The following is a 144,179-nucleotide window of genomic DNA, read 5'->3' as shown; positions in this document are numbered from 1 at the left end:
ATCGAGCTATTACAAAGAAAACTTTGATCATGTTATGCGTATTCTTTCAATTATATAGCAATTTGTAAGTAATGCTTCGATCCTCTTAAATATAGCTCCTTTAAAGTGACTATCTTTTATTTTTGATTTTTGTTGCTCTTCCAGAGAGCGTTCATGCATTAAAATAAAGAAACGATTGAAAATGAGGTCCAATTACGTCGGTCATATAAACCAACAAAATTTGCTAGCGGTAGCGTTGTTTTTAAACATTTCAAGGCGAACTATTTATCATGTGCTCATATATTAAAAAACACATATAAATAGCTAAAGCCGTTCTCTTCAATATCATTGGAAATATTACAGATTACAAATGTGTGAAGGAAATTTCCATAGAAGTAGAGTTGAACGTAAATTGCAATGACGTTCATAACGTTGTAACTTTAAAACTGCACTCTCACAGAATGACAGTTTGACTTTTATTTTATTTTTTTATTGACTTTTATTTTATTTATTTTTTGTCTCAGAAACAGCTGAATCATCGATGCCTTCAATTTTATCATATAAGGTAACTTACTAAAGAATATATCCCAAATTGTTTGAAAACTGTCGAAAATCTCATTTTTCTTAAAGCTTTACTCTCACAGATTTACCGTTTTGACAACTTTTTTTTTGTCTTGGAAAGAGCAAATTTTTGCGTAAATATCTGCAAACCAATGATAAAAGATTGCTGACAGAAGATCAGATCGCAGATTTGCATATTTCCGTCCGAAAATTAAGGTTTAATGGCTTAAATCGTTACTAACGGTGTAAGAAAAATGCATAAAACATCAATTTTTGAATTTCAATATAAAAATCTGCGATCTCATTTTTTGTCAGCAGTCTTATATCACTTGTTCCCATGGATTTTTGCAAAAATTGGCTCGTTCCAAGACAAAAAATAAACAAGTTGCCAAAACGTTCAATCTGTGAGAGTGCAGCTTTAAAGCGTACCTAATGCTTTTAGCCATAAAACATCAATTTTCGAACGTAAATATTTAAAAAACTGCGATCTGATATTTTGTCAGCAGTCTTATATCACTTGTTTACAGACGTTTGCGCTAACATTGGTTAATTCCAAGACAAAATATGGTCAAAACGGTCAATCTGTGAGAGTGCAGCTTTAACAGATCTGAACAGTTGACCCCAGTTTCATATATTCAATAAAAATAATCTCCATGCTATTCAATTAATTTGTTTTAGACTTTGCATTGTTCAGAAATATTTTCTTCTGTGCTACCGGAACGATACTGGGCGAATTCATGTAGTGAGATACGAGAACAATGATTGTTGGCTGGACATGCTGTGGCCAGCCGTCGCACGAACAAGCCGCACTGGAAGTACAGACAGTACTTTAATACTTACATTTTGCTAAAGACTAAGCAGCAGATCAGTTTCTTTTTATGCAGTCTAAGCGCGGATAGGTTCTTAGCTGGTAAAAAACAAATAACCTTTCAATGCATATACCAAAAACAAATAACCTTCCAATGCATATACCAAAAACAAATAACCTTCCAATGCATATACCAAAAACAAATAACCTTCCAATGCATATACCAAAAACAAATAACCTTCCAATGCATATACCAAAAACAAATAACCTTCCAATGCATATACCAAAAACAAATAAACTTCCAATGTATATACCAAAAACAAATAACCTTCCAATGCATATACCAAAAACAAATAACCTTCCAATGCATATACCAAAAACAAATAACCTTCCAATGCATATACCAAAAACAAATAACCTTTCAATGCATATACCAAAAACAAATAACCTTCCAATGCATATACCAAAAACAAATAACCTTCCAATGCATATACCAAAAACAAATAACCTTTCAATGCATATACCAAAAACAAATAACCTTCCAATGCATATACCAAAAACAAATAACCTTCCAATGCATATACCAAAAACAAATAACCTTCCAATGCATATACCAAAAACAAATAACCTTCCAATGCATATACCAAAAACAAATAACCTTTCAATGCATATACCAAAAACAAATAACCTTCCAATGCATATACCAAAAACAAATAACCTTCCAATGCATATACCAAAAACAAATAACCTTCCAATGATATACCAAAAACAAATAACCTTCCAATGCATATACCAAAAACAAATAACCTTCCAATGCATATACTACACGAAATACACTATTTACGTCAATTGCATAATGTTTATGACGGTAAGAAAGCTCGTTCGAGCCAGTGTTTCCTTAGTTGAGACAGTACAAATAGTAAAGGCCTGGGCAGTTGAAGAATATAAAGAAATAATACCAGGTCGATACCAACTTCGAAATATAAAAAAAAAATGATGAATATGATAGGTTTGAATGTGTATGGTCCGAATTCAGAGGATTTAGAATTCATACAATCATTGAACAAACATATTAACCTCTAAAAGGATAAAGCTCTTTTAGTAGGGGGAGGTTTTTAAACTGTTTAATACCCTTAATTAGATCAACTTATGGCGCCTTAAAAATAAAGACAAACGCAGATACACATGGCACTCTAACAGCAAACCAACCATTTTTTCTCCTTGATTATTTTTTGGCATCAAATGAACTCTTCAATAAAGTTATCGCGTGTAATTTAAAAACCGGTTTAAATCTGACCACTCACTAGTAACTATCCAACTTAATTTAAATGAAAATACTCAAGGTCCAGAATAGTTTAAATTGAATATTTCTATCGTTGCAGATAACAACTTTCAAAATGAAATTAAGGCATGGGTCACAGAGATTGTAGAATTTTATTTAGAATCGATCTCGAATACCCTGTCGGGAGGCTGCATACGTGATGAAACTATAAAGTATTCAAGCAATGAAAAGAAAACAACAATGGAAAATGAAAAATTCATTTTAAAAAACATTGCTAACATTGAACAAGAAATTCTGGAATCGAACAAAAAAAACAGCGATCAAATTGTAAGCAACTGTTTTGTTTGAGTATCAACATTGTTTTAAATATTGCTAAGGCCGAAAAAAGTTAATATTTTACACAATTTTGTACTCAATAGTATTAATTGCAAAGTTATTTTTAGCTAAACATGTGCGTAAGAGAAGTTGTGTGCCAAGTTTTATTTCAAAACATATATATATAGTTAAAGCAAAATAACTGCATAACAAAGAAGAAATCATTGTAATCACATTGGCATTAAATGACTCATCAGTATGATGTAAGGCACTGAAGTTATCGTTTTTGGATTTCAAAATGATATTTTCTGGATCAACTACTTTACAGCTAATTTGTTAGGAGTTTTGGGTTCCGCAGAATCTGAAACCAATAACAATTATAATGATTCTCCCAGGCAGAGGAAAACTATTCCGAACGGGAAAACAGATTAATCTTCATTATGTAATTGTAAATAATATCACGGACCTATAAACAGGTCCTTGATTTTATTGCCAATCCGTAATTTTGTCAAAAACAAACAATATTGCTGTTTACGAATCGTCGCTACTCGGACAACAAAAACTGCATAACACTTCCACGCCAGACATAAAATGTGTTTAAACATACAAAAAATGGTCATATGGTACCCATGTTAAGTGCACAAGTCGTCGAGAAGAAACAAAACAGATGCAAACACTCAATACAAAATAACTAAGATAGGTACAAGAATGGTACACTTTGAATTAAAACACAGTTTCAAGTCACGCAATTTTCTTCTTTTACTTCGTAAACAAGCAATCGTTCAACTTATACTCTCAATAACTTTTTTGTAAAGGCCTCTAGAAACATAGGTTGAACAACTGAGAGAAGCTTACCCGTGTGGTCTCCGAGTTGGCGTATTTTTTGCGATAAAAGTGATACAAACTTATTGACCAGGTTAAAATATCCTCCCAAAATACTTTCACAAACCGCCATCTCGTTCCGCATCTAACATTTCCCTTGCTTAAATTTCCGCAAAAACAAATTACTTTGGACCTCCTGTTTATTGAACATCGACTCAAACATCCGTATGTTTTGGGCATGTTATTTTTCGCAAACGTTTTGGGGTGAATTCAGATTATTTATAACAATTGTTTAAGAGAATAATCATACAAAACTTTTGTGACTTAATGCCAAGCATTTTTTTTTCTTATTAATTTCATGATACTCTTAGCAAAATATTTTATGTTTAAATCAAAATTTGATGGAAAGATAGCAAGTTGTGCAATGTTTAACCAATATCATAGTTAACGACTCGAAATAGAGAAAACAATAGCAACAATGAAGAAAAAAAATAACATCTAGACGATTGCAACGATTAGAAAACTGACTATTTTAGCAAAACGGCTCTAGTTTATAGTGGTTTGTTTGGTGACTGGTATACCATTTTTGTTGTCGTAGAAAATATATCCTAAATATTGATCGGATTTGACAAAATTAGAGTTAGACCAATATGAAACTTGTTCAGTTTGATATGTTTCGTAATAACGTTTTGTATTGCATGATAAACATTTACGTTTTTGACATTTTTTAACCCTAAGGATGAGAAAAAATGCATTAATCGCAATAACAAAATGTAACAAAACCGAGAGTATAATCTAAATTTAGCACACACAACGACATTACAAAATTTGCATATCACGTGACTTTCTTAATGCCAAAAATAATATGTTGCTTTACATACTAATGATTTTACATCTTTTAACTAAAATTATTAGTTAAAATATTTTTTTTTAAACATAAGTATACTTACAATGTTATTTTCATGAACTATTTCAATTAAAAGCTAATTCATATTCAACTGAAGAAAATGGAGGTAATAAGACAAATAGTCTTGACACATTAAATCATCGATTTTTCAATAAACAATTTTGATAAGTTTTCATTCGAAAATCCTAGCATCACTTTTGTTTTAGAAACAGGAGCTTAATTTTCTTCATGTGAATTTTCATTTGAAAATTTTCAGTATTTCTCTAGTTTTTTCTCCAGGCTTAAACCTCAAAAAGGCCCGGTAACTGCTCAGATACTGTTTGCAAAGCGCCATGCTCCGTCCACTTATCTACCTCTTTAGCATATAGTGAGTAAATATAAGTGGTCGAGTAAAGGATTCGATTGGTATATCCCATCCATTTCTGTTTTATAAAGCAGAGTGTGAACCTCGGGATTTTATCACAAATTATCTGATACTTTATCATAGTTGTATGTATACGCACTTTTATTTTATTTTTTCCCTAATTATTATTATTAAATCCTAAGTGGCAATGGGACTTTAAACTAACAATGATGTTGTTTGCTTGTGATAACATAATGTATCATTTTCCGTTATATAACGGCTAGGAATTATTCTCATTTGGTTTGAGATCGCTTTTCCGTATGTGCTAATGATTACGTGATTGCGGGGTTAATGAAGGCATGATTGAAAATCTGCTTTGAGAGTAAAAAATAACCAGGAATAAAGGCGCAAATGATTGATTCCACCGAGCCTTATAGGGCCAACTTATCAACGAGCGATCATACGATCGAATTTTTGAAACTTGTATTCTTGCTCGCTATGCGATATTTTTAAAAACGAATTGGTACACAACGATTATTTGAATTTAAAAAATGAAACTTTAATTCGATTTCCGACACACGCCTTCTTTCGAATATCTAGATCTTGCGATATTTTCCTGGTTGACATATCTAGAGTTGACTGTATTTTGTCGTACGTTTGTTGATTTATTTAGATCTGACGTCGTTGTTATATCTAGATATGACGGTATTTGGTCGAACGCCCGTCGATATATCTAGATCTCACGTATCTGGTTGTACACTCCTTGATATACCTAAATCTGACGGTATTTGGTCGCACGGTGGTTGATATATCTAGATCTGACGGTATTTGGTCGTACACTCGTTGATATATCTAGATCGGACGGTATTTGGTCGTACGCTCGTTGATATATCTAGATCTGGCGGTATTTGGTCGCACGGTGGTTGATATATCTAGATCGGACGGTATTTGGTCGTTCACTTGTTGATATATCTAGATCGGACGGTATTTGATCGTACGTGCGTTGATATATCTTTAACTGAAGTCGTTAAAATATCTAGTTCTGACCGTATTTGGTCATATGCTCGTTGACTTATCTAGATCTGACGGTATTTGGTCGTACGCTAGTTGATATAACTATATCTGAAGTCGTTGAAATATCAAGATCTGACGGTATTTGGTCGTACGCTAGTTGATATATCTAAATCTGACAGTAATTGGTCGTACGTTCGTTGATTAATCTAGATCTGACGGTATTTGGTCGTACGCTAGTTGATATATTCAAATCTGACGGCAATTGGTCGTACGTTCGTTGATATTTAGATCTGACGGTTTTTGGTCGCACGGTGGTTGATATACATAGATCTGGCTATATTTGGTCGTACGATAGTTGATTAGATAACCTCAATATCCTTTCTTCTTTTTGTTATAATATTGAAGTATGGGCATTGTATATCTTTCCCAGATTTTTTTTGGACAAGAACTGTTGAATTATGAGAAAGCCAAAACAAATTCTTTTTATGTGAATTTAAATGATTGAGTCATAGCTCAAAATAAAACATTCAGATTCACAATGATATAATAAATCAACGCATTGTACAGTTTCACAATCACATTATAAATCAACGCATGGTACAGTTTCACAATCATATTATATATCAACGCATTGTACAGTTTCCCAATCACATTATATATCAACACGTTGTACAGTTTCACAAACACATTATACATCAACGCGTTGTACAGTTTCACAATCACATTATATATCAACGCGTTGTACAGTTTCACAATCACATTATATATCAACGCGTTGTACAGTTTCACAATCACATTATATATCAACGCGTTGTACAGTTTCACAATCACATTATATATCAACACGTTGTACAGTTTCACAAACACATTATACATCAACGCGTTGTACAGTTTCACAATCACATTATATATCAACGCGTTGTACAGTTTCACAATCACATTATATATCAACGCGTTGTACAGTTTCACAATCACATTATATATCAACGCGTTGATAAGTTTCACAATCACATTAAATATCAACGCATGGTACAGTTTCACAATCACATTATACATCAACGCATGGTACAGTGCCACAATCACATTATATATCAACGCATGGTACAGTGTCACAATCACATTATACATCAACGCATGGTACAGTGTCACAATCACATTATATACCAAAGCGTTGTACAGTTTCACAATCACATTATACATCAACGCATGGTACAGTTTCACAATCACATTATATACCAAAGCGTTGTACAGTTTCACAATCACATTATACATCAACGCATGGTACAGTTTCACAAACACATTATATATCAACGCGTTGTACAATGTCACAATCACATTATATATCGACGCATGGTACAGTTTCACAATCACATTATATATCAAAGCGTTGTACAATGTCACAATCACATTGTACATCAACGCATGGTACAGTTTCACAAACACATTATATATCAACGCGTTGTACAATTTCACAATCACATTGTACATCAACGCGTTGTACAGTTTCACAATTACATTATATATCAACGCGTTGTACAGTTTCACCTCGGTACAGTTTCACAATCACATTATACATCAACGCATGGTACAGTTTCACAATTACAGTTTCACAATTACATTATATATCAACGCGTTGTACAGTTTCACAATCACATTATACATCAACGCATGGTACAGTTTCACAATCACATTATATATCAACGCGTTGTACAGTTTCACAATCACATTATATACCAAAGCGTTGTACAGTTTCACAATCACATTATACATCAACGCATGGTACAGTTTCACAATCACATTATATATCAACGCATGGTACAGTGTCACAATCACATTATATATCAACGCACGGTACAGTTTCACAATCACATTATATGTCAACGCACGGTACAGTTTCACAATCACATTATATATCAACGCACGGTACAGTTTCACAATCACATTATATATCAACGCATGGTACAGTTTCACAATCACATTATATATCAACGCATGGTACAGTTTCACAATCACATTATATATCAACGCATGGTACAGTTTCACAATCACATTATATATCAACGCATGGTACAGTTTCACAATCACATTATATATCAACGCATGGTACAGTGTCACAATCACATTATATATCAACGCACGGTACAGTTTCACAATCACATTATATATCAACGCACGGTACAGTTACACAATCACATTATATATCAACGCACGGTACAGTTTCACAATCACATTATATATCAACGCACGGTACAGTTTCACAATCACATTATATATCAACGCACGGTACAGTGTCACAATCACATTATACATCAACGCATGGTACAGTGTCACAATCACATTATACATCAACGCATGGTACAGTTACACAATCACATTATATATCAACGCATGGTACAGTTACACAATCACATTATATATCAACGCATGGTACAGTTACACAATCACATTATATATCAACGCATGGTACAGTTTCACAATCACATTATATATCAACGCATGGTACAGTTTCACAATCACATTATATATCAACGCATGGTACAGTTTCACAATCACATTATATATCAACGCATGGTACAGTTTCACAATCACATTATATATCAACGCATGGTACAGTTTCACAATCACATTATATATCAACGCACGGTACAGTTACACAATCACATAGTTTCACAATCACATTATATATCAACGCATGGTACAGTTTCACAATCGCATTATATATCAACGCATGGTACAGTTTCACAATCACATTATATATCAGCACAGTGTACAGTTTCAAAATCACATCATATAACAACAACATATTTGTAACTTTGTCTAGTCTATTCAAGCTGTTACCGTTGCAGTTTTATACCATGACACCAATGGAGGCTCGACCCCGCTACGCCTTGTCGGAGTTTGTTTGTACAACAAACTTATCTTATTATTTGAAGGGATATAACCCCTTTTATTTGTTTATTGGTTGAATGAAAACTAGTTCATGACACGGTAATTGCTGAAGGAAAACCAAATGGCACGAATCAAATAATTGTGTTAAGCGTAATATTTTTAAATAAACAGTACGAAACGAATTATAATTTGGGCGATAGAAATATAAAAACACATATAACACCACCAATAGATATTGGTCAATGTTAATTTATGTTGTGTGAAAATAAGTCTTTATCCAATGAATAGTATAGCAAAAATATCATATTTCTTTGTTAATTTATGTTGTGGGAAAATAAGTCTTTATCCAATGAATAGACTAGTATAGCAAAAATATCGTATTTCTTTTTGGGTTAATTTTGGGAATGGCGTCATATTAATTACGCAAACATGTAATGAAAAAATCAATGTCAGCGTACTATGAAACATTCAAGAATCATGTCTATGTTATCAACATCATTAAACATACAGTAATAGTCCATTAACTTAAAAGTCCGTTCACAACACAAATGAATTCTGCATTTGTTTTGAATTTGATGTGATGGTTTTATATTACTACTGATACTAGTAATTGTTACTGTAGTTAAAAGGTGATAACTATCCATAATGGATGATGATAAGCTTTGAAAGAGCGAAAATGGTTTTGTACAACACAAAAAAGTTCCGATAAATACAACCATGTGCATAGAAACATATGCATTTTCTGATAAGTATCATCACTGAAATAATATTTCCCTTCGCCTTAGATGGGCATTTCCTTTTTGGTATTAAATGTGTTTTCATATCACAATTTCTAATAGGTTATTGTATTACTTGTGATCAATTATAGTTTCATGTCCATTTGTATATGTTTATAACATATTTCTGTTTCTATCAACGCCATTCGTTTTGCCTCTAAACGGTGTCCCGTCATTAAACAGTGTATGGCTCTTACGTCACTACCTTGTTATGACTGCTTTTATCAAATGGGTAAATGACGTATTATTTATGAAATAGCATGTACTTGTATATCAATCCGACCCCCTATTCGAAATCTAGGCTCTGTATGACGCAAGGAATATCGTGCAAGTCATATCGCCAATATTAATATTATGGTGGCATATAACTGCCGTAAGATAACCTGTTAATGTTCGCGATTTGTTTCGTGTTAACTACTTAATATTCGAGATAATTATCTAGCTATCTAGTTAATATTCACGTAGTTATATGCCACCGTATCATATACTTTAAAAGTGACACTCGTATTAAAATCAGTATATATATATAATTATACCTTTGTATTACAACCATAAATTTTGAGTGATAAACCTTTAACTGCTCGTCAAATAATGCATTTATGGAAATTATTAAAAACGGATAAGATTGTAACCGTAAATGTAACAGCTGAAAACGCAAAACTATTAAATGATTGGTGAGTGCTAAAATATTAACAGTGATCAACAATCAACTCATAAGGTAGAAATACCGTGTTTTCTGCACCTTTCTTTGAAATTAAACACGGTATCATTCATAAGAACCATTGTTTTCGATAATTATTCTTCCTTTTAAGTAAATTAAAAAAGTTGTATTAAGTGTGGTACACCTTATTTGGGAGTAACAGTGCATCTATAACCAATCGTGCGATCATGTTGTTACCGTGCCGGAGAGATTTACTGTCGGATTGAATTGGTCAATATAGAGGTTGTCACCCCATATTCCAAATAAAGAGGAAACAAATGTCAAATGGCTGGCGATCACGGGAAAACAATACATGTATCTCAATAATGCGAATTTATCAATGAAACATTAATGACGGTAATGTTATTCCAAGTTGTTCAAATTAACTTCGCAAACAAATATTGCGATAAATATTAACATGGGAGCTGTCAAACCGGTATATTTGCAATATATCATTTTACTGTCATCGTTTACTAGACTATCTCGATCTCATTAGTTGATTCTTGGAAAAAAGCGATTTCCGCAACACGTAAGGAAGACATCCATCAAGTTATAATGATTCGTATAAATACGACATCGATTTGTTTACGTACACATGCTTAAGCAGCTTTCATTTGTGTTTAAATTTTGAAATTATTGCCATTTTCGACCAAAAAACAACAACATAAAAGTATGTTTCTAATAATTCGTTAAGAAAAACTTGTTTATAAAGGAGGACCTTATTGAAACCCACTCGAAAGAAATATTAATCAAAGGTATCTTTTTACACTTTACCATTGATTAGTAAATTAGTCCCAATATTGAAAAAAATAGGTTGCAGACAAGTAGGACAACGACCTTCCACAGTGCCAAAGTCGTTTGAAGGACCGAAATAATACATAGATCAGTTGAGACATGTTCATGTGTAATAAGGAGTTGAGAAAAAGATTTTATCCGATTTTGCAAGAAAAATGCATTTTTGTTATACAAAATCTGATAAAATCATTTTTTTGGAGAATTTGGTAAACTCATTATGACCCACAAAGCATGTTGCAAATGATACAATTACATGTTTTATTCCTGAAAAAGAGTGTTCCTCAAAACTAAATAAAACATGAATTTTGAAACATTTGAATTGATAACCCTCCCGACTTACTGTGCCCTTAAGTATGCTGATAATATGTTGTTTTAGTTGGGAAATCACGGTTGAAATAATATTAAATATAAATATTTTTACTTTAAATGAGGTTTTTTTTAAGTTTTTTTTAAGTTTAGTTGTATTACGGTTAAAGTTTTATTTTTTGGAAACTCTTTATTTTCTAATTTAGTTCACTGTTCACATACGACAAACAGACATGATGTAATTATGTGTTTACAAAATACATTGCAATTGGTAGATTTTGGAAGTTGAATCCGGCTGAAATGAAAGCAAATGATTAGAAGTATTTTCCTGCTTAAATTCTATTTTAATCAAAGGGAAGTAACTTCAAATGACATTAACAGTTGCTCTTTTTTAAAATTGTTATTTTAACAGCAGAGAAAATATCATATTGATATTGTCATTGCTGTTCTTTCACATATGCCGTGCGCCTGTCAAAAAGACCTGTCAATCATTGCAAGATATTGCCATGTCATTTCAATAAGCGCCGGAAAGCATAAAAGAAAACAAGTTATGCATAACAATGTATACGATGTGTTATATTTTAGAAGAACAACGTCCTAAATTACCATACAAGGTAAATTTCTAAGTAAAGTCCAAAAATCGCGCGCTGTGGCTCAATTATTATATTCAGTACTTTAGAAAATTCCTTGGTTGTGTAATGTAATGACAAACACTATTATATTGTTGTTGATCATGTGGTCTAATTAGTTATCGATGTTTTACTTGTGAAGCAAAAAGGTTCAAAGTGTCTTTACGCATCAAAACAGATATAATGTTGTATCTCAGATAACAGTTCAATTCATTATACCTACGACTTCATATTATGTGCAAACGAGTATGTGTTTCATTATCGCTTTTGACAATAACAACATTGGCATGAAAGATGTTTCTAACAGATTTCTAATTGATCTAATTACTCACTGCATTGCGTTTCTGTTGACATTTTTGATTGGTTGTGGCTCTTCATCATTGTACAAATAGAGAGAAAGATCACAGCCAATGTTTGGCTGCTGGGATTGTCCTAGTTTTCCCAGTAGCGTTTAAAAACATAACATAACATTAAACATATAACATTTATTCAGCATTAAACGTTCACAACATTCATATCCAAGATAAATTATATATCAAATTGTCGTAAAAAGCAAAGACATGGTCAACAGAGAGAGTTTCCATTCTTTCGTACATATTTGTAAAAATGTTGTTTTATTGTTATCACTACTTTGTAAGATTCGTGATCGTAATATAGATGCATATAATAAATAGTTTTTCTAGGACCTGATGACATCAAAGCTATAAACTTTGTAGGCCAATGGCCAATATGCAAGTGTCTGTTTGTAAAAGTAACATATTTTACACGCTTGTGTTATATGATCAAGAATGCATGACAATAAGTGTAAGATAAAATCCCATAGATATTAAGTTATTGTTTAATTGCCTTATAAAAGTTAGGTTAATCTTTATTTTACAAGCTTGTGGTATATGATCAGGAATGCATGACAATACGTGTAAGATAAAATCACATAGATATTAAGTTTATGTTTAACTGCCTTATAAAAGTTAGGTTTATCTTTCATAAAAAAATAACCGTTATTTTCCATATAAGTTTATGGTTTATTTTTTCAGATCTTACAAGCGCTAGGCAAGAACCATGCACTTTTCACTTGTCCTGTCCTTCACCCTCGCCTTGTTTGGTATGGTTGATGGGAAAACAGTCCAATTGTATGGCGCGGGGGCATCTTTCCCTCTCAAAGTGTATGAGCACTGGATGTCTAGTTATAGGTAGTTTTTTTGTTTGGTTTTGAATAAACACTGTTAAGAGCGTGTTTTTTGTAAAAAAAAATACAAATGCACGGATGTGTGTTGGGGGTAAAAACTTTTTTTTTTCGTATCATTGTTTGCAAGACAAGTATTATCGTTTTTTTCTACAATTATAAACGAGACTAAAAATATGAAAACACGTGTGCATTTCTTGAGAGGATGATACTGTTTGAACTTTGCTGCCGTCTTTAATAAAGAAAATGCATACGTTTTTCAACATTCAAATATTTCTTAAGAAAATCGACACATTTTCCATAGCCACATTATAAAAACTGCTTCAGTGAATAATAATTGAGTCTGTTTTGCAGAAAACACAGAATGCCGTACGTGACGGTTGACCTGCGTTATGAAAGTATTGGTAGTGGTGGCGGGAAGTCAAGAATCAAGGGTCTCACAGCGCCGTACGTTCACTATGCTGGGTCCGACTCCGTTCTGACAGCCGAGGAGATGAAAGAGTATCCGGATCTCAAAATGGTTCAGGCTGTTGCAGGGTAAGGATAAATCTGGTTTTAAATGTTCAGTACGGAAAAAACATTCTGGAAATAAAACTCTTTCGGAAGCACAAACTACGTTTGAAAATAGGCATTACTGAAAAATGCAAAGCTGTCGACGCCCACTCATCCCACCCACAAATATGTGAAATATTGATGCCGTGAGGCCCCATAATATTTTAAGTATCAATTCAAAAAGTTGTATGAGCAGAAAAAGAAAATATTTCAATTAGACAGAAAAAATAATATTTTAACAAGCATGCTCTTTTGGCCTTGAAAGTCTGCAAAGAAGTTATTTCACTTCCTATTTTAGTCGAGATAAAAAACAAACTACGACATCATAATATATAATGTACTTCGGGAATTTATTTTGCAATTTGGAAATAAGCAAGGAAATACTTTCAAACGATACCGAAATATTACATGGAGATTTCAAATGTAGTATTGTTTAATATTGGGCTATTAGAAAACTGACGATTCTTAAGACATATTCAGTGATGCCGAAGGACAATAAAATACGTAACTACACAGGAAGCTCTTGGATATCAGGGTGATGTGTCACTGTTTAAACACATAAAACACCATCGTCGGATACACAGGCCGTGTACTGGGCACCCTTACACTTATAACAGAAACCAACAGCATATGATTGGAGTGCTTGAAATGGGTCTGTTATGGGTATAAGACAATGAAAAACCACCATGGTCAACATTTTTGTGACGACGTTTCTTCTTATTTTGACTTTCAAAAGCTATCATCCATTTACGCAATATAAAACGAGTTTGTTTCTCACAGCGTCCAGTATTTTTGCAAAAATGCGTTTTAAACGATTTAGCCATTGCTAATATGTCTCTGAAACAATACGTATATATTACAGGCGACATCGCATAAGTTTCATTTTCTTCAATTTAAAATAACATTTGCATTGCTTTTCTTACAGAGCTGTCGTTCTCTCTTTCAACATACCTGGAGTTCAGGACCTAGTTCTTAGCCTTGATATCGCTGCTGGAATATACAACGGAACGATAGTGTATTGGGATGACACGTCAATCCAAACTCTTAACCCTAGCACTACGTTGCCAAATGAAAGAATAATACCGATTGCTCGATCTGAAAAGTCTGGGACTACAAATACATTTACCTCCGGACTTTCTTCTGCATCTGAAGACTGGCGTAACACATATGGGATATTCTCAGAAGGCTACGATAGAGAAAGTAGGCTCCCATACAAGTGGAACTCAAGTGTGGTTAAATTCTTTGGAAGGACTAATCAAGGCGTTTCTGGACTTGTCCTGTCTTTAGATTATTCGATTACGTACATATCGCTTTCAGACGCAAACTTGACACAACTAAATTACGCGATGCTAGAAAATAGCCAAGGAAATATTGTAAATGCGTCATACCAGTCGGTTCAACGGGCAATTGTTTCTTCTTATGGATCATATAACCTTATAAATCTGCAAGAACCGTTCGTTTACCCATTGTCCACGTATTCATTTTTTATTATAAGAATGTCCACAATGGAAGATTGTGACTCTGCAATTGAACTTATAAGATACATCGTATGGTTCACATCTTCCGAGAAAGCTGCATACGATGCAGAACAATTCTCTATGGTTGCCCTAGAACAAACAACTGCTACGTTGGTTGCTACAAATATTTTGCAGAAAGTAACATGCGAGGGCCAAAATGCATGGAATTTGATGCTAGAACAAATCAAATCCGAATCTACCTTTAAGGAGGAATCAATCTGGACAATCTTCACCTACATTGGAATCTCTTCTGTAGTAACCGTTTTCGTAATATCTTTAGGTATTTATATCAAGTATGAGTACAATGTTCACAAAGAAATTCTGAATGATAGTTGGAATATACCACCGCAGTCCATAAAGTTGCACGGGCTGACTGCTGTTCACTATCACACGTCAGAAGGACAACGCATTTCACATACTTCAGTTGAAATAAATAACAGTGGGAATTCTGATGTTCGCTTAAAATTTCATAAACAGTTTGACTCAGACACGATTATGAAGTCTGGCACGTTTAACGATGAAAATGTTACACTAGTACAGGTTGAGAGATTAGATCTAGCTTTCACATTTAGACAAAAGAAGAAAGTTATTTGGTTAAGGAACACTATCAAACATGACCATGTTATGACGTTGCTAGGCATGACAAAGCTCAATGGATTATGGCATTCGCTTCATTCTGGATTTAGCAGAGGAACGCTCAACGATATATTAAGAAATCCAAAATTCAAGTTTCAAAATAAAGCTTTTATCAGTGTTGTAAAAGATTTATCGAAAGCATTGAAGTATTTGCATGGAAAAAACATCATACATGGATTCCTGTCAGGAAAGTGTTGTTTTCTGGACAGATATTGGATGGTTAAAATTGCGGCTTGGAATGAGAATAGTATTCATGAAGACTCACGTAAAGCTCAAAATTATGCAAAAGTTTCAACATTACTGGATTCAAATAACGAGGGGGCTGATGAAAAACTTCTTTTCGTTGCCCCTGAAAAGATCAAATACGGAAAACAATCTACGACATCAGGCGATATATACAGTCTAGGAATGGTTTTTCAGGAAATATTTTCACGTAACAAACCTTTCAACGAACTTAACCTGAGAGCGTCAGAAATTGTTAATGCAGTGATAACATGTGGAATAAGACCAAGAATTTCGAGCACTACTCCATCAGAAATACAGCACTTGATGGAGAAATGTTGGGAGGTTGATCCATCCGTTAGACCGAATGCTCATCAAATAGAAACAATTCTTTGTAAAGAATTTCCAGACTCTGTTTCCTTCTTAGATTGCATGACAAACACACTGGAAAAATACGCTGCTAATCTGGAATCCAATACAGCTGGTTTGTATTTAAATATTAATCTAAAATAACATAACACCACTCGGAAAATATACAGTAAAACACACCTTAAATGTGTTCTTTGTAAATACAGCAGCCTTTTGTATAAACCTGGTTTATTCTTTAGTCTGATTTAAATTACACAACATCTTTATCGATTTGTCAAATATTGTCAAAAAATAATATCAACCAATCAAATCATTTAATTGTGCTAGCCTCAAAATAACATGTAGAAAACTAACCCCTTGGCCCCAATATCACGAAAATACTTAAATCAAATCTCAACCTCAATCTCAACTCATTTTACCACATAGAAGCATAGTGTTGTTCAAAATCTTGCATGTTTTATACTTTTTGAAAACGTATTTTCTCATAGAATGTGTTATTGAAAGATTTTGACAATATTTCAAAGAAAACTTGTTTTAGAGCAAAAAATATACTTGAGTAATTGTTAAAAGGCAATGAATTGTACTCAAGTACATTTTTGGCTGTAGAATATTTTTCCATTAAGATCCAGACCAAAAGTTTCAATCAACATATTCATTGATAGAATGCGGTGTAAAAATGTGTAAGAACATGTATATTTTTCAATAAATTTTAATGTTATATGGTAAAATGAGTTAAGGTTGAATTTGAGATTTGACTTAAGTATTTTCGAGATATTGGGACCATGTTGTATACAATTGGCTGCAGGATTTAAAAAACAATCCAAAGCTCTTTTAAAAATAGTTAATTATAAAATTGTCACATTTTCTGGTATTTCCTTTACTTTTGATTTCATTCTGTGAATAGACTGAGTTTACAACAATTTCTGATAAAAAAATCTCAGCATAGACTACCTACGCGCATTTCATTTGTGAACTGATTTCTTTTCAGATCTCGAGACCGAATACAAATTCGCAAAAAGTCAGGCTCAAACGTACATGTATGCTAACGTTCCAGAGTCTGTTGCTAATCATTTGATGCAACAGAAGAAAATCAAGACATGTACGTTTGATGACCTTTGCCTTCTGACATGCGCAATCACAAACATCGCCGAGACAGTGCGACATGTGACACCGGACGGTTTTGTCAATCTGTTGCATAGCTTCTATATTGGATTAGACCAACTTTTGTTGCATGACAATATGTTCAGAATTCAGCGGACAGCTGATATGTCTGTTTATGTGGTCGGAAATGTCATCGATGAAACTGTCATTTTTGACACTCGGGAGGCTAAAGTAACCGCTGTGAACATTGCATCGAAAATAGTGGTGTTTAAGGATAAGTTCAATGTTGAAAATTTGCAAGGAATAAACACGTGCGTGCAGCTTAAGCTTTGTATATGCAGTGGTTCGGGATCTACTGGAGTACTTAAAAGTGTTATTCCACAATTCATTGCATTCGGTCAAGTAGTAGATAAAGCCCGAATATTGATTGGTAGCGTAGACACAAACAAAGTGCAGATCTCTAAAAGTGTGGCTGAAGTTCTTACACACGTTCCAGGGATAAACGTAAAAGTGACAACTAATGAAATAAAGGTAAGTGACGAATCTTTTTCAACCTTTTAATATCCAATACTGTGTCCTTTAAATAGTTGCCTCTGGAAAATGATTGGCCAATTGAGTGTTTAATCACTGTCTTGACGCATATTTATTTTACTAATTTTGAAAAGAAATATGAGTATGCATACTAGTAACATTTAATGCAGGCAGTCATTATTTACGTTAATTAAAGTTTTGTTTCTTAAAAAATAATGGGATTAAGTGAAATACCGTTAGTGAAGGTATCTTTTTATTTTAAGGAATCCTGCTACTTTCTCCAGCCTCCCGGCCAGAAATACTCCGACCTACCACCAGTGGATGGATGAAAATGTCATGCTATCTTTTCGCAACTGAGACTTACTTAATGGATCACTCCCTGCTGATAAAATGAAATCGCTAAAAGCGTTGAAAGACTGTGGGCTCTACAATCTTGATTTTACTTTTTTACAATTCTGTTCAATGGCAATAAATTTCGAATCCAAAAAATATTTTGATTGGCCTCAAGCTGTAACCGATAAGTGCCTGTAATTACTTAATTACTTAAAACGATGAGATTTTATTTCAATTAGCTTGTTTCATAACAGTAACTGATAAATCTATATGTACTAGAATATATGAATATTACTTTTAACTCGCGAGTATTTTGCTAACGTTAGTGAAGTAAATGAAACCCGATATTGACTGAGGACGATTTGACTATATGTAGAAGGTAAAGTAATGCCTGTCTTTATCTACTACAAATTGTCAAAAGTTCGCACTATTTTTCAACCGTATAACACCAAACGTCCCATTGTGTACCCCCGACGCATTCGATTGGGGTACTGAAGTTTGGTGGGGATACTTTATCCTTTGTCTTTTTATAGGAACCATCAAATCAATGCATGTATCGCTTATTCGAATCAATATCTTTGAGTATTTATACTATTTATTCAAAAACAAATAACTGTATATGATAGTTTAGGAATACTTTTTATTCTCGGTCGACAGTATTTCCCGAAGGTTGACAAAATGCACTGTCACCCTCAAGGCAGTCAATATCTATTTTATTATACCGAACAAAAACTGCAGTATTTTAAAGACTAAAAAATACCTTTTTCACTGACAGCTGCGAATCTTGCTGCCTTTTTGGCAAGAATTGTCGGCGTTTGCCCATTGCCACTAAACCGGGTTTATGTTTAAACTTTTTGCTACTGAGCATGTTTCTGTAGCTTTTTGCATATATATTGGTAAACAAAACGCTCAGGTGATACAGACTTAAGTAAAATACTATCAGTAAATCCCGTATTCGTACCGTATTGCCAATTTCATATGTTCTATAGAAGTGAGGTTTTATAATAAGTGCCTTTTAAGGTTGCGATGCCAGTTTTATATAAATCATAATTTTTCACGTACAAATCCAACATGGCGGCGTATTTGTAGCGTATTTTCAATTTCATGACGTCAGAGGGTAATAGTGCGGCAGAGGGTGATAGTGCGGGGTGATAGTCAAAAATATTGCCCTGGCGTTTTTACTATATGTTCTATAGAAGTGAGGTATAATAATATATATATTCACTTGTGACAACAATGTACAAGAATGTCTGTGGAGACACACTGTGAACTGTCCGGTCGCCGTTTGAGACGCCATCTCACTGCTGTGATCAATATTTATATGAAAAACTACAGAAACAAGTCCAGTAATAGATGACAGTTTAAACAAAAAAACCCGTTTAATGGCACAGGGTCAACGCCAATGACATATAACACAAAAACAAACCAGAAAAAAGGAACAACAAGACAAAACTCCACAAACAGCATACTACATATATAATATATGCACAACATCACTCTTATCCCAACAATCCCGAATAAACTAAAAACGTAACTGGTAAATATTATCAAAGAATATATAAACTTGAGGAAACTTTAGAATAAAACAAATAATAATAAACTAATGGGTAAACCCCGAGTACTTCTATGACTTGTCTTTTGGATAAAATTTGGATATTTTGGAGAATTTTTTTTAAAGGTTAAAAGAGTTAAAAGAACGCACTCTAAAGCGTTGTTTTCATTTTACTAACATACCCTTTTAACATTTGGAACCCTTCGGCCGTTTTCCATCGAATTCAACCTCGGATGTATATGGACGGTTTACAATGTCAGAACTGTTTGCAAGTGTGACGCTACAATTAGATCGCGTAGTAATTTCAATGAAGCAGTTAAAACTTCTGACCTTACTGCTGGGAATTTTAATTATTTATGCATCAATACACTTCACTGACAATCAACTTCACTGGCAATCAATTTAAACTTTGTAATAAAAAATACACGTTAAACACTACGACTGATTAATACTATCATTTTAATGCTACGAACTACTACTTCTCATGGTAGGCATTCATCCGAGGTTGTTTTTGATGGAAAATGTACAGCAGTTCCGAATGGATTTTCAACAACTTGACTTAAAAGGAAAAATACAAAAATGTTCTTGCCGCCATGTTATATTTTTAGTTGTGAAGGATATAATTAAAGAAAAAAAGTTTTTTCCATTTTCGGAGTACTCGTTCTATGCAGTTTTTCATCAGTCTTGCAAATTACAAATTAAAGTATGATTTTTTACCTTTCCCATCATAACAACTGGCATCCCTAGAGTTAAGGTATTGAAAGTGACTTTGCCCCATTTTGATATGATTTGGTTTGTTAATTTTATCATAAGCTATTTTCCCGACAGTGTTGATTTTTTAGACACATTAACAGAGAATTGTAGCATATATCTTACTTTTCTAAATATGTCAATAGTTAACTCCCATTTCAAGTTGAAAGTTTGCCAATATTACAGCTAATTAACATGTGTTCTTAGTAACTTTTGTGTGTTGTACAAACCATTTATATATATTTTATTCGGATTTACATGTTTTGATTTCCTATATCTGCCATTATTGCAGTGAAAATGGTGACATGAAAGTTTCAGAAAGATGTTGTATGTTTTATGTCATGATGAAAGACACTATATACAGTATTGTTGTTAAAGTTATCAATTTAATCTCTGTTAAATACGGCAAAAATAAAAGCTTTTCAGTAAGTTATTAACATTTAATTACACGTTTTAGGTATCATTTTCTAAGAATTTTATGAGCTTTAGTATATAAAGAAAGGTTTTTAATGACATTTTTTGAAACCCTTTTTTAATGTTAAGCTACTGTAAAAAGGACATGTGCATAGAAAATCCATACGCCAATTAAATTGCCATAAATTAGGCTGAAACGTTGAGTAAATAAAAAGAGCAGGTTCAGCTTCTTTTAAAGTTAGTCACTTGAATCTATGTCAATTTCTTTAATAATTCATTGTTTATATTTATGTTAGTTTGGAAGTATTTTTGGGGAATTATAGAGGATACATTTGTATAGACTATGTGCTGATATTTAAATATATTTTTTATTTGCTTTACTCCAGCCAAATTTATAAAACTGGTTAAGGCTTTGGCTTTGTTAAAATTGGCTTTGATTGGTAAATACTTATCAAATCATTACTGTTGACCAATCAAATTGCTTTTAGGTGCAAACTAATCGAAGGCTAACATGTCGATGAAGAATCTGATTGTATACATTTGGCTGCAGTGTAACTTTTTCTTGAAATTAGTGTTATTGTGCTCTAAGATTGGCTTTAAATTAGTCATCGTAGCTTTTAGGTATGTCTTGATGCGGCGCATTGTGCTAAACGACTTTTCTGCGGTGGCTGTTGTGAAAGGCATACACAGCAAAATAGCAAAACACCTATATATGTTGTGAACTTGTGATGTAAATCTGTTGATAGCATTCGATGTGTCAACCATTGATTGCGGCCGTGTTTCCTGCTCATTTAATGTCCACATGATATTCCATTTGTCCACCTTCCTCGCAAAGTTCGGTTCATGGACGTTCAAATCGCGGCAATACGTATTGTAGATGAAGGCAGTATCATCGCGGGTCAGTTGTTCATCATTCAAGGACAACAACCTTTCAGCCGCGAACCTGTCCTGTCCATTCAATAGCCTGGTTTCTATCTCTTATATGCAGTGGTCGACGAATGGAAGATACATATTGATTCTCCCGTACGTGGATGTGTCTTGTGCGGGGACGTTTAGTATGTTCCGCTGCCTTCCGTACAGACGAGGCAAGCTCGGTTCCACATCCACACCTCTGGCGATATCAACAGCTTCATTATACAGTGCCTCCAATACAGCCTCGTTTTCGCGCTCACCCTTTAACATAGTCTTAATCACGCTAGCTTCTTTGGCAGCAGTCAAAAGGTCACAATCCTTCTTCTGCAAAAGCAGAGACAGCGGTGCCACACCCGCTAAAACATGTTTTACCGCAGTCACTATGAAGTTAAACTTAGTTACAGCATTTAGGTACGCCACAGATTTTGCATCATTGTGGTTAGATCCTAACTCCTCCAAGGATTCACAAACAGATGGAAACGCTGCTTTGAATATGAACAGATATTCCGTCCGTGCCGACCATCGGGTATCGCACAAAGATCTAAGGCGGGTATGGCAGCCCATTTCATCAAGTGACTGTTGGTCGGAGGATAAACATTTTTTGAACTTGTTTAACCGTTTTGCATAGTAGTTGAAATAGAAGTTATAGTAATCTGCTGCACAGTATCGCACATGTTCCGAAAATATGTTTTCTCTGAGGCTTGGACGATTGCCAGGTTTAAATTATCGGCTTTCCAATGTGTTTATATAGCGTCTGGAACAAGTTCCTGTATTTTTTACCCCTTTGTTGCAACTTGACATGTTAGCGGCTCCAGTATTTCCTTGACCTCTCATGTTATTGATGTCAAGTCCAGCCTCCCGTAGCTTTTCAACAAAGGCGTTAGCTAGACTTTCCCCATTGGTAAAATTGCACTCCTAAAACCCAATGAAGTCTTCTCTGATTTCATGCTTAACACTGCCAAAACATCTAATGCAATGTGCCAAATGGTGTAGGCATCAGTTGCCCTCATCAGCAATGAAGCAAAAGTATTTGGCCTAAATGCATGGTTCTACTACGGCCTTTCTGACCATACCGCCACAAATTTCAATTAATTCGTTTTGAATAGTGGGGGATGTGTATTTTGTACTAGGATCACCACTGGTCAAATGGTCAGCAAGTGTGCTGTCAGTTTTGGCTTTTTCGCGCAGAACTACTTTAAAGTGACTGGTTTCTTCTTCATGACCGCAAAGCGCAATATTTTGTTTTCCACAAAGGAATATTGTCGCCACAATCGCTGATAGGTTGGTCCGATTCCTCGTCACTAAATCTGAATAAGCAGTACAGATAGATTGACAAATATCTTGCTTTTGGCCTTTAATTACCAAACCTAAGTTTTCCGAAGCTTCCATCGAGTCCCTATGTCCAATCAATTTCTGATGCGAGCATTTCATTCGCCATAGATAACTCCAATCACTCACTGGATTTGTACTTATCGCATTGCCTTTATCTTTACTTCCAAACACATAACATGGTGCGCACACCACACTGTCGCGTGACGGAGAATAACGCAGCCATGACGTTTCTGGAAACCATTGTGACTTCAGACGTCGATACACAGAACCATGCAATCTGCAAAGATATAAGAACTTAATAGGTCAAATTCAAGCGAGTTAATGACCAGTCGCCAAACCGGCTATCGCTCCGCCCGGGATGATTCTTAGTACGTAATCATAGTGTCTAAGTACGTGGCATGGTAAGATTAGATAAAAGAGTTAATTTTGCTATCATGTGCTTGTTTGTATTATGGATACCTAAATCTTATTATTGGACAGCTGATATTTTGATTGACAACTTACGACTGGTTCATTACGAATTGTAATGCATTTTAATATTATGAATAAATAGTTATATTGATTAATATTACATGTCGACCGGGTATTGTTTTGAACAGTAAAGTTTAACCTTCCATGAACTGGGGGAGGTATGATGTCATGTAGATAGTGTTTCCGATATTGAAAAATTAACGTAGAACATCGTTTGGTAGGCCACCTCACTGATGCGATCAAGACTTGCCTATTGGATAATTTTTTAAGAGCCGTTTTCATTTGAATAACATACTCTTTTAACATTCGGAACTCTTCGGCAATTTATGGACGGTTTACCGTGTAAGATATCTTTGAATTTAACTAAGCTGCAAATAGATCGCTTTATAATTTCGATTAAGTAGTTAAACTTCTGACCTTTCTCCTGGGAATCTTAATTATTTATGCATCAATACACTTTACAGGTAATCAACTTCACTGGCAATCAATTTAAACTTAGTAATAAAAAAATACACGTTAAAACACTACGACTGATTAATGCGTTTATTTTAAATGTTACGAACTACTTCTACTGATGGTAGGCATACGTCCGATGTTGTTTTCGAAGGAAAATCGCCGAGCAATTACGAATGAATCTTTCAGCAACTAGGCTTGAAAGGAATAATACCATCATAACCGTTTTTGGGGTCCAGATTGTACAGCCTAAGTACATGTACGTTTACAATGATAAGTGTATGTCGGGAAACACCTGGCTTTTGCGAACATAAGTTTTGTTGACAGTTTTTGCCGCCATTTTATATGAATATTATGGTTCATCACTGTGTCTAACTTCTGCCAAGTTTAATGACCATATGTTTTGTTTTGGAGAAAATATTGTCTGAAAAATAAATCCATTTCTGGAGTGACCATTTTTGCAGTTCATCAATCCTACAAATTACAAATTATAGTATAACTTTTAACCTTTCCCTCCATAACAACTCACCCCGTTGGCATCCCTAGATTAAAGGTAGTGAAAGGGAGTTTGCCCATTTTAATAGGTTTTTGTGTGTAAATTTGATCATGAGCTAGTTTCTTGACATTGTTGATTTTTTCTAGACACAATAACAGATCATTTTAGCATATAAGTTTCTTTTCTAATTATGTCAATTGTTTCAGTTCACTCCCATTTCAAGTTGTATGTTTGCAATTATTACAGTTTATAAACATGTGTTCTAACTAACTTTTGTGTGTTGTACAAACCGTTTGTATATATTTTATTCGGATTTACATGTTTTGATTTCCTATATTTGCCATTATTGGCGTTAAAATGCTGACAAGAAAGTTTCAGACCATTTATGCTTGCAATGCATTATTTGTTCAAAGTTGTTGTATGTTTTACATATGTTATGTAATATATTTAGTAGTTCTCTTAAAGTTATCAATTAAATCTCTGTCTAATAATTATGAAATTCATTAAGTTTAAAAGAATTATTGGTGTTTGTGCCTGAAGTTTATCCTAAATACCTGTTGTTGTTTTTTTCTCTTTTTTTTAACGCCAGAAACGTTAATTTACGACAAAACATATATCTGTATATAATGATTACATAAAACTTGCTGTTTAATATGGTAAAATATGTTTTTCGTATCTTGACTTATATCCTATTTAAGTCTTTGTAAATCCTCATTTTTTTCTTCCATTGCTGACAATTTTTAGGATGTTTACCATTCCCCAGCTTTTCTAGTTATTTACTTTTCAAAAACTAGGGCTTTCCAGGTAGTTATTTACATTTAACTACGTGTTTTGTAATCATATTGTTAGAATATAATGCGCTTTAATAAAAAACAAAAAAAAATGTTTTTAATGACAAATTTTTTGAAAACCCTCTTAAGGTTAAGCTACTTAAAAAAAACATGTGCATAGAAATTCCTTAAGTCTATTAAAATTGCAATAATTTAATAAAATTTACGCTGAGATGCTGAGGACACTAGAATCTATGTCAATTTCTTTAATGATTTAATGTTACAGTATTTATTTGTGTAAGTATGGAAGTAATGTTTTGACTTAAAATGGATATATTTGTATATACTAAGTGCTATTTTTTTTAAATACATTACTACTTATATTTGCTTTACTGCAGCCAATTTTATAAAACTGGTTAAGTCTTTGACTTTGTTAAAAGTGGCTAAAATGTTCTCTTGTGCTTTATCTTATTGATCGAAATTAGCGTTTTCAATAAAACAACAGAGATTGGCTTGCAATAACTTATCTATTGTAAAGAAGCGGATTAACCGCAAATCCTAGTGCTCCGTTGATGCTACTAACTAGAACGCACCTCGCTTTCTGTCACATTGCGTGTCCCTGTTTGAGAGTTGTAGAAGAGTATACAAAACGACAGAATGAAAGGACTCTGGGCCTGGTTTCATTCAAAAGTCTTAGTCGTAAAAAGTACAATTATCCTTTGTCATATATCCGTTATTTGCTACGTAATGTGTAAGAACTTAAATTAAGCCAGTATTCGAAAAGTGGCACACATAGTTAAGGAAAAGACCATCTTAGGCCATCTTTCACCTTCCTACAGATTTAAGATTTATGAAGTGAAGACTAGGATTCTTTATTGAAATGGGTCCCAGGATCAGAAACTCTTTAATGAAAAAAACAAACAAACAAATGCTCTTCAGATAAACATCACAGTTTCCAAGCTAATTCTGTACATGCTATTTACATTTCTCTTGCAACGAGGAAGTCTTTATAGTTTAGTACTATTGCCTTTTGGCATGTTTCTTTCAAATTAAAGACGATTCCTTTACAAAGAAGAATTTTACAAATGGAAAGCCTCAGGAATATTGGCACAAAAAGCAAAGAATCCATGAAAAAGATATTTAACCGCCGGAAACAAACAAAAAATTAAGCATGATTCTTAAATTTCAAAACTGTTTGTTCGCACGTTTATATATTCACTTTATGATTAGCTAGGGTTTCTGTTAAAGAGTTGTGGAAGGTTACTTCTCCTTGTCCTTTAGGTAGCTCCTTTTTGCCCAAATGGAGAACAGCATGTGCACCGTCCTGCATACCTATAATTAATGGCTAAACACTTATATAAGTACAATCAATGACCTATTTTGTCAGCTGGAACCAAATTTTATTTCAATTAAACACTTCCTAATATTTTCTGCCAAATGCATAATGTTCACTATCTTCACAGCCCGATACAATGTGCTCTTTTTTCTAGAGTAACCTGTCCCTCCTTTGCAAACTCTATCTTTTCAAAAACCTGGCTAACATTTTCGATTAACCGATATGACGCCAACTGGAGTTGGAATGTGTCAAGAGGTCTGACGTTCGCCAGTAAGTGTATGTATATATGTATGGAACATGTACCTAATTAAGGGTATAATATCTTATAAGTCGGGTTGATGTAAATGAATGAGTTGTCATTAACCTTTTATGAAAATTGTACATTTGGTTAAAAATTAGTTGACATTTACATACTGTAAAAACATGTTGTTCATGCCATTAATACAGTACGTTTATGGACACTAATATTAGCGGATCAGATATTGAGTTTTGGAAGAGGGGTCGACATTTTGATCTTCATGAAAACAGTATTAAAATATTTGTATGAGACTTTATATATAAAAATAGTTAATTTGGATCATGAAAAGGTAAAGTTTTTTTTCGCCCTAGCGACCGGAGGCGAGCGAAGCTTAAATGCAAATGAGTTCCTATAAAAATAAACAAGATGGCCGCTGAAGACCTTAGCAAGTCATGCTTATTGAGACCCAAAACGCTTACCACCTTACTTATCTATATTTTCACACATAGCCCTTTCCAGTCTCTCCACATTTGCAAATTCCTGTAAAAGCTCATCAAGATACAAATGGATTTCAGATTAAACTTTCAACAATGTACCTACAAATGCGCCAGAATCGGGTCTCGATCCACTGACTACCGGTTTGTTAGGCAGGTGCGTCACCAACTGAGCTTGGGAAGCGCATGAAAGAGAGTTTCTTAGAAGACGATCATTTTGCTGATCAGAAATTGCTCGCTTTTCGTCGTCGTTGTAAAAATCTAGGTTGATTGTGCGTCGTATGATCCCGATGATTTAGATGACAAGATATAGTTTAAGTTTTGCAGTTTGTGGGAAGATTAACAGGCTGTATCAGCAGAATAACCGCCTTCAAAGAAAATCCCTTTCATGAGCCTCCAAACTAAGGCGTAATGAAACTCATTGGTTGTGTCCACTAACCAAAACTACCATATTATTTTCCTCCCAGCCCTACACTTATGCCGTAGTTCGGATTTTTTCGTGCATTTTTATGTAAAACATGTTAGATTGACCATTCAATATTTTAAGAATAGTTATATACCCCAGATAAAGGAAACACAAACAATATGCCTACCTACATAACCTGTTATTTTTGGAGATGTTCTATTGGAAACTTTTCATTCACCTTATTTATTCATTCAATTCGTTGAAACAATCGTATATATACTGGTAGTCAGCTTATGTCTAACGACATGATGGTCACTAATGTTTCCTGTCGTTGGTGAATACACAAGACACTGATGCTAATGGCCAATACTTTAACAGACCGGAAACAATCTTGCTGACGTTCGATTTTATGCATATAAAGGGAAAACTCAGAAAGCAACTAACTTACCTTTGCAGTTCCAAGACACTAAAATAGTTTCTGCTGGTTCCAAGCAAGCAAACACTCGACGTCAGCCGACCAAAATCCCGCGTCGAAGCGACGCGGAAACCCTGACGTCCGTTCGACGTTGAATTTCGACGTGGTCTCGGCGTGAGATACTCGTTGAGCGCCTGTTTTAAATGAATTTTGATCTGATATTTACGTAAATATCCCCATATTTGCATTGGTACGCTGTAGCAAAATTGTAAAATATATATTTGAATACTTAAAATACTCTTAATATATATTGAATAATTTATGAATGCTTTTGAACCGATCGGAACATAAATCAGTCAAATATCGGACCGATAATAGGACCGATATAGGACCGATATTCTTACGGTTGGTGAAAATCTCTAACTTATTTGATGTTTGTTGGTGCATTCGTCGGAATCGATCTACGTAATATTAATGAAAATTAAATTTGAAAAACGTCGATTGCAATTGGCCCGCACAAAAATGCAAACACCAAGTATATACTATCTTTAACTGCTGTCACTAGTGTAACAAGTAAGCCTTGGTGGAAAAGTAGTCTGACTGTAATAAACTGTATGTGCTTTTTGGTGGATTCGTTATGGAATCGATCTACGTAATACTATAACTGTGTGCAAGATTTGAGAAAAATTAATTTATGGTGTTTTTTTTTCTTTTTTAAAAATCCTTGACTGTCATTGGCCTACACAAAAATGCGGCCGAGGTTTGCACGTTCTATTTTCTGTAGATCGACAAAATTGAACTCATACCTAGTTCTAAATTTGTTCTTAAACATTGTTTTGACAACTTCGGAAGAGAACAACTATCATTTTTGCACTGCTTAGTTGAACATGTGCCAAGCTGTCCTAGTGTCAGGAGAAGATCTCAATAAACTGTTGACGTCGCACAACGAAAGACGAACGCCATATCTGGAATTCTCAATAGCTAAAATCATCCGATTGATACGAAAACGGACCGACTTCTATCACATATGTCAAGCGCTAACAAGTAAATCTTCTCACACGCGAATTTAGGACCGAATGGAAGTTGATAGTTTGGTGCGTGAACGTGATCCGACAAGTTTTTGTTTTTTTTTGGTTATGTTTATCTGAGTGTCTAAAGGTCTGCCGTCCATTAATATGGCTTGACCCCGCCGTGACGCCATCACGACTTAAATGGTGTTTAAATGCCATTTAAGTGACATGGTGCGATACCCTAGGTCTTCGCTAAGAGACACTTGGTTCATTTACGTGCGCTGTAAAGCACCGATACACAATATACAACTATCCTGGGTTAAACCAGTACTGAGCGACCAATATCCCCCAGAACTACCCTTTTAATGCCGAGCGCTAGGTAAAGGAGTTACTGGTACCATATGCTAACATTTTTCGGTTTGACGAACACTTGGATCTGAATCCGCGACCTTCCGCACCGAAGCTACCACTGAACTATTGGGGGTGATCCGATAAGTGTGGGTGGTCCCGACTTCAATATCAGATTTCCGATTTCTTGCCAAGAGAAGATATACAATTGAACCGGTGGCTCCCTCGTGGCGCCCTTGCTTGCAGTGTCGAGCATCACTAGAAAATGATTATGTTATAGTGATAATACAAAACGAAACTGCCATTAATTTTATTACGAATCAATGCATATCATAAGCAATGCAAATAATAAAAATGAATAAAAACAAAACTCATTTGCGATATTACAAAACCGTTTTTTGCGCCATTGAAAGTCATCGTGTCAATTGACACAATTAAAACAATATCCCGATTGTTTATGGAGAGATTGATATAGACGTTTGGGAAATCAAAAGCACTTTTGGATTTGAAAACATACGACTCTAATATCAATAATCTGCGAAAACACCACTAACCACTTCTCAAAGATACACCGATAATATCAAGTCTCAATTATATTGAAAGGAAACAAAATGTGATACTAGTAATACATTTCCGTTTCGTAAAATTACACGTTTTTCATTTTCATTAAGAACATTTCCAAAGGTCCCATGGGCACATGCTACAAGTTGAATGCAATGAAGTTGCAAATATGGCTGATAGTGAGAAGTTGGACGAAAACGCATTCTCTTCTTTTTGAAAATGAGTTATTTTCATGTCAAAGTCATGCTACGAATTTTTCAAAAAAAATAATCTCGGCTTATTTGGGGTTTCTCAAATCTTGCACACAGTTATAGTATTAGATAACGGTTATCCAACTGTTCGCTGTCATATTGGGTAAAGTCGACCCACCAGAGGCTACATGCAACTCTTAAAAGTAAGCCAGGTGCAGTTGTAAGGCTCTTAATTTAGGCTCTGATCATCATCAGAAAGGCGAGGCTTTGATCAAGTGCAACAGAACGCGCTTAGGCGACGCGCACATAACCTGTTCGACCTAGATTTAACAGTGGCTATCTGTGTCATCCACATTACCAGTTTTTTGAGCTAGGTCACTACTACATGTTTTCTTGATCAGTTTATATCTCATTCAGTGATGATGGTCTATGTCCCCATTGAGTCGTTGAAACTGCACGGGGATGCGGCGGCGTCAACTATAATGCATCCAAACGTCTCGGGAAAAATTTATACACCTCCTCTTTCCACCTTCCTCCTCCTTTCTGTTGGAATCAGCATTATACTCGTTATTATAGTGCATCATACTTGTAACGGTTTCAGACTGTTTGGAGTCATGGATAAATATGTCTTTTATAAACTTGTCTTAATCAATTGGTCACAGCGAAAGTGATAGTAGTCATCTTTACGTTAATACAGGTTTACGGTTTATTTTAACATTTTTAAAAATTGCGGGGACAAAATGAGTCTTCATTAACCGACTTAGATCTGCATTTCTGCACTTTGAAATTATTTCCACAGTTTGGTGTGGTGGTTGATAACCTAACCAAAGTTGTGAAATCTTTGACGTCGATAAGATGCTATAATTTCAAATGCATCTATCGAATCCCCTCGCCACATGCTATATACATGTACATTGTAAACCGTGGTCTAGAGAACGCATGTTCAGCTCAAGAAAACACCGCATACATGAAAGATATGATAGTTCAGGAACTATGTTTTTCAGCTCGCCATTTTTATAATCTGCTTGCATCTCTTAAACATGGGTTGGATATACGATATCCGTAGTCAAGATGAGGAGAGGGTCCTTGGAGGATCAGATTTTTTTTGTCCAAACATATTGACAGTATTATTCGAGACAACTGGGGATGCTGGAGAACACTGTCTGGTATGTCTTCTTCATTTTCAGAAAACATGTTCTTTGATAAATCAAAACAATCAAAATCCAGGTTAATTTTGGCTGTGGTGCATTCAGGTGTGCCCCGCTATTCTCTTTTTTAACATAATAAATCGACATTTTTTGGAGGGGGAATATGCGCCCAACTCCCCGTAATCAGTTAGAATAATCTGTATATTTATGTTTTTTAACATACTCTTTAAATATACATTTAATTTGTCGGTATTAAGTCGCAAGAAATTTTGATATGCTTTGTGTACATAATCCTTAATGAAAAATGTCCGTTACGTTTTCTTTATCGTTTCGTCTTTTGGCAGTGCAAGGTGCTCTATTTTTTCGCACTGTTTCCCGGCTCGTTAAATTTTATTTCTGATTATAGTGATGTTTATGATAATCTTACCAAAAAATATTGAAAATATTTATTATGTTTTACAGTGATAGGGTAATATAAAGTTCGTTATGGTGTTGTTTTATTCGTAAACAAGTTTTTTCTAAAGAAGAATTAAGACCGGGAACCATGGTATCGCTTGGCAGCAAAATCTAACAATATGGCGCCGAACGCTGAAGTATGATAAACATTTTGGTAAACTTTTGTCTTTGTTTGGTATTTGTAAACAACCATTTTTATCTTTGTATCGCACATTTGAAGTATTTTATCAACTCCACATTTTGATGTGGTCAAGTGTTATTTTTGAGGAAACACTTGCTTTCACATGGGCATCTCACAATAATCGCGACAATAACACGGTATGCATTGCGTAAGTGGTCTACCATTGAGAGACGTCGACTCTGTAGGAACTCCTATGCCTGAGTACATTACAAAAGAGCACTATGTAAAAACGTCTTTCTTTTTTTTTAATTGATCGCATGAATCTCGTATGTGTACGAACCACAGGTGTTCGTCACATAGCCTGGATACAGTAATACATTCTTTTTTTAAATATTTGTTTATTTTTAATATTTTTTTTATTTTTTATTTCGGTCAAGATAGTGAATACATGTCATTTAAAAATTATTCCACAATTTTTCATGAAAGAAAATTAGTAAAATATATAAATAAATATAAGGTAAACATGTGCAAAAATTCATCAATTCCAAACTGACCTTATCAAAAGAGCATAGTTCCTAAAATAATTGAGATAATCTAATAATTTTTACTGTTCTGATAAGGTAAGATTCCCATCTACAAGAAAAATATAACTTTTATGCTAGTAAGATTGACCTTTACGCATATTCAAACAAAATGCACCGACCAGAAGCTGAAATTTGCCATTACGAAAGAACTGGGAGGTTGAAAAACAACTGATTTTTCCCCCCTAAAACACGTTAAAAACAGACTGACATGCAAACTTTCCGTATGCATTACAAAGAAAAGCTTAAAATATCATTCCTACCTTTAAAAACTCGTTGAGTAAGACGCGTATTTATCAAAATGAACCAAAATAAATAATAATTAAAATCAAAAATAAAAATAAAAAACTGTATCCAGGCAATGTGACGAGCACCTTTGGTACGAACAATGTAACCTATAGAGTCTATAGCTAAGGAAATCTTCATTCTTAACGGGTCACAGACCATGGACATTATGGACCAGACATAACAGACCAGATTTGGGGACATAAGGGACCATACTTAGGGACATTACGGACCATGATATATAATTTTATTCACAGTTTGTTTTAACTTTATAACATACCATATTTACAGACAATGATTTATAATTTAACTCACAGTTTGTATTTACTTTATAATGTACCATATTTCGGGACATTACGGACCATGAACTATACAAACTCACAGTTTGTTTTAGAACAAAATTTATAAAATACCATATTTGAGGTCATTACGGACAATGACTTTGTTTCATTTATCTGTTTTAACTGCCGATCTTTCAAATTTAGTTCATTATTCACATTATTATTTTATTACAAATGAATTTACTATAGACTTATTTACTGTGGGTATACACTGGTCTTTAACACCTAATGGAATTTCACAGGAATTTACGTTCTAACCATTGATCTATTTGAATTTCACAGGATTTTTCACAGTTAGATGGTAGACAATTGACATGTATCATATCATTCTGAGCACTCATAAACAAGTATTTATTAAAGAATGAAGACGATGGAGTGAATAAATTACAAAAAATTAATGATGTTAATTACATTATAAATCATGGTCCGTAAGTTTCTCAATATGACGTAATGTCCCTAAATATTGTCCGTTATGTCCCCAAATCTGGTCCGTTATGTCTGGTCCGTAATGTCCGTAATTCACTTAAACGGTTAAAACCATATGATCTATGGACTTTCTGGAGGCATGTTTTGACATTCCTTGCTCATATTCTATTAGCCAACTTATTATCTTTTTAACAATAGAAAGCTTTTTTTAAAAAGAGGGTTTTCGAGTCTTTGCTTTTAAAGTAAGTTTTCAGCGCTTTTCTGTTGTTTACCATGTAGAAGTTGAACAACAGTCATCAAAATTAGACTTGAGGATGAACAAGCCCGAATTCTTATATTATTGCTTGGAATAAAGATTTTTAACAAGCCCTGCTATAAAAAATTCAGAATTTGAGCAAGCCTGGAAGACATTTTACCAGTGCAGGGCTTGCGGCGGGTTGTGTTAATTTCGACCACTGGAACAAGGCAGCTAGGCTTAGATATTTCCATCAAAATTTAGCAGAAGAAAGTATCGAAAATAATTGTTTGTAACTTTAGGAAACAATTTCATGGGTCTTGGCCCCTTTACCAAGCTTGAGCTTGAATCCCTCGTACTTAAAAAGACCCCATTGACAATTATCAGCTGTTAAAACCCCTGCTTCCTATGGAATCAGAATCCAGTTTGCTCTATCAGTAATTGCCTGGAATCCAGCTACTGAAAGGGTATATATGAGGTATCATCATTTCTTCAAGCAATAATTCTTATTTTTCTGCTGGGATTTATACTTGTCTCGAGATTTATTTTGGACCATTATTTTCACCTGCAATAATTCTTATTTGTCCGCTGGTATTTATACATTTCCTCGGCTTTGAGTAAGGGGGGTTATTTGCAGGACTGTGTAACGCTTAATGAGTAAAATGGAATAATTGTTGCCTACAGCTACACTGAATCACTAGAATCAGTGTTAATAATAAAGGAAGCATTCTGTCAGTCTGTCATTCTGTTCCACATTTGACTGTAACCTGCAATATAAACATAACAAAGATTCATGAAAAGGTGAGTGTTCCATCATATTATTGAGCAGCAATTATGCATCTTTAGTAACATGGCTGTCATATAGAGTAATGTGTAATTTTCTGTTTTCAGTTTATAAGTATTTTATGGTGAAGCAAAAAACGTAAAAAGAACAAAAATGGATGACAGATTGAAATGGCTGGAGACGAGGATTAGTTCCTCATTGCGGCCGAGAAATGAAGAGCTCAAAAACATGTTCTTCAATGATGAAAACAGGTACGGTATAGTTCAGTTAGAATATAGTTTTATTTGTAAAAAAATTGGTAATCTGAAACATGTCACATAAAAATCTGAACATTAATTCAGTAATAAAGTTCATCTGAAAAATGGGTACTATTTGGGGAGTTTTCTGTGTGCAGAGTTGGAATAGCAATTGCTTTCAACAAAAATTGAAATTTAATTGAAATTTAGCAACAAGAAGTATTTTCTTTACTATTTGTTTTTCAGAGTATTTGAAATATTGAGTAATTTTAGCAGTGGCATGTGCTCATCTAAATACATTGTGGAGTAATTAATGTTTTACCTACCAATGCTTTGTTGCACTGGGTGGCAGCAGGCAACCCAAGGGATCTAGACAAACTGCAAACTTTGTTTAAGTCCCACCCCTGGAGCAGGGAAACATGTTAAAATCCCAAGGGGTCTGATGTGATTCAAGCTCATTTCTAATTTTTTTCAGACTGGCGTTTTATGAGTTCATCAACAACGAGGATGTTCGGAGAATGTTTGTGTTCATCCGCCCCCCGAAGCAGATTATTGCATCCCTCCAACCCCCCCATGATCTCAAGTACAAATCCATCTTCTTCCTCAAGTCCAACACCGGCACAAAAATCACCAAGGACAATATCAGTACGTACCAACTGATAGTTCCATACATTCCATCTTACCTTGATTTAAAACATACCATTTTTCTTTTTTTCTACAGAATATTAAATTATCATTAGTAATTGTTGCATAGTCATGAATTGGTCACAGTGGCTTAGGCGTGGGTCAAGTTCTGGATTATGGTTGAAAAATACACACATTTGAAACAGATATGGTTTCTAGCATTGTTTGGCCGTATGTTTGTTTTTACCAAAAGCTTTTGGTGTTAAGATGCTATATTTTTGTGGAAACTACATGCAGTATAAATCTGCAGTAAAACCAATTTATAATATTTAGCTACTGTTTATTATTGCCCTTAAGTGGTTTGACCTCTACAATTATGTAAGAGGAAAATGAATGCATCTTTGCTCACAGGCTAATTATGATAATATCTCGTATAAAAAGAATCTTGAATGTTTTCAGTGGATGAGGTGTTCTACATTGACTGTACGAATATTCCCCTGGAGCACCTAGAGCTGGTGGTCCGAGAGGTTTACCTGCCACTAATGTGCACAAACCAGTCTGTTATGACCTCTACAGGCGGGGATAAAGTCATGGACGTCCTTCACAGACTTATGTCAGCAGTGGAGATTACACAGGGACATGTGGAGGTAGGTTTTACAGGAAATGATAAATAAGGGATGTCTGTAGAGGTATGTTTTGACAGACAGGGATAAAATCATGTATGTCCTATCACATGCTCATGTCAGTAGTGGAGATCACACAGGGACACTTGGAGTTAGGCAGACAGGGATAAAGCCATGGATGACCTTTACATCAAATATTGTCTCATACATGCCTTATCCTCCGATGTGGGGAAAAATCCCCTGGAATTCTGACCCATCCCTTGGTCCCCCACTGGGGGATCCATATATATAAATATATTCCCTGGAATTAAAAAAAACCACAAATACTTTTTTTTAGCTCAAGGTTAACGTGGAAAGCATCCATAATATTATGGGTGTGAAATTCCATGAAGGACCATGATGACTAAGTCCAAAAAAATTGTAATTGGAGTGTATTTCTATATTTCTGAGTTCTGTATTAATTCTTATATCAAAAATGTAGATATTGCGTAAAATTTCACTGAGTAAAAATCCCCTGGTGAAATATCAAAATCCCCTGGAATTCAGACCAAAATCCCCTGTGAAGCCTCTCAGAAATATGGCATGTATGTTGTTGGTACTTTAGAGATGGGGCTTGAGCACTCCTTAGGGGGCAAAGTCAGTAAATTTTTAGCCTTAATATTTAAGGGACAAAATCATGGATTTCCTCTTTTTGGCAAAATGGCAGTCTACATTAGATACCACAGGATAATGTTCCATTAGTGTCAAATACCAACTCGGTGAACTGAGGTAGTATGGCCCCTTCGGCTTGATGTTCATTATCAGTGAGTACAGACCTATATCATGGAAGGATGAAGGACATGCTACACTGTACATATATAGGCAGCTGTCTAGTCCAAGATTTAAAGTACCCTATCCAATTATGTGAATTTTATATGCATTGTGACCTCATATCAGTTTTGTTTTGTTAAAAAAGGTTATTATGTGTTGAGAGAGAAATAATACTGAAAACAATAGTACAAACAAGCATTTTTGGCCTCAACGGATTGTAAAATAGGCTATTTCACATAAGTTTTGACAAGTGAAATAAAGATCAAAGTTACAAACTGCAAAAAAACTGATCTATAATGCATTTATTTTACATATATATAAGTAAGCAGCAAAGCAGACATCAAGATTGAACTTTGACTTGGTTATATATACATCAACCATAAATGTGGGCCAAGATTTTGATAAGCCTATTTTAACAAATGTGGGGTTAGGGTATTGTACTGTCTAAACTTGCACATGAACCTGTTCATACTTTTCTTGTTTTTGCAGAAGATTTCATTTAGAATTAATATTTAAATTTTATTTTATACAGCAACATTTCCATTCATATTACTTCTTGAATTGAACAATAATTTCAAGGATATGTTTGGCAATATCTGTCTCTTTTTTCACCTTCTTTTTGACAAGATTATGTGTTTAGCTTGACTGGTTCTCAAAAAAAAGTCCGGTATTGTGATAGTCTTGGTGTTGTTGTTATCGTCATTGTTATGCAAATACTTAAAAACAGAAGATCGATGTAAATTTTCTCTGTGGCATTAATGTTTGATTCATGCTCTTTGATTCCATTTGTCATTTAATCCTTTTTTGTAATGTTGTAGATCTTTTTTTTTTTTATATATCTCATCCTTTGTCATCCTATTTTCTGGATACTTTGCTTAATGGATTGCTGATAAAAAAACTACTTATAATTAGTGGAAATTTGTGATAGGTTAAGATGCTTCAACAGACATTTCCGCTAATTTGATGATACAGCTCCATGGTTTTGACTGTTGTACATTCAGAAAAGATTAATAGAATATCTCGTTTTGTAAAAAGGCAAATCTTGATTGGGTTTATATAATGCATCCTATGAAGGCTATTGAGCTTTATAGAAGATGAAAAATAGGGATCGTTGTCATTACTTTAATGGTCTAATGATTGTATCATTTTAATGACTTGCTATGGGTTATCATTAGGGTCATTCCTTAATGGGGAGCATTTGGTTGCTGCTTGGTCCGTGTTCATTCCGTCAGTCCCTCCTGTTTAAGTGTAAAAAAAGTGAGGTCATGGTGACCTTTACTAGAAAAAATACAGCTGTTCCCAATCAATAACTGTTGAACATCTTCAATAAATCAAAGATAAAGCTCATTGGGACCTATTGCAAATATAATGGGTGTTTCCAAGCAATAACTTTTAAACAACTAGGTGTAGAGTCTTTGAATGCACATTGTCCATTGGCACAGGTGATCCTCTATTTTGGGGTTAATAGGTCAATGGTGGATTTCAAGTGCGATCTTTACTATAAAAATCATTGGCTTTCCCAACAGGTACGCCTTCAATTTTGTGGAATTTGTGAGATAGGTCTAGTGGTATAGGTGTCCACCTCTAACCAAAGAGGTCATGGGTTGGATCCTCACAAGGGGTACTTTATCATGGCTTCTCATCACAATCTAGTTAAAAGAAATTAGTATAAACTAATTTAACAATGCTTAATAGACATGATGACATAACCATATAAACTTGCCTCCAGGGTCGTATCATTCTGAGTCTGCCGTCCATTGAGGTGTTGGCCGAGGCAGCGGCAGCTCCAAACAGACGCGGGGCTGTACTTCATGTGCTGGAAACCACCGTCCTAGGCTGGATCAAACAAATCAAGGTAGGATGAGATTAATAATTTTTTGTAAGAATAACAAATGCCTTTCAAAGATATTTTTATGAGATTGTTTATATCTTAAACATGAACAAATTGAACATTTTGTAGTTATTACTATTTTTATATAAATTTTACTTATTATGATATTTTCTATTCCAGGGTGTTCTGCGTCACGACCCAGTTCAGGACCTGTTTCAGCATTTCGGTCCAGAACCAGGGCCTCTGGATGAGATAAAGATGTGGGAACGGCAGCTTGGGCGGTTACACTCCATCCTCAAACAGCTGGAGTCGGCAGTGGCCAAGGATATACTCAACAACCTAGAGCAAGCACAGAGCCAGTACGCTCACTCATTCAGCCATGTCAGGAAAGACGTGAACAAGGTTTGTAGCTTTTAATTACCAGTTACAACACGCACAGGTCTAGCAAACCCCATAACTCTAGCATTAATTATTGTCAAATTATGCCCCTTGATCAAAAAACAAGCATTGCAGTGCTTGTGTTAAAAATGTGTATTAATAAGTGGGCCGATTGTTCAGAGCTTTGTAAAAGTTAACAGCGTTGATAATGTCATCTTTGTTTACTTTCACATTTTCACTGCTCTGGAAGTCTAATGAATAGACCTGTTATCAGCTGTATATCTAACTAGATTTGAGACAATTGTTTATGTGTGCTTGTTTTGATTTTTCTATGTAAGCACATTATCAAAAATGTCACCTGTAAGATTTGACAAAGATGTCGTTAATCTAATTGTTTAACACAGTTCTGAACAAAAGGCCAAATGTTAGTTAAAGTTTGCCATTTTTTGTATGAACATTCACTAAAAATTGAGTTGTTTTAATTTTGATTCAAATTAATTTTTTAAAAGTCTTTTCCAATTTGTCCAAAGATTGTTACAAGAATGCCATGTAAAGTAAAATTTTAATTTTTTATTGAAATTGAATATGCAATTTGTCAAATATTTGGTTTTCTTATTAAATTGATTTCCTATTACCTCTTAATATTTTTCCTTATTTTAGAATTACTAACTAAGAACTTCATTCCTTCAGTACTTAATGAGCAACAATAAATCAAAATATTAAAGACAACTTAATAATTATTTTCATAATTGAATATCATATGCATAGAGTAGGCTGACAGTTGATTAATTTTATCTCATAATACATTTTAATTATTCTCAGTATATCTTAAATTCAATGATCAAAAACACATGATACATCTGTTATTGTTCATGCAATATGTTTAAGGAGTTTTTTTGCTCAGTTTTTACTGACATACTTGGATGGTTAGGTTAAGGGTTAGGATAAGAGTTTGGTTGAAAAACAGAAATAGAGTAGCAGACTACGTGTACATATAAGTGTAAAATAGCTCCCTGCATGTTTGATGTTATCAAATTATTTTCCATAAAATATGACAAGGCATTAGAAACTAGAGATGAAGTTCTCTAATAAGGAACAATGTATATTAGATCTAGGTACAATAGATAGGTGGCATACAGACCGTCTGTCTGTCTTTTCATCAATTTGTCAAACTTGGTAAAAAAGTTGATCATGACCAGTAGATATACGCTATTGATTTTAAGGTCAGTGGGTCAAAGGTCAAGGTTGTGGTGACCTCAGGCCCAGGGTCCTCAAAATTTTGGTAGGCAGGTTGTTCATGACCAGCACCGGGTTAAAGGTCAAGTTTGTGGTGACCTCAGGCCCAGGGTCCTCAAAATTTTTGTAGGCAGGTTGTTCATGACCAGCAGCGGGTTAAAGGTCAAGTTTTAGTTGGCCATGAGTTAAAACATGTTTCTGATCAATAACAGAAAAACTCTGGGGACCAGGGACCTAAACTTGATAGGCAGGTTGGTCATGACAGGTAGATAAGCCCAATTGATTTCGAGGTCGGTGAGTCAATGGTCAAGATTTGATGACATTCAGCTGAAAAAAAGTTACCAGTCCGTACGAAAGTTCGTCGGACCTCGGCTCCCGCCGGTAATAAATGGCGAGGTCCGGCAATCTCATGTATATTATAGGCATGCGTGTCTGGCAATAATTTTTGAGGAAAATCAGTTGTTTAATAATTATGTGTCAAAAGTGTTTCTTGTTAATTTAATTAACAAACCTATGTTAACTTGGTCGAACGAACATAATCAGGGCTTTCAATGGAGCTGGGTTTTGACGCACAGAAATCATATATGACCCGAAATTGACAGTCATTAATTTGTACTATTCGTCAGTTTTGACCCAGGAGAATATCAATGCAAGACTCCGTATCAGTTGAAAGGAGCCGCAAGGCAAGCTTTAAACAATTAAATTAAAGTTAAACGCAATTAAATGCCAAAGTGACAAGTGATTATCGATCTGGAATCGGACCAGTTACCAACTCAAACTCAATGACGTGATAACTCCGCCCATTATGCAAATTAACAAATATTTTCGGATTTTTCACTAAGTACGATGTTTTGGAAAACAACAATGCTAAAATATATTTTGTTTTCGTTTTTTATATCATGTCTTATTTGGTATTATAAAATATATTTGTATTAGTTCTTGATGTTTAACAGAAAAAATAAACATTTTTCGAAGCATATGGTCTAAAATGCGCAGGAAACAGGTGCACGCTTACTTCCTGTCAATTTTAATGAAAGCGAAAGAAGAACTGCGTAAATCGTTGTCAGTATAGAGAATAGTTCTATACTGTAACAAAATAGTTTTATTGTTTTCATTTATGAAAAATAAAAACAGTGTTGCAAAATTGACAATAGGAACTTGAATGTTTTTTTTACTTCCGGAAAAAATGAAATACTTGATAGTGAAACTGAAAGTACAAACTTGTGAAAAAGATGTTGTTGCAACTAAACAATCATTGGTGCATATAGGATTCTGACAAGGATGCATAGGGTTACATAACGAATAAAACATGCATAATTCCTGTTTCACTGAACATGCATTAAATAAATTATACGTTCATAGGAGTCAGAACATATTTTTCCAAGTTTTGACTCTTGGAATTTGTTTACGTGACCCAAGAGATTAAGAAGGAGATAAGACAACAAGTTATTCTATAAAGTTATATTCTTATTTCTAGATTTTTTTCTAGAATTGAAAGTGAATTAATACAGCTGATCTTGATAAAAGATGGAAATTGTATTTTTTTTTATTTAAGTTTTGGAAGCTAGTGAACGAAGTATAGATAATCATGTATCTTGCAATGCCATCTTATGCAGATAATAACTATTATTTATGAAGAACGACCAAGAATTTAGAAATAAAACGACCAATGACTCTTAAAGATCTGATTTTGACTATTGAAAATTGGACCCTGTTTTAGACCCTGTTGAAAGCCCTGACTTCCAATAAAATCATTCTCATTCATCAGAGGTTTGATAATGATAAATCTAACGGTATGGTACGCATAGCATCATCACTCTGGTTTACGAGAATGACTAAAATGTACATAAAAATTTTGGACCTGCAAAAACTGGTCCGGTCCTGCAATGTAGACTGTATTGCAGGACCTCGTGTCCTGCAATGTGATAATGACTTTCGTACAGACTGAGTTACAGATCAATAATTGCAGAAAGATACTATGGTCCAGGAATCTTAAGCTTTGTAGGCAGGTTGGTCATGATTGGCATATGACCCCTGTTGATATTGAAGTCATAGGGTGAAACGTTTAGTCATTTACTGCAGAACTCTTTAACCTAGGAACATTATACTTGGTAGGCAGTTTGAACACAGCGGATGAGCCCTACTGATAATGGATACCAGGATTTCTATATGGTAAACATGATCAAGCTATTTACCTTTTTCATTTACTTAAAGTTATCCAGCGCTAGTTGATTTTTTTTCTTACCATTTTTTGGATTCAAGGTTTTCAATTAAAACTTGACAAAGTCTTGGCAAAAATATCTCTAATGCACCAGTCAATTGTAGCCACGACCCCCCCCCCCCAGGTCCGGGGAAACGCGGGGACTTTGACTTTCGGTCCAGCCAACCCCGGGTAAAATCCCCGCCCTGCGGGTACGAACAGATGGTAAAATCTCCGCCAAATGCCCCTGCACCCCAGGGACCCTAGGTTAGGCCCATTCCCCGCTATATTTCTGTGAAGATAAAACCACCGCATTCACCTGGCACTGCGGGGCCACCTGGAAGGTAAAAACACGGCTCATTTCCCCGGCTATCCCCGGATACCCTCGGACCTGGGGGGCCGTGGTTACAATTGACTGGTGCATAATGTAATGTAAAATAATCACATATGAACATGTTCAATAATACCCAAACATCCCATTTCAAAGTACAGCAGACATGAATTGACTTGTCATCTTTGTGTTCATACTTTGCTCTTTAAAATGGTTTGTGATCAATATTTCAAAACTTAATGTGACTGTCGTTATGAAAATATTTTAGATACTATAGGCTATCTGTCCATATAGGCCCCAATACTAATGGCTGTCTGTCCAATGAGGCCTTTCAGGGGCATTTATCATGTTCCTGCGACAGCACTTATAAACACTTTACATCAGTAGGATTATTTTGCTCAGTTCAGTAATCAACATTCATCCTCACTTTCGATATAAAAAGATGCAAAAATATAAAAATGTAAATCATGGCTTTTAATTTCTTATAACGCTTCTACGTCTGTAAATTCTTTCTGGAAAATATTCGTCTGATTTTATCTTTAATCATGTGGAAGTCACAGATGCCTAGATATTAACCTACTAAAATACAGATTAGTGATACACTGTCTTCTTGTTTATATTGTACATTTGAAAATATAGTCAGGGTTGAAATTGAGAGAAAGCTTCAAAATAAAGTGACAAAAATGCAACTTATCTTGAAAAGTTTTAACTCCAATGCCCAGTTCTATTTTTTTAAATGAAAATACTACATAAAGTACATAAATAAAAAGATCATATTGATCTTAGCCAGAAATCGAGAACATTTATATTGTTTACTTGTTTTAGTGGTGGAAATGGGCTTAAGTTGAATATTTTTTTCTATTTGTGTGATAATATTTACTCCATACATTTCCATCGCATATATTTTGTAATTATTTAATAACATATAGTTGGCTGCTTTTAGGATTGATTTTAATTTTTTAACTGCAACATTTTCTGTGAAGTAAAGAGCCTATTAACATGTGAGAGTGTTGTTATGAAAACAAAATGCATTGAAATTAAAAGAAAAAGGTCTTTTATCTTCTGATATTTCCTTTTTATCTTCATTTTTGCCTTTCAAGTTTCCAGTGTTTTTTATTAATGATCATTTTTAAGAAAGGGTAAAGCACACATATACAATGTGACAATGTGTTTTAAAAATGCTGGTCATTAAATTAATTGGAAATAAAGGTAGTGGTACCTTTTAGAATTTTTTCTCTGATCTTCTACCGGTTAATGGATGTAAACACAATGTGAATTGTTGAACCCTGAATACTCTTTTAGTTTGTACTTAGTTATTCTAGCTTCATTACCTGATAAACACAATTCATGCTTTAGTCTTCCTCTGTGAAGAAACCTTTGAACTGTTGTCTGTTATGAGATGCCACTTAAATACCTAAGATGTATCTGATATTCACAACCTCTAGGACAAGAGGTTTGTATTCATGTCCAGGGTTCCCACGCTACCGGGAAAACGGGAAAAAGTTGGGAATATTGAAAAGTCTGTTATTGAAAAGTCTGTTTCTGGTCGTGAAAATGCCTTGATTTTTGCGGTATCAGGTTAAAATGGGGAGAAAGCCGGGAAAAGTACTAATGTTCAAACTGATTTGGATACAAAACTAGTAGAAGTTATCCGTTACCACATGTAAGCGTTTACTGACCATGAATGGTAGCGGTATCTGCATTGCGGTCTGCATTCATCAAAAATTATTTTAAATGAGAAATTGGCCAAAGTTCATCGAGATTCGCTTTATATACACTGTAAATAACAATCGTGGCTGCTATCTACAACGATCTTTCCAGTCTACCTACTGTACAGTATGCCATTGATCATGGATAGTAGTGAAGTCTGCATTCATCAAAAGTTATTTTAAGCTTGAAATTGGTCACAGTTCCTTGAAATTCACTTTACATACACTGTCAATAACAGACGTGGATGCTAATTACAATGATCTCACTAGTCTGCTAAGTGCTATTCACCTGACCAGCCTGACTTTCAAGTCCAAATATTTGCTTTTAAAGTGTGATTCTATCAACGATGCCTTTAGTCTAAATACAGCTATCCTGAATACTCTGTGTACACAGACATTGCTTTTATTTATAGACATTGAGAAGACCACCTTTCTTTGGCCAGTAGGCATCATAAGTTTTGAACTTGTACAAAAAAGTCACTTATTTTGTTCATACATAGTCTGAAAAAAGAAATTAAATATCTTTGATGTTAAATTGTTAACAATATTTCACTGAAATGTTTCATTGCAAAAACCTTGAAAAAGGTTGGGAAAAAGTCAGGAATTTGCGAAAAAAATCTTGAAAAAGTCGTGGAAAAAGTCTGGAATTTTACTTGCAAAAAATTGTGGAAAGCCTGCATGTCACTACACCACATCACTCTTATGTGAAAGACCTCTGATGTAGCTCGAACTTATAACCTCTTGGGCGAGAGGCTGACATTAATACCACTACACCTCGTCACTCTTATGTGAAAGACCTCTGATGTAGCTCGAATCTACAACCTCTTGGGCAAGAGGCTGACATTAATACCACTACACCACATCACCCTTATAAGAAAGATCTCTGATGTAGCTCAAACCTACAACCTCTTGGGCAAGAGGCTGACATTAATACCACTACACCTCGTCACTCTTATGTGAAAGACCTCTGATGTAGCTCGAATCTACAACCTCTTGGGCAAGAGGCTGACATTAATACCACCACACCACATCACTCTTATGTGAAAGACCTCTGATGTAGCTCAAACCTACAACCTCTTGGGCAAGAGGCTGACATTAATACCACTACACCACATCATCCTTATAAGAAAGATCTCTGATGTAGCTCAAACCTATAACCTCTTGGGCAAGAGGCTGACATTAATACCACTACACCTCATCACTCTTATGTGAAAGACCTCTGATGTAGCTCGAATCTACAACCTCTTGGGCAAGAGGCTGACATTAATACCACCACACCACATCACTCTTATGTGAAAGATCTCTGATGTAGCTTGAACCTACAACCTCTTGGGCAAGAGGCTGACATTAATACCACCACACCACATCACCCTTAAAAGAAAGATCTCTGATGTAGCTCAAACCTATAACCTCTTGGGCAAGAGGCTGACATTTATACCACTACACCTCATCACCCTTATAAGAAAGATCTCTGATGTAGCTCAAACCTACAACCTCTTGGGCAAGAGGCTGACATTTATACCACTACACCTCATCACCCTTATAAGAAAGATCTCTGATGTAGCTCAAACCTACAACCTCTTGGGCAAGAGGCTGACATTTATACCACTACACCTCATCACCCTTAAAAGAAAGATCTCTGATGTAGCTCAAACCTATAACCTCTTGGGCAAGAGGCTGACATAAATACCACCACACCACATCACCCTTATAAGAAAGATCTCTGATGTAGCTTGAACCTACAACCTCTTGGGCAAGAGGCTGACATTTATACCACTACACCTCATCACCCTTATAAGAAAGATCTCTGATGTAGCTCAAACCTACAACCTCTTGGGCAAGAGGCTGACATAAATACCACTACACCACATCACCCTTATAAGAAAGATCTCTGATGTAGCTCAAACCTACAACCTCTTGGGCAAGAGGCTGACATAAATACCACCACACCACATCACCCTTATAAGAAAGATCTCTGATGTAGCTTGAACCTACAACCTCTTGGGCAAGAGGCTGACATTTATACCACTACACCTCATCACCCTTAAAAGAAAGACCTCTGATGTAGCTCAAACCTACAACCTCTTGGGCAAGAGGCTGACATTAATACCACTACACCACATCACCCTTATAAGAAAGATCTCTGATGTAGCTTGAACCTACAACCTCTTGGGCAAGAGGCTGACATTAATACCACCACACCACATCACCCTTATAAGAAAGATCTCTGATGTAGCTTGAACCTACAACCTCTTGGGCAAGAGGCTGACATTAATACCACCACACCACATCACCCTTATAAGAAAGATCTCTGATGTAGCTCGAACCTACAACCTCTTGGGCAAGAGGCTGACATTAATACCACCACACCACATCACCCTTATAAGAAAGATCTCTGATGTAGCTCGAACCTACAACCTCTTGGGCAAGAGGCTGACATTAATACCACTACACCACATCACCCTTATAAGAAAGATCTCTGATGTAGCTTGAACCTACAACCTCTTGGGCAAGAGGCTGACATTAATACCACTACACCACATCATCCTTATAAGAAAGATCTCTGGTGTAGCTCAAACCTATAACCTGTTGGATTCCAGGTTGACATTCATCACCCTTGTATTCATATTCTATTAAATAGTTCATGGTATAGAAAGCTGAGTTTTCTAACCACAATGAGCTAGCTACTTACAGTGTAAGCCTTTGAGCCCTTGAAGATGTTAAGACTCTTCAAGCCTCTCATGTACAATGTATTTTTGATTTCAGGCAGCGAAAACCCCTGGGGATGTTAAGACTCTTCAAGCCTCTCATGTACACTGTATCTCTGATTTCAGGCAGTGTAAACCCCTGGGGATGTTAATACTCTTCAAGCCTCTCATGTACACTGTATCTCTGATTTCAGGCAGTGAAAACCCCTGGGGATGTTAAGACTCTTCAAGCCTCTCATGTACACTGTATCTCTGATTTCAGGCAGTGAAAACCCCTGGGGATGTTAAGACTCTTCAAGCCTCCCATATACACTGTATCTCTGATTTCAGGCAGTGAAAACCCCTGGAGATGTTAAGACTCTTCAAGCCTCTCATGTACACTGTATCTCTGATTTCAGGCAGTGAAAGAGACCAATAGGATCCTGAGTTTTCTGACCACAATGCGCTGGCTTCTGACAGAGTTACACCAGGCTATAGAGCCCCTGGAGATGTTACGACTCTTCAAACCACTCACACAGGTTCTCTTCCTTGTCTGGTCCAACTCCACGTAAGTATAGGGGACTCTTATATTTATAAAAGTTAATGGAAACTACAGGGACAAGCCCCTATGAACTGAAATATTAATGAAAACCCTATTTAAAGGCTCACAATGTCACAAAACAACAGACCACACATACATAACAATATCTTTATTGATGAATAAAATGAATGTGCTCTTATGGTATGGATTCATTTGAAATAGATAACATAATGGTTTATGATTTGTTTACCTGTTCAATCAGTAAATGCGATGATTGTCTTGTCTCTCTATCTTCACCGAAGATCAAAATAAAAGTGAACAGAAACATTTTATATCTTTTAACTAAGGTTAAGGTTCGTGATGAAGATCAACAGTTGAAACCATATGCAATTCATGTTAGACAACATTTCCAATTTTCATATTGCTTGGCATCAAAGCTGTGTGTTGGGGATATTATTCACTTTCAGTGATAACTTTAACTATGATTTAAACTAGGCTATGCAAGTCCTTCATTATTCTGTCTGTGCATGCAGGTACTACCATCAGATTGACAAGTTCCACAACATCCTACGTCTGATGTCAAACGAGGTTGTCCACCGGGCCATAGCTCTCGTTGGGGAAGATATACTCAGGGAACCACTTGAGGTTGGTACACTGTTTCAGTGTCTGAATACTGCAGATTTCACTGGGATTTTATGTTTATGAACCTGCATTATATGCGAAAGTGATCGAAAGCAAATTGTATAAAACTGTTTAATTCTTTGGCTTTGTGATTGGTCAATATTGATCCAATAATTACTATTAACCAATGAAATCATTTAAATCTTATCCAATTTTTGTTTACAAATGGCTGCTGATCTTTATGTGGACTTGGCTATTAATCATCACAAGATGATATTAATGACATTATCGAAATTTAAGGCTAGCCATCACATGGTTTTGTTGTATTTCAGTCATACACAAAGTTGAAGGAGGCCTTACGTGTGTGTGCTGGATTCCGGGGAACATACCTCGACTTCAAAGACAAGGCTGATGACCAGAATGCCAAAAACATTGCTGAGAATGCCGAAAGGCTGTAAGATTTCTATAAATACAGTTTTTGTGATTTTCTGTTAATTTCTGAAAACTCTTATATTAGTATAAGAGCAACTTAGTTGTTTGTAACCTTTTATATTTTATATGCAACAAGATTGAAGATATGACTATATGATTTATTTAGAAATATGAAGAAAAGTACAAATATTGATTATGAAACAAATGTTTTTTCCCCAGAGCATCCCGCCCCCAAGCAGGCACAATCTTCCTCACGAAGATGTATGGGCCGCATGCGTTCACACCGCGGTATGGTTTACGCAGTGGAGATGATGCCAGTGATGGAGGAATGTACGAGGATGAACTGTGGACCGATAGCCCCTGGCCTCCCAGGAATGCACCATGCTTCGACCTGCTTAATGCCTTTATGGAGAGGTATATAAATTGAGTACTTTGTCTCTAATGTGAAACTCAATATTTTAATGTGGAAAAGGGAGAGTAAAAAAGAAAGATCAATAAATAAAATGAAATCTGCATTTTGAATTCATTCATATGACAAAATCATTTCAGTTTGTTGATCATCTGCTTTTTTTTCCTGTTTAAAATTTGAAAGTTTCATGAATGTTTTTTTTTAGTTTAATCATACATGTGATAACGTCCCGGACGTCCGGGATTGTCCCGGAAATCGTATCTCTGTCACGGAGGGTGCATGTTTGTCCCGGAAAGTCATAAAAAAAAAACGAAAAAAAATCTCAGAATCAATTATCTTAATTTTACCAATGTAAGTCAGCTATTTTGCCTGTCCAGGACACTGGTCGTAAAACACAGGACATGTTGACACTAATCCGTTAATTGGTACGTGTGTCATCGAGGTCATCGTCAATCACCCGATAATTGATCTATTGGCCTATTGTTGTGCTTAACAAGTCGGGGAGGGTTCTTGTATACAAATTTATGTTTTCATATGGATTTGTTTGGTCTTATGAATGATAGCTTTTAATTGATGAATTGATATTTTTCACATATTTTACCGACAAACGAGCATGAAGGTAAGTTCAAAGAAAGTGACAAATTGAGTAAAAAAACAAAATTAAAACACGAAAAACATCCCATATTCCATTCAAATTTCAAAGTTGATACGTTGTTATACTTTAAACAACTTTAAACAACTTGCGCGTCCATAAGAAATTTAAGTGTTTTGAACTTTTTTTCGAACTATCGTTGTGTATTTTTACGCCGAAATAAAACTGACAATATGGGGTTTACAGGTGGTTATATAGAGTGCTTTAATCACGTGACCATGGTAAGTCACGTGATCGCTTTATACAGCCAATTGTTGACACGTCTCTATCAAAATTATATGCATCTCCAAACAGAAAAAAGCTCATCGACTGGAAAATCTTCTTGATCGTTTGGAAAATATTGTGTGTCATAAATTGCAAGCGTTTTAAATGTGATGAAAAAATAAATATTTTGTAACGCATGTTCGCAAAAGCGCGGGAAAACAGGTGCCCGTATAGTTGTTTATTTCCTGTTTTGATGAAACCAAAAGTAGACTGCATATTCTCCTGGTTAGCACTTCATTTAAAGCCTGGGAAAATATCTGGTGGTTTTATTTTTTCCAGAAAATGCGGGGAAAAAAACCCATGTCAAGTAAAAATACGTCTTGGCAGTCAAAATAGGTACATTTTCCCGGACGTTAAAAACGACTAAAATAGCCCCAGATAAGCTCTAGAATGCACCACAGACATTCACCATTTAAAAAAAATTCCGGGTCCCGGAATCGACCCAAGAAATTATCACATGTATGGTTTAATTATTCTGTATCATAAAATATAAATCGATACCATATTCTGCATGCTTACCCAGGTGTAACGATGTCCTGGAGCTCGTAGAAACAACACGACATTTCCGCCTGCTTGCCGGAGCAGCGGAGATCGGTGGAGCGGGAAACATGAGCCTCGATGCCCTCGTCAAGGAGATCCACGAGAAATACACACAGGCCATGAATGAATTCTTCGAAGTAGTGGATAATGTGCTCAGTATTGATGGCTCACAAAACTTTGAACGGTCATTCTTCAAGTTCAGGACCATAGTCAAAGTATGCCTAAAGTCTATATCATTTTATCACATGACTTTCTATGACTTTCGAGTGTTTTACAACCAGGTATTTTCTTATATTACACTAGTGTAATATAACTTGAAAATGATATCATTTGCCCTACTTATTTGGCATTTATTTTTTTTACAGCAACAAATATGTCATGAGATAAAATGAATCTTATATTCCTTGTCATTTAATACAAAACTTACGAAACTCATTGTGAAAAAGTTATAAAGCTTGCCAAAGACTCACTTTATAACTTTACCTAAACTCATATCATGATTTCTTTATTAAATGGCAACTCAATAAAGATCATATAATTTTATATATATTGATTAAGAGTAGGTCATAACTAGTGAGTCTCACCAATGTAAACTTGTAAAAATGCCATAGCTTGATTGTTTCATGTATTCTTTCGGCTAAGATTAGAAATTCTAGCTTATTTTTGGTTTTATAAATCTGAAGAGTGAAGAGCTATTTAATGCTTGATTGATAAAATATTCCTCCTGTCTCTATGTAAAGTAAGTACAATGAAGACCAATTAATTCTTTGTCTTTGAAGATAAATGTACTTATGTTAAAGCTTTACCTAGAAAATAACAGTACCATGTTTTCTCCAGTCTCTTGAGAAGCGTCTGGCAGAGATCTTGCGCCTGTCATACAACCAGTGCCCAACGGTAGAGGCCCAGCTCCGGCTGCTTGAAGTGTTTGAGGGAGTCAGTGGCAGGGAACTTGTACAGGTATTGACAATCAAAGCTAATGCTTAAAACGTATACATTCTTATTAGATTTAAGCAAAAGTAATTTATGATGCTTTTTGCGCTACTGGAAACTTTTTCATTTTTGAAAATTGATGGAAAGGTTCTTCTAGCACTAGTTGAGCCTAAAACTTTGTAACCTAAATTGGAAAAACCATTTGAAGTCAACACTGTTTGTTATTGTTCATAGAAAAAACACGATATCATGGACAGCATGTTACTATATATAAACCTAATGTATGTGTTTTCAGGCCCACTTGCAGGATAAGGATCGAGCCCTAGTGTTGGCATTCAATGCGGAGCTGAATGATGTTCGTCAGATGTATGCCGAGGGCCATCTAGAGCCACCAGGTCATGCAAACATGCCACCCATTGTCTCCAAACTCATGTGGGTGCATGCCCTCAAGGAGCGAATCTCGGTGAGTTAACTGTCTGTCTTTAGATTTATAAGCAAAATCGACTTACTAACTTGCCCCATGGTCATCTCAACATGTCTCAGGGCCATGCTATCATGTGTCACTGTCATGCAAACATACCCCATTGTCAAACTTAGGTATGCCTATGGGCCGCCATGTAAACATGCCCTGTTGTCAAACTTAGGTATGCCTATGGGCCGCCATGTAAACATGCCCCGTTGTCAAACTTAGGTATGCCTATGGGCCGCCATGCAAACATGCCCCGTTTGTCAAACGTAGGTATGCCAATGTGCCGCCATGCAAACATGCCCCGTTGTCAAACATAGGTATGACTATGGGCCGCCATGCAAACATGCTGTCAAATGTAGGTATGCGTATGGGTGATACCAACATGAGCAATGGTAATGTGAACATGTTGAGTGATCAAACCATTGCACCATATGGTCAAAAACATACCTAAAGGTATGACTGCTGGACCAAGGTCATGCCACCATGCCCTTTGGTGATACCAGCATGTGGAATAGTCATGCAATCATACCTACCCCAAGGTTATACCATCATACCTTAAGGTCATACAATCATACCCCAAAGGTCATACCATCATAACCCCAATGTCATACCATCATACCCCTAAGTCATTACGTCATACCCCAAGTTCATGTCATCATACCCAAGGGTCAAACCATCATACCCGTAGGTCATATCATTATACCCCAAGGTCAAAATATCCTACCCAAAGGTCATGTCATCATACCCCAAGGCCTAACCATCATATGCCAAGGTCATACCATCGTACCCCAAGGTCATATTATCATATCCCAAGGTCATACCATCCTACCCCAAGGTCATACCATCCTACCCCAAGGTCAAACCATCAAACCCAAAGGTCATAACATCATAACCCATGGTCATACCCCAAGGTATCGTCATCAAGCGATATTGTCGAATTAACATGCCTTATGGCCATGGACCATTGTAATACCAACTATGTCCAAGATTATTTGAGGCAGACCTCTATTATACACAGCTAATCACTACAGGACAAGGAGAAAATGATTTTTAACAAAGATTCGAATTAGATAATACCAGATAGTTAATACTGTTGTTATAAAACATTTGTCCATATTATTTCTGAATTGCTCTTTAAATCATAAATTTCTGTTTAAATGCTTTCATCATAGCGCCAATAACAAAACAAAACATTTGCCTGACTTTATAACCATTATATAAGGAACGATTACAGTTTCTAAATTAAGAGCCTTTTATGACCGCATTTGGGAAATTACCGGTAAAGAAATAATTCTGCTTGAAAAGCTTTTACATGTATGTGTGAGAACTGAAGTATGATTGTTTCCATAAGAATCTCAGGATATACAAGTATTATTTCTGTGTGCAAGAAGGTCTGTTCTTGCCATTACTGAATAAAAACTTATAAGTTCAAAGTATATTCATTCTAGCATATCACTGTGCCATTGAAGAGTGTGATTCGTGCAATGTTGTGAGATAATTTTGTATTAGTATACTGTAATCAGAATGAAATGAAATCAATAGGATGACAAGCAAAGTAAAAACATTCACATATTCATCTCATTTTATAAAAGAGTGTCACAAAACGAGGGATCTTGTATAAATCCACAAATATTCAGAATGTTTAGATCATGTCTTCTTATTTTTCATATGCCCTTCCGCCTTTATGGAATTAAATGCTTAAGATGATCAATTATTTCTTTTATTAACGTTAAAACTTTAGGTACACAATTCCAAATGATTTTCTGTGAAATTCATAAAGTTCCAATTCTTCAGCCGGTCATAATGTATCCTTTTGGCCCTGAGCACCCAGTCCCTTTTCTACAGCACCCTGTCTTTTTTAAAACCTGGCTAAAACCCTATAGTCTTGGACACTTGGTGTCATTGGCTTTGGCGTAGTAAGTGTGCAAAACTTTACACTTGGTCACAACTCAAACTGTTCAAAATATATAACTTGGTTCACATGTTGCCAGGGACAATATCATTTAAAACATGACTGTATATTAAGGCCAAATTAACTACAGTGTGAAGAAAAAAAATAGAAGAGATAGCATCCACTTCACAGAACTCTTGTTAGACCAGTGATTTTTTTTGGAATTATTTTTACTGCCTGTGCCTTGCAAATTGGGAAAAAAAGATGACTTTGGGAAAAATACAAAATCAGGCCAAAATAGCAAATATAATGGCAAATGTACATGTTTTAACTTTTTTATGCATACATTATGCTGTGAAAGAGTAAGTCTTGTCAAGATTTTGTTTATATTTTAAGAAATTCATTGCATTTTTATTCATTAACGTAATCTGCATTTACCAAATTGGGAAAAAATTATAAAATTTTGGGAAAAATGGACAATTTTTGCAAGGGGAAACAGCCTTTAGAATGCAGTAAATTGCACCAAAAAAAATCACTGAAGACTGTTACTGCCTCAGTTTGAGTGCTGCATGAAAAAGATGAAGTTAGCATGTAAGTCTGTGTTCATTGTTTGGTGATGCAGGTTGGTAGATTGAGGACAATTAAATTGAGGTTTTAAGTAAAATAACAGTTTGATAACATCTTCAGCGCCCAATGGACAAAATGAAGCGTATAAGCCCCCACTCCCTGGAAGGCGATGCAGGCTACCAGATGCGTGACAATTACAACGAGGTTTACCGAGAACTGGAGGAATTTGAGGCCATAGTCACTCAGGAGTGGCAAAAAAATATCACTGCCGAGCTCACCATGCGGCTGAAACAACCTCTCCTGGTATGTTTTTTGTGAATAAAGGATTTTAAAATTTGTAGTATACTGAAATACTTCAGTAATTTTCCTTGTAGTAAAAATCAGACAAAAATCTTAGCTTATTATGCCTTTTTTATATGGAGGAATTAAACAACATGGTATGGTTTAATTAATGTAGTATGTGATAAGGCTAGCAAGCTAGCTCAGTTGGTAGCGCACATAACTTATAAGTCATGGTCATTGGTTTGACCCCAACAATAGACAAAAACATATTCTTACAAGTTTACTGTTTTCTATTATTTTACCAGTTTGTTGAATAGAAACCAAATAAACAACATTGACATTTCCTAAGTTTTACTTCTGCATAACAAATATTATAAACTTAAAATAGCCTTGCTACATAATAACTGCAATTGGTACAACAGCTTATCAACAAAAATAAAAGGATTGGCAAAATATGGCCGTGAAAACGAACAGACTCCATGATAGGTCATAGTGACACACGGCTGGAAGTCCGAGTGGGAAAGAACCACGCAAGCCGAGAGAGGCTAGGCTGAGCCGTTATATTAAAAGTATATTCAAAGTGTACTCTATTAATACTATAGTGTCCTATGATATGCCCGTGCTGGAATAGACTGTTTGGCAAAATGCTACAACCAAGCAACTACGGTCTACGAGCAAATGCTCCTTTTGCCAAAAGCAACTGCAAAACCCGCAATCTCCTAGCAACGCAAGGCAACGCAACAATGCAACCCACAATTGCCAACAGCAAATGCAACATCCGCAATATATCTCCGCAATCTCATGGCAACGCAACGCAATGCAACGCAACAACGCAACCACCGGGACGCCAAGTACTAGGACGTTCCCGGCCTTGAGCAACAGACATGCAACAGACTCCATAAGAACTTGTTATTCCAGCAACGGGATAATAAACGTTATTTATATCTATATTCATCCTAATTGATTTTAGTTTATAATTCCCAATTTCACATGTATAGCCCTCTTGTTGATTCCCATACCGAGTGATAACTAGCACCGAGGTGCTCGACCAAGGTAAAAGGTTTCAACAAGCCCAAATACATCTAAATCATAAATTATATATGTATGCAATTTTAAATTAAAATGGATGACAGCCTAGCCAACTCTCGGCTTGCGAATTTTTTCCCGCCACAAAATTGTTAAACAATTTCCCCCCAAAAAAATATGTTTATAAAATTATACGTAATTCGTTATTGAATCCCTTAAAGTGTCAATGTAAAATTCAATCCCCAGGAAGCTGAGATGTACTCCATCCGGGCGGAAAAAAACCCGGTCCTCTGAATTTCAGTTGTAATTTTTTTTTAAGAATATCTGGTCCCTCTATTGCGGACTTAAGGTTTCTAGAATCTCTGCCCTCTCTTGGACCCTTATACTGCAAAGAAAACCCGTAGTGAAACCCGTTTGTCAAGAAATCAGCCTCCAATGGATTATAGTCTAAACAGAAAACTGCAAGTTTTTCAACATTTACCGGGGAATGTGCTAGAGTGTTTGTTGAATTGTTGACGAACATGTCTTGGTTTTTAACGTCTCTGAAATCTGAAACCTCTACCCCTGCCCCGAAAGGGCTGCTTGTTTGAGAGAAATTTGTGTTTGCATGGGTTACATTTGCATTCGGGTTTGGCGGTGAATGACTGCAATGAATCTCAGCATGCCTTGCACCACACCGTGAACAGACATGGTTAAATTTACATGCGGCCCATGAACAATTCCCTTTATTAAAATCAATGCACGCAAAACGTGTAGACGAGCGTGTTTGACTATGTTTTACCGGGACCGTTCGAGTTCCCTGGGACGTGTCACGAACAATCATACAACGCCACCACAGGTCATTATTAATTTTGGACCATGGCGACGGAGTTATGGCCTGGCGTAGCCTGAACTGCTCATCATATGAGTGCCATGCAAAGCCGCCTTGGCGTGAAGCACCCTCTCTAACATTGTACATATATTGTAACATTTCGTTTGTTTTATGGGGTTGCAAAGCCAGATAGATGGACATGTAAATCAAAAATGCATCAGTCCACTTTTCGATGGATTGTACCTTTTCCTTGCACTCTTTTGGTTTGGCCTCAAGGGAGCCATCTAGTGATATTGAGAGTGTGGAACTTTTACACATCGTTCAATTCGATTGCCCCTTTTAACAAGATAGCCTAATTTATGTATTCTCCCCTCATTATTTGTTGCTTCAATTGCGTTGGTACATGTGATGAAAGATCATCGTTTGCTAACCTATTCATGTCCATGCTACCATCAAAATTTGCACTCATTTGGAACTCTCCACCTTGGCCAGACCCCGCCAAGCCACACCCAGTATCTGAAGGACTTTGCCTATTTTCCGTAGGAACCACAGTTTCTGTGTTTAAAGGGAGCAAAATATTAGACCTAGCAATGATGTCATGGAAGTCAATTACATTACCCTGATTGCTGTTTCCCAGCTCCGCGTCTGGCAAGGGTATCTGCGGCGCCTGTGGGAGTTGTGCCTCCAAGTTTACACGAGGCGGTTGCCTTAGCCGCTGTGCACGTGGCTGTTCCTCTTCCCTTACTTCTGCTGCTTCCGCCACCTTCCTTTTCCTCCCTTTAGGACGTCCTCTACCCAGCATTGTTGTAACAGGCGTATAAAGCCGCGAGTGTAGAATATTAAAGTACCAAACTTCTTTAGTTTTCTTATTTTTTCAAGAGCGTTTTAATTTCGGTCCTCTCCGCACGAGATTTCGCTAGCAAAGAAAGATTCCCGTTACATAGACCAGTTTAATTTAATTCAATAAAGCACTTTAAACTAGTGTCAAATATGGAGAACCAGTCCGCATTGACTTGACCGATAGATGCCGAGAGTGTTCCGATTGCTTAGCAACGGAGCAACAGACCTTAAATTCAATCTCGCGAAAATAATAATATTTATTTTTAAGCAAAATAAATTGACTTATAGTACAATACCCAAGGAGTATTTTTTGAGTTGGTACAAGAATTGATACAAACAGACATACTAGATAGTAAATTCTACTGCTTCTTGTGAAAAAATATAATATACATAATCCTATATGATATGATTTTTATTAACAAAATACAGGTTTCATGAGGGTTTATCTAACGCTAACGCTTTTTTTCCGGCAGTTTTCCAAACAATTGAGATCTACCCATATTCTAATGTGAGTTATCTTATATGACTGAATTGAAGGCATTGATACCTAAAATCAGTTGATTCTGAGACAAAAACTTAAAAAACGTGTCAAAACTGTGAGAGTGCAGCTAAAATATATGTATCATTTTTGCTTAACCATATGGTAGTTTTCTTTTGCAACATTTCAGATAGCAGAAGAGTATGATGAAGACATTGAGGTTCGTCCCCAGGTTGTGCACGTGAACTTGGACCCACAACTGCTTCTACTGCTCAAAGAAACACACTATCTTGGACAAGATCCCTTCAACATAAAACTTCCTGGTAATTTACCTATCAATGTTTTGTCCCACAGGTAGCAGACTATATAATAGTCTTTAGACACCAGGTGCTCTCCCACAGGTGGGTGGCAGGCTATATAGGGGTCTTTAGACACCTGGTGTTCTCCCACAGGAGGGTGGCAGGCTATATAGGGGTCTTTAGACACCAGGTGTTCTCCCACAGGAGGGTGGCAGGCTATATACAGGAGGGTGGCAGGCTATATAGGGGTCTTTAAACACCAGGTGTTCTCCCACAGGAGGGTGGCAGGCTATATAGGGGTCTTTAGACACCAGGTGTTCTCCCACAGGAGGGTGGCAGGCTATATACAGGAGGGTGGCAGGCTATATAGGGGTCTTTAAACACCATCAGTGCGTTCAGTAAGGCGAGCGTTTACAAAACGCTCGCAAACGTTTTGTTTTGTATCCCTGTTGCAACGCAGCGCATAAACTGCAAGCGGGGAACCAAAAAACGAACGTTCGCCGCAAACGTCTTTACTGAACGCACTGCAGGTGTTCTCCCACAGGAGGGTGGCAGGCTATATAGGGGTCTTTAGACACCAGGTGTTCACCCACAGAAGGGTGGCAGGCTATATAGGGGTCTTTAGACACCAGGTGTTCACCCACAGGAGGGTGGCAGGCTATATAGGGGTCTTTAGACACCAGGTGTTCTCCCACAGAAGGGTGGCAGGCTATATAGGGGTCTTTAGACACCAGGTGTTCTCCCACAGGAGGGTGGCAGGCTATATAGGGGTCTTTAGACACCAGGTGTTCACCCACAGGAGGGTGGCAGGCTATATAGGGGTCTTTAGACACCAGGTGTTCACCCACAGGAGGGTGGCAGGCTATATAGGGGTCTTTAGACACCAGGTGTTCACCCACAGGAGGGTGGCAGGCTATATAGGGGTCTTTAGACACCAGGTGTTCTCCCACAGGATGGTGGCAGGCTATATAGGGGTCTTTAGACACCAAGTGATGACCCAGGTGGGATTCTGATTGGCCAAATGAGACAGGTACTGTAAGGATTTACGATGCCTGGAACATCCAAGACCCAAGGGATTTTGACCAATTTGGGATTCCAAATTACAAAATTCGTAGTTTGACTTAATAGCCTTTCTCGCTAAGAGAGTTACCAAAACAAAACAACCATTAATAAACACTAAGCACTTCTTGGCCATCGAAAATAAAAATGTGTCACTGAAGTGATAAATGATCAAAATCCTCTAGGTTATTGTCAAATCCCATAGTTTAGCTTAGAGTTTGTGTTGGTCAAAGGCAGATTAACAATGATTGAAATAAGTTTCATCTGTCCAGCTGATTTTTTTTTTTGAGTTATGACCCTGATCAGCATTTAGGAGACGTTCTGGTCTCGTCCCAAATAATTGTAGGAATTTGTATTATATTTTTGATGTTCAATGTATTATCTACAACTACTATTAAGATACAAATCACATTAAATAATGCTCTTTTCAATTGCAATGTTTCTCTTATATTGTAAAGATGAGATGTAAATATTGCCATTTTAGGTATGATTCAAGTTTCTAGTGAGCCCTTAACGACTATTTTCATCCATTTTCCAGAGACAGCCAAAGAGTTGTTGCGGAACAGCAACCCATTTGAGCTGCGTGTGACAGCCACACGCCTTGAGACGATCGTGTCCAAGTACAACACAATCATGCGCACCATGACGCAGTTCGAGAAACCATTGTTGGAGAGAAAACTGGCCAAAATTGACATAGTAAGTTGTGATGACCTGAAATTTGCTTTAATGTGTGATGCAAAACTGCTTGTAAAAAAATCAATTGGAGGCTTGCAGTACAGTTTAAAATACAGTTTTGGTTTAATTATACAAAGTTCAAATTCTAAGAGTAAAATAACAAAGTTCAGTTTGTTTTGGACTTGTTTCATATTTTTAGATACATAATATGGAAATGCTGGTGAATATTGTCAATCATTGCTTTACAAATTACATCTATACAGATATGAGAAAAAAATGTGGACTTCATAGCTTAAATCATACGTAAACTATATGTCTTGAAATTAGACTCCTGGACAATCCTGCTAATTGAATAGCTGAAGTAATGGAAATTAATTGGTAAATGATGTTTTTTTTCTAAAAGGGGGTTATGTCTGTATAAACTTAATGATTTTCTTCCTGGAATTTCTTTACCTCAACTTTATTAGTGTAAAGCTTGAAGTTTAATCATCTGTTCAAAAATCAATGCGATTCTCTTACCTGTCACATTCATTCACTTGTAAAATCAAGGAATTACGTGGAAGGCAATTTACTAAATGAATATATTTAGTAAGTAATACTTCCTCAGTTTTGAAAATAAAATTACCATGTACTTTTTCATAATTATCTAGTTATATGAAACTCCAAAATTACTGGCTATTAAGTCTTTTGAAGAATTATGAAATTATGAAGTCAGGCGGTGCAAATTTACCACTTCATGGTGCTTAATTTCAACAAAGAACTATACAATGAATATGTTTCTAGGAAGCCCTGGTATCAATTTGTAATAATATCATAGCCACTTTGGTAGAGCATCTCTTGTAACACATAATTGCATGCAAATTGGTTAACCAATTATGTCTTGAACAGAGCAATTTTTAGTGTGGGTTGTTGCCTTAGCATGTAGTATTGCCTTTTTTTAGCTTATCTGTTTTTTTGAAGAAAAAAAGTTGAGCTATTTTCATATCCTTGGTGTCATCAGTATAGTGCATAAACTTTAAACTTTGGCCATAACTTAAAAGCCATTCAGTATTTCAAATAAAACTTGATACACATTACATGTCGTCAGAGACAATATGCTTAGCACGGCCCATAACTCTAACTTTAATAATAATCAAGTTATGTCCCCTTTTTTACTGAAAAAATACCAGATGAGTGTTGAAGTTCTCTTCACGGCTCTCTAGTTTATCATTTATAGCTCACCCATTACTCGCATTTCACACCTGCAATAAAATTAACTGTTCTATTGTATTTCAGCTGTTTGAACAAGGGTTACAGGAGTTCACATGGAAAATGAAGGAATCAGCTGACTTCATAGAACAAGCTATGGCGCTTGTGTGTATCGACGTTCACCAGAACCTGGACGTTGTCCAGACCAACTCTCACGAGATTGCAGAGATAACCATCTCCTGGTCCAAGGGGACATTGGACGTGTTTTCTGGAAGAGATCCAACCATGTCATACTCCATGGAAGAACTACTAGGAATGCAATCGTAAGACTGGTTTTATTTATATATTTTTTTTTCAATTTTATATTTTTTTTAATATGGAAGTCTAGTAAATATTGCACAAGCCCATTTGTCAGAAATTCAAATATAAGCTCTATTATATGGCCGTAACCTCACACTTATCTAGACCTTTATCAAAAATTATAAAACAAAAAAATAATCCTCATCAGAGCCAGCATCTACTTACAGCCTACACAGGTGTATTTTTGCATGGTTCTTAAATGTATTGGTATAATAAATAATCATGGCAGAACTTTCTTTTCCTGATAAAGATAATCAATGTGTCATTGCGCTAATGAACTGAAGTTTTACGACTCATTTATTTGTTTTGGAAATTAACTACTCTTTTACTGATGAGTGCACAGGAAGTATTAACAGCTCCAATCAAAGAGTGGACCTTCAGGCATGGAAATTCATTAGTGGTATTATTCAAATTATATAAACTTCTCCTTCAGGTGTTATTTTATGTTTATTACAGTTTAATTCTTGGAAAACTACTTTAGGGCTTAATGAAACTCCACTAATTCAGTTTACTAGTTTACTGAAATTTTCTTACTTCATGAAATCAGCTTTGGGCTGTCTTTGAATGTTTCAAAAACTTTGATTTATATTGACACTTGCTTTGAGGTGTAAAATAAATTTCTTGCTTTATATCATGAACACTTCCTTTCCACACATCTAATGCTTTAGTAATTGTGCTTATATAAGTAAGAAAATACATAACTTTTATTGGTTTATCAAAGATGTAATATTAATGATCGAGCCATTAAATCCGAATGAACCATCTTATATTGGTTTATTTTGACAGCAGCTTTTAAACTTAGTGTGGCAACATAGTTTCATAACATAACTTCACACAGAGAGGTCACTTGACATTACAGTTACTCTCATTGGGGAAAAAAACGGGGCTTATCATACATTTTTTTTGTGACTCATGTTAAACCTTATCCTGTAAGGCAATTGTTTTACAAGAAAAGCCGAAGTTTGGTTTGCTATTAGATCTGCATTAATGTTTCACCTACAAATCTTAGTGTATACACAAGAAATGAGTGATTTAGTAAATAGAGTTACCAATGGAGTATTTCAGTGATATTTCATCCAGACAAAATTAATTTGAAATTTTTGACTTGATTGTGTGACAATGTCTAGAATTAAAGTTGTTCATCATCCAAGATGTCCCGTGGGGTTTGAGTCCCCATTCATAGGCCTTCTATAGCTGACACTTGTAATGAATGTTGTCAGATCTGATAATGGACACTAATACTTACGCCAATACTCACATGTTAACTCAAGTATCTCCAGCAGGATTTAAAACAGCTAATACCAATCTTTGCTTTCAATCTTTAAAAGAATAAACCTTAAATTATAAGGCTAACTTCTCATTACTTAATTACAGCCGGCTGACAGAAGAGCATGAAAATCTCGTAGTTCCCTCCGGCAACAAGATCCACGCACTCGTGTTGGTCTCGTTCGAGGCTGTCCAGATCTCCCAAGCTTCCCCTGCATGGCAGGATTTTATCGACTACATCGACGCGATTGTGCTAGATGGTCTTAAGCAAGCTACGCTGACCAGTCTGAAAACTATGTTGAATAATTTGGTTCAGGCAAATATGGCTGAGGTAAGGTTATTTGCAGTCTGTTGATAGAAGATTTAATTTAGTTTTTTTTTCTAGCAAATGTGTAAGAATAACAGAACTCACAGACAGACATGCCTTAGGCCACAATATAATTGTTTGGCCTTATCATTTTGCCCATATTTTAAGGGGTGGATAGGTTCTTTAGATAGTATTTTGTGGGTGTTTTCAACCCAATGATAAAACATTATTGAATTGAACAGACCCTAAGCTATTTTTCAAGATTGACAACAGTCAGCTGTATGAACCGCTGTGAATAACATCTTCATTATTTTTTTTCTGACTCTGACCCTAACATGAACAGATTTAAAAACTATATACATGGAAACTATATACATGCATTTTTGTTCCTCAAAATGTTATTTTAGAACTGCAGATTTAAACTTGTTTGTGTGACTTTTAGGATGATGACTCCATCATCCCCATCCTCACGATTCGGCTCGAACTGATCGACAATCGCGTGGCATTCCGACCACCACTGGATCAGAATACGTCGGTCATCAGCGTACAGGAACTCGTCCTACAGTGGCTCGATGGATTCCTTGCCAGGGGAAAACTAGTCAAGATGCTGGGGCCAAAGGTGAGAAAGTAATTTCAAAAATTTAAAACATTAATTGTCTATCTCTCCAGGGCACGCACCATGGTACGCTTTCATTGAAGTTGAGTATTAAACACTAATTTCAGTCCCATCAAGGCAAATAACATGGTACGCTTTCATTGTAGTTGAGTATTTAACGTTGATTTTCTATCCCTCCAGGGCACGTACCAGGACTACATTTCTGCTGACGAGGAGGTGAAACAGCTGCTGGTGGACATTAACAAACTTGTGGAGGAGAATAGCGAGGAATGCAAGGTACACACAGGGATAATTTTATGTCAAATTTTCAATGAGAGAATTGCTCCCATTTGTCCAAAATTGGTGAGAGAATTTTAATTTCAGTGAGATTTTTTATAAAACATGGATAACCCAGTGATAAAACAATGCATAACAATATATGCATGAATATCAATATATTTACAATATATAGATATAATATATACACTTGTTTGCAGGAAATACTTGTTAACAGTTCAGACAACTTGAACATTCATACTCATTATACTTGAGCAAAAAATAGGATTTAACCATTTTTGCTGAAAGGTGCTTGACTTTTTTGGGGGAGATGAAGGCTTTCTATTGTTGTTTTCATCTGAAATTGTTAAATTATTTTGATCCAGAGGCTTTATTTCAAGGAATGCAAACAACATTTTCTTATTTAACATTTTGATGCTTCTGATATTGTAGACACCTTTAAAATGCAGTGGTAAACCGCATAAACAGAATTATTCCGGGTCGCAAAAATGCTTGAAAACAAGTGCGTGGACGATATCGATCAAAACATTCGATAAGACAAATGCATTCAAAGTAGGGGAGACAATTCAAAGTAATTCAAAGAATATAAATGAGAAGCCATCGGCGACTACGATGCTTTATTTTGTAAAACAACAAAAGGGGTAAAAGGCACAAAATACACAAACTGCAATCAAGTGCGAGAATATTTGGCATTTATGCGATTTCAGCGATTTTTATGCGAGAAATCTCGGAAATCGCTTACATGAATTATCCCTGTACATATGGACTCTGGGATTGCATAGTATATTCTAGCCATACAGAGCCATCCCGAGCACAAAATACATGTATACAGTATGAAAACAGCAGTCTCAGTTGAACTGAGACTGTACATTGACATAACACATTAATATAACATAACATGAAGTTTATTGTAATGTAATGCCTTCATTGACAGTAATGATAGATAAAACACCGTCATTTCCCATAATCAATTGTGTTTTTTTATTAACTTTTACTCTTGGCTCTTTATTGTATTTAATTTCAATATTTTGGCTATGAAATTATGTTGGTACTGTCAACCTATTGTATTTCAGAAACTGCTTGAGATCTTCAGTGACTATGCTTTCTTGTGGCTACAAGATGTAAACATCACGTTTGAGGAGTTTCTCCGAGGCAACTTGACACCCAACCCGCTCCGGAGCCCACACAGGAGCATGGCTGGGGGGCTTAGACAGCAGATGGCTGAGAGGTCACGATCTGTCTCAAGGTAATTAATTAAATTTTTGAATGTATTATAACCCATGGTCTTGATGTTGTGTTATAATTAACCTGATTCCTTTTTAAATAGAAACAATTCAATTATTTCGCCTGAAGTGAATCTTGAAGTGCCTTGTCATCAAAATGATAATAAGCATATGAGTGTGAAATATTTCTACATTTCAGAGTGTCATCAGCCAGTAGTCAGCATTCTGCCGGGTTCATGGGTACAGCAGAGAGGACTTTCCTCACCCCAAAACACACCCACTCCAGCATGCCCACAAACGTCCCATCTCTGGATGAGTTTGATGCAGAGATTGAAATATACAGGGTAAGACAAGAGGGCTAGATTCTTTGTAATTTACTTTCATGAATATTAACAGTATGAAGAAAACTTTCTCCAGTATTCTTCTTGTCTGAAAGCAGACTGTATAGTTAGTAAATGTTTAGTTTGTAACATTAAATTTTAGGTTGTTCAAAAAGAATGGTTCTAAGGTCAGAATGTCCCCTGTTTTGGAGTTTACTACTTATACAGGAAATAACTTCTTGTCAATTAAAACCAAAAGGTCTTTAGCAGGTAAATAAGCAGTGGAGTACAAGTGATTATTGTTTGTTAGCCGAGGAAATCATATGAAAAATATTTTTTTCAGACTGCTCGTGATGAGATACAGAGCCTGGAAGACTTCCACAATGTAGGCTGGTTGAGGGTGGACCTACAACCTATTAAGCAGGTGCTCACAACATATGCTGCCAAGTGGATGTGGACCTTCACCAAATACCTCTCCGACCAGGTATGTATGGGAGAGGGGGGTAAGGGGGTGGGGCACAATGTAGAATGGTTGAGGGTGGATCTACCTCTCGTTCAGCAGGTGCTCACCACATATGTTGCCAAGTTGATGTGGACCATACCAAGTACATCTCTGAGGGGAGAGGGGGGTAAGGGGTAAGGGGTTGGGGCACAATGTAGGCTGGTCAAGGGTGTGACTATCTCCCATTAAGCAGGTGCTCACCACATATGCTGCCAAGTGACTCTCTGACCAGGTTTGAAGGGTAGAGAGTTAAGGGGAATGGGGCACAATGCGGGCACCTACAGCCAATATATTGACTTAAGGCTTTTGTAAAATTGCTTTTTTTTGTGATCAATGAAAATGTTTATCCATAATAATCCAAGAGAATGATATTCCCAGTTATATATACCATTGACATTTAAGTTCCATAATTATGTCGTCTTCTATTCTTACAGGTGACCCACATGCTGCAGAAGTTGGATGATTTCTTGAAGCGTATAGAGCCGGAGATTGAGAGTATTACCGGAGAGGAGCGTGATACTGCCTCGTTTATGAAGATGATGAGGCTCTTTAATGAGGTATATTACTGTGAAATCATCAAATAATCATAGCTTGGTAGCTTGTTTTTAAAATTATTACAAATACCTTTTCAAAATCATCAAGTCCATAGGTTAAAAGTACAGTTTCTTTTGATTGATTTTAAAAGCAGCACAACATATGAGCCTGAAAAAGTCAGCTAAACAGACTGATACTGTTTTGTGCATCCAGGCTCTAATGCTGTCATGGGCTACTGTATTACCTGGCAAGCATGTGGTATCAGAAGTCTAATGCCATCTACAAGAAATCATTCTTAATTATGTCTCCCCCTCTCTGGGGGAGACATATTGTTTTTGCCCTGTCCGTCAGTCCGGTAGTCCGGTAGTCCGATAGTCCGGTAGTCCGGTAGTCCGTCAGTCCGTCAGTCCGTCCGTACGTCACACTTCGTTTCCGATCGATAACTGGAAAACCGCATGACCTAGGATCACCAAACTTGGTAGGGAGGTTGGTCATGAGGTGTAGAAGATCCCTATTGTTTTTGGGGTCACTAGGTCAAAGGTCAAGGTCGCGGCGACCCCCAATGTAAAAAACATTTCCGCTCAATATCTTGACAATGGTTTGACCTAGGTTCACCAAACTTGGTAGGGAGGTTGGTCATGAGGTGTAGAAGATCCCTATTGTTTTTGGGGTCACTAGGTCAAAGGTCAAGGTCGCGGCGACCCCCAATGTAAAAAACATTTCCGCTCAATATCTTGAGAATGGTTTGACCTAGGTTCACTAAACTTGGTAGGGAGGTTGGTCGTGAGGTGTAGAGGATCCCTATTGTTTTTGGGGTCACTAGGTCAAAGGTCAAGGTCGCGGCGACCCCCAATGTAAAAAACATTTCCGCTCAATATCTTGAGAATGGTTTGACCTAGGTTCACCAAACTTGGTAGGGAGGTTGGTCGTGAGGTGTAGAGGATCCCTATTGTTTTTGGGGTCACTAGGTCAAAGGTCAAGGTCGCGGCGACCCCCAATGTAAAAAACATTTCCGCTCAATATCTTCAGAATGGTTTGACCTAGGTTCACCAAACTTGGTAGGGAGGTTGGTCGTGAGGTGTAGAGGATCCCTATTGTTTTTGGGGTCACTAGGTCAAAGGTCAAGGTCGCGGCGACCCCCAATATAAAAAACATTTCTGCTCAAAATCTTGAGAACGGTTTGACCTAGGTTCACCAAACTTGGTAGGGAGGTTGGTCATGAGGTGTAGAAGATCCCTATTGTTTTTGGGGTCACTAGGTCAAAGGTCAAGGTCGCGGCGACCCCCAATGTAAAAAACATTTCCGCTCAATATCTTGAGAATGGTTTGACCTAGGTTCACCAAACTTGGTAGGGAGGTTGGTCGTGAGGTGTAGAGGATCCCTATTGTTTTTGGGGTCACTAGGTCAAAGGTCAAGGTCGCGGCGACCCCCGATGTAAAAAACATTTCCGCTCAATATCTTGAGAATGGTTTGACCTAGGTTCACCAAACTTGGTAGGGAGGTTGGTCGTGAGGTGTAGAGGATCCCTATTGTTTTTGGGGTCACTAGGTCAAAGGTCAAGGTCGCGGCGACCCCCAATATAAAAAACATTTCTGCTCAAAATCTTGAGAACGGTTTGACCTAGGTTCACCAAACTTGGTAGGGAGGTTGGTCATGAGGTGTAGAAGATCCCTATTGTTTTTGGGGTCACTAGGTCAAAGGTCAAGGTCGCGGCGACCCCCAATGTAAAAAACATTTCCGCTCAATATCTTGAGAATGGTTTGACCTAGGTTCACCAAACTTGGTAGGGAGGTTGATCATGAGGTTTAGAAAACTCCTATGTTTTGGGGGGTCACAAGGTCAAAGGTCAACGTCGCTGTGACCTCTAATGTAAAAAAATATTTCCGTGCAATATCAGGAGAATGCTTTGATCTAGGTTCACCAAACTTTGAAGTGAGGTTGGTCATGATGTCTAGTTGATTTTGCAATCAGTTGGTCAAAGGTCAAGGTCACTGACCTTGAGGTGAAGAACCGGTTTCTGCTCAATAACTCAAGAACGTTTACACCCAGGAACTTCATACTTGGTATGCCAGTTAGTCATGACTAGTTGATGGCCCCTATTGATTTTGGGATCCATCATTGATTATTTCTCACCTACGACCACACAATGGGGGAGACATGCGCTTTTTCGAAAAAGCAATCTCTAGTTTAATTTATCATCACATGTACTTGCTCACAATAGTTGTGATAATAAAATCACAGTCAAAACAACTGAGATACAATGCAATACATGTATTTTCACATTCTCAAAGGTATCAGCCCAGCAATCAGAGATGGATGGCAAGTTTGCGGCCATGCACCGCACTGTGTTGCTGTTGAAGAAGTACGGCCAGAAGCTCCCCGACATGACCCAGGCCCTGTTCAACGCGGCCCCAAGTCGCTGGAACAACTTGAAAACGAAGGTGTCCCTCGCCAAACAGAGGCTTGGTCCCAGGATTCAGGAGGAGTCTGTCAGGATCACACAGGTCAGGCTTTGCCTTAAAGTGATACTCGTATTCATAATCAATACATACACATGTATAACAAACATAAATTTTGAGTGATAAACCTTTGACTACTAAATAATTCATTTATGGAAAATATTAATTTCTGATATCAAGATTGTAACCGTGTAGTTCATAGCTAAAAACACAAAAATATTAAATGATTGATGAATGCTAAAAGATTTACAGTGATTTACTATAGTCTCATAAGGTAGAAATATTGTGTTTTCTGCACCATTCTTCCAAATTAAACTCAGTATCTTTCATAAGAACCATAGTAATTGACATTTATTTATCCTTTTTGGTATATTTAATCAATTGTATTAATTGTGGTAAATCTTATTTGGTAGTAAGAGTGCATCTTTAATTTCAAATCACTAGCTTTTTTTTATAACATAGATAAACCCTTGAATGACATGAATATACAGATATAAATGTACCATATCTGTGTTTCTGATAGTGTAGGACTGGTCACTTATGGGCATTGGAGTCAAGAGTTGGTTAAAGAAGTTAGCATTAAAAATTGTCTTAATAAATGCAATCAAATGTACAATCTAACAGACTCAGGTCTAGCCGAGCCAAGTATTGGAGATACACTTGGTAAAAAAAAAGGAACTTGCTTTCTCATTGTTGGTCTTTTCAAAGTTGCACCTATCTCTTTTCTGTATATTTTAGGACCTGGAGGCATTTGGTCGTCGCGTTAATGCCCTCAGCAAGGAGCTTGAAAACTCGGACGTGTACAACCGTGAATGTTTGATCGATGATGCTTGGAACAAGATAGACAGTTTCTCCAAGAGGCTAAACATCCTAGAAAATGAAGCTCAGGTAAGTTTTCCTACAGCGGTACCTCTTGTTCATATTTCAAACGGAAATTTATTATGGACCAATTCTTTGCAGCCATATTCATTCATTGCTTAACAAGTCAAGTCAACTGGGTAATTGGTAATAAAACATCACCAGCCTCCCCAAAAATTGTATACTGTATAGAATGTATTTGAAGGCCAGTGGCAATTTAATACCAATGTTGTATTATAACATTCATACATGACAAGTTGTGTCACAGGAATGAAACAATACCAGCATATCATGTACATCAAAAATGATTACTTCCCTTTAACTATTCATGTTAAATAGAATATGGCATGTTTATACAGAGTAAGTTTATTTGCATAATATTTCAGTGTGTTTAAAAGAGAATAGAAGACAATTTAATCTATGCAATTACAATACCAACTAAAACATATTGTTCTTTGTTGGATGAATAACATACAAGTCCAACCTCTTTTGATATTGTTATTTATGCATGCATATGTATATTAATTTTCTCTTTCACTTATATACTTAATATGCAATTAATTAATTAGAAATGTTTATGTCACTTGATATATAATGTAAAACATAATGTAAATTAAACTTCTCATGTAACAAGAAACAATATGTTTACGTTACTTAATAAATACGTTTGAACCTGAATCTGTGTTCATACATTATAACATTTTCTATATATATAAGGAATGCATGATATTCACAGTCTAAAACAGAAACCTTTTCATTGTCTTGACCATACACACAAACATGTTTTTCTCTTGGGATATTTTTAAGTCTGCCACTAAATATAATGTTTGCTTACAAGTAATTTACAGAGCTTGTTATGTTTTTCTTTTCAGGATTTGATTGAGTTACAAGAGCTGCTGGAAGCCTCAGTTGTTGATTTCAATACCTTACCTACGTAAGTTTCACAAATTCACATCTTTTTTTGATTGAATTAAATGATGATGCTCATGCACACTTTTAAACAGTAATTGGTTATTTCTGCTTTTATAATGCTTTTGTTTGCAAAAGGTTTTGAAACATTGAATGATAATTGCTTTTTCTCTGCCCAAAATAACCAAGTGAATTTCAAATTAACTGCAACTTCTATGTCCTATCAACTTCACACATCAAAGAAAAACCATCTGCTGCCATCAGCGATATGGCGTATTTGTTTATGTTTCACATGGAACATACTACTGAAGAGGCGGGCTTATTATTCTGCAAAGCATTCATACATGTATAGTTTGCTTTGATTTCAATTTAACCATCCCATCAAACTGTAGCTTTAAATAACACTTGCCAGGACTATGGGGTGACAAACAAAACTCTTTGAAGAGTTGAGACTGATTGTCTGAAGCTGCCTTTGAGGTGGTAGGAATAGACTATTTCCTTTGGTGCAAAATGGGATTGCAGTCACGTAATGTTTAATTGACTGACAAGTACAGTTTGCTTAATTTATTTGCAAACAGTAGTAGTTAATTTCTGAAAAATTATCTAAAACTTATCCAACTTTTTCAGGTGCCGCCATGAGCTGAACAACCTCAAGCAAGTCTGGGAAACTGTCAGGTAATGCATGTTATTCAAATAAAAGGCATTTAATTTTTTTTTTCTGTATTAAGCATTCAGAACTATAAACAATTTCTCTTTTAACCATAACAACTGCAGAGCAATGTAAGTTGTTTTTTTCTTTAAAGAAATCTTACACCATCAAGTTTGAGATTGTGTAGATTTATATGCCTGTTTGTTTTTTGCCCCAAGAGTGACTGACGAAGCGTATGAACAATTTTTGCACAATGAGACAAACATTGAATTAGCTGTAGATAATCTATATTTCTTTAATTCTCAGAGTGATTGACGACCAACAGGAGGAGTGGAAGCGCCATCGCTGGCAGAAGATGAATACCAAGTTTCTGCGGGAAGAGACAAACAAGCAGTTGGAGATCGTACGAGCACTACCGGAGGATGTATTTACTTGGGATATATACATGGGGCTGCACGAGAGCATCACCAATATACAGGTAGGTTGAGTGCATAATCTTGTATGAGGTATATATAATAAATTACTTTGTTTATTTAGTGTGAGTGAGCAGCTCTGCTTGATAATGTTTTTACCTGGGACATTAACAAGGGGCTGTACAAGATCATCATGAACAAATATGTGGGTAAGAGATTGTCTTACAGCACTAAATTCCTGATAAGCTAATTAAGGTAAGTAGAAGCAAGTAGCTTCAGATGGAACTGACATTACAGAAGGATATTTTCACATCGTATATTAGTTTTGGCTGCATGATAATTTATAGTACAGTCAAAACCTCTTGGCTCAATATCGCTTGGCTCGATTTCCTGGTTGACTCGAACTGGATGTAAAGGACAAATTTTGATTAACTCTTTGTAAGCATTACTTCTTGGCTGGATATTCCTATGGCTCAAAATATTTTGGCCGGTCCCTGGAATATAGAGCCAACGGGCTTCGACTGTAATCCAATAACTGTCCTGTCCTTGCCACAGGTTGCCATTTATTGTTATTTTGGACATAAGTATAACAATTACAATTTCGATTCTCAGAATATTTACTCCTTTTCCCAGGCCTGCCTGCCCCTTATTGATGATCTGAGCAATCCAGCAATGAGGACACGCCACTGGAAACAGCTGGTTCGTGTGACGGGAGGAGTTTTCCAGATTGATAATGATACACTCAAGAGGATGACTCTTGGGGAACTGCTTAGTCTTGGCCTTCAGCGTAAGTTGCCTAAATTATACTTTTTTACAACTTGTGACATTGTTCTGAATCATATAGTATGTGCTCATATGACATTTTGGTATTGGTTCTGCCTTTTAACCAAATCCAGGACACTTTGACCCCTGTTTGCTACACACACTATCATAATTTTATCACAAAGAGTTTCTACATAAGGGAGTTTACCATGTATCTAGTTTTTGACATCTTTGTTCAAGGAAATTGAAAAAAATCACTTAAAATCCGAATACACTCTATAGTAAAAAACATTGTTGTAAGTTTTATTTTGAATTATTTGACTTTAAAGGGAAATTCTTATGTCCCCTCTTTTTACAGAGCATGTTGATGATGTTCGTGCAATCGTCCAGCGAGCAGTGAAGGACCTGTCCATTGAGCAGTCCCTGAAAACGTATGAGGAAGTCTGGCTGAGCAAGATATTCATGTTCCAGGTCCACATACGCAGCAAGTTGGAGAATTCTGGGGACACCACTGTGCATGTGAGGCATTTGTTATTATTCCGTGTTCATATCCATATAAAAAAAAAAGCTTTAGGCCCTTAAGCTGCAATTTTGATGTAATAAAAAATAAATATATCTCAATGTTTTTAAAAATCTATCGGTGTGATAAGTTAGAACATGAAATAAAAAAAAAAAAAAGGTATTCACAAAGAAGAAAATTAGAAAATCAAGATTTAAAGAAAATTCCGCTGGCAGCAGGGCTCGAACCCAGGTCACCTTTATGTGGTGACTATATCCACTACACCTTGGTGACACTTGTTTGCGTTCAGGTTTTATGAAAAATATATACACACAATTTGCAATTTGGGCAGAATTTGTCAACATTGCATCAAAACTTACAAACATTCAAATGTTTATGTTCTGAAGGTTGTTGGACCTACTTTTGAACAAAGTTATGCGTTTTGTTGATATATTTCGCTATCAGTCAGAAGGTTAATATGAGTTCAACAGGCCTTATGCAACTAGCAATAAATTTCTCTATTTATAAAAATATAAACACATACCGGTACGCATTTTTAATAGTTAAAAAAGAGAATGTGCCATTAAAACTAGTTGTATATCTGTAGATTCTCATGCCATTTTTGAGAGTCTAGTCATTGCATCTATGTGAGATACACCTTAGTAAAGTGAAGGTTATGGTCATAAGCCTATGTCAACAAAAATCAGGCGTACACAACAAATGGCTTTTGGATTCTGTCATTTGTATAAACATGTATTTATGTCTCTATTCCCACCATACAGGACAATCAAAGTGAAATATCCCAGAGTGAGGCTGACGGTCAAGGTCACAAGGCCGCGCCCAGTCGTAGCCAGGCCCGCACAACCAGTCGAGTTTCCAACCAGAGCTCTCACAGTAAAAACAAGAGGAGCAGTATGGCATCACTTCCGGCTTCCCTGCTTAATCTAGGGGATGTAAGTGTAAACTCATTTCAGTATTTGATGTCTTTCTTCAACATGCTTGATTGTTAGTATTAGTTTGTTCATTGTTGATTTAGTGTGGATATTTAGTAACAATTATTTAGCATTTCTGTTGTTGTATTAGTATGCCGTATTATCACAACCTCGTAAGATTAACCAAGATGTGTCTGATATTTTGAACTTGGGTATGTATGACCTTGACATCTTAACTCCATATTATTTTTTTGACCTTTACCTCTAATCTTGTTAATTGTAATATATGCAGCACTTTTGCTCTTATTTGCAGGCAAGGTTTTTGCTACAGGTAAAAACATCTCACAGAATTATTGCAGTTTGTATTTTTGGATTTTGCACAGAATATGATTACAGTCAATACTTAATATGCTATACATCTGTAATGTCTTTATCATCCTGTAACATTCCTTATTCTTCAAAAAGGATTTTCTTTCTCATAATCAAATTTTTTTTTTTTTTTTTCAACAAAATATTTCTGATTTTTTGCACATTAAAAGGATATTACATTAAACGGCCTGTGCCCCTTTTTGTTTGCATAAATGATTTCCTGAATACTCAACATTGCTAAAACATTGCTCACTGTCTTTCACTGTTAATAAATGATATTGCTACCATGGTCATTTAGAAAATATATCATTGTTACCATGGTCCATTTGAAAATATGGTATTGCTACCATGGTCAATTTAAAAAAATGGTATGGCTACCATGTTCATTATGAAAATATATTATTGCTACCATGGTCATTTTAAATTTTCTTATTTCTACCATGGTTATTTTTTAATAAATAAATTAATGCTACCATGGTCATTCAGAAAATATAATATTGCTACCATGGTCATTTGGAAAATATGGTATTGCTACCATGGTCATTTAGAAAATATGGTATTGCTACCATGGTCATTTAGAAAATATGGTATTGCTACCATGGTCATTTAGAAAATATGGTATTGCTACCATGGTCATTTAGAAAATATGGTATTGCTACCATGGTCATTTGGAAAATATGGTATTGCTACCATGGTCATTTAGAAAATATGGTATTGCTACCATGGTCATTTAGAAAATATGGTATTGCTACCATGGTCATTTAGAATATATGGTATGGCTACCATGGTCATTTAGAAAATATGGTATTGCTACCATGGTCATTTAGAATATATGGTATGGCTACCATGGTCATTTAGAAAATATGGTATTGCTGCCATGGTCATTTAAAAAATATGTTATTGTTACTATGGTCATTTAGAAAATATGGTATTGCTACCATGGTTAATTAAAAACTAAAGTATTGCTACCATGGTCATTTTAAAAACTCAGTATTGCTACTATGGTCATTTAAAAAAAAATATGGTATTGCTGCCATGGTCATTTGGAAAATATGGTTTTGCTACTATGGTCATTTAGAATATATAGTATTGCTACCATGGTTATTTAAAAAAATGTATATCATTGCTACCATGGTCATTTTGAACATACAGTATTGCCACGATGGTCAATTAAAAAATGTAGTATTTTAGCCATGGTCATTTTGAATGTACAGTATTGCCACCATGGTCAATTAAAAAATGTAGTATTTCAGCCATGGTCATTTTGAAAATATAGTATTGCTACCATGGTCATCTGGAAAATATGGTTTTCCTACCACAGTCATTTGGAAAATATTGTTTTGCTACCATGGTCAAATTAAAAGTATAATGTTGCTACAATGGTCATTTTAGAAACATGAAATTGACTATCTACTATCTTTAATAATCTATAATAATAATGAATTTCACTGACACTAACAATACATGTATTCAGAATTGTTCTTGCTCTTTTGGTAAGAAAACCAGAAGATTTCATTGCTGTCCGTGCAAATGTCTCCTTTTTTTTAAACATAGATACTTCTTCAGATTTTATTTTTTCATATTAAATCATTATCTTACTATCATTTCATATTGCATCAAATATATGGCCCAATTTTAGAGACACCTAAAAGACTACAAAATGTTCATATCAAGCATTAAAAATATAGGTTAATTGTTCATCAGCAGTAAATATATGTTAATTGATCATCAGCAGTAAATATATGTTAATTGTTCATCAGCAGTAAATATATGTTAATTGTTCATCAGCAGTAAATATAGGTTAATTGTTCATCAGCAGTAAATATATGTTAATTGTTCATCAGCAGTAAATATATGTTAATTGTTCATCAGCAGTAAATATAGGTTAATTGTTCATCAGCAGTAAATACCGGTTAACTGTTAATGCACGGTAATGATTTAGGTAAATATTTCATGAACAGTAAACATATGTAAATTGTTCGTATGCAGTAAATATAGGTAAATTGTTCATACACAGAAAAAAAGGGAAACTGTTCATGGCCAATAACTATAGGTAAATAGTTCATGGGCTTTAAATATAGGTAAATTGTTCATAGGGTTAGGGTAAGGGGTAAAGTGTTCATAGGCAGTTAATATAAGTTAATTGTTCATACGCAGTAAATATAGGTAAATTGTTCATGCACCGGTAATATAGGTAAATTGTCCATGTCCAATAAATATAGGTAAATTGGTTATATGCAGTAAATATAGGTAAATTGTTCATGCACCGGTAATAAAGGTAAATTGTTCATATCCAATAAATATAGGTAAATTGGTTATATGCAGTAAATTTAGGTAAATTGTTCATACACCGTAAATTTAGGTAAATTGTCCATACACCGTAAATTTAGGTAAATTGTCCATACACCGTAAATTTAGGTAAATTGTCCATACACCGTAAATTTAGGTAAATTGTCCATACACCGTAAATTTAGGTAAATTGTCCATACACCGTAAATTTAGGTAAATTGTCCATACACCGTAAATGTAGGTAAATTGTCCATACACCGTAAATGTAGGTAAATTGTCCATACACCGTAAATGTAGGTAAATTGTCCATACACCGTAAATTTAGGTAAATTGTCCATACACCGTAAATTTAGGTAAATTGTTCATACACCGTAAATGTAGGTTAATTGTTCATACACCGTAAATTTAGGTAAATTGTTCATACACCGTAAATTTAGGTAAATTGTTCATACACCGTAAATTTAGGTAAATTGTCCATACACCGTAAATGTAGGTAAATTGTCCATACACCGTAAATTTAGGTAAATTGTTCATACACCGTAAATGTAGGTTAATTGTTCATACACCGTAAATGTAGGTAAATTGTTCATACACCGTAAATTTAGGTAAATTGTTCATACACCGTAAATGTAGGTTAATTGTTCATACACCGTAAATGTAGGTAAATTGTTCATACACCGTAAATTTAGGTAAATTGTTCATACACCGTAAATTTAGGTTAATTGTTCATACACCGTAAATGTAGGTAAATGGTTCATACACCGTAAATTTAGGTAAATTGTCCATACACCGTAAATTTAGGTAAATTGTCCATACACCGTAAATTTAGGTAAATTGTCCATACACCGTAAATTTAGGTAAATTGTCCATACACCGTAAATGTAGGTTAATTGTTCATACACCGTAAATGTAGGTAAATTGTTCATACACCGTAAATTTAGGTAAATTGTTCATACACCGTAAATTTAGGTAAATTGTTCATACACCGTAAATTTAGGTTAATTGTTCATACACCGTAAATTTAGGTAAATGGTTCATACACCGTAAATTTAGGTTAATTGTTCATACACCTTAAATTTAGGTAAATTGTTCATGCGCAGTGTGGTACTGAGTTTGCTAGCTTTTGAACTTCAAATCAAAAAAGAGTAAAATTTAGTCACTTTCAAGTCTTATGAGCAAAATGAATTAGAATTGATGCTTATTTGAAAGTGATTTGTTTTCGTTCTATTTGGATGAAAACTCCATGATCATTATTGTAGCACACTGTTTGAGGCCCTGATATAATCTGTTTTAGATTCAATTATTTAAAAGTCATTGTCAATGAGCTGTGACCATTGATCAATTAACTATTAGGGCCTCAAATATTTATATCAGTGATTGGTGAAACACAGCTTATCATCGAGACTGTCCTTATTCCCTGTAGTGATATTTTCCGTTAAGGCCATTCATTATCATTCTGGCCCCATTTTTTCAGTATAGGCAGAATCTTTCAAGAAATAAACTGTCACTTTATACTTGGATTGATTTTTTGTCTCAGAATGTCATAAGTGTCTTATCTCTTGACATATATATTTATGTTATCCGTTTGTATATTGGGTAAATGAGTCTAAAAACAAACACAACATCATATTCCCCTGTCTCCAGGAGTCTGGTCACCACATGCTTCTGGCCAACACAGATCCCATCTTTGAGGAGCTTGAAGGCCACCAGGTTGCTCTACAGGTAATAGCCAAGATACTTCAACTTTCATGATTTAACAATCAAGCTAGCTTTTTTATTGGCTTATTTGCTTGTATTCAAATTCAATTGGATATAAGTTTCCAATCAAAATTGATTATGTATGTAATAATACCTATCAGGTTAACACATCCATGGACTTCAATTTCAACAGATCTTCCATTCGTTGCAAGTCTAGCAGACAAATGACTCAAAGAAAATATGCTAGACAGACAAAATTGGCTTGTCATATGTAAACAAAATACATTAATTTTTAATGTTATTTTTCACTAGGCAATGCAGAGCAACAGTGCAGCTGGCTCATTTTTGGATGAAGTGGTGAAATGGCAGAAGAGACTACAGACGATTGAGGCTGTCCTTTCCACATGGTTGGAGGTCCAGGAGAAATGGGTGGAACTGGAAGAGGTTAACTTACATCTAAAATGATATTTTAGCAGTATTACAACTAATGCTTACACATGGAACATATGGTTTGCAAGTTTTCTTAGCTGGCATCACAGAACTTTATTTTAAGATTTTAATGCTTAAAGTGGAATTTGGTCTAAAGATTTCTGTGTAATTTGTAGATGTTAAGTGTTGAATTCCGATATATAGAGTGTATGATAATTCAAGGTGTACTCAAGTGCGGATGTGCGTACAGCCCTGCCCCACGATGCCAACAGGTTTGCGGTGGCCAACAGGGACGTCCGATTGCTGATGAGAGCAACGGAGAAGAACCCTAATGTCCTGCAATGTTGCTCAAGGAAAAGTAAGCAACCTGTCATTCTATAATGTACAAACATGTATTAAAATATAGGATAAGAATATACTCATTGCATTTATTGTCAGTTAGCAGTTTACTGCCAATTCAATTATTAGTTCACTGTTATTTAATTCATTCCTGGCCCCAGTTTCTAATAAAATCTTAAATCCCTTATAACAGGTTCATTACCTAATAATCCTATTGTTTTGGTACAAATTGTGTAATTTTCTCCTTTTAAAGGGTTTGAAAGTTTTAAAGGAAACTGATTGAATAAATCTGATATATATCCTATGCCTGATTTTTTATTTAAATGCATGTTAGCAAACTCGGACAAGAAAACGTGAAATGGGCGGTCAAAAAGTCAATCTCTAATAGGATACGACATATTGATACAACAGGAGGGTAGGCCAGACGGTTTGAGGACAAACAAATTTTAACATTTTGAAATAATCTCTTGCGCACTAAAAATTTTTGAAACTAAAATGAGGTCAAATATGGAAGGTTACAGACAACTATTAAATTGTGACCATCTGAAATTTTAATATTTTTTTCCAAAAACAGATTGTCAGACCTGGGTAGTATGAAGACAATGAGTTTGATTCATCTGATATTGTCAAGCTTAAATAACCGTTAAAACTCCCTATTTTAGACATCCTGACCATTTTGGAGCACACAAACCATAGTTTGGAACACTGTCGCAAGTCACTTCTGAACCATCTTGAGAGACGTAGACAGATTTTCCCGAGATTCTACTTCCTGTCTATGGAGGATGTGTTGCACATTGTCTGCAATGGTGAGTTTAATCACATATAGTGATAATTAAGGATTGATCGCATTTGTATTTGTGTTTATGATGTATGAACACAGTAGGGCACATGAGTGAACTCCATGAGGCGCACTAGCGCTTTTTGGTCATTTGCTCGCTTGCCCTACTGCATTCATACAGTCGATAGGCAAGAAAAATGGGATCAATACATTTTAAATTTTTTATTTATTACTATCCAAAATTAGCAGTATAATCTGCAATTTAGTATTTATTAAATAAGTGTAATTGACAACTTACATTTGTATGAACGAATAGCTGATTTTTGTAACGTCATAATAAATATATCATTGGTTAAATGAGGTCGTGCTAATCAAATCTGAGCGCAATAATGAAATAAACAATGACATCATAACTTCTTGCGTGTTATACAATATGAACATCAAGTTTCACCTATACAAAGGACTGAGCAAATGTTAAAATTCTACTAAATTACATAAAGGTTACAATAATTTTATGATGTATTGGTCATTTCCATTTATAAAATGTTAAATGAGCATAGTTATTACAAATTTTGATATACATTTATACTGCCAGTAACCTTGGTTCAGATTATAGATAAATTAGTTGCACACAGATCGTGTGACACAGATGCATTGTTTTACTTGAAAATGAATTTCTGTCTTAAAACTGGTATTGTTATTTTTAAGATATCTTAGGCTGTAAATATTGTTCTGATTCAATTAAGAGAGCTTTGTAAACCTTTATACAGCCTGTATAACATGGTTTAGCGTTGATGATCAGAAAATAAAACCCCCTTTCAATTTCCCAGGTTATGACCTGAGTCAAGTGAACATGTACATCAACAAGCTGTTTGAGAACATTGGCAGTCTCATCTACGAGGAGACAGAAGACAGTGACAAGTGTAACTTTGTCATCACCGGCGTACATAGCAACCTGGGGGAGAGGCTAGACTTCCAAACAGTAAGAATAAGTCATTTGTTTGAAGCCTTCTGGGCTTATCAGCTTTCAATGTGATTCACCAATCTCTGAAGTCTTCTCTTACTTATATTGGTCATTTAAAGGCAAAATGATCATACTCGTGTAATGCTTGATGTTTATGGCCAGAAGAAAAGTTTCAAGGAATTAAGGGACAAAGTTTGATGTTTGCCGATTTATCTTCCAGTCTGTGTCATGTGATGGGCAGATAGAGACATGGCTGACCAGTTTCCTGGCTGGCCTGAAGGGGGCGCTACAGTTCCAGATGGCCACAGCAATGGGCACGGAGAAACCTGCGCCCAAAACTCGTCAGATCAGGAGTGCAGGCTCGCGTAAAGTTACAGTCCCTGTGAAGGAGAGCCACTCTGCTACTAAGACTAAGGAGAAAGGTGTGATTGCTAGACTCATTTTTGACAAGAGCAGGATATATGAATTTGATTTAACTAATACTAAGAAATGTTTCTAATATCTATTTTATATGCATACCAAGATTTATCTTCTCAAGAATTGATAGAAAATATAGAAATCATTTGTATAACAGCATTAAATTAGGAAAAAGGCTGATTATACAAATGTTTAAAAATATATTTTTTTGCTTAAAAAGTTACAAAAGTCAATTACATAAACTTACGTGTTGGACTTGAAAAAATGTTATTTTAAAGATGAACTGTTTTATATAAGGACGGAGCAGCAGAGCGGGCAGCCTTGCTGGCAGTCTTGCAGGAAGTCTGGATGGCAGAGGTCAACCAAAGGCCAAAGAACGCAAGGAGGGGAGCAGACCACAATCAGTGACGGAACAGATATTCTCTGATGGGAATGATGACCCCAAAAGTTCATGGACACTGGATCACGTAACAGAGATCGTGTACCTTGCGACACATGTGCAGATGCTGGAACAGGTGGAAACAGCGCTCGTGGAGTTTGGCGAGGGCAAGGATGATGCACTGAAGGTAGACTCAACTTAGGGATGAAAATTCATACATTTGTGTCTCTCTTGTTTACAAGTGCTGCTATGTTATGAAAAAAGCATAAATATGGTTATGTTTCATGTAACATTCACAGGATAGAATAGTCTGTATGGGGATCGGTATTCCTTTGTTTTCATGGCATCATGAATAAATAAGTACATAGGTCAATAAATAAGTTACAATCACAACATTTACTTGTTTAAGATTTCCGTCATTGTAATGATTCTAATAACAAACCAAACAGTAAGCTTATCATATCACTTTACAAATAGAACTGGCACATTTAAGTTGATCATATCACTTTATAAATAGAAGTGGCTCAGTTAAGCTGATTATATCACTTTAAAAATAGAAATGGCTCAGTTAAGTTGATCATATAACTTTAAAAATAGAAATGGCTCAGTTAAGCTGATCATATCACTTTATAAATAGAAGTGGCTTAGTTAAGCTGATCATATCACAAATTTAAGGCTCAACACAGCGTAGCTTCTCAAATAACTTTGTGATTGAATTCTTTGTGAACTCATTTGTTAACCAGACATATAGCTTTATGTTCTACTGATCATTTTAGAATGTTCTCAAGAAGATCAATGACAGTATATCAGCCACAACCGTTCTGTTGAAAGGGATTGAAGGAGAGAAAGAGAAGAAGGAGAAGAAAAAGAAACACAGGGATGGAGAGTCGGAACTGCTGGATGATACAAACTCTCTAGCAGGTAATAGTGTGTGATATTGTGTTGAATATTCAGGGGAGTGGTGAAGGGGTTAGGGGGAGAATTGGGGGAGTAAAGAATGAGAAATCCAGGGATGGAGAGTCGGAACTGCTGGATGATACAAACTCCCTAGCAGGTAAAAGTGTTGAATATTCAGGGGGTGGTGAAGGGGGATGGGGGAGAAGTGGGGGAGTAATGAAGGAGAAAGCCAAGGATGGAGAGTCGGAACTGCTGGATGATACCAACTCTTTAGCAGGTAAAAGTGTGTTATATTGTGTTGAATATTCAGGGGGTGGGGGAGTAGTGGAGGGAGTAAAGAACGAGAAAGCCAAGGATTGAGAGTCAGAGCCGCTGGATGATACAACGTCATTAGCTGGTAAAAGTGTGTTATAATGTGTGGAATGTTCAGGGAGAGGGAGGGATGGGGGTTAAGGCTGGGTAGAAAAGAACAAAAAAGCCAAAGACTAGGCAATGGAGCTACTGGATGATACACACCTACAAGCAGGTAACTAGTTGTGAACTTGTTTGAAATATTTAGACGTAGCAAAGAATCATTTTGTAATAATATGTTCATGTCAATTTCATATTTCCTACGCACCCTAATGGATATCAAATGTTCTTTTCATTAAGGCTATGTGCCAAACCTGGTATAGTCAAGTTCAAGGTACAGAGTTGGGGGCTTTAGCGTTTATTTTGTGTCTGTATTTCTACTGTAATTCTAATATGGTTGGAGAATTAGCTGTTGTCAATTGGCATCTAAAGATGATAATTCTCCATCTGACAGGTGCAGGTACCGGGGTAAGGAGCAGTAATGCACCGTCCCTGGGGGCCTCAAGGAAGGGCTCTATGTTTGACATCACTGGCATGGACACCACCCACTCACCCATACCAGAGGAGGACGGGCCATTAGACCAATGTAAATAATCACTGGTTTGCTTCTAGACTAGTTTGTAGTTTGAACTTTTTGTTTTGTGTCTAATGTATCTGGCTGTTTTAATTATTCATATTATTATGAAGAAGTCACTGGTTTGCTGGTCGACTACTTTGCTGTATGAACATAAAGGTTCACAAACAGTCTCTAGTCTAGACTCAGACCCAGAAAAGTACTTTTATCAAATTACAAAAAATCATCTTCATTCCATTCGTGTCAAAAATAAATGCAAACAATCAGACAATTTCAAACATTAATAAAAATAGGCAAATATCATCATAACTCAACTAGAAGGAAAGTTAAAGGAAAAGAAGATTTGCTGTTTTGCCACTTGAGTCTGAACTCAAACTTGAGACTGTTCGTAATTATGGCCCAAGGATGAATATAGCACAATTTAGGACTACAAAAACATATTTTAAGCCTATTGATAAAAACTTTATTTATATATAAACTACCTTTCTCTTCACAGCCCTGGTGGAGCCTACCACTATGGAACCAATAGACACCATGAACTTGGCCGCCATGTCACTGCCCCCGATGAAGAAGGACGAGGAGGAAGAGGCTAAGATCGCGCAGGAGGTTGCGAAACTGGAGACAACTGAGATGAGACTCATGCTGTTCCCTTCACAGATACACAAACTGTCCTGCCTACTGGCACTCCTGGCTCACCTCAGGTAAATTTGAGAAGCATATAAATGTTTGAAACTTCATTATTATACCTCACTCCTTTTATTTCCTATACAATGTATAGTAAACTTTAGCAGGTAACAATTTTCATTGTTTTCCCGTACTGATACTCGCTTGCGCACTTTTACCCGCTGATGTCATAGTACCTTGTGATATGGGGTTTACCTTCTACTGTTTCATCTGTGCCATTAAGCCGCTTTTAGACGATAATGGCGAGGTTCCCAACAATTTGTTGGTATAGTAAAATGAATAGAGGAACATTGCATCTCATTAATCCTCAACAAACACTCTCTGTCGACAGTGTTGTCTTTACTTGACAAGGTGCACTGTTCCCGTCAAGGGAGGCAAAATATATATAATATTCAGCAGTATTGTGTCATGTTTTCCCCTCACAAACTGTAGCCTGTTATGGCTCTCCAGACACACCCAGCCGAGAATTTGATGTATTTATAAGGGCATATATACAGAAGTCATGTCACTGTATTGAGTTTTTAGCGCAATTTCTCTTGTAATCTTAGCTCACATTAGATAAGTTGTTTTACAATTTTAGTCCTTGAGTACATTTTGAGGTTGCTGTTACTGAAAATAAAAATAAAAATTCTCAAAAACTCTTGCTACCTTCTGTTTCCAGGGACTATGTAGCAAGACTGCTCACCCTTGATTCACCATCCCCCATCAACAGCCTGGAGTGGCGCTCCCATCTACAGTACAAGTTCAATAAGGACAACAAGGCAGTAACTGTCAAGGTATGTCATTGTAGGGACTTACAATTATTGTTGGGACTTACAGTCTACGGGCAAACAGTGCTCTAAATTAGCACAAGCCTGCAAGCACTGGACTGGTAAAATACTTTTTGGGCTTGTTTAAATTTTGCACTTTTATTGAAGGGCTTGTTGACAATTTCGTACCAAAGCACGATTGTAAGCTTTGAGCTTGTTCATTCAAGAGTCTTACTTCTATGACTGGTCTATGTTACAGACAGGTTAGTGGGAATTTTTTTTTATTAGAAATAGGGAATTAAGACACAAGGCTGTCTAAAATTAAAGAACAATTAGAGTTTTGAAATACATTACTTAAATCTGCCAATCAAGGTTAAATAAGATTTGCCTATCAAGACTTTCTCTTAATCAATATCAATTTGTATGCTATCAAATATCCAATATCTTAATTAAAGCATTTTTAAAAAGTTTTTTTAAACCAAACTCCTTTCAGACCTTGGATGTCAACATGGAGTATGGTTACGAGTACCTGGGCTCAAGCCCGCGTGAGGTGATCACACCCCAGACAGAGAGGTCGTTTGTGGCTCTCACCCAGGCCATCAATGCATACATGGGCACCATGTGTGTAGGACCCATTGTAAGTATTATCTAGTGATATCTAGTTGTTGGTATTTAGTAAGGCAAATATAGATTGGATAATTGTTTGTTTCAGTGTAACACTGATTTTTCAGCTCATGAGAACCAAAGTGGCACCACTACCCTCGTGATTGATAATATTCTCGAACACTGAAGCACTCCTGTATAATTTCAGGAACTGGGGTTGTTGGGGCAGTATAAGTTATTTTGTCTGGGAAAAGAGAAAAATAGGCTAATGACATTACTAGTTGTCCGTTAATGTTCCTTGTATAATATATGTATACCTGAGTCATATCTATAAATATTTTAATAAGAAATTTGATGATATTTAAAAAATCAAATATAAAATATCACACAAACATGTTCTGTTTTTCATTTTTTTGTTATATCTTAATGTTTTGGCATAACGCCTTCATAGGTAAAAGAAAAAATCATAGACAGGAAGTCAAACTGTTTTAATTATAGCATGTCATTTAGCAGCAAAACAAATGCCAAAGAAACGGGGATATGTTATAGAGATATACATATGTGCATATTTGTATTAGGGATCACAAGTGAGACAAAAGCCTGTAGTAATTGTGTAATAAAAACATAATAATAGGCAATCATTGTTAATTATGACAAATATGTGACTGTATGATCTATCATATTAGAAGTTTATTATTGAGACCATATTTATTCTTTTTTAATCAAAGAATGTTAACACATTCACTTAAAAATCCTTTTCAGGACAGTGGAAAGTTTGAGCTTGTTCAGGAGTTGAGTTACAGTTTCGGCCATGCCATTTACAAGTTCAACTGTACCAAATCCATGGATTACTGTGGCCTACAGGACATATTCCGTGGAATGGCATCGACAGGCTGCTGGATAGCATTCAATAACCTCAACTGCTTAAACCCATCCGTCCTAAGTGTGTTTGCTCAGCTGATGTCCACAGTCCTAGAGGCTCTACGGGCTGGCAAGGCAGTTGTGCAGTTACAATCGGACGATATTCAACTCAACCCCACAGGGGGGTGTTTTGCCTTTGTTGACAGTTGTATGCCCGTGAAGGCAACCAACCCGGACAAACTGCTGATATTCCCAGCAGTGACAGCAACTCTACCAGACTATGTAATGAGACAGTTTAGGGTCATCTCAGTGGCCAGGCCAGACCTGAAACTCTGTCTGGAGGTCATGCTCTTCAGTCAAGGTGAGAACAACCTTTCATTTAAAATAATCTTAATTTTGACAACTATTACTGAATGGTTTTCCTTCAATTTTCAGATTATAATGAATGCTTTGGGATTGGTTCACTTAGAATTCTAAATGGTTATAAATCCCTTCAAAATTTCGGGGGGGGGGGGGCTGTATTCTAACAACCTAAGATTTAACTAAATTTTAAGATTAGCGTCCAAATCTTTTGATTGGACTGTAAAAATAAGTGGCCAATGGGGTCAATTGATTCAGTGAGGCATTTCTGAGGATAAGGATAAGAATTATATTGAAATGGTCCCAGGTCATAAGGTCATATAAGAGAAATGTTGTAGTTGTTTTAACCAAAGAAGAAAAAAAATAAAATTAAACATTCCTTTGATGCAACCATAGCAATTTTTTATTATCCAGAAGTGTTCGTAAGTTGTTAAAAAATATATTGGAACTTGATTCGCGCAGGGTTTATCAATGGTTCTGAGCTTGCTGAGAAGACCATGTGTCTGAGGGAACTATCCTGTAAACTGCTGGGTACCAACACGTTCATCACAGAAAACCTAGCTCTCGGTACGTTCATCTTTTGATACACATGTAGTTGATATAGTCAGAAATAAATGAAATGCTTTTATATTTAGTTCCCAAAAATTTACTAGATATTAGTTCTTAAAAGTCCTTAAATTTGTTTGTTTTGCTATTTTTTTATGTAGCTTTAGATTTTATATACATTGAAAGAATATTAAAAAGAATTTTCATTCTGCCTAAATCTCAATTATACCTCAGTTTTCTGACAGCTTAATGATAATGCCAATAGTTAAACCTGGGCTGCCATACACCGTGTTGTTCACTAAGTTTTTTCATCAGAATTTATTTTTTGAATATTATTATATTCTATTAAAATGTACAATAATGCATAATTATATAAATTATGTACAAAAATGCAAATTTAATTAATTATATTATCTGTTTATTAATGAGCGTACAAATTTCATGTACAGCATTGTTTGTGTACGGCATATATACATAATTAAATTGACTGTAAAAGCAACATTTAAAACTTAAGATATTTCTTCATCATTAAGAAGTAAACGATCAAATGTTTGCCTTTATAAATTAAACATATAAAAGAATTGCTTAAAACAATAAAAAACATTGTGTGAACGAAGAGTACGGTTGTGTGAATGCTGGCCCAGGGTTTTAGTAATTGCCCTATCATAACTTTTCCAAATGATAACTGTTCTTTCCCTTCATTTCGATAATTTTTTCTCAACTTTTGTAAATTATCATATTTAACTGCATGTATTTAGAATATTTCTCTATTAGGACAATTCTTCTTTAATAACTAAATAACTATGATTATACTCATACTATTTTATGTGACTATTTTACAGCATAACTATATAGTTTATGTAGAGTATTATTGACATGATTAACCATTGTTTCTACAGAGAATGCATGGACTGGTAAACTAGTTTTCTTCTTTATTACCTGTTTCTTCCAGTTGACTGGTTCACCAAGAAAAGTTTGTGATGTTTCTTTTAGTTATGTGTCCTATCATCAGCAATTATTACATAAACGTCTTTAAAATACTGAAAATTTGACGATTGTTGCTATGAACATATATATGGGTAAATTGATGCATGTTATTAAAATACGGATTAAAAAATGCTAGATTGAAGTAAAGTGGAGATGACTGGTACATAACTTGAGAGATATCACCTTTCTTTGGTGGAAATTGTTACTCACAAGAGTAAAGAAAACAATAAAAAATACCCTAAAAAATCTTGGGATAGATATAATATACTGTTTCAGGAAAGATTTAGATATAATTGTTATCTGTGTATTTAAATGTGCTATAATCTCACATTGTGTTATTCATTTTGCTAATGTCACTCCAATGTTCTGACTGTAATCACATATTCAATGTTCCTTAACACCACTGAGTTCATTATTAATGTTGTATAATGTTTTTTGTCCCTAATTATAATCATGAACCTTAATGTTTTGTAAACAATTATGTATACGTTAATGTTTCAATATATCCCATATGGCAGTACTACGTTATGTTGAAGGGACTCGCTCATGTTTTGTATAATGCACTCTTTTTTTTTAAAGACGAAATAAAGAGTGACAAATCATTAGGATTGTTAAAGCAAAGATACTGACTGCTGGAACCCTTCAACAATTGTTGATATATGCTCAAATATTGTCTTTGAAGTCCAAGATTTTGAATAGCTTAAAGAAACACTTTTCAACAAAAGGCTTAAAGGTTAAATAATTCCTCAATTTATGTAACTTTTCTTGTGGGCGAAGGTTTTGTTGTCTGAAGTTTTCTATAAAAAAAATTACTGGAGGGGGGTGGGTTTGCTCCCAAATTAAACAAATAGTGTTTTTTTTAACTTATTTATAATATATAATTATTTTTTTCTGCAATTTAGGTGGGAAAAATTTAAATAATTATAATATTAGTGTTTTTCGATGCATTTCTGTGAAAAAACAATTTGGTCCCAAAACATGAGTTAGTCCCATTAAAGAAGGCTGGTACTGACCATAGCAGAATATCTTTGCATGCCCAGCAATGGAAAAAAAAATCTGTCTGAACATGTTGCATGAATGGTTTTAGGAAGCCTGTCTGAGGTTTAAGAGACTTTTGCTTTGCATGTGAAGAGAATTTTTATCATTTGCATGTGGTATATCATTACAAGAGCAATATTTGCTCAGAGTTGGTAACTTGAACCTAAGTTCTGTTTGTGCCATTGAAAACAACCATGTAGCTTTTCAAAAGATGTGTTTGTCAAATGCTTTTAACTGTCATTTAAAATCATACATGACATATTCGGTGATATCTGCAGTGAGTCTTGTGGCAAGTTTCAAATGTAGAATGTGAGTGTGTTTATTTTCAGAATAATTTAAGGTACCCGAGTCAGCATTTTATGATAAAAATGAAAAACAAATGTTAAAAGCATGCTATTAACAAAATGCATTGAGTTCATGCTTGTTCTAATAATTTATTTACACAGTTAACATTGTAATGACCATAAAGCTCCATCTTGTCAAATATAAGTGAACCAAAGGAGTGGAAGGAGATCAAATATTTTATTTTTTTTGTGATTAAAGGCGTGGACATCTCAGCCGGGTTCAATGGTTGGAGCCTCAAGACATTAAAGGGCGTTGTGGCGGAGGCCGGTGCTCACTTGGAGCAGCTTAGTGCCGAACTCAGCGAGGATGGTAAGCAAGAAAAAGATGGTGGTTTGTACTCAATGTCCCCTGTGCTGCAGCACTGTGGGTGGGCAGAGGGTGGGATCAATGTCTGCTGTGTTTTTGGCACAGTGGGTGGGGTGGGGTCATTGTCCGCTGTGTTGCCACATTGTGGTTGGGCAGGGATGGGGTCATTGTCTGCTGTGTTGCAGCACAGTGGGTGGGCAGGGTGGTGGTCAATGTCTGCTGCATGTGTTGCAGCACAGTGGGTGGGCAGGGTGGTGGTCAATGTCTGCTGCATGTGTTGCAGCACAGTGGGTGCGCAGGGTGGTGGTCAATGTCTGCTGTGTTTTTGGCACAGTGGATGGGGTGGGGTCATTGTCCGCTGTGTTGCCACATCGTGGTTGGGCAGGGATGGGGTCATTGTCTTCTGTGTTGCAGCACAGTGGGTGCGCAGGGTGGTGGTCAATGTCTGCTGCATGTGTTGTGGCACATTGGGTGGTTAGTATATGCTCAATGTCTGTGTTGTTGCAGCACAGTGTTTTTTTTAAGGTTATGTTTCCAAATTTAACAAGGTCAATATTTTGTGGGAAATGAACTGCACATGAAGTGAGCTAGCATGTTAGAAATATCCCAAACTGCCTGAACTATTGTATGCTCTCTATGATTAACGCTCTATATTGTACTCAATGAAGTTTCACTCCTAAAAGTCTAAATAAACTTTATTGACTTATACTGTATCTAGGCATTTAAAAATAAATAAATATATGTATGTTAACAAATTATATATTTATAATGCACTACATATTATGCAGTTGTTTTATAATTACTATGCAATGCATTAATGTTAACAAGATCCCCCACCCACTCACACACTTAAACTGACCTTGTGTTGCATGTTTCACCTTGCCCTTTGACCTTGCACGATTCACCCCTAAACTAGGTGACACGGGAGATGGGGGGAGTGTGGAAGAGGATGAGGAAGAAGAGGAGGCAAAAGAAATGGAGGACAACCCAGGTAAAAGGGTGAAAAGTTACTGGAAATTGAACTCAGTGAAAATATCACAGTTGCTTCTAGGGCTGCATTAGTTTATACCAGTTTAAGCTTGTCTAATTTTCTAAGAGAAATAATTTAGTTATTGTCATAGCCTTGGCATCATTGTTGTGAAATTTTTTTACCATGGCTATAACTCAAAAACTTTTCAAACTTGGTACACATGTTGCCACCAGAGACAATACGCACATGTACATCAAGACTTACAACATTAGCTTTTAAGAAGTGTCGACTTATGCCCCTTAGACTGAAAAACAACAGACATGTGTTGGCGTTCGCTCCACAGAGCTGTTGCTTTAGCTGGATTATAAAGCACGCTATATGCTGATAGGAATCACTTTAGGGTCTGTTTTGGGGGTAGAAACCTGTACAATCGTCTGATAGGGTGAGGATCTAACCCTCGACTTCTACTGTGTTAAAAAAATACCTATACCAGACTAAACAGACCTAAAAGGCTTAGGCAAATTTGTGAATATTGGTTGATAGAATAGGTGACTTATATGCAGATTATAGCATATTTCGAGAAAATGATGTGGGAGAAAGTTAGTGTGTATACTATAAGGTAAGGCTATGCACAATTTGCCTTTTCTCAAACTCTAATTAACACCACACTGGGTTTGAATCAAAGAACTTTGTAAAGAAATAGTCATGAATTGGAAAACTGCTCTTTAGTTTTTTCAGTTTTGATCCGTCATGCTGTAAAACCTCAATTCTATTGCATTAACATCAAGTTGTATTTCTAATATGATACTACACCCTTCATAATACACCCCGTAATATTCATGTTTACAATCCAAGTTTTTGTTCAGTTCTAACCTACAATTATATGCATTGCAATATATGTAAAATAAAATCTTCACAAGTATGGTTTCAGATCATTCATTTTCATACACTTTAATGTGAAGTTAATACCAGGCCCCAGTTTCACAAAAATATTAAAGTACTTACTCAATAACTTACAGTCTGACATGGTTCAAAGTCTAATATATTCTTACTCTGTTAGAATCGATTTTCCACATGAATTATGTTGATATGAATGTTTGGCCAACAATTTAAAGAAACATATATTCTTCAGAATGTACTCTAAATTTAAGTTGAACTTATCTGTTGTTTGTTTTCTTATTTCATGATCTTATTAATAATGTAATACACACAAATTTCGCTGAAATTAAAACAAGAAAATAAAAAAAAATCAATGTTGAAATAACCAGATTTAATTTCCTTTCCATAAATATTATATACAGGATTTAAATAATGTACTCATTGATTAAGTACTGGAAATTTTTCGAGGGAACTTGGGCCTGAAGGTGATACCAAACCACCATTGTATATTTAAATGCTTCTTGTTACCTGACACAATTAACCCCGAAATATGACTAATTTACCTGATTTTTTTCACCAGCTGAGAAGCTTCTTGAAGGTGGGAAGACGTTGATGCTGGAAGAAAAGTCTGTCGTGATTGCGCTGCGTGACACGTTCCTGCCACGCATGGTCGGGCGTGATGCGAGCGTGTTCACAACCCTCCTCATGGATGTTTGGCCAAATGTTGACATTCCAATGGTGTTTGGCGGTGACGAGGATTTGATGGAGAAGTTGCCTGAGAGTAACTCACGACTGAGCTCTAAAAGCTCTAGCAGAGCTAGGACAGCCAAGAGTCAGAGCTCGACCAAATCTATGAAAGGTAAATTTAATGTCTTTTTTTGTGTGTATTCTGTGTGTTGTAATTTATTAACTGTTTAAATGTATGGTAACTTATATTGTTCTAACAAAATGGTATATCAGTGTATCTCTTGAATGGGGTTTAAATGCTTTTATATGTGTATATATATATATATATATATATATATATTCATGTATGATTATGTACCGTTGAATGCCGTAACCCGTTTTTTGTTGTTGTTCTTTAACCGTAACGCTAATTTGCATGGATGTTTGCGTGTAAGAGAGCTTATTCTTTAATTTTTTGAAGAAGGAATGAAGATATATTTTAAAACTGATCTTACTTGAATTTCAAAAGATGCCATGCAATACATGTTACAACAAAGGAAAAAAAGTGTTATCTATGGCAAGTATTATAATATATGTGATCTGTATGTGATTTGCTACCGTATAGTGCATGTATATAACACACTGATTATCTCCATTGAACAGTTGCTTCATAATTCCCTTCAATTATAATATACACAAAACATGCATGGATATACTCAATGATAGCAAAACAATGTTAAAAATCCACTTGAGTACCATTTGACCTATCTATATATTTTTAAAGGCCAAAAAAATAAAATTGATTTCACTGCAAATATGTTTTACTAAAGGGTAGGTAGGTCAAATGTAATAATATTTTTTATGTTAAGTTGTAATCAAGAATCAGTTTCAACCTGAAAACCTTCGCCATTTTGTCTGGTTACAATGACGCATCTTTTCTTGGCAAGAAACTACCAAATATTTACCCAAAAAGAAAAATATGGTAATAAAATCCTAATCTGCTGGTGCAAACCAAATTCCCATTGGATGCAAAAAAAAATACACAATACACAAATAAAGTTGAAAGATCGTTGTTAACTTTTAAAACTTGAAATATTTGATTATGTTCTAATGTATCTAAATAAAGCAAGTACAGCTGAAACAGTTGTCTTAAATCTTGTTAGAAATACTGCAGATCAAAAGTGAATTTATTGAATTTCATGAGCAGTAAAGTTTTGAAAGTTAACAACGATGATGCTAACAACTTTGCTAACTTCAACAAAGTTCTGAACAATCGGCCCATTGTGTGACAGTGGAATGAAATTGGAAGGCTTTGATGTTACGAGCTATGTTTTGTTTGGTTTTATTTTGTATTCTAATATTATTATTCTGTGATGCTTTATATATGTTTTTGTAAGGGCCTGTAGGTTTCAAAACTTGACATTATATTCTTTTGCACATATTCCTTTCTCTCTAATTTCATTTTCATTTCGTGGCACCAATATTTCCAGATAATTATTTCATTGCAAAATGTTATTGTTCTTGTATTATGGTTAATGGTTATTCACATGTATTTACCAAATCAATGGTTTAATGGGACACAGTCGCATAGCTGTTGTTATTTTTGGTAAATAATAACTTATAACCCTTTAACTAGCTAAGTGTTTGTGATTATGTTTTGTCTTCCAATTCACCTGATCAAAATTGACAGCTGACCACTGATTAACCAAAATAAATGTATGGCAGATTTGAAAGAAATGCCATCTGACAAAATATAATTTCAAACACTAATACTTCAGTCTAACCCCATTGGCTTGAACTCCCAAGGACCAGCTAAAATACATTGAGCCTCAGATTCGAGCCAAGCGGGGATGCTTACCTTTAGTATTTAGAAATTGGTCCTTTACCACTTTAAGCCATTGAGGAATTCGAGCCAAGCCAGTTTGAGCCAAAGGGGTTTGACCGTATTGCAAGTTTATGACAAATACTGACTCTTTATCAATGTGTGATTTTGATAGACATGTATCCGGGTATCTATGGCAAGTATCATGTACAAAAGACTACTGCAAACTGAGATGAAAACGAACTTAAAAACTCATTCCATTTTCTGGCACAAAAGAAATTTTATCAAAAAATTATTTCATTTTTATTTGTATTCAATACTGCCTACATCGTTATTTCATTGTTATTATATATGAAAAGTTTACAATGTAACTTAATTCTGATTGAAATAATATATAAAGAAAATGGAATGTATTTTGTTTTATACTTTAGAAGGAAATATAAATGGATTCTATGAAATGTATTACTTTAATATATCTTTAAAACACACTGTTTACTATTTTATATCTATATTCAGCACAGCGTTTCATTTTTCTCCATTCTCAAGCTTTGTACAAGTCTGGTGCAGGCTGAAAGCTTTATTTTGCATTGCAAATTTCCTTTTTAAATGAAAGCAATTTCATTCCAATTTAAATGATGATGATAATTTATACATTTTGATTAAAGAAAGAATTTATGTCAGCAAATAATCTTTGATAAACTACAATCTTGTTGGTTAATTTTCGTACCCTTTATTGCTTAAAATGCCAAATTGTCATCAACAACATTCAGTGCCTGCAGTTCTACCTTCAAACTTTCCACATTCTTACCTTGAAATCTCAACTCAATCAGATCATTTAAAAGAATAAATAAGTTTGCTTATTAATTCTGGGCACCTCAAAACATTGATATTAGTTGATAGTTTTGCAACTCTATTTCTGTATTTGATGTGGGATTGTTAGTAGTTCTACTTAATTGTTTGATAAGTAAAAAAAAATGCAATTGAGTAATAATTTTGTTAATGAAAGATTGTGAGAGTATTTGTGAACTGAAATTTAAAAAAAATAATTATGATTTGCCTAAATTACGCATTTCAATAACCATCGGACCGTTTGTACTATAATTCATGTATAACAGCGGAAAAATAGGTTTTAACATCAACTTTCAGAATCAATCAACCTGAACACCCCTGTCGTGAACATGGCAGCTGGTGACAGATTCACATATATAGACCCAAATCAGAAACAGGTGCTTGAAGACATCCAAGATGCTATCGCCGTGGCAACCGGTGACCTTGGCTTGCTGCCAGGGGTCGCATTCCAGGCCAGGGTTGCTCAACTTGCGCAACTGAATGCTGCCCACCAGACAGTAAGCTGGGTTTTTTTTATATGAAAAAAATATTTATTAATTTAAAGCTGAAACAATACAATTTTGTCAATCAATAAATGAACCAGAAGCATAGAAATTAAAAAGGACTCTTTGTTATTAACCATTCATGCACATTCAATTAAGCCCACATGGATATTTCTGTAAGAAGTCAGTTTTCATTCCTATCTTTCTCCTTCTACTAGATATTTGTGGTGGGGCCGGCGGGATGCGGTAAGAGCGAGTGCATCAAGACATTCGCTGTAGCAGAGCGAGAGAGGGGAAAGACCATCAGTGTGCAGACTGTCTTCTCCAAGGCCGTGGAGTCGGAGGAACTCATGGGGCACTTTGATCTAAAGTCAAAGTAAGGGTCTGCAGTTTTTCTGGTGTATAATAATAAAAAATTGTACCTTTGGATCTTTTTCAGTGTTAATTGCGTAAATTCAATGGCACAAACAGTTTATGTTTTAGCTAAAGAGTTATGGAAGGGTGCTGCGCCCTGTCCTTTTTTGTTAGCACCCTTCGGCCCTTATGGAGACAAGCATGGGCACCATTCTGCATTCATAGAATTAAATGCTTAAGATAAAGAAATAGTTCTTTTTTCTTTTTTTTATCAAAACTTGAATAAATAATCATGAATTCATACAAACATGACATGTTTCGCAGTTGAAACCTTAATATTTATTCAATTAAGCACTATTCCTTACAATTTCTGTGAAATTAAGAATGTTAAAATTATTCACAGCCTGACACAATGTGTCATTTTTATTTTTATTACCCTTTTCCTTTTCTGCAGCACCCTGTCCTTATAAAAACTGGCTAAAACCCTAGCGATGGTATTACTTTTAGGTACCTCAGTATTTCTGAAGTTTTGTATCAAACTATGCAGAGCACTGTAAAATTTTCAATGACGCAATACCAAACAGAATAAAAAAGAAATGACACATACAAATAAAACAAATTGAATGCATGTACGAGGCCAATAAAGTACATACACATCTGTTTCCTAAGGGAGTGGAAAGATGGCCTGTTTGCGTCGCTGCTGCGTAAGTTCTGTGTACAGCCCCCAAACAACAACTACAGCCACAAAGTGAAACCAGTCATGAAAATTATGCAGCTGGACGGAGAGGTCAGAGTTTTGTCTCAGATATTGTTGCTATGGATAAATGATGTTTATTTGGTGCTGAATCGCTATTTGATATCTCACTGTGACATATGTCTGGACAAGTATATTAATTTTGTTAAATGAGCACTGTTTTTGGTCAAAGCAGTATCATCTGAAATGAAATATTTTCAGTGTTTTTTTGGGTTAACAAGGAAAGAATCACCAAACAAGACACACTGCGCTTCCTGTAAAATTAAATTAATAAGTTTTACACTCCATATTCAGGCTGATCCTGGCCAGTTGGAACTCCTACAAAGTGTTCTGATGAATTGTGGAAGTGTTGTTCTTGGCAACAACGAAAGAATCACCGTACCAGACACACTGCGCTTCATGTGGGAGGTAAGTTTACTAGAACTCAAAATTTTGGCCACGAAATAACTTGAAAATGCATTAAACTTAATCGCTGTGTTGCCCTTGACTAGTAGACTATTGTTTTTGGGGTCATTAGGTCAAAGGTCTTATGAAATCTTGTTCATTAAACTCAAATGGTAGGTTGCCCTTGACCAGAAGATTACCCCTATAGTAACTGTAGTCTGTAGGTCGAAGGTCACAGTCAAGTGTATTATGAAAACTTTTTACCCACAATAACACAAAAACGGTTTGACTTAGGACCATGAAATTTCAGTGACAAATTGCCATCAGGCAGATGACCCCTATTGATTGAGGTCAAAGGTCATTAATAAATGCAGTGAGCTTTTAAAACCTTGATCGAATCGTCTTCCACATGTTTGTGACTAAGTGGCTCAGAAGGCATAATGTTTGATAAACATTTCTTGTTACCATGCAGAACATTTGGACCTGAGAGAAACACATTGGATAAATTATACTTAATTATGCAAATCATTACACAATTTAAGAAGAGTTTTGGAAATGAAATAACCTAGACATGGGCCTTGAGCATGGAATGAAGAAAATATATTTTAAGTGAAAACGTTGACAGAAGCTGATATAATATCATATGGCTTTTCTCATTTACAGCTTGAGTCGCTATCGAACATAAGTCCGGCATTGCTAGCCAGTGTTGGAGTTATGGTCATGTCCCCGAACGACGTTGGCTGGCAACTCATGCTTGTCCAGTGGCTTGAGAGACGACCAGACGTTGATAAGGATCTTCTTACTGGTATGTGTGTTGAAATGCAATCTGTTTTTTAGCATGTCTGTTTTTCAAAGAAAGAAAGTCGAGGTATTGAGATAGCCTTGGTGTTGTCTTCATGGAGCAAAAACTTTAACTTGAGCCATAAATAATAAACTCTAAATAACATTCAAATGAAACTTGGTATACATGTTGCTAAAGACAGATGCTAAAGACAGAATGCACATGATCAGCAAGGCCTGTAACTCTAGCTTTAGTGATTGTTCAGTTATGCACCTTTTACGACTGAAAAAAAACAACCAGACAAGGGTTGATGTTCGATCCACAGTGCTCTCTAGTATCTGATTAATTCAATCAGTGATTTATGTTCCAATGATAATGTGTAAAATATATCTGTGTGATATAGACTAGTAATCAGTATCTCTACTGCTATGCTGAAAGGTTGTATAAAAAAGATTAAGTTTAGATGATAAACAGATATATGTTAATCTAATTATGAATACAGCTTAAGCTGATATCAAACAAGCTTGAGCCCGTTTCTTGTGTACAAAACAGTACTGGTGTCCTTTTTGAGAGGTCATGAGAATGTACTCGCCCCTGGGTGGAGCTTAAATCATCACAACCTCTTGGGTGAGAGGTGGACACCATAACCTTTATACAACTCTCACCCTTGATTGTTATAAACGTAATGACTTCAAGGCAAAGATATAGGTCAAGTATAAGTAAACCTGCATTACAGGATTCTGTGATGTGTACATCTACATAATGATCAACTTTTTGGCCCAGTGCATGACACCTGAAATGTTCCCCAACTCAAAAAATCTGACCTTTCACAAAACAAGCGCGTGATTATTGATACACCATGACCTTTTATAATCACTATCCTATATACATATTTCCAGGCTTCTGTGATGTGTACATCTACAAGACTATCAACTTCCTTGCCGAGAGCACCAAGCCTCACATGTTTGCCAGCAAAAAGTCAGGGCTGCCTCGCTACAAGAGAGTGATCAGCCACACAGTGGAGAACATGGTTGTCACCTTCACCAACCTGCTAGATGTAAGTTTTCCATGCTGCGTATGTACACAGAGGTTTCCCTGACGAAGAAGACCTTTATCCCTGACAGAATTTTTAAGCTTGCAATTTTTAAGCTAGGAATTCTCATTCATTACTTATTATGCATCCTTTGGACTCCAAAAATTAAGCTGTTGTTGAGTGTTAACCATTATATTGGGACCCCTTATAATTACGAAGGGCCCAAAACTTTGACAACGTTATGTTGTGTGGTTTCCTGCAAATCCAATAACTGTGGCTAAATATTTAGGAAGTTTGGCAGCTTTACCAATTGAAAATAGTGGACAAGCGTTGACATTCACCTACAGTGTTAATGTTAGAATATCGTTTTTGAAGTAATATGTAGATTTATAGTCTAAGCATTGGGAGTTGGTAGGATCCTCCGAAACTTAACAAGTCATTATGCACTAGAATAAACTTTTCTTTTTGCAATGACTGCCCACAACAAATAAAGTTGTGATATGTTAATTTGAAAAAGTTATCTCACTGAATTCTGTTTTATTTTAATAGAATTTTCTATTGCCAACTTACTGTCCCAACGTTTAGAAAAATACGTTTGATTATGAACTTCCATTTTTATTAACTTTTTAGATTATTGACTTTACACCAAAATTTTTATTTTACATCTACAATTAGCTTGCATGGTATTTCATTTTCTTGACATTTCAGTTAATGTGACATTGTCTGCAAAAATGAGCACTTTTGAGGCATTCAAAATTTCATCAAAAAACATCTAACTATATGTAAAGTTTTAAGTAGAGATAAATTTTCAATTATCTCTGCAGGAGTGATTTATGCAGACAACATCACATATAGTAGAATAATAACAATACATTTTTCATTTTAGTTTTATAGACAATTTTGTGTTGCCTGCAAAGCATGGCAGCCAAATAGTGATAACTTTGTCTGGCGTCTTTATCAGTTCCGATAAATAACTTAGAACAATTTGGTGTTAACTCTTCAAACTTGGTAAACTCACTGGCCATGGTCAGTAGATAATCTCTTTTAAATTTTGGGGCAAAGGTCGAGGTCATGGTGACCTTTATTAGAAAAATTATGGGTGCTCCAAAACATCCGATTCTCAGCACATTAGTTTTATTGGTAGGCATTATTTTCCCTTTTAATTGTAAATGTGAAATATTTCAGAGATTACTTTTACCACTGGTAATGCTTAAAAGCATGCAGCCATATTGGAATATACTCAGAGAAAATTACCTTAATATATGTAGCATTCATATATATGTTATATTTATTTTACAATGTATACCGTAGTGCATTTTAGGTAAAGTTTGTATTGTATAGTATGCATGAACGTAGATTTTTCACTTTTGAAACACTTTATACACATTATAGTTTTGTTCTCACTTTCACATGTATATATATTTTTTATTAGTTTTCAGCTTTAAAACGTGTCATTTGGATAGTTTTGCCAAATGAGCTTACTTGTATAAACATTCCGCTGGCGTCGTGTATTTTTATGTCAAAGAAGTTCTTACATTATACTTTTTGAGATACTTTTATAGAAATAACCAGAATGAAGATTCAGTGTGATTGTATTTCATTTTTGTATGTCTTTTTAATAGACCATGTAAGTAATTTTGCGAAATGAAATTAGATACTTAAGTGAGTTACGCTTAAGAATTTTTGAGAAATTGGGGCCATGTCTGTTCCAAGGCATTTTCTGATTCGATGATATACCCAGCACTAAATTTTTAATAATTTTATTTTACTGTTAGTCCAAAAATATTTATGGAGAAAAATAATAAATGTCCTTTTTTACCCATTATATTTTATTTCATTGAGTGATGAGTAACCTCCCTTTGTTCCTTGCAGACCATGGTAAATCCCTACCCAGACCTGAGTGATGTAGAGTTTGAGCGTTATTTCAACTTCGCTTGCATCTGGGCGTTTGGCGGGACCCTAGCTGTTGAACATCGGGAGTCGTTTAGTTTCTGGTGGCGTGAACAGTTCGAACAACATATCGACTACCCAGATGATGGAATGGTGTGTATGAAGCTTTAATTTTTGACAGTTAAACATGTTACGGTATAATGTTATATAATATATGTGTAAATAGCTGGCAATCTTCAACTACTCTCATTTCACATTTTCTTTCCTAGGCATTGTCTTTTATTTAATCTTTCAAAGTTTTTCGAAACAGATATAAACAAAGTTAAGTTTTGAGAATAACTGCGATATAATATCAGCCTATCAAAATTCTATGCTTGTTACAGGTATTCGACTATATGGTTGACTCTGAGACGCACGAGTTTGTAAAGTGGTCAGACATTTGTCCCCCATACAGTGCCACACCTCACATTGGCATTCCCGCTGACGCCTTTGTACACAGCACACAGATCGAACAGATCATGACAATTCTTGGTAAGATCAGCATATATTTGTTATGATGTGTTGTGCCATACAATGCCAAATGTCATTAGGGTATCCTATGCACAATAAGATTTGTCATTTTATGAGTCATGGGTTAAAATGTTATATTTTGATGCCTAATTTTTGGGATCATTGGAAAGTGAAACTGTATTGCATACTGAAAACTAATATGTAAAATAAATGACTTAAAATACAAAATGGAACAAGTTATTGCGGTTTATGATTTTGTTCTTTATTTCAATTGAAATCAGACGTAAAATGACCTTTTTTGCCATGAATATATATTTTTAAAATTATTTTTAGTATAATTTTGAAACTATTTTCTCTACACATTAAACCGCTTTCAAGTGATACCAAAACAATATTGGGTCCTCAGGCATCCAAAATTAAAATAAAATTACTTAGATACCACTCACTTAGTCCCTTCTGGAATTAGCCGACTTTGTTCTCTGATTCTTATAGAACTCTCAGAAATATAATAATGTTTTAAACATATTGGGGCCATCTACTACACTCATATCATACCATCACTCTTTGAATTAATATTTCCTAGTAGGGATGATATCCATTTCAAAACTTACCGGTAGATCTTAATCGGTTAGTTGAGGCAAAGTTTATTAGTTTGATTTGTGACACCCACTGATTATTTAACTGAAATGCTTGATTTGATGTATTTTTGTAATATTGATAAGGTGGCCTTATAGTATTCCCACAATTTTATTAGCTCGACTATTCGAAGAATAGGTGGGCTATGCTACTCGCTCCGGCGTCGGCATCGGTGTCCGGTTGAAGTTTTAGGGCAAGTTGGGATTTTCACTTATAAGTCCAATACCCTACATTCAATTGACTTAATACTTCACACAGTTGTTCAGGGCCATCACATGATGAGATTAGATAACTCCATATTATTCTTTACACAGATTATGGCCCCTGATTGACTGTGGAACTTAGGTTAAAGTTTTAGGGCAAGTTGGAATATTTATTAATAACTTCTATATCCTTTGTTTAATTGACTTAATATTTCACACAGTTGTTCAGGACCATCACACAATGAGGTTACATAACTCCATATTATCCTAAATACAAGGTATGGCCCCTGATTGACTTAGGTTAAAGTTTTAGGGCAGGTTAAAGTCTTAGGACAAGTTGGGATTTTCACTTAAAACTTCAATACCATTCGTTCAATTGACTTAATACTTCACACAGATGTTCAGAGCCATCACATAATGAGGTTAGATAACTCCATATTATCTTTTATACAAATTATGACCCCTGATTGACTATGGAACTTAGGTTAATGTTTTAGGGCAGGTTGGGATATTGTTTAATAACTTCTATACCCTTCATTCAATTGACTTAATACTTCACACAATTGTTCAGGACCATCACACAATGAGGTTACATAACTCCATATTATCCTTAATACAAGGTATGGCCCCTGATTGACTTAAGTTAAAGTTTTAGGCAAGTAAAAGTTAAGGGCAAGTTGGGATTTTGATAAAAAGAACTTCTATACCGTTCATTAAATGCACTTAATAAAATTCAAAATTATTTATGACCATCTTACAACAAGAAACATAACTCCGTTTTAAGCCTAAATACAAATTATGGCCCTTGAATTTTTTTTATTTTTTTTTAATTTCCTTTGAAAGGCATATATGTATATTCTTAACCACATTTTCATAACGGGAAATCAAGTTATTTGAATGACTTGCGTCATTGTTTGGGCGGGCTGGTGGGAGGGCAGCATCAAAGTCACCTTATGCATCAAATAATTTTAGTTAGGTTTGACATAAAGAGACCAAACTTGGTATTACTACATCGTTATTGTATTCTAAGTCAAAGCGGCGTAGTCGAGTGCGCTGTCTTACGACGGCTCTTGTTATCATTTATAAATACTTTCAGTTCCAGCTGTATTCTACTTGGCTATAGATTAAATTGAAATTTGAAATCATCTTATGATTATACATGTATGCAATTTTTAAGTACCCCATTCACTGCTACTGTTACTGCTACAGTCAATACTCAATTATATAATTATAGTATTAACAATATTCTTAAGTTTCGCAATTTTATTTTTTTTAGCGTAAATCTTTCATTCACTTAAAGAAATAGAGTAACATCTTAATGTATTTTTCCAGGATGTCTGACCGATGCTGGAAGGTCTGTCCTGCTGGTGGGTGAAAATGGTTGTGGAAAAACAGCACTCGTGAATGAGAGAATCCGAACTGTCTGCTCTGGAGAAGTGGCAGAAGTCTTGTCTCTCACTGTACAGGCTAACAGGTGGGTGGGGAATGTGTCATTGGTGGAATTAAAATGTGTGGGGTAAAAGTTATATTTAAGATTAAACAACATATCATGGTGTCAGAGCTGTGTGCTCCCAGGAGGGTGGGGTATGTGATGTATGTGGAAATGGAAGAATGTATTTTTATGTTAATATAATTCAAATGTACGTATAACAATAGTTTTTTCAGTTAGTTCATTAGTAAATGGTTAACTTAACAATGATAGTCCTTTGAGGAAAAAAAAAGTGGGATATATATATAATCTCAGATTCAAGGGAAGTGAGATTTGGCTACATATACTCATGAAAAATGTAAACCAAAACTAATATGTATACTCCCAGGTTCACAACGGCGCGCCTGCTGTATGACCGTCTGGATGAGAGGCTGGAATGGAAGCATGGACGTACATATGTTCCCAAGGGCAACAAGAGACTACTCTGCTTCATCGATGATGTTAACCTCTCTATGGTAAGAACTAGTCTATTTTGGCATTATTCTGTAGAGGTTGTAAAATTTTTAAGTTGAATTGTCAGGCCTACAATGTGTTAGTGTAAGGAACTGTTTTGGTTTAGATATTCAACATCTAAAGGTTTGAGTAGCTTCTCTTTAAAAAAGAATAGCAGATGGCATCTATTAATCTAATATTGAAGAATATCTAGCTTTTCATTGGTTGATTACAAAAGAATATCTTTTACCACCAGGTTGACCAATGGGGAGATCAGACAGCAATCGAGTTGATTCGCGAGCATATAGATGACGGTGGATTTTACAACCAGGACACGCATGCCTGGCGTTACGTTAAGAACGTCACATACGTGAGCACTGTTAACCCCAACACCACTGCCAACGTGCCGCAGCTTAGTCAGAGGTTTCTGAGACACTTTGCTGTGTTTGCTGTACCCTACCCACCGTAAGTGTCACACTTAAAAAGGAAACACCCAAGGAAACACCTAAATGATATAAATATGAATGACAAACTTATTATTGCATCTCAAGGCTTAATTGTTTTAACTCACTAAAATATAACTAAAAACCGCTCTTGTAGATAGTTGGATTTGGACTTTGAATACAAATAAAACATCTTGCAAATATTCTGTTTTGGATTTGTAATGTACGTCTCCGTCCATTGTCACTTACAGTTCTCATATTTCCATGTCCCCTACACTCAACCCAGGCTTTACATGCAATATAATTTCTGTTTTTCAGGAACAATGAGCTGCAGACAATCTTCACAACTCTGATGCACACGCACTTCATCACCCCGGAGACAGCCCAGACCTCTATTGGGGTTCACCATAGCAACTATGATGAGAAGGTATTATACTTTACCTCGGCTGCCTGTCATGTGATATCAGTGGGTTTTCAATCTGTTAATTAAAAAATACAAGGAAAAGAACCTCAGTTGAATGATAAGGAATAAATTGATATTCCTCTAAAAATCTGTTGACCATCATTTTGTTGGATAATTGCCACAGATTGCACTTGTTGTCTTGCACAAGTTTTTATAGGCTAATGTTATATTGTTATAAAAGGAAACATATTTAATAAAGCAGTAACCTAATGTTAATTTTACTTGAAGTCTTTTACTTTATTTTTTCTTGTGTTTATGCTGTATACATTTTTTGCTTGCCCTACTGCATTCACACAGCATAAACGCAAGAAAAAAATGCCATCAATACTTCAATATTTACATTTTGAACAACTATTGATTATGATTAAAAATTAGCAGTGTCTTTTGTAATTGAGTATTTGTTCTGAAAGAAATGTAACCGACAACATATGTTTATTTAAAGAATAGCTGATTTTGTAACGTTGTGTATCATTGATTATATGACTTGCCATAATCCAATCAGGGTGCAATATTAAAACCCATTATGATGCCATAACTCTTTGCGTGTTATACAATATTAACGTCAAGTTTCATCTATACAGGACTAGGACTTGGCGAATGTAAATATTTACATAAAATGTTTCTTTTTCCTAGGCTATTCAGCTTCAACAGGAGATGGAGGAGAGATTAAAGCATATTTTGACAACGGTCGTCCAGGTGACAATAGAACTCCAGGAACGGCTGCGATCCATGTTCCTGCCCACCTCACAGCGATGCCACTACATCTTCACACTCAAGGATCTCTCATGCATATTCAAGTAAATCATGTTTTGGTTTTAAACTACATGTAAATATATATATGTTTATTGGTGGATTCGTCTGCATTTTCCTCATCACTTGAAAGTGCTTGACTTCATGACCTATTTCAGTTGTCCTATGCCAACTTGTTTATAATTTACATGATCATTTGGAACTTTTTTCTTAAGGGAATATACCAACTATTATAAAAAGCTTTTTTTATTTTTTTTTGTTTCACATGATTTTTCATCATGTTATATTTCATCATCCAATTTAAGTGCTTGAAGGTGACGTATGAAATATGCACGCGACTGGGTTAGAGCATACAAATAATGGGGTTAAAGGAGCACAATATAGGTTTATGGAAATTTTTATTTTAACATGTTGCAAAATGATTATGTGTTTCAGGAATGTATGCCTGTCCCTACAACCCAATGTTGCCAAGAAGAACCTTCTGTTGCTATGGCAACATGAGTGTTACTGGGTGTATGGACACAGGATGGTGAACGACGTTGACATAAGGCGATTCCGACAGGCATTCAACGTCTCTGTGAAGAAGGAATTTGCGGATGATGAAATGGCGAGTGAACATTTAAGCTCATCTTACATACTCCTTAAAAAGAGCCTAAGGTTTCATGTGTAACTAATTTACTTTGCATTCTATGCAATCTCCACATACATTTGATTTCAATACATAACCTTGTTTTTGTTACTTTAAAATCCAAAGTCATTTTGGTGTTTTCAGTTTGAAAGTTTAAAAGAATAGTTAAGAATGAGAAGAATTGCAAAACATGAAAGCAGGCCATGGTATGGTATTAACTTGCTTCCTTCTATCGCTGTCTCAGCTGTTTTGTTAACCATGTAGAATGCAGAAAAAATGAATGTTGGTCAAACTGATTATGTTTGAATTCAGGTGCAGACCATGATTCGCACCAGACAGCCCCAGTTTAGTAACCTGATTGAACAAGACAGTGGTATAGTAACGGCGGGCATGATCGATACACGTCACAGTACAAAAGTCTCGGAAGAGGATGCCAAAACAGACATGTTTAAGCCTTACAACAATCTGGGTGATGTGAAGGACCTGATGAACAAAGGAGTTGAAGAGTATAACAAGATACATCCTAGGATTAAACTCTCTCTGTACAAGGTAACAATTAATTTCCCTGACAAGGTAACAATGGGGGTATAACATGATACATCCTAGAATTAAAATCTCATTTTCCAAGAAGATTCATTAAGCATTAAGCTCTTTATTTACAAAGTAAAAATAAAGGATATTACAAGATATATCCTAGGATTAAAATCTCCCTGTACAAGGTAACAATACGGGGTATAACAAAATACATCCTAGGGTTAAACTCTTGCTGTACAAGATAACAATATAGGGGTATAACAAGATACATCCTAGGATTAAATGCTGTCTGTATAAGGTAACTTTAAGGGGTATAACAAGATACATCCTAGGATTAAATGCTCTCTGTATAAGGTAACTTTAAGGGGTATGACAAGATACATCCTAGGATTAAACTCTCTCTTTACAAAGTAACATTAAGGGGTTTAACACTATACATCATAGGATTAAACTCTCCCTAAACATGTAATAATAAAGGGTATAATGAGATCCATCCTATGATTTAACTCTCCCTTTACAAGGTAACATTAGTTGTATAACAAGATCCATCCCAGGATTTAATTCTCCCTTTACAAGGTAACATTATTTGTATAACAAGATCCATCCTAGGATTTAACTTTCCCTTTACAAGGTAACATTAGTAGTATAACAAGATCCATCCTAGGATTTAACTTTCCCTTTTTCATGGCAACATTAGTAGTATAATAAAGTCCATCCTAGGATTTTACTCTCTTTACAAGGTAACATTATTAGTATAACAAGATCCATCCTAGGATTTAACTTTCTCTTTACAAGGTAACATTAGTAGTACCGGGGTATAACAAGATCCATCCTAGGATTTAACTCTTCCTTTACAAGATAACATTAGTAGTATAACAAAATCCATCCTTTGATTCAACGCTCCCTTTACAAGGTAACATTAATAGTATAACAAGAACCATCCTAGGATTTACCTTTCCCTTTACAATATAACATTTAGGGGTATAACAAGATATGTCCTAGGATTAAACTCTCCCTTTATAACTATGTAAATTCTAGGATTTAGCTCCCCCTTTACAAGGTAATAAAAAGGTGTTTAACAGTACACATCCTAGGATTTAACTATCTCTTTGCAACTTTACAATAAGGGGTATAACAAGATACATCCTAGGATTTAATTATTTTTTCACACAAGGTAACACTTGGCTATCTGTTAATGTGTTTTACTGGAAACCTTACAATTAACATTGAACCTATGAACATGCCATAAAAGTTTTAAACTCGCCTTTTTATCAAATATCACTGCAAGTCTGTAAAAATTCTAACCTTAAATTTATGAGATATATTCTGCTTTCACATGCTAACACATGTGTAAGTGTATATTGAAAAATGTTTATTCAAATGCCCTTGCTCACTATTTCCATTTTTGCAGCATCAATTTTTTTAGAATATATATGTGTTGTTATAACTTTTTGCAGCAGCTAAGAATGATTTCCATTTCCAGGTTGTGGTTGACCAAGTGTGCAGACTCGCACGCACTATTGCCTCCCCTCATGAGAACGCCAACTGTGTCCTTGTGGCTGAGGGCTCACCAGGTCAGTCAACAGTGGTGACCAAGCTAGCTGCTCACCTGTGTGGATACACTGTGTACCAGATCAACCCCAGCCCACTGGGGTCGTCTACAGAGTATAAGATGGACCAATTCAAGGCTGACCTTGTGCAGGGATACACAAGGGCAGGGGCAAAGGTCAGTTAAAATGACTGTCTTCAGTAGATGTTAAAATTGTTGTAAAAAATGATGTGTATTGATTAAGGTTTTGTTAAATCGTAAATGTAGATACTATTACGTTATTATACATTTCAATCCAAGGCTATTATTGATGCTCTTTTGCATATTTGGTCTTGCAATATAACAAAAAAACTATAGAAAACTTCTATTGTCTCATGTTTGTAAGTGCCTAAATATCTTAAGTTGAAAAAACTTACGCTGTAATTTTTTTACCGTCTTCAAGGAGTGAAAATTCATGGGCCTGTTTCTTTAAAGATGTAAGGCATAAAGTGAGATTATCCAAAGGTCATATCAAAGAAAAGATTCAAGACTTCATGAGGCATCTAATATGAGGAGTACACAACATTTATAATATTTTGTTGTAATTTTCAGGGTGAAAAGATCCTTATGCTCCTCCATGAAGAAGAGCTTTTGGAAGAAGACTTCCTCGTGTTCTTGATTGAGTTTATTGCTGGGGGCTCGATAAGTCACCTGTTTGTATATGAGGAGCAGACAACAATCATTAACTCCATCAGAACTGAGGTGACGCAGGCAGGACTGACATACACGAGGGATGTGGCATGGAACTTCTTCCTCAAGTGAGTACCATGATACTTGTATGGTTCAATAGTCATAATATTCAGAAATTGTGTAACTATGTTTAATGCAATGAGTTTTGCACAGCATTGAATGATAGAGCGGAAAAAAAGTAAAAAAGTTTGGTGTAATTACATGTCATGCAATGAGTTTAACACAGCATTAAATGATGGAGCGGTTTCATTTGAAAAAAGTTTGCTTTAATTATGTTTCATGCAATGAGTTTAAAACAGCATTGAGTGATGGAGCGGTTTCATTGGAATAAAAGTTTGGTGTAATGACATTTCATGCAATGAGTTTAACACAGCATTGAAGGATTGAGTGGTTTGATTCCAAAAAAAGGTTTAGTATTTCCATCAAAAACATTTATCATTGGTTGAAGTTATAATAAACGTCTATGCCATTAAGAAAAAAAAAATCTGTTTTTTAACTCCAGGACTGTGCGTAACAACTTCCGTGTGTGCCTGATAGCGGGTGACGGGGGTAAGAACTTCCAGCGTCGGTGTCGGGAGTACCCGGCCTTTACAAAGAGTGTAAACTTCATCTGGTTCCCACACTGGTCCAAGACCCAGCTGGTGGAACATTCCATGTACCATCTCACTGGTGAGTAGGGTTAAGCATGAACAAAAGTTGATAGATTACAAGTAAAACTTGTCGTAACCTTGTTTCTACTATTTGAGCAATAATCAAATTGAACTTTCTAATTGACAGCAAGCAAAGTTTTGATCATTTTGGTCTATTTTCAGCCTTTCACCAGAAGTTAAATTGTATTGGTTGGACAGTTGAAAAGCATTCAACATATAAAAAAATCTTATTTAGAAGGTTGTAGGAAAAATATAATTAAATTATCAAATTTAGGTGTGCCATGGATGACTGACATTCAGAGGGAGAACGTAGCTCATATGTTGGCCTCCATGCACCTGGTATTGAGACAGCAGGACGGCCAGGAAAGAGACTCCGGAGAGTACAGACATATCACCAACACCTCCTATGAGAAGTTTGTGGAAAGGTAAAAAAATGATTTCTTTTACATATAGCTTTCTTTTTTTTTTAAAGGATATCAACATTAATTTGTCATCATATTTGCAACAAACGTACAGGGTAGTTTTATGTCATAAAAAATGTATGAATTTATTGGTAATTAAGTGTACAAATTAGTTTTGAATAAAACTGTATATCCCTTATTCTTCCAGTTAATGAAAAGAAAATTAAATTAATTTTCTTGATGTTGCTTAAATGAATCTTTGATATAGAATCTGACAACTATGAAAAAAACACAAAAAACTACTAGTATAGATATTAAGAAAACAATGTTTTCCCTTTTACAATCCAGATTCATCTCGATATCAAGCCAACGTCAGAAGACGTTAAAGAAGGACCACGATGCAGTTGCTACGTCATTACACCAGATAAGACGGGAAAATGAGGTGGCCGTGAAACTGAGGAAGAACCTCGAACACGAGATGATCGTCCTGGAAGAGAGAAAACAGGTTGGTGGGGGGTTGCTGATACTTATCAATTTGATACTTCAGCATCAGTGCTGTTGTTAGCTTTGTAGGACAAAAACTTTAACTTTGGTCATAACTCTAAAAATCTTTTAAGATATTCAAATGTTTACATTTTATCAGTGCAAATGTGTAGCAAGTCCCCTGACTGTGGCTATAATGATGGTTGAGTTATATCCCATTCCTACTGAAAAAAACAGAGGAGCATTGGAGCTTCCTGTGCAGCACTTTTTTAGTTTGTATTGCGCAAAACCTGATGGAGTTCATAAATAGAGTCATTCAACTAAAATATGTTTGACACCGGATACCTGTACTTGATGTTGACGGAAATATCTTAAATTACCTTAAATAGAAGTGTTCTACACCAACACTAGTAGACATCTAGTTGTTTTGGTGCATTTCTATTACATATCTTAAAAACAAAATCTGCACCAATGTTAACAGTCTTTTGGTTTCAAAGTTTCTTTACTATGTATCCTTCCCCCTTCCAGGGCACGATCAAGATACTGTCCCAGATTGGCCAGGACACGGCCATCACAGAACAACAGGTGAAGGTCGTCAAGGCTCAGATGGACAAGATTGCCAAACTTAAGAAGGTAGGTCAAGATTTAAATGTGCTTATACAAAACATGTTCCTGTTATAGAGGCAATTTCTTCAATTTACATCACATTTTGTATGAAATACCGTTGTTTTTAAAGTATGTTTTTGAGTCTTGGAGCAAATTTCTTACTAATGTACAGAGTTGGCTAGATTTTTAGAATAAATCAAATAATTTTAATGTTGATGCACATCGTGATTTTCTTCTTTTCTGAAATGGCAAAGGTCTGTTTCCCAACTTTGCAATTTTTTGTGCATATTTTCAGTCCCTCCCTGAGTACCAGGTAGCCCATGAGAGGGCCGTTTACAAGGCCATAGCCATTGTTGCAGACACCAAAAAAGTTGTCCAGAACATCAACATTGACAAACTACATGAGCTTCGCGCCATGCAGAAACCCATCATAGATATTGAAGACCTGATGGCAGCCATCATCATGATATGTATGTATTTTCTCATTTGGTTTTGCACAATTTTTTTGTTTTTTTGTTTGTTTTCACTGTCATAATCATATGTACATAATCCTCCCTCTGATATCGTTTTGACCATCTGCTTTTAATGAAGTCACCGTCTATCCTCATGATTATATGTACATAATCCTGCCTCTAATATTCTTATGACTGCATGCCTGCTTTCAGTGAAGTCCCCATCAGCTGACCTCACCTGGCAAAAGGGAGCTAAGAGGCAAATGGCCAACATTGAAAGGTAACATGTCATTCCTTAAATGAAATATATAATGAATATTTAAAAAGTATCTCTTGGTGTCTTTTTTTGCTTTATATCTGAATATTGTTAGAGAAAAAACTGTAGGAGGTACTGCATGGCACTATTGAAAATCTCTGAGGTACGAAAATAGCTGCTCAGATTCTTGATGAAATGACTCCCTGGCCTTTTAAAAACCATTTCATTTGCTTTATTAACTGCATGTGGTTAAGTTACATTTGGGAATGTCATAGACAGATATGAAGTTGTTTGGTTAAAGCTTTAATTCAACCACTACAGATTCATAGAGGAGTTGATGTCATTTGATGACCAGCAGCTGCCAGAGTCGACCTTGATGCTTGTCGAGCCGTACCTGAAAAAGCCCACATTTGAGCCTGATACGCTGGAGAGGAAGACTGGGAACTCTGCTTGTGGGTCTCTGTGTAAATGGGTCCGGGGAGTGGTCAGGTATGGGTGCTGTTCGGAATTTTAACCTGAAGAAGCATTTTGGAAATATTTCAAAATCTATGCCATATTTCATGTAAATGAAGTTTGAGGCAGACCCTCAACTAGGATTTTTGTTGCTACAAGCTTTCTACTGCTATTCCCAATTAAAAAAACAGCCAGTATTGTTTGAAAAAAATCTCAGTGTTTAATACACCATATCAGATACCACCGGATGATGATCTCGAAGGTAAAGCCTCTACATCAGAAGGTTGATGAGACAACTTCTGCTGTTGATGACGCAGAACACAAAATGTCAACCCTTGAGGGCAAGCGGAAGAGCCTTGAGGTCCGATTATCGGGACTTGCACGGGGCTTCGAGGAGGCAACAATCGATAAGAATGAGCAGGAGGAGAAAACGAAAAAGATGAAGAAAATGTTGGAGACGGCCGCACAGCTGAGAAAGGTAACTGTTATGCTGTTCTACATGTAGACTGAAGAAGAGTTTGAATTAAACAGTTGATTTATTACATATTAACTCAAATTTGTATGTTAATTATGTGAAGTTTATTAATGTAACCTTAAATTTTAGGGATGGCAACGAGTACCCGAGTACTCGAGTACTCGATCGAACATCTGAGTACTCGAGTACCAAATCACTACTCGAGTAATCGGAAAAAAAAATCTATAAAAATCACCAAATATACGATTTACAAATAAAATATCTGGTTAGTTGCCAAGAGGACAATTTACGGTCCCTCTAATCCCCGCTGTGTACACAATTGACCTCAATAAATTAGTTGACAGTTGACAGTGATAGTTGCAAACTGTCAACAAAGGACCCCTATTTCAAATTAGCACTGATGTCAATTAGCGAAGTTTTGATAGCGGTACTTTCACCTACACAATTCTATTGTATACCAAATAGAGACCTTTCACCAAACAATGGACGCTAAAGAGCGAAAGAGTATCGACCGTTAGAGAATTGATTTCTTAATGGGCGTATTTTAACTATTTTTGCAATGATTATCACAATTAATTGGTTGATATTTTAAATCAAGAATTATGAATATTAATGAGGTAAACAACAATTACGTCATTAACGATACATGTATATACATAATCATGTCTTTGCGAACACATATTCAATTTTTCCGAGTAATCGAGTACCCGAGTACTCGATCGATCGATCGTCCGAGTACTCGAGTATTAATTTTACTACTCGTTGCCATCCCTATTAAATTTGTTAACATAAACAATTATGTATTACAAGGGTCAAATATAAAATAATAGAACAAACCCATGAAAGAGATGTTTACCTATGACTGATAATGATTGATTTGCAATAAATTCCCCAACGCCAGATCCTGAAGGGTGAAAGGTTGCGATGTCAGCAGATCTACGACTCACATGACCGGCGTATGATTTCCATCCCTGGAGGCTGTGCAATGGCAGCAGGATTTGCAACTTACCTCGGACCATATCATCATAACTTCAGGAGGTAAGCGATGGATGATAAGCATGGAACCATTGTTGTGCCATTAAACGGGGTGATTGTTTCAAATTTCGACTACTGTACTTGTTTCTGTAGTTTTTCATATAAGTACAGATTTATGTTTTGTCATAATATTTCCATGGAACTATATTATTACTTGAATTTGCTGACTAATGTTACTTTTACATGAAACGTTTACATGTCTGTACTCTATCTCTGCTTTAAAATTAACAAATTCTTGCAAAATAAAGTGGAATATTTTTAACAGCATAATCCATATAATTTATTGGCTTCCTCCAGGGTCATGCTGACTGTCCATTGGCCCAACTGCCTCCGAGAAAGAGGCATTCCCCTAGTGATAGATTCAATCGACGGTTTGAAGGGCCGGGTAATCGACTGGTCCATCAACTTCCTGAAGACTGCATCTGGCGCCAGTCAGGTGTATGATGTAGACTACACTTCTGAAGTGCTGAAGGAGGAACTTGCAAATGCAAAGGGGAGGGTAAGAATGGTGCTTTAGTTGTATTTGAAATAAAATTTGCTGAGGATAAATTATTTTTTTAAGTGTAAATTAGCAATATATGTTATGGAGTGAGCACTAAAGTTGTATTTTACATGAGGCTCACACATTGGGGATATATTTTTACTCTACATGAGCTAGAGGGGGAGAAGAAAGAAGAGCATGTTGTAGATGGTTCAGAGATTTGGGGTGAGATTATACTAGGGATGCAAATGAATATTCGATCAAATGTTTGGTATTCGAATGTCGCAATCAGTATTCGAATATTGGATGGTCTTTTCTTGAATAAATAAAATAACAAACCTTCTGACTACAATCGTGTTATGTATAAAGTTTGTCTTGTTTTTATAACGATTGGCCGCTAATGGCAGAGGCTTAAACTTGATGACAATACACTATACATGTATCATATGTCAATAAGGGACTATAAACAGTCCCCATAGTTTTACAAAAACTTGCTTTATATATACATGTGACATCAAACAAATATATATTATTATGCCCCCTTTTGAAAAAAGTGGGGTATATTGTTTTGCACATGTCGGTCGGTCGGTCGGTCGGTCTGTCTGTCTGTCGGTCGGTCGGTCGGAATACCAAATGGTTTCCGATCAATAACTTGAGAACGCTTTGACCGAGGGACCTCATACTTGGTATGTGTATTGGTCATCACCAGCAGATGAACCCTATTGATTTTGAGGTCAGTGGGTCAAAGGTCAAGGTCAGTGTGACCTTTACATGAAAAACGGTTTCCGATCAATAACTTGAGAACGCTTTGACCCAGGAACCTCATACTTGGTAGGTGTATTGGTCATGACCAGCAGATGAACCCTATTGATTTTGAGGTCAGTGGGTCAAAGGTCAAGGTCAGTGTGACCTTAACATGAAAAACGGTTTCCGATCAATAACTTGAGAACGCTTTGACCCAGGGACCTCATACTAGGTAGGCTTATTGGTCATGACCAGCAGATGAACCCTATTGATTTTGAGGTCAGTGGGTCAAAGGTCAAGGTCAGTGTGACCTTTACATGAAAAACGGTTTCCGATCAATAACTTGAGAACGCTTTGACCCAGGAACCTCATACTTGGTAGGTGTATTGGTCATGACCAGCAGATGAACCCTATTGATTTTGAGGTCAAAGGTCAAGGTCAGTGTGACCTTAACATGAAAAACGGTTTCCGATCAATAACTTGAGAACGCTTTGACCCAGGGACCTCATACTAGGTAGGCTTATTGGTCATGACCAGCAGATGAACCCTATTGATTTTGAGGTCAGTGGGTCAAAGGTCAAGGTCAGTGTGACTGTAAGCTGAAAAAAGGTTTTCTGATTGTCCATATTTTATTTTCTTATATAGTAGACAGTAGAAATTTATATGTCACTAAATGCATGAGTTGAAGTATCAGTTTTCAGTGAACATCTAGTTTAATTATGCCCCCCTTCGAAGCAGAGGGGTTATATAATTGCTTTGCACATGTCGGTCGGTCTGTTGGAAGACCAAAGCTTGTCCGAGTGATAACTCAACAATTCCCGGACCTATGGTCATCAAACTTGTTTTCAGTATATTTAAATGACTATGCCAATAACGGTCATAAATTCTTTCAACCAGGAAATTACTATCTTCGTTGATCTAATTTCGCATAGTTTCCAAAATTTGATTGTGTTTTTTTAGTTTGTTCAAAATTTTCTGCTTTTTGTTGGTACTTTTTTTCTTAAAATGGGGAATTTCAGGCTAATTTTGGAAAAAATCATGGTCTGTTGCCGGTAAGGGCTACAACAATGAAGGGTTTAAGATTCATTTTGGTAATTGAATATTCGATCAAAAGAATTTTTGAATATTCAAATATCAATATTGCCATTCCTTTGCATCCCTAGAATAAACATTATCTCAAGAGGGACAAGAGAGGAGATATCATAGATGTAACAGAGTTGGTGGGCAGGAATTAGCATGAACTGGAGACGGAGAAGAAGACCTTGTTGAAAAATCTGAAAGTCTGGTGATAATGATATTTATCTTGACATATTTCAGGAGCTAGGAGAGATAGCAGAGGAAGATGAACATCAACTGGAGAAGGGGGTAGAGGCAGAAAAACAGCCAGAAGAAGATGGTGAAAAACCTGGGAGTGAGCCAAAACCACAGACTGCTGAGGCAGGTGAAAAACCTGGGTCCAAAGAGGAGGCCAAGGCTAATGAGGATGAAAAGGGTGAGTTTATGAAGCACTTATAGGGCCATTTAAAGATAATGAGGGCAAGAAAGTGGATAAGATTGAAAACAGGAAACTGTAGTTTTTATCCCTTATCCAGTGTAGGTAGATTTCATTGTTGACAATGATGCCACATATAGAGTTCACTAAAAGTAAAGTGTTCAATTAGTGGCGAGTTGTCACACTGTATTGCTCTCTTGTATGACACCTGTCAATTCTAGTGTACCAATGAAGGTGTTCTGATGAGAAACAGGAGTATATGCACACCCTAATAACTCCTGGGTTTGCATTTCAGAAATGTGACTTTTTTTAGTTAAAGAGAAAGTTTTTAATGTCAATATTTTTACAAATGGTTAACAGTTATAGTTAACAAGACATATGTAACATAATATAATACAGTTTCATCATCAATACTTTGCTGAGAGTTGCAGTTTTGAGGGTAATGGCGCTGATGAATAGTATAACAAGAGCATAAGCTATCTTACACACTATGTACCATTTCAGACCGGGAATCCCCTGTTTTAGAGGAGAGACACCCCTCACAGGAAGGTGTGGCCCCACCAGACGGCAGTGATAATGATGAGGACAGCCAGAGTCAGTACACACAGAGCACCACACCAATGTTGTCATCTTCCCAGTATAACAAGTACATCAAGTCTCTCATCAAGCTACTTGTGGGGGAGAATATACTCAACAACTGGCTTAAACAAGGTTAGTAGGAAGAAAGTGTTAAGGTCACACAATAATGGTTGATGCAATTTTTTTTTTAATTTTAATGCTTTTCATGACTAGCTCATTTGAATTAAATGATAAAAACGAAACAAACATACAATTTAGGTACAGATAAAATTACAACCTTTATAAGATTTATTTTTAAATAAATAGCTACGTGGCCACAATTTCCCCCAGTTAAAAATGCGCCAAAATATCACTTACATTTTTTTTATCTAGACCTAAATTGTATTCTTTTTTTGTTTTTATCATTGATCTCTATTGAATTAAACATGATAATGCATCAAAATTAAAATTTTGCATTAGCCTATATTGTGGGCCTTTAAATTAATGTATGAAGATATCTACCGGCTTTCAAGCGCTCTTACTTTTTCCTGCTTTTATGAAGAAAAATAGTTCAGGTGTTGTCATAGCCTTGGTGTCGTTGTTCACTTCGTCTGTGTCAGCATCTTTTTCTGTGCCAATATTTTCAAAAAAAGATATTTAAATCACACATAAAATGCATATTGCTAGACTCAATATTCACATGTATAGTATATAAGTCCCATTACCCTTACTTTAATTATTGTAGATTTGATAATTGTCAAGTTATGAGCCTTCTGCCGCAAGAAAACAGAGATGAATGTTGGCCTTTGCTCATTTGCTCCGGTCATTCTTGTTTAAAGCATTATACCATCTGTTATTTCTATTTTCTGTTCCATTAAATGGCAAATTGCTTGGAAACAGTTAAAAAACTGCTATGAAATTAAGCTATTAACAGTTAAGAATACTGGATAAACTGTGTTTGGTTAAATGTCTATTCAGACTTCGGCCCAAGGCAGATAGAGAATGCATCCATTCTATGTTCATCATGGCAAACACCCCCGATGTTAATTGATCCAAATGGTGAGGGTGCCACATGGCTCGGAAAACTCAACTCTCTTATGAACAACCGGAAATTGGTGTCTCTTGACATGGAAACAAGGTGGGTAACTGTTGGCTATACTGATTCATAGGTTACATTATACTGATAGAATATTTTGTATGTAACTGTTTGTCATTTTGAATTTGATATTTAAAGGTCTGTATTAAGTTAAAGATGTTGGTGCCAAATGTGATCATATTTAATTTTAACATTTTTAGCTCATCTGTTTTTATGCCCCCGAAGGTGGGCATATTAAAATCGCACCGTCCGTCCGTCCGGCCGGCTCTGTAACTTTCCCTTGTATGGACAGATTTTAAAATAACTTGCCACATGTGTTCCACATACCAAGACGACGTGTGGCTTTCAAGACTCATGTCCCTACCTCAAAGGTCAAGGTCACACTTAGTGTTTATTCACAATGGAGTGCTGCATATAAGGACATAGAGTATAGGTTGTTGTGTCCGGGCTGTAACTTTCTCTTGTATGGACAGATTTTAAAATAACTTGCCACATGTGTACCACATACCAAGACGACGTGTCGCGTGCAAGACCCGTGTTCCTACCTCAAAGGTCAAGGTCACACTTAGTGTTTATTCACCATAGAGTGCTGCATATAAGCATAGAGTATAGGTTGTCGTGTCCGGGCTGTAACTTTCCCTTGTATGGACAGATTTTAAAATAACTTGCCAAATGTGTTCCACATACCAAGACGACGTGTCGCGTGCAAAACCCGTGTCCCTACCTCAAAGGTCAAGGTCACACTTTGTGTTTATTCACAATGGAGTGCTGCATATAAGGACATAGAGTATAGGTTGTCGTGTCCGGGCTGTTACTTTCTCTTGTATGGACAGATTTTAAAATAACTTGCCCCATGTGTTACACATACCAAGACGATGTGTCGCGTGCAAGACCCGTGTCCCTACCTCAAAGGTCAAGGTCACACTTAGTGTTTATTTACAATGGAGTGCTGCATATAAGGACATAGAGTATAGGTTGTCGTGTCCGGGCTGTAACTTTCCCTTGTATGGACAGATTTTAAAATAACTTGCCACATGTGTTCCATATACCAAGATGACATGTCGCGTGCAAGACCCGTGTCCCTACCTCAAAGGTCAAGGTCACACTTAGTGTTTATTCACAATGGAGTGCTGCATATATGGACATAGAGTATAGGTTGTCGTGTCCGGGCTGTAACTTTCTCTTGTATGGACAGATTTTAAAATAACTTGCCACATGTGTTCCACATACCAAGACGACGTGTCGCGTGCAAGACCCGTGTCCCTACCTCAAAGGTCAAGGTCACACATAGTGTTTATTCACAATGGAGTGCTGCATATAAGGACATAGAGTATAGGTTGTCGTGTCCGTGCTGTAACTTTCCCTTGTATGGACAGATTTTAAAATAACTTGCCACATGTGTTCCACATACCAAGACGACGTGTCGCGTGCAAGACCCGTGTCCCTACCTCAAAGGTCAAGGTCACACTTAGTGTTTATTCACAATGGAGTGCTGCATATAAGGACATAGAGTATAGGTTGTCGTGTCCGGGCTGTAACTTTCTCTTGTATGGACAGATTTTAAAATAACTTGCCACATGTGTTCCACATACCAAGACGACGTGTCGCGTGCAAGACCCATGTCCCTACCTCAAAGGTCAAGGTCACTCATAGTGTTTATTCACAATGGAGTGCTGCATATAAGGACATAGAGTATAGGTTGTCGTGTCCGTGCTGTAACTTTCCCTTGTATGGACAGATTTTAAAATTACTTGCCACATGTGTTCCACATACCAAGACGACGTGTCGCGTGCAAGACCCGTGTCCCTACCTCAAAGGTCAAGGTCACACTTAGTGTTTATTCACAATGGAGTGCTGCATACAAGGACATAGGGTATAGGTTGTCGTGTCCGGGCTGTAACTTTCCCTTGTAAGGACAGATTTTAAAATAAATTGCTACATGTGTTCCACATACGAAGATGACGTGTCCTGTGCAAGACCCATGTCCCTACCTCTAAGGTGAAAGATACACTAAGTGTTTATTCACAAGGGAATTCTGAATATAAGGACATAACCGTGTAGGTTGTCAAGTATGGGTGATATTTTTTTATGTTCAGAGGAAATTTAAAATAACTTGCCATATGTATTTGACACATAAAGGCAAGATCAACTTTTCATGTACTGACCTTGTTCGTAGGTCAATGTCACATTCGGGGGCATTCGTCACATACTGTGACAGCTCTTGTTAAAGACATTAAATGTTTGTTTTTTTGTGATAACCTTGGTGTCGCCTTCAGCTGCAACATTGCAAAAACTGTCTAAGATATTCAGATGAAACTTGGTTCACATGTTGCCTGAGTTGATATGCAAGGCCCATAATGTTGGCTGTAAATTGCTAGAGACAAAACGCATATGTAAGGACAATAACTATAGCTTTTGTAATTGTTGAGTTATGCCCCTTTTTGACTGAAAAACAGCAGGCCAACGAGGGAGTTGGTGCTGTTGTCTCATTCAAATAGTCACTTTAAAATTGTGCTTAAAAAATATGAAACAATTTCTCAGAACAATGTTTTTAAAGAAATTTAAAAAATATGCATTTTCAACTATTGGTCTGTCTAAACTTATACTACAATCATCATGAACTACCATGTTGTCACTGCATTCATGCTTTTGAGCATATCAACTTTGAAGGCTTAATACTAAATTCTTCCCTGTGAAACACTTTTTATAAAAAAATACAAAATTGACTTTATTTTCAAATGATGTTTTAGGATTTCCAACCCAAGTAGAGTGGATCATTATATGCCAGATTATTTAAGGCATGCGTCTTGTTGTTATATTTAAACAACTCCTTATACTTACAAACAAATTACTGTTTCAAATTTTCTTTTTTGCTTTATCATATTATTTTATTCTGTGAATAATATTGACTTCACTGACAAAGCATAACATTCTGAGTAATATGCAATTACATTTTATTTTTATCAAAATAATCAATGCCTTGAACTTCCTCTTTCAGAATTTCTAGGTACTTAATTTTGTAATATTTGATTCTTTAATTTTGTAGCCCCTTTATATTATACTTATTATACTTACAAAATTATTTATCCAGAAATAAACTGTATCTACCTCATGGATATACATTATTCAATAACATGCCTCTACTAAACCTGAAAATATTTTTGCTTTAATAATTTCTCTCATTATATCTTCCCAAATATGAGTATATGGGTTCCTTTGGTTTAAAGCTTAATTATCAGTGATAACACATTATTAGGGTTATTTTTAATGTAAAAGTTAACTGCCTTATCTTTGGGATTTTCTTTTATTATTTTTCCAACTATATAGAAAATTTTTTTTTTTCCTTTCTTGTAATATTCCTTCACATTAATTTCTAATTTAGACATGTTTATAATAATTATTAATGAATAATTACTTTTTCGCATTATAATTGCAATTATTTATAAATCATTTTTGTTGTTGTTGAAAGTATAATTATGGTTTTATTTAAGATATAGTAAATAGACTTAAAAGTAAAGACTCTTGGGCTGTCTTATAATTACTACCGGTAGTGTACAACAAAGTCTCGAAAGATGAAGTAATTCAGTAGAATAATTATTAGCGACTGCCAGCAATGATATTACAAATTTGAATTGCAAACTAAAATAAACTAAGTGTAAAATTTCTGGCCAAACCTTACATTACAAAATATATCTCATTACAACCAAGAATTTATATAGGATTCAAAAATTTGGTCGTATGATTTCCCTGTTGAATATAATGAGGACCCCGATGTTAGTAAATTGTGAATTAAAAATTACACCGTTGTTTAAACTATACACATACTTATATCATTGTTCAGATTTATTGGCATATAATACTGTTGTTGCTAATGATAACCAACTAATACATGTTTTTGTTGTCATTGCTGCTGTTGTTGCTGCTGCTCCTGTGCTTGAAATGCTGATTCTCAACGACAACAGATGGTAGGGTTTTCATGCTACTTATATTATTTGAGATGTGTGAGGTGTCACTATTACAGAACTAGCTTTTGTGAAATAATATTTTAATACATGTTTTAATTACCGTATTTTAATATTGCATAATTCATGAGCTCTTTTGAGAACCAAGCACATTCAGCGTTTTTGAATTATACAGAAATGATTTGTATTCTTTACTTGTCATGGTTTTAATTATGCATGCTGACTGCTTTTGACTGTTCCTGTGAAAACATCAATATTTGTTGTGCTATATTTTTCTTGCATTTTGTTATAAACAAAAATATACTGTCAAATAAATATCTATGGCAAAAATAAAACTTTAAAAAGCTGTAAGATCATGAATCGTTCCAATCAGGTTGGATGAAGGTAGGGTAGTGATGTTTAATACTGTAGGTGAAAGCCTCTCACCCCAGAGGTCATAGGCGGGAACCTCAATATAGGCACTTCCTAATCATGCATCTGTCTGATCAGATTGTTGTGTGGGGTGGTGATTTGTTAAAGGTGACAGCCTCTCCCTCCAGAGGTCATCAGCAGTATCTTCACCTCTTGCTTATGGGCACAAGTACTGGTTTCTACCGAAAAACAAATGAAAGAATGATTCACATTAGTATACAGATGTTTTATTAATCAAGCTAAAATCAATTCATATGAACTGTAATATATTTTGACCCACTACTCCCCCATCAGGTCTGACCCACACGTGATTCTGACCCTGGAGAAGGCCATCATGCGCGGAAAGCCAGTCCTACTGCAGAACTGCCGGGAACACATCGATAACATCATCACACCCCTCATGCATCATCGTAACACTGCCAATGAGGATGACAAGAACGAAGGTAGGATTGGATCTGAGAATGCTTCATATTTTGAAGTTCTGATTTAAGTTGATTAACACACATATAATCCATGCTTATCCTTTCTCTGTTCCTCTTGTTATTAGCAATCTGTCTTTTAGAATCACATAGAATTCTTTCTTTTTTTTTTTTGCTATTTTATTATGTTTAATATTGAAATGTTTTTTATACACAATGGTAACTGTCTAGGTAATTCTTAGATTTATGTTTGAAATTTGCCTTTTTATTATATTATACATTGAACTTTTCCTATACACACATAATTTTCTTTTAATAACATTGCAGAGCCACGAATGATCAAGTTTTGTGGTCGAAGGATCCTGTGTCATCAGGATTTCAGGTTCTACCTATCAACTGCACTGCCAAAGCCAAAGTTCAACCCCGAGGTTGCATCCACCACAAAAATCATCAACTTTGGAGTCTCACACGATACACTGACAGAGGACCTCTTGTCGAGAGCGTTTGCGAGGATTCGACCTGACTTGTACAAAGAGAGGATTCTTGCTCTGAAGAATGTTGAGGTTAATAATAATGGAAGCAATCAAAATAATAATAATAATAATAATTTTTTTATCTAGACTGGATGGCACATTCCAATATATGGCAATGTTGTCTGTATAAAACATCAGAAAACAATGAAAAACTGTCTGTGATCGGGTACAAATGCACAAACTCTACCAACTTGCACATAATTTGTAAGAAACTTTCAACATTCTAATCAACTGACACGCATATTAAAAGAATATATACTGCAAACAGATTTAAAGTGTTCTCATTTATGTTTTCATTTTTTTTTACTTTACTTTAAATACTAGGTGGAGCAAAAGACACTTCATCACCTGTCAATCACTGTGAGGGACAAGGTTTTGACCAATCAGGAGGCGATTATGGGGAGTGCCAAAGCTGTCAAGTTCATTACAGACTTTACAAATGCCAAAGTGGATGTAAGTGCATGTGTATTTACCATTTAAAATGTGTTGAAAGGGAATGATGTGGGGTTAAGTTATTGCCATTTTTTTCTGTTATAGACTACATTGCTGAAGTTTTAAAAAAAAAAATCTTCTTTGAATAACTTGCCAGTAGATTAGGATTTTCTAAATACTTAATATTCAATTTGGAAAAAGAAATGAACCAACTTCCTCAGATTGTGCAAATGTGTTAAAATTTCATTTAATCATTTAAAAGACAGGTAACAAATCAAGTATTCAAACATTCCAGTTATCGAATCGCCTACAAGAAACCATGACCCTGATCGAAGACCTTGAAGGTCTTAAAGATGAACTGTACCCGCTAGCTCGACGGGCGGCCATGTTGTACGCTATATGCCGCAGCCTACAGAGCATCCACAATGAGTACCAGTTCTCGCTGGCCTACTTTATCTCCCTGTTTGATGAGGCTGTGGGAGGAGAACTGCCAGAAGAGTTCAACCAGGGATCTGTTCCTGATGAGGTTAGAGGATCATTTGTGTCATCATTTGAATGTCTGTCTTGCATGCATTTAAAGTATCCAAAAATACTGAAGCTGTTTGAAATAATGCAACGTCCATTGCATTCTTTGTTAGAGCATGTTTCTAATCATAAAAAGGTATCAAAAAAAGTTTAAATATTTTTTTTTTCCTCACTTTTGTCATATTTATTTGAAAATAAACATTTTTAGATGCTGACAAAATTTATAGATGCTGACAAAATTTAAAAACATCAAAAGAGCATAATAATCCTATTTATCTACATGAAAGAATTTTAATACATTTGCACCTAATTCTGTTGCCAGGGTTATGAGGATGATGATGATAGCAGTGTTGATGGTGGTAAGAAGGGCCGTGTTGGAAGCTCCTCCTCGCACGGATCTCGTGACGATACAGGCGAGAAGGCCACAGACAAACAGACGTCTGCAACCAAACAAGACGGGCCACAGACTGCTGAACTGGAGGATGGGAGCAAGCAGGAACCCACTGAAGGTATGTATCATATCCTTCTGTTGCAATGAAGTAATTGCTTGTATGTATGGAAATTTATCGGCCAAACAGATGTCCACCATGAAAAAAGAAAAGGGCTCACTCTTCAGATTTTGAGTAAGCAAGAACCCACTTAAAGTTTGTGTCCTTGTGAAGGAAAGCTAACCTTTATATTATGGAAATTTAACTGCCAAATATATGTCCACCACAGAAGAAGACAAAAATAAACCCACTGTTAGTGAGAAAACTAAGAAACTATAGAGTTGGGGAATAAGCAGGTACCCACAGAATGACAGTCATTTTGTGTGTAATTAGGATGATTTTTAAAAAAATACTAGCTGTTATTGACTTACTTTACTTTGACAATTTTGTTTGTTTATCACATTGTAATCTTATGTATAAATTTCCACTTTAGAATCAGCCAGCACAAGTGCGGCTCAAAAGCTGATCGCAGGCACAGAGTCAGAGGAGTTACCTGCCCTTGAGATTCCCCAGACCGCGCCCCTACCCTCAGAGGGTGTGGACTATGCTAGCTTCTCAGCCAATACCATCAAGCAGCTCATGGACAAACTGACTGGACTCGTGTACAGGAGGATCAGAGAGTAAGCAATGCCATGTACTTGAAATATCTTGAGATCCATTTTGAACATGGACTCTATTGAAGAGTTTGTCAACATTTGAATGAGAAAAAATACCATATTGAAAAGGTTGTCCAAATATATCATAAAATTTTATTAAGTTGTGAATATAAAAACCTCCTTGTTTGCTAAAATATGTGTCAGAAAGTTACGTTTTCTGTGTTGTTAAAGACAATGTATATTGTCAGTCTGTAGAAGTCATTGAGGATGTGTATGCATGGAGTACACACTTATGTGGTGATTGTTAAGATTTTCTAAATTAGTAAAAAAATGTCTGGTAGTTATGACTGCCTTATAAGGAATTAATATGGATCTTAGTGTTTACCCTCATGTCTCAGTTAATGAGATCACTAGAAGGATTCAGATATAATCATTTAGTCATTTAGAAAGCTTCTGATGAATATGACTGCCAAAGTGACATAAAGTCATTTTTTAGGTTTAGTTGGTTATTAAATGCTTCACACTGACTTGTATTGAGACATTTTGCTTCAACACTTGAGATCTGTTTTTAAAATAAATCACACTTTTGTTTGTGTTTAGGAGCCTGTATGAGGATGATTGCCTCTTGTTTGCCACGCTGCTGTGCCTTAACATTCAAGCAGAGGGAGGGGAAAACTTCACCAATGAGGAAATGTCACTCCTTCTGCAAGGTAAGGTTTTAAAAACGAATGAGATCACTATCAAAAACTTATACCTTTTAGTTGTCATCTCAATTATGGCAAGCTAATTAACAAAAATAAAAACAATCATTGCTGAATCGTAAAATTTTAGTAGAATATTCATAATGAAATAAAAAATGACCGTAGTGTTTGCTAGCAGGTACTGTCATTGCATTGCTTAAACTTGGGCTTTAATAAAGAGATAAATATTTGATCACTTTTAAGATTTTAAGATAAGAATGACTGTTAATTTCACTACTTGATGTTGTATTATCACAGGCAACCCAGGCCTTGGCATGCAGCTGACCCTGGCTGACTTTGACTGTAAGGACGACCCCCCAGAGTGGCTCCCACAGGAGAAATGGGAGGACATCTTGGCCCTCTCAGTCCTGCCTGGCCCCCTAGACTCCCTTTGCGTCAACTTCGCCATGAACTCAGACCCTTGGAAGTCCTGGTACAAGGGTGACTACCCAGAGAGGGAGCCCCTGCCTCTGTCCATATCTGGGGGTGGGGTATCACTTGGTAAGTGTTGTTTGTGATACCATTGCTATAATATTTGTTGTATTTTTGCATATTTATTGTGTCTATGTGTACATCGACCATTGTGTTACCTAAGAATCGGTCCATGTCATCTAAATCTGAGAGGCCCCTGTCACTTGCTTCAAGAATTCGACGGAAGAGTACTTAGAGCACAAGGCAAAATGTACCAGTATAATGTTCCTTAACATTAGTTCACAAGTCTGTCTCTGACCTTAACAAATCTTCAGGCCCCAATTTCTCGAAACTTCTTAAATCCCTTATAATAGGATTAAGCTAATCTCACTATTTTTGTTTCCCTATATGTGTAATGTTTTCATTATTTTTAGAGAATTAAGATTTTGGACAGAAATTATCTTTATTATCATCACTATAAACAATTTTTCATTTTTCGAAATCAAATTTAGGCATGTTTTTTGGCTAAGTGAAATAAGCTGTTAAACTTAAGAAGTTTCGAGAAATTGGAGCCTGAATTTGTTTCTTTGCTATCAAAAACTTGATCAGTCTTCATTGGAAGCTTATAGGGTGAGAAACACAGACCTTTCTGAGTGTGTAGATATAGTTTCTAAAACACCAGTAATAACTCACTCTCATCCTTGCAGAGACAAGGCCTGGCTCTACAGAGAGTACCAAGAGTGAGAAGGAGCACTCCAAGTCTCCGGACCTCGGCCCGCTGTCAGAGTTCCACCAGCTGCTGCTGATCAGGATGCTGCGGCCGGACAGACTGCCTGTCGCCCTCGCCAAGTACATCAACAAGTATCTCACGCTCAACCTGCCAGGTATGGAGTTTCTCTTATGTATACAATACAGATATTAAAGGATTGAATGTTTTAGTGTTGCGGTTCATTGGTGTATGATAACAATTGGTCAGTGTATGGTTTATGAAGTCCTATGGATCCGTGCACTGACCAATTGTTGTCATACATCAATAAACCCTCAATTCTAAAATATTAAATGTTTATAATTTCACTGATTATTTTCAAAATATCTCTGGGATAATCCATTGACAACTCTGAAAAATTACATGTAAAAACAATTTAAGGTATTATTGATTTGACTGTTGGAACAGTGACTTCACCTGTTTTCATCAATGTAACATACATTTGTTTTTGTTATTGTTATGGTATATTTTAGGTTGATGAAAAAGTCATTTCTCACGTTCTGACCAATATTTATAAAAAAAATAGAAAGTACCGCTATTCCATACATATATGTATTTTCAGCTTGTTATACCCCCCAAAACAAACTTTGGGGGGGTATACTGGAATCGGGTTGTCCGTCTGTCTGTCCGTCCGGTTTTTTTTTGTCCGGGATTCATCTTTGTCGTTATTGAACAAATCTTTTTCAAACTTTCAGATATTAATGGCCATGATGTAAACTTGCGCCTCTGTGAAATTGGTACGGGTCACATGACCCTGACCAGAGTTATCTCCCCTTGTTGTGTTAAAGTAGGCAAAATAAGCCCTGTCCGGGATTCATCTTTGTTATTATTCAACAAATCTTTATCAAACTTTCAGAAATTAATGGCCATGTTGTAAACTTTCGCCTCTGTGAATTTGGTACAGGTCACATGACCCTGACTGGAGTTATCTCCCCTTGATGTGTTAAAGTAGGCAAAATAAGCCCTGTCCGGGATTCATCTTTGTTATTATTCAACAAATCTTTTTCAAACTTTCAGATATTAATGGCCATGATGTAAACTTGCGCCTCTGTGAAATTGGTACGGGTCACATGACCCTGACCAGAGTTATCTCCCCTTGATGTGTTAAAGTAGGCAAAATAAGCCCTGTCCGGGATTCATCTTTGTTATTATTCAACAAATCTTTATCAAACTTTCAGAAATTAATGGCCATGTTGTAAACTTTCGCCTCTGTGAATTTGGTACAGGTCACATGACCCTGACTGGAGTTATCTCCCCTTGTAGGCAAAATTAGCTTTGTCCGGCCTAACTCCAGGGCAAACAACCTAGACATGGAGGGGTGGGGGGTATTCGTTAGCCTATGGCTTACAGTTCTAGTTTAACATGTTTCATAAATCATGATATCCCTTCACAGACCAGATAGAGTTCAACCTCCAAGACACACTAAAGGACTCGAAGCAGCACCTTGGAATCCTGCTGTTGTTACCAGAAAGTCTGGAAAAGTCGACATCCCAGCCTGTGACACACCTCCAGCTTACACACCCTCCAGTGGATGTGCTGTACAAGTTGGCTAAGGTATGTAGGCTTTATCGTTTCCTCACCATACATGTGTCTCAATAAAGTTTTTTATGATTCCAAAGTTAAATACCTCAAAATTATTATTCTTCCTCAAAAGAGCTAAGGGCTATTCAATTTAAACATATAACCCCCGGGGGGAAGGCACTTTTAAAATATGCCACCCCCTTCAGAAGCAAATTTACCCTTTCAGGGTCCAAATTAGCAAAAAAAGACACCCATCCATTTACTGTTCGAATAATTGCCTTTTCCCTGTGGGTTGTATGTTTTACTGGAATAGCCCTAACACATTATGAGATCATTTATGCTTTGTGACATACATACTACACAACATTGGGGAAATGTTCAGAACTTTGTTAAAGTTAACAAAATGATTAAAGAGATTGATGTTATTTTTTAATGGAAATATTTGATGATGTTCTTATATCTATAAATAAAACAAATACAGCTGAAACAGTTGTCTCGATCTTTATAGAAATACTGCATATCACAAGTGTATCCATTAAACTTTCAGAGAAGTAAAGATTAGAAAGTTAACAATGATGATGTTAACAAGATTGTTAACTTTAACAAAGTTTTCAAGATTCATCCCATTATGAAGAACATATAATACTTGTGTTAATTATGATAATTTATCCACAGACTGTTGGGGTCAACATTGAGCATGTCCGTATCGGTGAAGGCAGCGAAGTGCTTGTAGAAGAAGCCATTGACACCGCTGATAAGAACGATGGCTGGGTCGTTATAGAGGACCTCCACCTTGCTCCAGAGAAATTCTTCAACCAGCTGAAGAAACACTTGGTCAGAGTGTTCCGGAGTCGGGAGAAACTGCGAGCGAATAATCCGGAGGAGAAGCAGAAGTCATCCAAGTTCTGTGTGTGGATTACAAGCGAGCCTTGTGAAAAAATTCCCAACTACCTGATACTCAAACTGCATAAGGTTTGCTCACTGATAGTTAATTATTTAAATTTTGTACATCTTGGTTTCCCTCAAATGTATAACCTTTATCTGTCTTAATAGAACATTTATTTACACACATTTATTTTAAAACTGGTTCAGAAGGTCAAGATTAAACCTGAATCAGAATTGAGAGCTTTTAAATTTAGACTATTGTAGAGTTATAAAGATTGTTTTTTGCTCGAACATTTGCATAAAAAACAGTAGGAAGTACCTTGAAATGAATATAAATGTCTTTGGAAACAATTTCAAAAGGGTTCTAAGGCCCTTAACCCTGCTTTGGGCATGAATCTTTTATACTGAAAATTCAGGATTGACAATTATCATTTGTTAGCATCCCTGTTTGATTTTAAGGGTCTCTGCTCCATAAAATACTTTACATTTCCGCTGTGATAAAAAAAATAAATATGTAGATTCATTTTAGGTAAAATATACTTAAAAAGCAGCTAATTATCTTGATAATCAACAATAACCTATAACATGAATAGCTTCTAAATATGGTCAATACCGGACACAGGTTGCATGGAACCACATTACGATGGATGTGACCCAGCCAGACATGTCGGAAGCCACCACAGACTCTGGCGAGGGGAGCAGTGAGCCGCCCCTGGCCATCAATTACAAGTCTCCACAGTCCTTCCTACATACAGGTAATATATATTCTCGATGAATTGATAGTAAGTCTTGAAGCATTCAATAATATGCAGCCATTTGCAAAAAAACTAGTTAATTCTTTGGTCTGGTCAAAGTTAGCTTAAGTACTTGACGATTGTATAAATATTTAAATGTGCAAACAAGTGAAAATATAACCTGTTATGTGGACAACTAATTACAGTTTTATATAACTGGGATGGTATTCGTAAAATGTCTTAAGTCACATATTAACTTAAGTAGATGTCTTAATGTTTACATAGTCAAATCACAAGGAAAGAATAAGTGTTTTTGAAATAAAAGTATGTATATTCAATAAACTCAATGACGCTAAAGTATTTCAGATATTATAAATTATTATATTATATGAGCAGTGAAATACTTAACTTAGGAAAATGACATAAGATGAATATGACAGAAGATGTTTAATGAAAACTGGCCCATGCTATGTTGTCTTAAAATGTTACCAGTCACAATTAGTTGTTTTCTGGTAGTTCATCATGAAGATGACCTTAGTAGCTCATTAGAGTACATGTATATTCTTTTGTGGTAAATTACTAAAGCCATTGTCATGATCTCTACATTTCATACCCAAACCTCATAAATGATGAGCAAAGTAGAATGATTTACATTCATAACAAAACTATCAATATCGTTACTCTTCCAGCCATTGTGTCGACCATGAAGCAAGTTCCCCCCAAGGTCTGGGAGGCCGTCTTGCAAGAAAGCCAGGCCATCCGAAACATCGCATTTTCAATCTCAATCATTCAAGCCATGCTTGTTGCACGCCAGCTGTTTGGGGCCCAGGGGCTGAGTCAGTTCTACCCGTTCTCAAACGTGCAGACTGGCCAGGCAATTACCCTCGTGTTAGGAAGGTTTTTGAGGCCTGCGGATGAAGAGACAGGCGAGCCCGACAAGACTATGCTTACACAGATTATTTCACAGGTATGCTTGAATTTCATTGAATCAGTGGTGGAAACAAGCAGTTGCCTACAAACCATGCACTGATCAAATGTTTGCTGGGCTTTTTCAAATTGGGAAATAACATAGCAGGGCTTCTTACAATTGTTAAGCCAAGAGTCTGGGGTTGTTAATCCAATGATTAGTTTGTGTGATATTTTTATGGTTGAAAGACATTTACTTGAATGCATTGAGCTGCAAATGTGTTAGAGAAATATATATTTATTTTTAATTATAATGATTAGGTTAAGGAACTGGGTACCGTATTTGTGATCATATATATGAACAGCAAATTCTCCAGTATATATTTATAGTTGACCGGATAGAGCACTCGCTTCTCACCAAGGCGAACCGGGTTCGATTCGCAGTCTGGGCGCATATGAGTGTGGTTAGTGGTCACTAAGCTAGACAAATGGGTTTTCTCCGGGAACTCTGTATAATGTTATTACTTTAATGTTTAAACTAAAATATCCAGTATATATGCATGTTACAGACTGCACAGATTGCTAGTTCAAATTAAAGAACACTTGCATCACATGGGGATACTAACTGTGCTCAAAAGAGATACTTTGTTGTTTTTTCCAGCTGTATTTAAAACACCCGGTTACATGTATTTCAGGTGGTGTATGAGAACACAGCCTTTAGTGAGTTTGACCAGGCCTACGTGGTGGCGCTGGTGAGGAGTGTGATCCACAATATCTACACAGACTCCTCTGGTACCCTTGTACTGGGCACTGTTGCCATTCCTACCCCACCCGCCAATGTTGGTGAGTAGTTTCTAATATCTAGACCTGATTATCAAACAATAAGATTTTGATGTTCTCTTAAACATTTACTCTGAATTCTGTTGTTCTCTTTATTTGGAACTATTGAAATGCCCTCCAGACCTGTCAATGTTAGTGAGTAGTGGATCATACAATCAATTCTGGCAACAATTGCTTGAACAGTCATTATTCCCTTATAATGTGCCTAATTTCTTGAAATGCTCTAAAATTCTTCAAACAAAATCAGTATTCTCACTGTTATGTCCTCAGACTTACATAATGGCTCTTGCCAATCTATAAATTGTCAACCTCAGCTGAGTAAATCTTGGGAATAGGCTGTCAGAATCCTGGCTTTGTCTCTTGCTAAACAATAACCCATAAACCTTAGCAAAGAATGATAAACAATGAGGAAATCTTAGGAATAGGGTGCCACTATACTGGCTTTGTTTCTTACACAACTTGAATGTGTTTCCGCCACAGAGCCCAGTGAGTATGCATGGTGGTATGAGAAGAATGTAGACGAGGAGTTTACACTGGCCGCCCTACAGCTACACACCAGTGTCGAGAGGGAGGCTTGTGTCGCAAGGTATGGTAGTTGCAGAATCACATATATCATAAAAGTAATGATTTGAATCTTAATGATGCTTTCCCCTCTTGATATATTATCGTTGTAAGCTCAACATTCATATGACAAGCTTTTAGTTGTAAAGATGTTTTATGTTAGCTCTTTGACTCTTAAAGGGACTGTACACCAGATTGGCACCCAAAAAAGTTTTTTCTGTAACGAATCTCAGGACAATTATTTAATAGAATGTGTTACACTTTGATATCATAATTGTAAAAAAAAGTACCAAAATGTAAAAAAAATATTGTGTAGGAGACCGGGTTCGAACCCGTGTCGCCAAAATTGCAGTCCAGTGTTGTATCCACTGTGCTAGGAAGGCTTACTCTATTGAGTGGTATATTTATCTATATACCTAACATGGAAATATCTAGTGATCACATCGACTAGCCAATCACACATTAGGAATGAATTTTACTAGGTAGACATACCCAGCAATCTTTTTTAATGGAAAAATGCAAAATAACTGCTAAACTTAAATAAATTGTAAACTATGTGGTACTTCAGTTAGTAAGTTTTAATGCATTGTACACATTAATACCAAGTTTATGTCAGTTTCCGACAATTTTCTTTTTTTCTTGCAAAGCGATCATCTGATGCACAATTGTTTTAAAATATAGGGGGGTGTTCTTGTTTTATCAACAGGAATGGAGATATAAGTCATTTCTTCCTGGCTTTGTGTGCAATATTTCTTAAAATTATTGAGGCTTATAACAAAAGCCTTTAAAGTAGATATTTCACTTTTACAGTTGTTAAATTTGTCTTTGTTTTAGACTGCCATGATTTCATGTCTCTATAATTTCTTTAATTCAAGCTCCACCAAGTTTATCCAGAACATGGACCACATGTTTGAAACCCAGAATATGGAGGCGGGTGAAGTGTCCATAACGCAGGAGAATGAAGTAAATGTCAAACATCTCCGCTCCTCCCTCGACCTCTGTGTCGAGGAGTTACCCCCCTTGCTGGAGCTCGGGTCCGTGCCAGAGTCCACTCAAAACACGACGTACAATTTCCCGTACCATCGGCCCAGCGTGATCAGTATTGCTACGGCTTCCAGCACATTCATGCCTGAAACACTGGGTTATGTACTATTACAGGTAGGCTTGCTTTTTTCCTGTCTAAGTTTTTCTACTTGATCTGAACCTAATTTAATATAATTATGATGAACATTTAAAGATAAAACATATGTATGTTAAAGGCCGTGAAATGGTTACCTCACACCATTCTCAACGAGTAACACTTGCCAATGCCGCAATACAATGTCATTATTTTAAGCATGATTAAAAATGATTGGTTGTATATATGTATACTTTTTATATCTCTATCTCATTCTTTCTCTCTCTCTCTCTCTCTCTACCTCTCTACCTGTCCACCTGTCTTTCTCCTTCCCTCTCTTGCTTTGGTTTATTTTGTACAAAATGCATAATCAGGTATTAATACTGTAGCCTGTTTATCGGGCCTATTCTGAAGATTAATACTCCTAATGCAATTAAGTCATAAAATGTGACTTTAAATGACAGTCAAACAAGGTTAAATGTTCTTTTAGCATAATTATTAGGGAGGATGGACGTACAAAATTCATATGTAAAGCTATAAGGTTTTTGTTTGAAAACTGACTTACCTAACTTCCACATCTAGGAGTGCCTATGGCTGAACTCCCTCCTGTGCCACATCCGCCAGCAGATCAGCGAGCTACAGGACCGGCTTCTGAGCGGCCCTGAGGCCCTGCCACTCAACCACATGGCTTCTGTACTCAGCCTCCAGGAGGAGCATGTACCTGTCTCCTGGGTCCATCCTAACTCACAGCCTAGTACACACTCACTGGTCTCCTGGCTAGAAGGTAAGATACTACAAGGCTTGTATATTTTGGTAACGAGGTTGTTTTATTAGAGATTAAATGTAGAATTGCCTCATTTTTTTATGCAAATATAGTCACACACACCTTTTGCACCTCAAACTCTTGTAGAAAATTATTCATAAACAATGGTTTTGACTTTTACCATTGACTTTTTTTGCAGTAGTTTGTATTTTGAGTTGTTAACAATTCAAAAATATCAGGAAAAAAATGGACACCTAAGCTACTCAGAAAATATAACATCTTTGTTATTGCTAATTTAATTGCCTTATTTTACATTCTAATAATTTCCCAGATATGATGAAGAGATACAACCAGTTGCACACTTTTGTAAAGTGTGGGATGGTGCCGACATTTACCGACGGAGTTATTGGTGACAACCCGGTGATTGGACATGGTCACCTCAACAAACTATGGCTTGGCGGTCTCGTCAATCCAGAGGCTCTGCTGACTGCCCTCAAGCAGGAGAAGGCCGTCGTCAGCCAGTGTAGTCTTGAAGATGTAGGCTCATTTTTTTTTGTTAGAATTAAGTCACTATTTCTCAAATTTATGATGATTAATGATAATAACTTAGTAAGTTTTTTTTCTGTGTATTCTCTTAAACATGATGTACAATATTTGGGCCTGACTTTCTTTGTTTTTTAGCTTAATGGTACTCGCTCATGTTTATGGATCAAAAATTAGTTTTCCCAAGTTATGCATCTGAAACACTTAGTTTAGCATTATTTTATTCTATGATTTCTAAATCGCAGAAAAAATTATGATTATAGTGTAAAAAAGTATTTTGGTGTAAGTGGGGTGCAGACACACAATGATAAAGTAAAGAAAAAAATAGAAAAAGGATGCCTTTACCACTAAGCCATCAGGACTTCAAACTGATGGATATTTTGACCTTTTAACAATAACATCACCTGATAATTGATGTCAATCAACCAATTACACAACAACAAAGCCGTAATTAAGTGACCATTAGCATTATTGTAACTGCTTATGAAAATTGTGGTCTTCAAAGATATTTGAGCAAAAATCAACATTAGCTGAAGGTTTGAGCTTTTGGCATCTTAGTTTTAACACTACTAGTGATTTGCCACACTTTATTTTGTCATACAAAAAAGTGCATTTTACAAAAACATGAGTAAGTCCCTTTATGTACATGTAATTTGTTAAGCAACGAAGATGAACGATTAGTGCGCAAAAGGTAATTTCAATGTTTTATGTAGCATTCCTTCCTTTTTAATCTTCTGGCCCCGATTTCTCGAAACTTCTTAAGCTTAACAGGCTTAAGTCGCTTACTTCAATTAGCCAAAAAACATAATGAAAATGGATTTTGATAAATGAAAAATGGTTGATTCTGATAATCATACAGGTTATTTTTACATTTTTACATAATTTCTAAAATTTCTTTAAGAAGTTAATATAACACATTTTATGGAACAACAAAAATAGTGAGATTAGCTTAAACCTGTTGTAAGGGACTTAAGAAGTTTCGAGAAAATGGGGCATGTGGAGGGATCCATGTAAACAACTACCGTATATTTTTTTAGCCAAGTGATAGGATTAGAAAGCAATCTTATAACAAAGTGTTATATTAAATTAAAAAAAACAGTTAAAAAATAGCTAAGACTGCCAGCTTATGAGGCACAATACCTTGCTAAGAATGAATATGTCAGTTTTACTTTTCATAGGACTCATTATCACTGATGACTTGAATGACTATGATCATTAGTCATCACTTCAGCAATCAATATAAACCAGTTTTTCTATCCCACAGATTGTGTTTGAGTGTGTGGTGTTGGACTCTGACAGTACAACCGACTATGATGTGGATGAGGGAGGCCTGTTCATCACAAATGTTCACCTGCAGGGTGCCGCCTGGGACTACGATAATGACTGTCTGCAGGACGCTACGTAAGTATTTATTTCTTTTACATTTACCACTCATTTACAGATTTTTATATTAATTTAATGTGTATTGTAAACATTTAAGACTAATCACTTTGAGTTACAACTATTTATCCCAAATTGGCGTCCACACAGGGTATCACAGATAGTAAAGTTTGTATAAACTTGAATGTGATTGACCCTGGGGCTAATGCCCGGGGCAATGCATTAGATCCATTTTTTTTTCCTTTTCACTGAAATGAAATTAATAAAATTGTCTATCTCTAAATAAAACTACATTTAACAGAGTCTCACATTATCCCATAATTGCATGTTTCAGTTCTGCCCTGTTCAACATCCCGAGCATCTACCTAAAGCCAGTGTTGAGATCAGAGTCTCCAGACCAGGAAACCCAGGAGAATAGGAACAAGAAGATATATACATGCCCCATGTTCATGAACAGGGTACAGTTTATTGATAAATTACATTGGTGGCTTTGGTCGAGTGGTATGCATGTCTTATTGAACATTTAACTCATTGACGGTCATACTAGTAAGATTCCCAATCAGAGCTTTGTGATGAGTAATGTCTCCCCCAATGCTTTGCAGGGGGAGACATATTGTTTTTAGGGCAGATGTCCTTGCCCTTTGTCTGTTTGCCTTTCAATCTTTCTTGTCTGCTTTGTAACCCATAAACCCCTTTAGGGATTTTCATGAAACTCTGGTCAAAGTTTTAACAGATGAAGAGTCAGTGCAGAACCCACGTTCCAGGAGTGTCCGCTAAAGGTCATGACACTGTTTCAGGTCAAAAGTTTGAGCCATATATGTTCACCACATTAAGATGACATGCAAAACCCTCAATAAATAAGCACCTACTCAAGGTCACATTAAGGTCAAAGGTTCAAGCTATAGATTTCATGTCAGCTCTATACCTCCTAAGGCCCTTGAAGGATTTAACGAAAGTGTCTATGGTTTGTTTCTATAGTTCAAGTTGGTCTTTGCTGACTACTTCGAATTTGACTACCAAGAAAATAAAAAATTCAGTACACCATGAATTAAAGCAACTGTAAAATTGACTCTCTGTTACACTGACACATCCATTCTGCTTCAGTAACAAGCCTTCAATGATTTTCATAACACCTGTGTCAAATGTTCACCCCATTGACACAAGATCCATAATCCACTCCATATCTCCAAACATCAAATACTGTGGAACAGATTGAGACAGGCACGGGAGAGACATCTGTTTTAGTTTCTAATTATCTAGTTTCATCAAGGATCAGTTGACGAGTCAAGTGTTTTAATTCTTTCTCATACTGCTTTAAATATTGTAAGATTAGAAAGTGACCGTAAATCTTTACAGAAGACTTTTGCAAGAAAGATGTACGGTAGTTGAATGTCAGTATAAAGGATATTGCAATGAAACAAAATGATTATATTTATATGTTCACTGCAGAGTCGACAGTACCAGGTATCAGAGCTCCAGTTGAACTGCCCACCGCCTGTTGACACGTGGTACCTGGCGCGTGTGGCCCTTGTGCTGGATGCAGGACTGCCAGAAGATGGGGTGAAGAAATCCCGCTCGTACCTGATGAACCTGCGACCCCAGGCCATAATTCAAGATGAACAGGAGCCTGAAGACGAGGAGTCCGAGGAAGAGCTTGATGAATTGGAACCTGATGATGAGTCTGATGCGGAGGAGATTGGAGGTCACTCAGAGCCATCACAGCTCTCTTACAGGTAGGTGACACACTGATTATGAAACCCATACATGATGAGATGCTTTGTTTGATTTTTTTATATCCTTCATTCACATAAAACGGAGGACAATTTTTCATAATGCGTACCAGTGGGGACTTTTTTGAAGTTTTATATTTAGTCTTGCTTTTTTGTTAAAAATAAGTTTTATTTTGGAAAACAACATTTTATTATTTGACTAATTTTTCAATTCAACTTCAGACCAATGAGTCCCAAGGCCCCGCCCCTCCCTCCAGGCCTGGGTCTCCTGCGTGAGCCTCCAATGGCAGAAGAAGAACAAGGGTCTGCAAAGTCCAAGGGAGGAAAGAATTCTCCTGCTAACAGAAAAACTCCCACCAGGAAAACCCCATCTCGGACTCCACCAAAAACCACACCAAGAAAGACTCCATCTCTCCCCACCTTCCCAGAAGGTGAACAAGATGGCCAAAAAACACAGCCAAAGGGCCAGTCCCCTGTAGGTGCCATGAAGACCCCTTCTCCCCCTGCAGGGCCCAGGAAAACCCCATCTCCGAGGCAGACCTCAGCAGGACGCCTTTCCAGGATCCAAAAACAGGGATCAGCCTCAAAGGGGCGAACATCACGGGGTTCCAAGAAGGAATTTGATGGGGAAGAGGAGAACAGGCCATTCTCACAGGCGCATGAGGAACCTGTCACTCAAGTGGAGGTGGAAAATGGTGACGAGACAGGAGGGGATCCAAACGTCCAACAACAGGGGTCCGTGGATTCCCCTAGGTCAGGAAGAGCCGAGGTTTAGGTTGACTGATTGTACATAGTGGGGCTATCATACCCTGCAAGGTGGATATGAAATTAACACTGTTTAGAGGATAACTTGAAGTATATCCTTCAGAGCTGCTGAGTAAAGGAACAGACTATGATGCACTATGAAAATGGCAGATTCTGTGATATTCAACATCAGGAATTGAAGGCTAAATTGAATATCCATGCTTTGTGTAATGGATTGGGCTCAAATATTACTGTAATTTTTCTTTGTTTTGAGTGTGTTACATATCTATTTGCACCTTGTTTATGAATTTTGACATTGACTGAAATGATTGAAAGAGACATTGAAATCCAAAAATTTATATTTGACTGCTATTTTTGTAACCAAATTTTATGTTATATCCATGTTTAAATTGATTGTTATTATTTATTACATGAAAATGAATCTATGAGAATTATTTTAGCGTGCATATACATGTTTGTATGAAAAAATATACAGGGAAGTATTAAACATGTTTAACGTGATATTTATCATTGACTTCTGTGTTATTATAATACATTCAGTATTTTATGATTTTTTGATTTTACAATGAAAAATGCCAAGTTTTATTTATATCATGTTTCAATGGTTTACTGATAACATGTACAATTTTACTGTGCCTTTCATCTTTATGTTCCGTCCAGAGACTTGTTTATAGATCTGTTATATGTATTTTCACTTTTTTGGCAATAAATGTTGAAATGGTACTTTAAGTTGTATTGTGTCAAATCATTTTAAAAAGTATTTGTTTTATACAACCATGGCAAGCTACATCTTCTACAATTCTTTATCAAATTTGATTGCATTGGTTTTTGGCAATATATATCACAAGATGATTTTATTTGTCAATCCAGAATTGCGGTCCTAAATGGCCTTGGTCACTCCAGAGTTGCAGTCCTAAATGGCCTTGGTCACTCCAGAGTTGCGGTCCTTAATGACCTTGGTCATACCAGAGTTGCAGTCCTGAATTGCATCGGAAGCACCAGAGTTACAGTCCATAATTGCCTCAGACTCACCAGAGTTGTGGTCCTTAATTGCCTCGGTCTCACCAGAGTAGCGGTCCTTAATAGCCTCGGTCACTCAAGAGTTTCTGTCCTTAACTGCATTTGTCTACCGGAGTTGCGGTTATTAATTTCCTAGGTCCAGAGTTGTGGCCCTGAACTGCCCTGGTTACTTTAGAGTTACAGTTTGACATTATTTTAAACACAATAATTTACAATTATTTTTACGATATATAGGTTATTTCTTTTCAACAAAATGAAGTTTTTCATAATTGCATTGTTGTTGTTTTTCTTTATTATGAATATATCAAATTCATTTGCCCAAAACGTTGATTGATTTTCCCAAATACCAACCATGAAAACGTGAATGCAACGCTGCTCAGACAAACTTCAAATTTAGGGGACCTTGTTGAAATTGTTTGATATTCATCAAAAATAAATTTTTGTACACCAGACTGAGTCTGAAACTGCTGGATTTTTCCAATAATTTACATTCACAACAACATTATGTATGCAGGCATCTGAATAACATGGTGAATGTATGCAAAGTCCACTTTCCAGTCATTTTTTTAAAAATTAATAATGGTGTTTTTTAACCTTGTTGATTTAAAATACACCGGCTTGTCGGGCATGCCATCTAAGGAAAATAATCCGCCAAGGACAAAAAAGTGCAGGCCTCGGACATCGGACTCGTGGGCTAATTCCATGATTGCAGTTGTGGCACTTGCCTCAGTCACTCCAGATTTACTGTAAATTAAAGACTTTTGTTAACAGTGTTTGTAAATATAATTAATATGACCAGTCACCACAAAAGTTCTGGTCCTTGGTTTGCAGTATTTCCCCAAGTTTGCCCTGTTGTCCATGAACTTTAAAATTAACACTGTCTGCTCTTTGCATCATGTTTCCTTTCTTCAACAAATTGTTGTAAAATATTGACATTTGCTTATGCCGCTTGTTTATGTGATTTTATATATTAATTTAGGCATATTTTATTCATCAGCGTAAACATAAAAAGACATTACAGACAAACAGAAACACGTATAATCTAAAGAAAAGGTTCAGAACCAAATATAAATATATCTTAAAACAAGTTCTTTTCCAAGCTTTGCAGTTAATGACTGACATTTGTACAACTTACAATTCAGATGAAACAATGAGATTGATATTGTTGAATTTATTAAAGTAGTGGTATTTAAGTTAACTGAAATATGAGTTTGCTTTATATATCATTGAATTTTTTAAGAATTTATTTACAAACAACTTACACTGACAAGATAGAAGTATAATTAGACCAATTTTGTGTTATTAACAATGTCAAAGTAATCTTAGTTATCGTTTTTAATCGAAAACAAATGTCGTTGATTCTGTTCGAGGAAAGAACGAGAAAGTTAAAGAAGAACATCTTACAGTAAATTACGAAGCGTTACATCAGCCAAACCTTCAACAGAGTTGTCCATAAGACTTTTTTGATCAGTATAAAGAGGACAGAAGATAATGATACGTTGTTACATCCTGAGTTCAGGGTGTGGGAACAATATTTTTTTACAAAAAGGTAATGTTTCAATCTGAGTGTAAATGACCAGCAAACGGCGATTTCCATAATAAAACAAAGAGTATTTGGTTTTGGATTATCCGACTTTACATAAGCTTTAAAACCAGAAACAGAGACAATATTTTGTGCTTCAACTGGGAGACTGTTCCATGCTGAGATTGTCGAAGAATAGAATGAATTCATATATAGTAACGTGTGTGTACGAAGGCTAAGATATTGCATGCGCTTCTAAGTGATCTTGTTGAGGGCTGTCTCTACTGTCTGGGGTACCAAACCTGGAAAGATAATCCTGAGAGACCATTTTCATTTTGTTGAAGAGTAATAACCAGCTTCCATTGATTGAAATGGTGAAGTGGCTCCCGGTATAACCACACTGATGCCTATTTTCTAAGTAGTTGGAAAACCAAGACAGTAAGCGACCACACAAGCCTGCATGTCTAGTTTATAGAGTAGACCACGATGCCAACTTTGTCAAATGCTTTACTTCATATTTAAAAAAAACACTCTTATTACAAACCCATTGTCGAGAGCTTGTCAAAAACTATTATAGAGGTAGGTAAGCTGGTTGACAGTAGAATCACCTAGCAGAAAGCCGGATTGGGATCTGGTAAAGACATGTGTATTACGTAGATAGTTCAATACAAATTTAAATATATTTCTCTCAAGGACCTTCTCTATAGTATTTAAAAGAGAGATTGGATGATAATTTGATGAGTTGGAACGGATCCCCGTTTTTAAAGACAGCGCAAACATTTGAATATTTCTAATTAGAAGAAATAATTAACACAGGAAGTTACGAAGCATTGAACAAATCATTTAAAGGTTGGCTAAGTTCTGATGAAGCTTTAAGTAGAATACAATTGTCAATGCCATTGGGCCCAGACGCTTTACCAGCCGAAAGACTACTTATAGCATCTTTAACTTCGGAGGGTTTGATAATAATCGAATCAACTTTATCATCACCAGTAATTGAATCAAGTTGAGATAATACTTGTATTGAATCGTCAACGTAGGTCTGAAAGAGAAATGCATCATCGAGGATATCAGCCCTGCCTTGGTCGTCTGCAACACACTGATCATCTAGTGGGTTGAGTAGTCGGGGAATGCCTCATGATTTTACCGGAGTGATAAATGACTAAAGTGTTTTCCACCAATCCCTAAAACTAAGTTTACTGGATTTAAGTTTCGAAGCAAGTGAAACAAAGTAATTTGATTTTGAACTCCGGAACAGAGCGACAACTTTATTACGCAAGCCGCGAAACCTAGTCAAAGTCACTCAAGGAGCATAACTGGACAAGTGTTTCAGACAGTGATGGTTGTTACTACACATATGCATATTATAAATGGCAACATGTGAACCAAGTTTCATAATAATATCTTGAATGGGTTGCAAGGTCTAGTTTTTCATCAGAGTTTGTCATCCGAGATAGTCCAGATGACCCTTCACAAGATGTAATGTTTGAAGGTAATGTTAACAATAGCTGTCACAGTAGGTGATGTATGCCCCAGACTGCCATCCAGTTCAGTCATATTCCCTCTGTGCTTTACAAAGTTACAACTCGAGAACGACCAACTATACTGTTTATA

General features: G+C 35.9%; 2 protein-coding genes across 9 annotated transcripts; both read left to right on the top strand.

Annotated features, from left to right (window-relative positions):
• The first annotated feature begins 13,673 nt into the window (after positions 1 to 13,673).
• On the top strand, positions 13,674 to 18,566 carry LOC128235482 (atrial natriuretic peptide receptor 2-like). Its single transcript, XM_052950298.1, has 4 exons — positions 13,674 to 13,846; positions 14,787 to 16,720; positions 17,594 to 18,237; positions 18,501 to 18,566. The coding sequence occupies exons 1-4, from the start codon at positions 13,674 to 13,676 to the stop codon at positions 18,564 to 18,566; spliced, it is 2,817 nt and encodes a 938-aa protein (XP_052806258.1).
• A 13,881-nt stretch (positions 18,567 to 32,447) lies between these two features.
• On the top strand, positions 32,448 to 140,801 carry LOC128234267 (uncharacterized). 8 transcript variants are annotated; one of them, XM_052948395.1, is made up of 105 exons: positions 32,448 to 32,477; positions 35,204 to 35,347; positions 35,808 to 35,977; positions 36,416 to 36,603; positions 39,119 to 39,244; positions 39,401 to 39,622; positions 48,181 to 48,329; positions 48,836 to 48,947; positions 49,256 to 49,377; positions 49,575 to 49,769; positions 51,204 to 51,435; positions 52,058 to 52,177; positions 52,446 to 52,613; positions 55,198 to 55,380; positions 58,705 to 58,837; positions 60,411 to 60,568; positions 61,823 to 62,058; positions 63,470 to 63,692; positions 64,111 to 64,287; positions 64,465 to 64,560; positions 65,634 to 65,806; positions 65,983 to 66,127; positions 66,447 to 66,587; positions 67,040 to 67,162; positions 69,431 to 69,643; positions 70,337 to 70,486; positions 71,329 to 71,390; positions 71,993 to 72,040; positions 72,321 to 72,492; positions 73,061 to 73,214; positions 73,548 to 73,708; positions 74,471 to 74,641; positions 74,934 to 74,951; positions 78,923 to 79,000; positions 79,289 to 79,420; positions 79,628 to 79,763; positions 80,407 to 80,550; positions 81,353 to 81,504; positions 81,707 to 81,908; positions 82,201 to 82,469; positions 83,059 to 83,203; positions 83,985 to 84,116; positions 84,601 to 84,805; positions 85,450 to 85,564; positions 86,031 to 86,174; positions 86,903 to 87,362; positions 87,824 to 87,928; positions 88,807 to 88,821; positions 90,476 to 90,586; positions 91,500 to 91,574; positions 93,013 to 93,291; positions 95,096 to 95,116; positions 96,067 to 96,266; positions 96,470 to 96,627; positions 97,275 to 97,392; positions 97,654 to 97,767; positions 98,407 to 98,548; positions 99,424 to 99,581; positions 100,743 to 100,760; positions 101,430 to 101,600; positions 101,831 to 101,978; positions 104,129 to 104,270; positions 104,614 to 104,740; positions 104,974 to 105,182; positions 105,479 to 105,587; positions 106,257 to 106,420; positions 106,809 to 106,980; positions 107,314 to 107,550; positions 109,019 to 109,261; positions 109,676 to 109,881; positions 110,316 to 110,482; positions 110,738 to 110,888; positions 111,213 to 111,369; positions 111,876 to 111,980; positions 112,249 to 112,423; positions 112,619 to 112,685; positions 112,983 to 113,150; positions 113,352 to 113,592; positions 114,491 to 114,627; positions 114,922 to 115,123; positions 117,167 to 117,341; positions 117,846 to 118,052; positions 118,878 to 119,037; positions 123,663 to 123,811; positions 124,115 to 124,350; positions 124,645 to 124,773; positions 125,048 to 125,278; positions 125,600 to 125,786; positions 126,199 to 126,385; positions 126,962 to 127,071; positions 127,360 to 127,602; positions 128,220 to 128,396; positions 129,672 to 129,832; positions 130,475 to 130,771; positions 131,307 to 131,439; positions 132,108 to 132,385; positions 133,020 to 133,167; positions 133,645 to 133,750; positions 134,601 to 134,883; positions 135,425 to 135,626; positions 135,937 to 136,142; positions 137,413 to 137,549; positions 137,863 to 137,986; positions 138,978 to 139,261; positions 139,481 to 140,801. In XM_052948395.1, exons 2-105 carry the CDS (start codon positions 35,250 to 35,252, stop codon positions 140,031 to 140,033), a joined length of 17,268 nt encoding a protein of 5,755 aa, XP_052804355.1. In that variant the 5' UTR covers positions 32,448 to 32,477; positions 35,204 to 35,249; the 3' UTR covers positions 140,034 to 140,801. The 8 variants fall into 8 exon arrangements, with proteins under 8 accessions (XP_052804355.1, XP_052804359.1, XP_052804357.1 ...); XM_052948399.1 differs by lacking the exon at positions 74,934 to 74,951; XM_052948397.1 differs by lacking the exon at positions 88,807 to 88,821.
• Positions 140,802 to 144,179: the final 3,378 nt, after the last annotated feature.

The sequence above is a fragment of the Mya arenaria genome, chromosome 5, assembly GCF_026914265.1.
Source record: "Mya arenaria isolate MELC-2E11 chromosome 5, ASM2691426v1".
In the NCBI taxonomy this organism is placed as follows: Eukaryota; Metazoa; Mollusca; class Bivalvia; order Myida; family Myidae; genus Mya; species Mya arenaria.
Note: the sequence above shows the minus strand (reverse complement) of the source record. Positions and strands in the feature narration are given on the sequence as shown.

Excerpts from the sequence above, each read along its gene's own strand:
- LOC128235482 (XM_052950298.1), top strand. The coding sequence starts at position 13,674 with ATGCCGTACGTGACGGTTGACCTGCGTTATGAAAGTATTGGTAGTGGT. Across the intron at positions 13,847-14,786 it reads ATGGTTCAGGCTGTTGCAGG|AGCTGTCGTTCTCTCTTTCA; the intron begins GTAAGGATAAAT and ends CTTTTCTTACAG. Across the intron at positions 18,238-18,500 it reads TGACAACTAATGAAATAAAG|GAATCCTGCTACTTTCTCCA; the intron begins GTAAGTGACGAA and ends TTTTATTTTAAG.
- LOC128234267 (XM_052948395.1), top strand. The coding sequence starts at position 35,250 with ATGGATGACAGATTGAAATGGCTGGAGACGAGGATTAGTTCCTCATTG. Across the intron at positions 110,483-110,737 it reads TTCCATGTACCATCTCACTG|GTGTGCCATGGATGACTGAC; the intron begins GTGAGTAGGGTT and ends TATCAAATTTAG. Across the intron at positions 132,386-133,019 it reads TTACACAGATTATTTCACAG|GTGGTGTATGAGAACACAGC; the intron begins GTATGCTTGAAT and ends CATGTATTTCAG.